Source organism: Halichoerus grypus, chromosome 3, assembly GCF_964656455.1.
Source record: "Halichoerus grypus chromosome 3, mHalGry1.hap1.1, whole genome shotgun sequence".
NCBI classification, from domain to species: Eukaryota; Metazoa; Chordata; class Mammalia; order Carnivora; family Phocidae; genus Halichoerus; species Halichoerus grypus.
The window spans coordinates 171,837,513-171,981,691 of record NC_135714.1 but is presented as its reverse complement, the minus strand read 5'-3'; the positions used below and the strand labels follow the sequence as shown (position 1 = coordinate 171,981,691).

Below are 144,179 nucleotides of genomic sequence, written 5' to 3'. Positions count from 1 at the left end.
CAGGTGACCCTCTATGGAGCAGGGTCCTTCACTCACGATGGCCCGCGGAGGTCAGCCGGCCCAGGCCTGAGAGGATCAGCAGGAGAGACAGCATTGCGGGGCCTGCCGGCCTTGCCATGGTAATGGCTGTTGGCTGTGGAACGGCGGCCGCAGGCGCGGGACCTGCGTTCCCGGAGGGTGGGGCTGGGGTCTGCGTCAGAGGCGGGGAGGTCGGGGAGGAGGGCGCTGCTGCTCCGCCCACCCCGCCCCCTCTGCGGACCCGCAGGAGCAGTCGCAGTCGCAGTCGCCGTTGCAGTTCCAGGCGCCCACCCACCGCCCGCTGCGCGCAGGAGGCACACGCCAGCCTGTCCTGCTGCCCACGTGGGCTTGGGCTTTATTTACCAAAACGAGGACATTGGAAGCGCATTCAGGGATGACGTGAGGGTCATAAAGTGCATTTTCTCCTCTGCAAATGGGCCATCTGCTGGTGAAGTGCTTGGCAATGTTAATAGTCCACGTTGTATTTTTCTGGCACAATGGCTGAACTACAGTAGTGAAGGAAGACAGAAAATGGAAACCATATCTACCGCTGGATTTCTAATTTAAGTCTCAGGTCAAAACAAATACACATACGTGCATAGAGATAAAGAGTGTAAAAAAAAATGGTACTAAACCAATTCCGTGGTAGATAACTTTGTTTCTTAGAAAATACTTTGGTTGGGTGACTGGGTGATTCAGATGGTTAAGCATCTGCCTTCGGCTCAGGTCATGATCCCAGAGTCCTGGGATCGAGTCCCGCATCGGGCTCCTTGCTCAACGGGGAGCCTGCCTCTCCCTCTGCCTCTCTCTCTCTCTCTCTGTCTCTTACGAATAAATAAATAAAATCTTAAAAAAAAAAAAAAAAGAAAACACTTTGGTTAAGGAAATTAAATAAAAAGCTAAATATGAAATGATGTATATATGTATTTTAATCCCTCAGTATGGAATTGTAATTTAAATATCAGGCCAAAAAAAAAAAATCCAAAAAACAAATCACAACTATGAAATGATCCTGTAAGAACAACTTTATTTTCCCATTATTTATTTATTCCATTGTGTATAACTCGGCTTCTTAGGAAAATCTGTGGCTAGTAAAAGGTTAAATGTAAACTTTTTTCCCCATCAGTATGACATTCACACACACAAAAGGAATAACTTGGAAAGAAATTTCATTTTTTGGCTTACTATGCAAGTTGATGACTTGCATAATTTCCATTTTGCAAAGACTTTTTTGCCAGACAATTCTTTTCTTTTCTTTAAAGATTTTATTTATTTATTTCACAGAGAGAGAGAAAGCCTAGGGAGGAGCATTGGGGGAGGGAGAGGGAAAGAAGACTCCAGGTTGAGTGTGGAACCTAAGCAGGGCTCCCTCCCAGGAACCTGAGATCAGGACCTGAATGGAAACCAAGAGTCTGATGTTCAACTGACTGAGCCACCCAGGAGTCCCTGCCAGACAATTCTTGAGTTGTCCTTCCATGGAATACTTTTGCTTGCATTCCTTACATATAATATTTATCCACAAAACCAAATGATTGTTTTTTCTGTCTGTAAAAGAAAAAAAATTAAATGGAGAAAGCTAGCCTTTTAAAAATATATATTCTTGGGGTGCTTGGATGGCTCAGTCGGTTAAGCATCTGCCTTTGGCTCAGGTCATGATCCCAGGGTCCTCGGACTGAGTCCCACATCAGGGTCCCTGCTCAACGGGGAGTCTGCTTCTCCCTCTCCCTCTGCTGCTCCCCCAGCTTGTGCTCTCTCTCTCTATCTCTGGCTCTCTCAAATAAATAAATAAAATCTTAAAAAATATTAAAATATATATTTTTTTTTATGCTTTTCCAAAATCTAACTTTAGTGTCTATCAAGAAAATATTCTTACAGGTGACAAATGATAACAGAAGAAACTTAACTTCAAAATAGCAATTCTGCCTATTTCACTAAAGTGTTTATAACCTAATCATTTATTCTTGCTGGGAAGCACATTGTATATCATATTCATTTATTTGATTATTTCTATCTACCTTAAAATTAGTATTTTTATCTTTTTGCCAAATTATATGAAACTTGATGGAATTAACGTATCAGGATTATGTTGCTCTTAAAGTAAAATTTCTCCCTGATTGTCTATAACCTGACCAAATTTTTGAAGTCTAATATATATGTCACTTAAGGCATGATAAGTATTAAAAGGTTGTCCATGGTTCTACTAAAAATCATTGTTGTTCAGTCAAGAAACCAAAAGGAGAAACATACATTTATTATTTAAATTCATTACTGTATTTCCATTGTTGGTATTGACTGCTCAGTTTTAATGAATATAATTTACAGACATTTAAATCATTTTAATTTAATACAATTGTTTTTTTACATGCTTACTACAAGCCTGGAACTAGACAGATACCAAAATATATGTGACAATATCCATGTCTCCAAGTACCTCAGAAACTAACAGAAAACTGAACATACAAACGATGCCACAGCTAGAAAGAAAAACTTTTGTGACAGGGATATTCAAAATTCTCTCAGAATATAACTAAGATAATTTTCTTTCCTCTACAGTTATCAAGTGAGCTTAGAGGTAGCTGTGACATTTGAGATGTGAGTTATATTCAGATGAGTGAATGATTCATATGGACATTGGTGCATTTTAGGACTTTATTCTTAAGTAATTAAATAATTTAAAATCATCCAAGAATTTTAGGGCAAATAAATGTGGATTTTTGTGTTAGAATAACTTGTAATAGTTTGGGTGTGGTAGGATTGAAATGATGAGGACTAGAAGCAACAGGCTCACTAAAGGGTATTTTCAGTAGTTTAAGCCAAAAATGTCTACGTCCTCAGGATTAGAGTGGGAAGAAAAATAAAAGTAGTAGAAAGATCAGAGAGATATTTTAGAAGGAAAGTCGGTTTGTTGAATATTTTATTATGGAGGTTGATGAAATTGTTAAGATGACTAAGCCACTGGATGAGAGGGGCACCAATTTTGAAAGCAGCAGATTTGAACAGGGAGATAACACGTTCAGCTAAAGATGTTGACTTGGAGATACTTGTGAAATAGCAGGTATAGACATTGGATGACCAGTTGAAAATTGGTGTCTGATGCCCCAGAGCTTGAATTGAAATATATCACCTTATAAACCCATAAAAAGAACTTGAAGGAAAAAGAGTGACTAAGATCATCTAAGAGAAATGAGTGGAAAGAAAGAGGAGGTCCAAAATAGACTTGTGGGCAACACAGAGGATTTGGGGATTAGAAGAAAAGAATCCAGATTCGAAGTGACACTAACAAAGGTTAAGGTGAGTAAGAACTGGAAGATATTAGGGTGACTACAAATAAAATAAAATAGAATTTCAAAGTGGAATATTAGAAACTTCAAATGCTACTCAGAGACCAAGCAGAATGAGAAGTGAGAAGGTGATTATTGTTTTGGTGGTAATGAGTCAGTAATGAACATCCCCATTTGTGTTCTCCAAGAAGCAGATGCTGAGGAAGAGTTACAGAGCAAAAGGTTTTTCAGGGAGTAACAGCTGTGAAAGAGGAAACAGAATTGGGAAAGGGAGCCTAGGACCATAATAAAGACCTGACAGAGTTTCTGCCAATCCAGAAGGGTTGCTCCAGAGCCAGGAATCTCCAGAGCAAAGATTACTCATTAAAGGAGATGAAGTTTAGGCCTTCATTACAGGTGGCTTGCTCAGTAATTGAACTGATGCACTACTAAAACGTCATGTAGTTGGCTCAAAAGCTGATACTGACCTTAAAGCAACTAAGAGTTTGAGGCTGTTGGCTAGTCACACTCCTCCCTTGGGTAGCAAATCCTTTCTTCAAGGGGGATCTGAGTGGTGCATTTTTCTGTTAGCCAAAAAGACTTTGTGAGAAGCTGGCAGAACAGCAGGGACAGAAGCCATCAGGCAGAAAGAAAAGGAGATGAAATGCTACAGATATTCGAAGGGGTAGTTTATACTTTTAGCAGGGCCAGAAAGGTCTGGTTAGGAAGGAAGAAACATAGCAAGGGTGAAGGTGGATAAGAAGGAGTGATTAGAAAATAAAATATGAAAGTAAAAAGAAAATGAAATCACACTCTGAAAGAGACATGATTAAAACATTAAGTTAATAACCTATACTATTTTCTGAAAAATAAAGAAAGGAAAAACATTATGCAAAAGGTGTTAAGAGGGTCGTAAAAGTATCAGTTCAAATGTTAAGAGGCATTGTCTACTGTGGGACACTAGAATATAGTAACGATAGTAATACTTTCCTAATTAGAATATAAGCTGCATAGGGCAAGAATTTATTTTTTTAATTTCTATTTTTCTCACTGTGCCTAGAACAATGTCTAGCATATAGTAAGTAGTCCATAACCACATGCTGAATAAATATTTGTTGAATTACCTAATGAATCAACTATACAGTTTATTAAACTGTGTTACATGTAAGGAGGAAAAACAAAGTTTGATATAAATAGTAAGAGAATGGAGTGTGGAATACTGCCATGACATATGCTGTAGCAATTTACCAATGACTTTCTTTTTATTTTATTTTATTTTATATATTTTTAAATTATGTTATGTTAATCACCATACATTACATCATTCGTTTTTGATGTAGTGTTCCATGATTCATTGTTTGTGTATAATATCCAGTGCTCCATTCAATACGTGCCCTCTTTAATACCCATCACCAGGCCAACCCATCCCCCCACCCCCCTCCCCTCTAGAACCCTCAGTTTGTTTCTCAGAGTCCATAGTCTCTCATGGTTCGTCTCCCCCTCCAATTCCCCCCTTCATTTTTCCCTTCCTACTATCTTCCTTTTTTTTTTTTTTTTTTAACATATAATGTATTATTTGTTTCAGAGGTACAGGTCTGTGATTCAAGAGTCTTACACAATTCATAGAGCTCACCATAGCCCACACCCTCCCCAATGTCCATCACCCATCCCTCCCATCCCTCCCACCCCCCACCACTCCAGCAACCCTCAGTTTGTTTCCTGAGATTAAGAATTCCTCCTATCAGTGAGATCATATGATACATGTCTTTCTCTGATTGACTTATTTCGCTTAGCATAATACCCTCTAGTACCAATGACTTTCAATGGATGATAAATGAAAGCATTGTTAAAGACACAAAGGTATTTAAATATTTTAGGCAAGGAGAAAAAAGGTGCCAATATGAAGGCAGTTTGAGATTTATATGTATTTTCTTCCTTGTTTTCAGGGAGAATATATTTAATTATAGAATATATGGATATATAAAATATTAAATATAATAATTAATATATATTAATATAATAAAATATTATGCAATATATTTTATATATATTAGAGAATGTGAATGGGCAGGGAGGGGAAGAGGGAGAGAGAGAATCTCAAGCAGACTCCATGCTTAGCACGGAGTCCGATGCAGGGCTCAATCTCATGACCCTGAGATCATGACCTGAGCCAAAATCAAGAGTCCAAGGCTTAACCAACTGAGCCACTCAGGCACCCCTCACATATATTTTTCATAGTGAATGGAGAGAAAAAAATAGAATGTTGCTGAAGAGCTGCTATATGGAGCCAGGCACTGTGGAAGGTTGAGCAGAGTTCAGTTAGACTTACAGTGATCTTCAATTTTTTTTCCAATATATGGAAATGATGAAATTAAGAGATTCTTGGAGAGACTCATCTAATACATAAACTGACTTCCCTGTAACAGAGTTAAATAGAGAGAATATAAGCATATTTCCTGCAATGTGGAGGATAATATTTTCTGAAAAAATTCCTCTGGTACAAATTAAATTAAAATGCTTGAAAAGCCACAAATATGTATATTGAACATATATCTATTGACTATAAAAATTGTAATCTAAATGTATACACTCAAGAAAGCAAGAGAAATCAACAGCAAAAAATGAAGTAACATATATAAACCTAAATGTACATTGGCATTAAATTTTGAAATGACTTTAGAGGTTTTGCCTATTATGTTTCTATTATATATGTATTAAAGTATAATTGATGTACAATAATTTGCACACATTTGAATCTACAACTCAATGAGCTTTGACATATGAATACAACCCTGAAACCAAAATCAAAATACTGAACATATCCATCACCTCCAACAGTTTTCTTTTGTCCCTTTATAAGCCATTTGTCTCTCCAGCACCCCCAATACTCAGGTGACTACTCACTAGACTGCTTTCTGTCACTATAGATTAGTTTACCTTCTCTAAAATTGTATGAGAATGCAAACATAATGTATATATGGTTTTTGGTCTAACTTCTTTCATTCAGCATAAGCATTTAACAATTCTTCTATGTTGTGTACATAAATACTTCATTCCTGTTTATGGCTGAGTAGTATTCCATTATATAGATATACCACCATTTGTTTATGCATTCATGTGTTCAAGGACAATAGACTGTATGCTATTTTTACTATTACAAATAAAGATGCTATAAAGATTCATATACAAGTTTTTGTGTAGCTATTTGTTTACATTTTCTTGGGTAAATATCTAGAAAAGAAAAGCCTCGGTTATAAGGTTAATTTATGGTTAACTTTAAAAAAAACTTTCACAGTGTTTTCCAAAATGTACAGTTTCATGTACTTACTAGCAATGAATGATTCCCAATTGCTCTAAATCCTTACCAATACTTCTTAAATTAGTCTTTTATTTTTAGTAATTCTAAATGGATTGTAATGATATCTTATTGTGGTTTAATGTTGCATTTGTGTAACAACTAACAATGGTAAGCAGATTTCCATGTGCTTATTTACCATCCATATATCTTCTTCAATGAAGTGTCCATTAGAAATTTTGTGTCCAGTTTAACTGTATTTTCATTATACAATGATGAAGGGGCCAATTCAACAAGAGTGTATAATAATTATAAATCTATAAATAACCAACATTGGAGTACCTAAAAATATAAAGCAAATATTAACAAATTCGAAAGGAGAACTAGAAAATACAATAATAATAAGGCATTGCAATACTGTTTTCAGCAATGGACAGATTATCCCAATAGAAAATCAACAAGAAAACATTGGACTTAAACTACACTTTGGATCTAATGTACCTAACAGACATATACAGAATGTTCCATCCAACAACAGCAGAATACACATTCTTCTCAAGAACATGTGGAATATTAGAGGGGAGGAACAAGATGGAGGAGGAGTAGGAAACCTAAATTTCATCTGGTCCCAGGAATTCAGCAAGATAGTTATCAAACCATTCAGAACACCTACAAACTCAACAAGAGATCAAAGAAAAGAATAGCAGCAATTCTATGAACAGAAAAGTGACCATTTTCTGGAAAGTAGGACGTGTGGAGAAGTGAATCTGAGGTGATATACGGGAAGATAGATGGTGGGGGAGGGGGCCTCCATCAGCCGCTACCCGCAAGTGATAGAGCAGCAGAACACAAAACTGGAACTTTTAGAAGTCTGCTCCGCTGAGGGACGTCGCTCCAGTGGCTAAGCAGGGAGTGGAACCCTTGCTGGGACAGTGTGGTCTCAGGACCCTCAGGGTCACAGAAAGACTGGGAGTGCCTGACTGTGGCAGAGCTCCCAGGTACTGGAGCAGGGAAGCCGGCAGCAAAGACAGAGCTGAGGAGTGGGCTCTCAGCTCGGGGTTGCCATAAACTGTGATCTCAGCACAGTCAGGCCTCTGCTCCTCTAGCAGGGACCAAACAAGCAGCAGATCCAGGGAGACTCCCCTTCCTCCCCTGGGAGGAGAGGTGTGGCAGCACACTGCAGGAATCTGCTGGGTTTGGAGACTCCAAACGGGGTCCTGTGCCAGAGATAGAAACACTCGGTCACAGGCTGGGTGAGCACGGAGTGCGGCCGGAGACCAGGGAGACAGGAGTGATTGACTGCTTTTCTCTGAGGGCTCACTGAGGAGTGGGGCCCTGAGTTCTTGGCTCCTCTGGGACCAGAAATTGGGAGGCCACCATTTCCATTCTCGTCCTCCAAAGCTGTACAGAAAGCATTCAGGAAACAAAATCTATGAGAGCAAACCCAAGCAGATTACTTAACCTGGACCCTGGCAAGGGTGGTGCAATTCTGCCTCAGGCAAAGACATTTGAGAATCACTGCAACAGGCCCCTCCCCCAGAAGATCATCAAGAACATCCAGCCAAGACCAAGTTTACCAATCAATGAGAAAGGCAAAAATCCCAGAGCTAGGGGAATGACTGAAACTGTTCCAGAAAATAGAAATGGAAGGAAAACTTCCAAACTTGTTTTATGAGGCCACTATTACCTTGATCCCAAAACCAGACAAAGACCCCAGCAAAAAGGAGAACTACAGACCAATATCCCTGATAAACATGGATGTAAAAATTCTCACCAAAATACTAGCCAATAGGATACAACAGTACATTAAAAGGATTATTCATCATGACCAAATGGGATTAATCCTGGGCTGCAAGGTTGGTTCAACATCCTCAAATCAATCAATGTGATACAATAGATTAATAAAGAAAAGAACAAGAACCACATGACCCTCTCAATAGATGCAGAAAAAGCATTTGACAAAGTACAGCATCCTTTCTTGATTAAAAGTCTTCACAGTGTAGTGATAGAGGGTACATACCTCAATATCATGAAAGCCATCTATGAAAAACCCACAGCAAATATCATTCTCAATGGGGAAAAACTGAGAGCTTTCCCCCTAAGGTCAGGAACACGGCAGGGATGTCCACTATCACCACTGCTATTCAACATAGTATTAGAAGTCCTAGCCTCAGCAATCAGACAACAAAAAGAAATAAAAGGCATCTGAATCAGCAAAGAAGAAGTCAAACTCTAACTCTTTGCAAATGATATGATACTTTATGTGGAAAACCCAAAAGACTCCATCCATAACTGCTAGAACTCATACAAGAATTCACTAAAGTGGCAGGATATAAAATCAATCCACAGAAATCAGTGGTATTTCTATACACCAACAACAAGACAGAAGAAAGAAAAATTAAGGAGTGGATCCTGTTTACAATTGCACCCAAAACCATAAGATACCTAGGAATGGGGGGCCTGGGTGGCTCAGTTTTTAAGCATCCACCTTCGGCTCAGGTCATGATCCCAGGGTCCTGGGATCGAGCCCCACATCAGGATCCCTGCTCTGGGGGAAGCCTGCTTCTCTGTCTCCCTTTGCCCCTGCTTGTGTTCCCTCTCTTGCTGTATCTCTCACTGTCAAATAAATAAATAAATTAAAAAAAAAATAAAGATACCTAGGAATAAATCTAATCAAAGAGGCATAGAATCTGTACTCAGAAACTATAGCATACTCATGAAAGAAATTGAGGAAGACACGAAGAAATGGAAAAACGCTCTATGCTCATGGATTAGAAGAACAAATACTGTGAAAATACCTATGCTACCTAGAGCAATCTACACACTTAATGCAATCCCTATCAAAATACCATCCACTTTTTTCAAAGAAATGAAACAAATAATCCTAAATTTGTATGGAACCAGAAAACACCCTGAATAGCCAGAGGAATGTTGAAAAAGAAAAGCAAAGCTGGTGGCATCACAATTCCGGACTTCAAGCTCTATTACAAAGCTGTCATCATCAAGACAGTATGGTACTGGCACAAAAACAGACACATAGATCAGTGGAACAGAATAGAGAGCCCAGAAATGGACCCTCAACTCTTTGGTCAACTAATCTTCGACAAAGCAGGAAAGAATGTCCAATGGAAAAAAGACAGTCTCTTCAACAAATGGTGTTGGGAAAACTGGACAGCCACATGCAGAAGAAGGAAACTGGACCATTTCCAAAAATAGACTCAAAATGGATGAAAGACCTAAATGTGAGACAGGAATCCATCAAAATCCTTGAGGAGAACACAGGTAGCAACCTCTTTGACCTCAGCCGCAGCAACTTCTTCCTAGAAACATCGCCAAAGGCAAGGGAAGCAAGGGCAAAAATGAACTATTGGGACTTCATCAAGATAAAAAGCTTTTGCACAGCAAAGGAAACAGTCAACAAAACCAAAAGACAACCGACAGAATGGGAGAAGATATTAGCAAATGACATATCAGATAAAGGGCTAGTATCCAAAATCTCTAAAGAACTCATCAAACTCAACACCCAAAGAACAAATGATCCAATCAAGAAATGGGCAGAAGACATGAACAACATTTCTGCAAAGAAGACATCCAAATGGCCAACAGACACACGAAAAAGTGCTCAACATCACTCGGCATCAGGGAAATCCAAATCAAAACCTCAATGACACCAGTCAGAATGGCTAAAATTAACAAGTCAGGAAACAACAGATGTTGGCGAGGATGCGGAGAAAGGGGAACCCTCTTACACTCTTGGTGGGAATGCAAGCTGGTGCAGCCACTCTGTAAAACAGTATGGAGGTTCCTCAAAAGGTTGAAAATAGAGCTACCCTACCACCCAGCAATTGCACTACTGGATATTTACCCCAAAGATACAAATGTAGTGATCCGAAGGGGCACATGCACCCCAATCTTTATAGCAGCAATGTCCACAATAGCCAAATTATGGAAAGAGCCTCAATGTCCATCAACAGATGAATGGATAAAGAAAAGGTGTGATATATATATATATATATATATATATATATATATATATATATATATAATGGAATATTATGCAGCCATCAAAAAAATGAAATCTTGCCATTTGCAACAACGTGAATTGAACTAGAGGGTATTATGCTAAGGGAAATCAGAGAAATATAAGTATCATATGATCTCACTGATATGAGGATTTTGAGAAACAAGACAGAGGATCATAGGGGAAGGGAGGGAAAAATGGAACAAAATGAAACCAGAGAGGGAGACAAACCATAAGAGACTCTTAATCTCAGGAAACAAACTGAGGGTTGTTGGAGTGGACGGGGGTGTGAGGGATGGGATATCTGGGTGATGGACACTGGGGAGGGTGTGTACTATGGTGGGTACTGTGAATTATGTAAGACTGATGAATCATATACCTGTACCTCTGAAACAAATAATACATTATATGTTAATAAAAAAAATTGAAAAAGATCAAAATAAAAATCAAAAACTATATTGAGACAATTAAAATGGAAGCACAACATACCAAAATTAATGGGATGCAACAAAAGCAGTTGGAAGTTCATAGCAATAATATTTCAAATAAACAATCTAAGTTTATACCCTTAGCAGAAGAAATGAAATAACAAAGATCAGACCAGAAATAAATAAAATAGAGACTGGAAAGACAACAGGAAAGATCAACAGAATTAAGAGTTCATGATTTTAAAAGATAAACAAAACTGACAAACTTTTAGCTAGACTTAGAAGGTGAGAAAACTCAAGTAAAATCAGAAATGAAAGAATATATGTTGAAGGCTTGACTCCCAGTACCTCAGAGTGAGACTGTATTTGAATATAGAGGCTTTAAATGGGTGATTAAATTAAAGGGGGTTCCTGGGGTGGGCCTAACCTAATGTGACTAATGTCTTTATAAAAGAGGAAATTTGGACACAAAAAGAAACATCAGCAATGTTTGAGCACAGAGAAAAGATCATGTAAGGACACAGCAGGAAGGCATCCATCTATCTACAAGCCAAGGAAAGAAGCCTTAGAAGGACTTTCAGCCTCCAGAATTGTGAGAAAATTAATTTATGTTGTTTTAGCATCCATGCTTTGGGATTTTATTATGACAGACCTACCATGCTAATAGAGAAAGGCAAAGGACCCAGAATATCTCCAATCTCATACATGGAGTATATGTATTTCCCATTTAAAAATGTACTACAAGCTCCAGTAATCAAGACAGTGTGGTACTGGCATATGAAGAGAAATACAGATTGATGGCATTGAAATGAGAGTACAAATTGAATTCTTACTTTCACTTTACATTGATCATTAATAATGGTGCAAAGACAGTTCAATGGGGGAAAGCATTGTCTTTTCAACAACTGGTGCTGGGACAACTATATAACTACACGTAAAGAATCTGGACCATCATCAAACACCATACAAAAATTAACTCCATGTGGAACATATACCAAGTTTTAAGGGTTAAAACTATAAAACTGTTAGAAGCAAACATAGGTGTAAATCTTCATTACCCTGGGTTCACCTATTATTTACAGCACAAGACACAAAATGTAGAAGAGACAAAAGAAAAAAAATGAATAAATTGGACTTCATCAAAGTTAAAATCTTCTACATTTCAAATGATACCATCAGAAAGTTAAAAGGCAATTCACAGCATGGGATAAATTTTTTTTTCTTTCTAATTATTTTTATTAAATTTTAATTCCAATATAGTTAACATACAGGGTAATAATAGTTTAGGTGTACAATATAGTGATTAAACAGTTCTATACATCACTGAATGCTCATCCCAACAACTGCACTCGTTAATTCTCATCACATTTTTTACCCATCTGCTTACCCACCTCCTTTCTGGTAACCATCAGTTTGTTCTCTATTGTGAAGAGTCTGTTTCCTGGTTTCTCTCTCTCTCTCTCTCTGCTTTGCTTTGTTTCTTAAATTAAATTAAATTTCTTAAATTCCACATATGAGTGAAATCATATGGTATTTGTCTTTCTCTGACTGACTTATTTTGCTTAGCATTATACTCTCTAGCTCCATCCATGTCCTTGCAAATGACAGGATTTCATTCTTTTCTACAGATGAATAATTTTCATTTTATTCATACATAACAGCAACAATAATTTTTTAACTTTTTGAGGATAATTCCTACTGTTTACCACAGTGGCTGTACCAGTTTGCATTCCCACCAACAGTGCTAGTTGTTTCCTTTTTCTCCACATTCTCTCCAACACTTTTGTTTTTTGTGTTTTTGATTTTCACCATTCTGACAGGTGTGAGGTGATATCTCATTGTAGCTTTGATTTGCATTTCTCTGATGATGAGTGATGTTGAGTATCTTTTCATGTGTATGTTGGCCATCTGGATCTTTACTTTGGATAAATGTCTGTTCATATCCTCTGCCCATTTTTAATTGGATTATTTAGGAAAACTGGTCAGCTACCTGGAAAAGAATGAAACTGGACCACTTTCTTATATCATACACAAAAATAAACTTAAATGGATTAAAGACCTAAATGTGAAACCTGAAACCATAAAAATCCTAGAAGAGAACATAACAGTAATGTCTCTGATGTCAGCCGTAGCAACATTTTTTTAGGTATGTTTCCTGAAGCAAGGGAAATAAAACAAAAATAAGCTATTGGTACTATATCAAAATAAAAATAAGTGAAGGAAATAATCAACAAAACTGAAAGACAACCTGCTGAATGGGAGAAGATATTAACAAGGTTGAAAAAAAGGTTGGTATCCAAAATATATAAAGAACTTATACAACTCAACAAGGGATAATATATTTACAAATTATATATCTGATAAGGAACTTGTATCCAGAATATATAAAGAAGTATTATAACTTAATAACTCCAATAATCCAATTTTAAGGTAGAAAGTGATTTTAAAAGATATTTGTCCACAAAAGATATATAATGGCCAATAAGCACAAAAAAAGATACTTGACATAATTAATTATTAGTCTGTGGCCATTATAACAAATTACCACACTTTGGTGACTTAAAACAACTTAAATATATTGTCTTGGATTTCTGAAAGCCAGAAGTCTGAAATCAGTTTCACTGGGCTGAAACCAAGATGTCAGCAGGACTATATTCACTCCAACGCTCGTGGGAATTTGTTATTTTAACAGATATTTGAAAGTAATTATATGTATACTCCAATGTGATACAGCTGTGTCCATTTATGTTGCTATAAATAGTAGCATTTGGAATATTATTTAGAAAATATTTCATATTTACATATTAATTTTATACTCTGAAGATCCTTGTAATTTACCAATAAATGAGAATTATTAGTTTCAAATAAACAGAAATATTAAAATATTATTTCTAATGAAAAGATATTTAAATGATGCATTGAAAGTTTACAAAAAGATGCATGCAATTAATTCTGAAACACTGAAAATATGAAGTCCTTACTTGTTATTATTAATAATGACTGAACATTTTAATAATTATAAACTTTTTAGTAGTTAGCCTGATCACTTTTTTGCTAATGATCCCTCACTCTTTCTTGATTCTTAAACATGATCAATTTTAAGCTTATTCTATCCTTAAAAATTTGTAAAGTTTACCTAATTACCAGTCTTATTGGAATTTATTTTCAGGGTTTTTTTTTTAAGATTTTATCCATTCACTTTAGCGAGAGAGAGAGTGAGTGGTGGGGAGGGGCAGAGGGAGAGGGAGAGAGAGAAAATCCCAGTCTCCCTGCTGAGCACAGAGCCAGTGTGGAGCCAGATCGCATAATGCCTGAGATCACCACCTGAGCAGAAATCGAGTTGATGCTTAACCAATGGTGAGTCACCCAGGTGCCCCTATTTTCAGTTTTTTAAACATAATACCTATTCTCAACATTATGCATTACAATCTGACAAGACATTTAGCCCACACACAAGAAGCATTATATGTAGTAAATATTAAAATAAAACCATTGGGGCGCCTGCGTGGCTCAGTTGGTTAAGCATCTGCCTTCAGCTCAGGTCATGATCTCAGGGTCCTGGGAATCGAGCCCTGCATCAGGCTCCCTGATCAGTGGGGGTCTGCTTCTCCCTCTCCTTCTGCCCCTCCCCCCACTCATGCATGCTCTCTCTCTCAAATAAATTAAAAAAAATTTAAAAATATAAAATAAAATAAAACCACTAAGATGCATTATAATGATAGTGCTATAAACCACAGAAAAAGTGATAAAAGTAACCAGAATATAAAAAAGCCTTAAAAACAAAAGAACAATAATAAAATTTAAGATTGACTTTCCAAAAGAAACAATGGAAACCAGAAGATTATTGAATGATGGATTCAAAAAAGAAACAAACTATCTATTGTTTTCCCATTCCACATGCAGAGAAAATGTCTTTCAAAGTGAAATACAGTATTTTCAGACAATAATGAAAAATATTTATCACCAGCAGTCATGGACTAAAGATAATGTAAACTGAGTTCTTCACCCTGGGAATTTATCCTAGATGGAAGCTTGCAGAGGTACAAAATGTATATAACTTTATCAGATTGAGGAAGTCCTTTTATTCCTAGATGACAATATTTATCATGGATGAGTCCTAGATTTTGTGATCAGTCAGACATAAAACAAAGAAAATTGTATAGATAAATCTAAATGAGGGAGCTATGAGAGAGAAACAATATATATTTAAATCATTTACCCCCAAATTTGTCAAAACAACCATTTCAGGACTATTAAAAACTCATCAAAATAAACAAAAAGTGAGAAAAGCTGCCATAAAATCAAGTAAGAATAGTGGGAACTCTGGTCTTCTTCTCTGAGTCCTGTGCCCTCTCCCAGATCAGTTGATGCTATTATCTTACCAGGACAGGGCTGGCCCTGAAAACCTTTAAATTAAATGTCAGAGGAGTGGTTCTAGATCTGGTTAAGAGGACAAAAAAGCTCATTCATCAACACTTTGAATGAAAGTAGCAAACTTGGTAGGGAATGAATGTAAAATCACCGTGAGCCCAAGGTTGAGGTCCCAGTTGGGGTTAGTGACAGACCAGACAGAAATTAAAGGTATGATCCTGGAAATAATAGCTCTATGGGGGTAGTGATAAACTTTCTGTGTATCACATCCTTAGTTGTTGGGTAGGCTGCATGCATGGGCTACAGGGACCTGAGAAGGATTGATGGGAAGTAACATCTGTGGAAACTTTAAATTTGTCTAGAATCTAAATGTACTCCCCAATTACAAAGAAAACCCAAAGCCAAATGGCTTTAGTGATGAATTCTATGAAATACATAAAGAAAAAAATATTGCTAATTCTACACATTTATAGAAAGAAGCCAAGTATTATTCTCATATCAAAGCCAAGCAAAGGCATCACAATATAGACACAAAAATCCTTAATAAAATATTAGCAAACTAAAACTAGAAAAATATAAAAATTATTACACACCATGACTAAGTGGGATTTACCCAGGGATACAAGATTGGGTTGATATCTAAGACTAAATTCATAGAATAAAGGGACGGAAATGCACAGTCATCTCAAAGGACACAGAAATAGGGGTGCAGAGCAAGATGGCGGAGGAGTAGGAGACCTGGCTTTCATCTCCTCTCAGGTATTCAGCTGGATAGGGATCAAACCATTCTGAACACCTACAAACTCAACAGGAGATCGAAGAAAAGAATAGCAACAACTCTCTGAACAGAAAAGCGACCACTTTCTGGAAGGTAAGACGTGCGGAGAAGTGAATCCGAGGCGATATTCGGGAGGATAGATGGCGGGAGAGGGGCCTCCGTTGGCCGCTTCTGGCAAGTGATAGAGCAGCAGAGCACAAAATTGGAACTTTTAGAAGTCTGCTCCGCTGAGGGACGTCACTCTGGTGGCGAAGTGGGGGGTGGAACCCTCGTGGGACAGTGTGGTCTCAGGACCCTCGGGGTCACAGAAAGACCGGGGTGCCTGAGTGCGGCAGAGCTCCCAGGTATCAGAGCAGGGAAGCCGGCTGCAGAGATGGAGCCGAGGCGCGGGCTCTCAGCTCGGGGTGGCCATAAACCGTGATCCGCGGCACAGTCGGGCCACTGCTCCTCCAGCAGGGACCCAACAAGCGGCAGATCCGGGGAGACTCCCCTTCCTCCTCCGGGAGGAGCGGTGTGGGAGCGAAACGCAGGGATCTGCTGGGTTTGGAGACTCCACCCAGGGTCGGGTGCCAGAGATAGAAACGCGCGGTCACAGGCCGGGTGAGCACGGAGTGCGGCCGGAGACCGGGGAGACGGGAGTGACTGATGGCTTTTCTCTGGGCGCGCACTGAGGAGCGGGGCCCTGAGTTCTCGGCTCCTCCGAGGTGGAGATTGGGAGGCCGCCATTTTCACTCTCCGCCTCCAAAGCTGTACGGGAAAGCTTGCAGGGAACAAAAGCTCCCGAGAGCAAACCCGAGCAGATTACTTAGCCCAGACCGGGCAAGGGCGGGGCAATTCCGCCTCCAGCAAAGACATTTGGAAACCATGGCAACAGGCCCCTCCCCCAGAAGATCAGCGAGAACAGCCAGCCAAGACCAAGTTTACCGATCAATGAGAATGGCAGAACTCCAAGCGCTAGGGGAATACTGCACATAGAATTCATGGCTTTTTTACCATGATTCTTTAGTCTTTCAAAGTTAATTTTTTTTTTACTGTCTTTTTTCTTTTTTTTTTTAATTTTTCTTTTTCCCTTTTTCAACCAACATCTTATCAATCCCTTTTTTAAAAAACATTTTTATTTTTCATTTTTAGAGTCCTATTCTATCCCTTCATAGTAGTTACCCATATTTTTGGCATATATATATATATAAGTTGTTCTCTCTTTAAAATTTTGAGATAGTGTCTTCTAACAGATCAAAATATACCCTAAATCTCTAGTGTATGTTTTTTTTCTACTCCCCTGCCTGATCACATTCTCTCCCTTTTTTTTCTTTTCTTTTTTTTAATCCTCTTCTTTCTTTTTTCAAACAACTACTTATCAATTCCTTTTATAAAATTTTTTATAATTTCCATCTTTACAGTCATATTCCATCCCTTCATCATAACAACCCTTATTTTTGTACATATATAAGTTTTTCTTTCTTTAAAATTTTGGGAGGCACTTTCTTCTAACAGACCAAAATACACCCAAAATCTAGTGTGTGGCACTGATCTATATATCAGCTTGATCATATTTGATCACATTCTGTTTTTTTGTTTTGTTTTGTTCTGTTTTTGTTTGTTTTTATCTTTATCTTTATCTTTTTCTTTTTTCTCTCTTTCCCTTTCTTTTCCCACTGCTTCAGGTCTTTTCTGATTTGTTTAGAGTATATTTTCTGGGGATGTTGTTACCCTACTAGCATTTTGTTCTCTCATTAATCTATTCTCCTCTGCACAAAATGACAAGACGGAAAAAATCACCTCAACAAAAAGAACAAGAGGTAGTACCGACTGCCAGGGACCTACTCAATACAGACATTAGTACGATGTCAGATCTAGAGTTCAGAATCATCACTTTAAAGATACTAGCTGGGCTTGAAAAAAGCATGGAAGTTATTAGAGAAACCCTTTCTGGAGAAGTAAAAGAACTAAAATCTAACCAAGTAGAAATCAAAAAGGCTATTAATGAGGTGCAATCAAATATGGGGGTGCTAACTGCTAGGATAAATGAGGCAGAAGAAAGAATCAGTGATATAGAAGACCAAATGATGGAAAATAAAGAAGCTGAGAAAAAGAGAGATCAACTACTGGATCACGAGGGCAGAATTCGAGAGATAAGCGATACCATAAGACGAAACAACATTAGAATAATTGGGATCCCAGAAGAAGAAGAAAGAGAGAGAGGGGCAGAAGGTATAATGGAGCAAATTATAGCAGAGAACTTCCCTAATTTGGGGAAGGAAACAGGCATCAAAATCCAGGAAGCACAGAGAACCCCTCTCAAAATCAATAAAAATAGGTCAACACCCCGACATCTAATAGTAAAACTTACGAGTCTCAGACACAAAGAGAAAATCCTGAAAGCAGCTTGGGACAAGAGATCTGTAACCTACAATGGTAGAAACATTAGATTGGCAACAGACCTATCCACAGAGACCTGGCAGGCCAGAAAGGACTGGCATGATATATTAGGAGAACTAAATGAGAAAAATATGCAGCCAAGAATACTATATCCAGCTAGGCTGTCATTGAAAATTGAAGGAGAGATAAAAAGTTTCCAGGACAACCAAAAACTAAAGGAATTTGCAAACATGAAACCAGCCCTACAAGAACTATTAAAAAGGGTCCTCTAAGCAAAGAGAGAGCCTAAAAGCAACATAGACCAGAAAGGAACACAGACAATATACAGTAAAAGTCACCTTACAGGCAATACAATGGCACTAAATTCCTATCTTTCAATAGTTACCCTGAATGTAAATGGGCTAAATGCCCCAATCAAAAGACACAGGCTATCAGATTGGATTAAAAAACAAGACCCATCAATATGCTGTCTGCAAGAGACTCATTTTAGAACCAAAGACACCTCCAGATTGAAAGTGAGGGGGTGGAAAACCATTTACCATGCTAATGGACACCAAAAGAAAGCTGGGGTGGCAATCCTTATATCAGACAAATTAGATTTTAAACCAAAGACTGTAATAAGAGATGAGGAAGGACACTATATCCTACTTAAAGGGTCTATCCAACACGAAGATCTAACAATTGTAAATATCTATGCCCCTAACATGGGCGCAGCCAATTATATAAACCAATTAATAACAAAAGCAAAGAAACACATCGACAACAATACAATAATAGTGGGGGACTTTAACACCCCCCTCACTGAAATGGACAGATCGTCTAAGCAAAAGATCAACAAGGAAATAAAGACTTTAAGTGACACACTGGACCAAATGGACTTCACAGACATATTCAGAACATTCCATCCCAAAGCAACGGAATACACATTCTTCTCCAGTGCCCATGGAACATTCTCCAGAATCGATCACATCCTAGGTCACAAATCAGGTCTCAACTGGTACCAAAAGATTGGGATCATTCCCTGCCCATTTTCAGACCACAATGCTTTGAAACTAGAACTCAATCACAAGAGGAAAGTCAGAAAGAACTCAAATACATGGAGGCCAAAGAGCATCCTACTAAAGAATGAATGGGTCAACCAGGAAATTAAAGAAGAATTTAAAAAATTCATGGAAACAAATGAACATGAAAACACAACTGTTCAAAATCTTTGGGATGCAGCAAAGGCAGTCCTAAGAGGAAAGTATATACCAATACAAGCCTTTCTCAAGAAACAAGAAAGGTCTCAAATACACAACCTACCCTACACCTAAAGGAGATGGAGAAAGAATAGCAAATAAAGCCTAAACCCAGCAGGAGAAGAGAAATAATAAAGATCAGAGCAGAAATCAATGAAATAAAAACCAAAAGAACAGTAGAACAGATCAACGAAACTAGGAGCTGGTTCTTTGAAAGAATTAACAAGATTGATAAGCCCCTGGCCAGACTTATCAAAAAGAAAAGAGAAATGACCCAAATCAACAAAATCATGAATGAAAGAGGAGAGATCACGACCAACACCAAAGAAATACAAACAATTATAAGAACATATTATGAGCAACTCTATGCCAGCAAATTAGATAACCTGGAAGAAATGGATGCATTCCTAGAGATGTATCAACTGCCAAAACTGAACCAGGAAGAAATAGAAAACCTGAACAGACCTATAACCACTAAGGAAATTGAAGCAGTCATCAAAAATCTCCCAACAAACAAAAGCCCAGGGCCAGATGGCTTCCCAGGGGAATTCTACCAAACATTTAAAGAAGAATTAATACCTATTCTTCTGAAACGGTTCCAAAAAATAGAAATGGAAGGAAAACTTCCAAACTCATTTTATGAGGCCAGCATTACCTTGATCCCAAACCAAAGACCCCAGCAAAAAGGAGAATTACAGACCAATATCCCTGATGAACATGGATGCAAAAATTCTCACCAAAATACTAGCCAATAGGATCCAACAGTACATTAAAAGGATTATTCACCACAACCAAGTGGGATTTATCCCTGGGCTGCAAGGTTGGTTCAACATCCACAAATCAATCAACGTGATACAATACATTAACAAAAGAAGAACAAGAATCATATGATCCTCTCAATAGATGCAGAAAAAGCATTTGACAAAGTACAGCATCCTTTCTTGATCAAAACTCTTCAGAGTATAAGCATAGAGGGTACATACCTCAATATCATAAAAGCCATCTATGAAAAACCCACAGCGAATATCATTCTCAATGGGGAAAAACTGAGAGCTTTCCCCCTAAGGTCAGGAAAGCGGCAGGGATGTCCACTATCACCACTGCTATTCAACATAGTATTGGAAGTCCTAGCCACAGCAATCAGACAACAAAAAGAAATCAAAGGCATCCAAATTGGCAAAGAAGAAGTCAAACTCTCACTCTTTGCAGATGATATGATACTTTATGTGGAAAACCCCAAAGACTCCGCCCCAAAACTGCTAGAACTCATACAGGAATTCAGTAAAGTGGCAGGATATAAAATCAATTCACAGAAGTCAGTGGCATTCCTATACACCAACAACAAGACAGAAGAAAGAGAAATTAAGGAGTTGATCCCATTTACCATTGCACCCAAAACCATAAGATACCTAGGAATAAATCTAACCAAAGAGGCAAAGGATCTGTACTCAGAAAACTATAAAATACTCATGAAAGAAATTGAGGAAGACATGAAGAAATGGAAAAACGTTCCATGCTCATGGATTGGAAGAACAAATATTGTGAAGATGTCAATGCTACCTAGAGCAATCTACACATTCAATGCAGTCCCCATCAAAATACCATCCACTTTTTTCAAAGAAATGGAACAAATAATCCTAAAATTTATATGGAACGAGAAAAGACCCCAAATAGCTAGAAGAATGTTGAAAAAGAAAAGCAAAGCTGGCGGCATCACAATTCCAGACTTCCAGTTCTATTACAAAGCTGTCATCATCAAGACAGTATGGTACTGGCACAAAAACAGGCACATAGATCAATGGAACAGAAGATAGAGCTCAGAAATAGACCCTCAACTCTATGGTCAACTAATCTTTGACAAAGCAGGAAAGAATGTCCAATGGAAAAAAGACAGTCTCTTCAACAAATGGTGTTGGGAAAATTGGACAACCACATGCAGAAGAATGAAACTGGACCATTTCCTTACACCACACACAAAAATAGACTCCAAATAGTTGAAAGACCTCAGTGTGAGACAGGAGTCCACCAAAATCCTAAAGGAGAACACAGGCGGCAACCTCTTCGACCTCAGCCGCAGCAACTTCTTCCTAGAAACATCGCCAAAGGCAAGGGAAGCAAGGGCAAAAATGAACTATTGGGACTTCATCAAGATAAAAAGCTTTTGCAAAGCAAAGGAAACAGTCAACAAAACCAAAAGACAACCGACAGAATGGGAGAAGATATTTGCAAATGACATCTCAGATAAAGGACTAGTATCCAAAATCTATAAAGAACTCATCAAACTCAACACCCAAAGAACAAAGAATCCAATCAAGAAATGGGCAGAAGACATGAACAGACATTTTTCCAAGGAAGACATCCAAATGGCCAACAGACACATGAAAAAGTGCTCAATATCGCTTGGCATCAGGGAAATCCAAATCAAAACCTCAATGAGATACCACCTCACACCAGTCAGAATGGCTAAAATTAACAAGTCAGGAAATGACAGATGTTGACGGGGATGCGGAGAAAGGGGAACCCTCCTACACTGTTGGTGGGAATGCAAGCTGGTGCAGCCACTCTGGAAAACAGTATGGAGGTTCCTCAAAAAGTTGAAAATAGGGCTACCATACGATTCAGCAATTGCACTACTCGGTATTTACCCCAAAGATACAAATGTAGGGATCTGAAGGGGTATGTGCATCCCGATGTTTATAGCAGCAATGTCCACAATAGCCAAACTGTGGAAAGAGCCAAGATGTCCATCGACAGATGAATTGATAAAGAAGAGGTGGTATATATATACAATGGAATATTATGCAGCCATCAAAAGGAATGAGATCTTGCCATTTGCAACAACGTGGATGGAACTGGAGGTTGTTATGCTGAGCGAAATAAGTCAATCAGAGAAAGACATGTATCATATGACCTCACTGATATGAGGAATTCTTAATCTCAGGAAACAAACTGAGGGTTGCTTGAGTGGGGGGTGGCGTCGGAGGGATGGGGTGACTGGGTGATAGACACTGGGGAGGGTATGTGCTCTGGTAAGCGCTGTGAATTGTGCAAGACTGTTGAATCTCAGATCTGTACCTCTGAAACAAATAATGCAATACATGTTAAGAAAAAAAAAGAAGTTAGCAGGAGGGGAAGAATGAAGGGGGGGAAATCGGAGGGGTAGACGAACCATGAGAGGATGGACTCTGAAAAACAAACTGAGGGTTCTAGAGGGGAGGGGGTTGGGAGGATGGGTTAGCCTGGTGATGGGTATTGAGGAGGGCACGTTCTTCATGGAGCACTGGGTGTTATGCACAAACAATGAATCATGGAACACTACATCTAAAACTAATGATGTAATGTATGGGGTTTAACATAACAATAAAAAAATTAAAAAAAAAAAAAAGGACACAGAAATAGCATGTCATAAAATCCAGCACTAACCTGTGATAAACACTCTCATCTAATCTAACTAGGAATAGAAAGGAACTTCCTCAAATAGCAGTATGTGCAACCTACTAGTAACATCATGGTTAAAGTTTGAAAGACTGAATGCTGTCACTCTTCAATCAGGAACAAGACAAACATTTCTGCTTTCACTATTTTTATGGCAATGGAGCACAGATTTCTCAAAAATACACCAAAACCATGATCTGTAAAAAATATATATATAATAATAAATTGGACCTTATCAAAAATTTCTTTGCTCTTAAAAAGATGTTATTAAGGAAAGAAAGACAGGATAGGCTGAGAGAAAATATTTATAGTTCATATATCTGATAAAGATTATTTTCTGAATATGAACACAATGAATCAAAAAAATGTATGCATTATAGAAGTTCCAGAATGAGAAGAGGAAGAGAAAGAGGCAGAAAGCTTAGTCAAAGAAATAATGGCTGAAAACTTTCCAAATCTGGGGAGACATACGTACATTCAGGTATCTGAAGTTCATAGAACTCAATAAATTCAACCCAAAGAGGACTTCCTGAGACACATTGTAATAAAACTGTCAAAAATCAAATATAAAGTGAGAATATGAAAGCAGTAAAAGAAAGAAACTTATCATATAAAAGGGAATATGCATAGGCTATAAGCAGATTTTTCAGCAGATATCTTGCAGGACAGGAGAGAGTGGAATGATGTATTCAAAGAGCTAAAAGAAAAGAACTGCCAACCAAGAATACTTTACCTGGCAAAGTTGCTCTTCAGAAATGAAAAATAGAAATTTTCACAGAAAAAACAAATCTGGAATCACTAGACCTGCCTCACAAGCCAATATGAAAAGGCAGCAATTAGTAACATGAAAACATATGAAAGTATAAAACTCACTGGTAAAGGTAATTATATAGTCAAATTCAGAATACTCAAATACTATAATGGTGGTGTGTAAATTGATGTGGGAAACAAAGGCAGAAGAAAAATTATTACATTTCCTTACTACCTAGAGCCCATTGACAAGTCCTTGAAGCAGGCAGAGTGACATTCCTCTAGGGACTCAACTGCCTCAATGTTAATACTTTGCTAAGGGCAAAAGGCAATCCTAGCTTGAGCCCCTCCCCACCCCCTCCAGGATCCTGTAAGTCTACTTTAACACATAAAAATTCCTTTGGAAACTTCCTTTATCTCTAACCCCCCCCATGATATGTGTTGATAATCATCCAACAAGCACATGGCCCACTGATACACATTTGAAGGGCCTCAAAGGCTAAGGTTTTATTAGATGGTAATAAATGACCTTCTCCCAACAATAGCTAGCCCCCTCAAGGTCCTGGAAACCTTGCTTCTAAAATTCCTTAGAGACTTAAGCTATCCCTAACCCCCTCCCAACTTGAAAGTACGTAATGGGCCACTCCTCATGACCCCAGTGCAGCTCTTTCTGCCCATGGATCCTGTCCCCGGACATTAATAAAACCACCTTTTTGCACCAAAGACATCTCAAGAATTCTTTCTTGGCCGTTGGCTTCGAACCCTAATAAAGTCTTTCCCACATCATAAATCACTTAATTATAAGATAAAGGTTAAAAGACAAAGTATTAAAAATACGTTTAATACTTAAAATCTGTTAATGGATAAACAATATAAAAATATGGAAACTATGACATCAAAAACATAAAATGGGGGGAGTAGAGTTCAATCTACCTGATGTTCTTTATTTTCAGAGTTCTTAGTAGTTTATTTTGTATTCTGCCTAGAGTGTTTAATTGTAATCAATAGGAAAATAGACTGTAGGCAGTTTACTCCATCTTGGCTGCATAATGCAAAGGTTAAATAAAAAGTAAAAAGAAAAAAGAAAAAAGAAAAAGAAAAAAAAAGCCACCAATGTATTCCTTTATCTTATGGAAACTCTCTCTTAACATTTATATGAAGTACTCTGTTTTAGAACAGTGTATCTTACAAACATCTTTAGGGAAAGCTTCCCCAAAGAAATGCTGACTAAAATGCTATCAATTTCTTGTATATAAAGCCAATTGAACATTTAGAATAGCATATGAAATCTTATCTTTTTGAGCTTGTTTTTCATTATCAGAAAGAAAAATGGGAAATCATTGAAAGCCCTGAAAACACTTAAAAGGTAAAAAAGAGAAAATTAAGCAATCATTGAGTCAAAAAAGAAATCATAAAGGAAATTAGATAACACATTTTTTAAAAAAGGACAAAAACACAACACAGCCAAACTTATGAAATAAAATGAAAGCACTGCTAAAATTTATACCATAAAATACTTACATAAAAAAGATCTCAAATCAACAATTTAACTCTACATAATAATGAACTAGAAAGAGGAACAAAAAAAATCCAAAGCTGTCAGGAGGAAGGAAGTAATAAAGGTTAAAGTGGAAAGAAAGAATAGAAAAGCAATAGAGAAATTCATAAAACCAAGAGTTGATCTTTTGAAAAGCTCAACCAAATTGACAAACCTTCAGTAAGACTGACAAAAAAAAGACTTAAGTTATTAAAATCATAAATGAAAGTAGGAACATTACTACCAATATTATAGAAAAATTTTAAAAAGTATCATGAGAATACTTTGAACAATTGTATGCCAATAAATTGGATCACCTGGATGAAATGGACAAATTCCTGGAAAAAACACACAATCAAGATGAATTCATGAAGAACTAGAAAATCTGAATAGACCTAGAACAAAAGATTAAGTCAGTAATAAAAAACCTCCCAAAAGAGAAAAATCTTGGACCACAAGATTTCAATGATGAATACTGCCAAATAATTTAAGAAGAATTAACACCAAACTTTGTTAAATTCCTCTAAAAAAATTGAAGAGGATGAAACACTTCCAGATGTGTTTTATGAGGCCAGCATTACCTTGATAGCAAAGCCAAACCAAAGTACTACAAGGAAAGAAAATTACAGACCAATAACCATGATGAATTTTGACACAAAAATCAATTGATAAAAAAAATACCAGCAAACCAAATTCAACAGCATATTAAAGGAGTATACACTATGACCAACTGGGTTTTATTTCTGATATGCAAACCTGTTTCAAAGTGCAAAAATCAATGTAGTACATCACCTTAATAGAATGAAGGGGCATAAATATGATCATTTCAGTTGATGCAGAATAAGTATATGACAACATTTAAGAAACATTCAAAATAAAAACACTCATGAAACTAGAAATATAAGAAAACATATCCACATAATAAAGGCTATAGAGGAAAAGATCACATACCAATAGTGAAAGACTGAGAGCTTTTCTACTAAGATTAGGAACAAGACAAGCATGCCTACTTTCACTAGTTCTATTCAGTTCAGTACTGGAGGTCTGAGCCAGAACAAACTGACAAGAAAAAGAAATGAAAAATATCTATATCAGAAAGGAAGAAGTAAAACTATTTCTATTCACAGATGACATAATTTTATATCTTTAGAAAACCCTACAGATTACACACACACACACACACACACACACACACACACAGACATACACACACAAACTGTTAGAACTAATAAATTCAGCAAAATTGCGGGATATAAAGTCAACATGCAAAAATCAATTGCATGTCTGTACAATAACACTGAATAATATATATGAAAGGGAAATCAATAAAACAATTTCATGAACAATAACATCAAAAAGAATGAAATAATTAGAAATAAAATTAACCAAAGAAGCAAAAGACTTGTATGCTGAAAACTACAAAACATTGCTGAGGAAATTTTAAAAGACATAAACAAGTGGAAAGACACTGGTGTTCATGGATTTGAAGTTTAAATATTAAGATGTCAATTCAATGCAATCCTTATTAAAAACCAAGGGGTATTTTTTGGAAAAATAGAAAACACATTCTTTTTTTTTTTTTTTTTTTAAGATTTATTTATTTGAGAGAGAGAGAGCACAAGCAGGAGGTGCAGAGGGAGAAGGAGAGAAAAACTCAAGCAGACTCCCAATGCCAGGTTCAGTCTTGACCCTGAGATCACAATCTGAGCTGAAACCAAGAGTCAGATGCTTAACCAGTCTGTGCCACCCAGGCACCCCAAGAAAAAGCATTCTAAAATACATATGGAATTTCAAGGGATCCTGAATAAAGAAAACAATCTAGAGAAAGAGCAAATTTGGAAACTCATGAGTTCTGATTTCAAAATTTACTACAGAACTGCAGTAATCAAAATAGTATGGTCCTGGCATAAAGATAATATAGAGTAATATAGTATAATAGAGAGCTCAGAAAGAAACCCTCACATACATGGCCAAATGATTTTTGACATAAGTACCAAGACCATTCAATGAAGAAAAGACAGTCTTTTCAACAAATGGTTCTGGAAAAGTTGGACAGTCACATGCAAAAGAATGAACTGGACTTTTACACCATACATAAAAGTTAACTCAAAATAGAACAGCAACCTAAGTGTAAGAGCTGAAAGCATAATATTCTTAAAATAAAACATACAGGAAAAGCTTCACAACATTGGATTTTGCAATGATTTCTTGAAAATGACAACAAAAACACACACAACAAAAGCAAAAATAGGTAAGTGAGAATACACCAAACTCAAAAGTTCCTGGACAGCAAAGAAAAAAACAACAAAGTGAAAGGCAACCTATGGATTGGGAGAGTTTATTTGATTACCATACATCTGATAATGAGTTAATATCCAAAACATATAAAGAACTCCTACAACTAGTTAAAAAAAAAAAAGCAATCTGATTTTTAAATGGGGAAAGGACTTGAATAGACATTTCTGCAAAGAAAACAAACACATAGCCAACAGGTATGTAAAAAGATCTTCAATCAGTAATCATTAAGGAAATTCAAATCAAACCCACAATGAAATATCACCTCATATCTATTACCAAAATTAATAGGTAGGTGGATAAATAGATAATAGATAGATGATGATAGATGATAGGTGATAGATGATATAGATAGATAGATGATAGATAGATAGATAATAGATGATAGAGAAAGAGAGAGAGATAATTAGGTAGGTAAATGAGGAAAAGGAAGTAACCTGTTGGCAAGGATGGAAAAAAATTGGAAAGCTTGTAAACTATTGGTGGGAATGTAAAATGGTACCGTTACTATGGAAAACAGTATGGAGGTTGCACAAAATAAAAACAGAACCAGCATATGATCCAACAAGCCCACTTTCAGATATTTATCCAAAAGAATTGAAATCAAGTTCTCAAATAGATATTGCACTCCCATTTTCTTTGCAGCATTAGTAACAATAACTAAGAGGTGAAAACAACCTAAATGTTTTCTATTGAAAACATTCAATAGAAATGTTTCCTATCCAGTCATTGATGGATGAATAGATAAAGAAAATGTAAGATAAGCATCCAATTTCATTATTTTGCATGTGGATGTCCATTTTTTAAAATAGCACTTGTTGGGTGCCTGGGTGGCTCAGTCAGTTAAGTGTCTGCCTTCAGCTCAGGTCATAATCCCAGGCTCTTGAGATTGAGTCCCGCGCTGGGCTCTCTGCTCAGCAGGGAGTCTGCTTCTCCCTCTCCCTCTGCTCATGCTCTCTCTCTCTCAGAATAAATAAATAAAATATTAAAATACCACTTGTTGAAGAGGCTTTCCTTTACTGATTGTGTATTCTTGGCATCCATGAGTTGGCCATTTTTTTGTGTTTCTTTCTGGGCTATCAATTTCCCTCTATTTGTCTACCTGTCTGTCTTTATTCCAGAACCATACTGTTTTATTACTGTAGCTTTGTAATATGTTTTGAAATCAGGAGATGTCAAACCTCCAGAATTATTCTGCTTTCTCAATATTGTTTCGGGTATTTGGGGTCCTTTGTGGTTTCATATGAATGTTAGGATTTTTTTTTGTTTCTCTAAAAAGTGCTATTGAAATTTTTATGGGAATTGCATTGAATCTGTAGATTGCTTTTGGATAGTGCGGACAACTTAGCAGTACTTAGTACTAAATTTTCCAATCCATGAACATGGGATATCTTTTCATTTACTTGTGTCTTTTAAAAATTGCTTTCAGGGATGTTTACATTTTTAAACGTATAAGACTTTAAACTCCTTGGTTAAATTTATTTGTATGTATTTTATTCCCTTTCGTGTATTATAAATAGAATTGTTTTCTTAATTTCCATTTTTAGATTGTTTTCCATGAGTGCATAGAAATGCAACTGATTTTTGTATGGTGATTTTGTATCCTGTAACTTTGATGAATTCGTTTATTATTTTTAATAGGTCTTTTTTGTGGAATCTGTAGGGTTTTCTACATATAAGATCACATCGTATGTGAACAAAAATAATTTTACTTCTTCATATCCTATTTGGATGCCTTTTATCTTTTTCTTAACTAATTGCTCTGGCTCAGTCTTCTAGTACATTATTGAATAGAAGTGCCAAGAGTGCGCATCTTTGCCTTGTTCTTGATCATAGAAGAAAAACTTTCAGTTTAATACCACTTACTGGGATGTCTCCTGTGGTCTTTTCATGTATATCTTTTATTATACTGAGGTAATTTTCTTCTATTCCTAATTTGTTGAGTCTTTTCATAATGAAAAAGGTGTTGAATTTAGTTAAATGCTTTTTCTGCATCAGTTGATTTTTGTCCTTTATTCTCTTAATGTGGTTTATCATATTGGTTTTCTTCATGTATTGAACCATCCTTGCATCCTAGGAATAAATCCCACTTCATCATAGTTTATGAGATTTTTAATGTGCTGTTGAATTTGATAAGCTTATATTTTGCTGAGGATTTTTGCATCCATATTCATCAGGGATATTAGTCTCTAGTTTTCTTTTCCTGTAATTTCTTTACCTTGGTATCAGGCTAATGTCAGCCTCATAAAATGAGTTTTGAAGTGCTTCCTTCTCTTCAGTTTTTAGGAAGAGTTTTAGAAGAATTGTTGTTAATTATTCTTTAAATGTATAATAGAATTCATCAGTGAAGCTGTCTGGTCTTGGGATTTTCTTATTGGGAGGTTTTTGATCACTAATTCAATCTCCTTACTAGTTCTAATTCTGTTCTGGTTTTCTGTTTCTTCATTATTCAGTCTAGGTAGGGGTTTATGTTTCTAGAAATTTATCCATTTCTTCTAGAGTATCCAGTTTGTTGGCAAATAATTGTTCATATTAGTCTCATAATCCTTTGTATTTCTGTAGTATCAGTTGTAATATTGCCTTTTTAATTGTGTGCATTTTTATTTTAATCTAGAGGTTTGTCAGTCTTTTCAAAAAAAGCCAACTCTTACTTTTATTGATGACTTTCTATTCCCCATATTGTTTATTCTGCTCAAGATTCTGCTCAAGTCTTTATTGTTTCCTTCCTTCTGCTAATTTGGGCTTATTTGTTCTTCTTTTTCTAATTTCTTGAGGTATAAAGTTCTGTTGTTTAGTTATCTTTCTCTTTTTTTAATGTAAGCACTTAGTGCTATAAATTTCCCTTGGGGATTCCTTTTGCTGTATACCATGTTTTGATATTTTTGTTTATCTCAAGATATCTCTTTTAATTACTTTTTTGACCCATTAATTTCAAGAATGTCTTATTTAATTTTCATACATTTGTTAATTTTCCAGCTTTCTTTGTTATTGATTTCTAATTTCATTTTATTATGGTAGAAAAATGTACTTAAAGTGATTTCAATTTTCTTGAATTTGTGAAGACTGGTAAACTGACATGTGATATATCCTGGAGAATGCTCCATGTATGCTTGAGATGAATGTGTATTTTGTTGCTTTTGGATGGAACATTCTGTAAATGTCTTTTAGATTCATTTGGTGTCTATAGTGTTCAGGTCCTTGGTTTCTTTATGAGTCTACTGTCTGGAAATTCTGTTTATTGTTGTTCTTTCTTTAGTTTTGTCAATATTTGCTTCATATACTTAGGTGTATTGATGTTGGCTGCTTATATATTTATAATTGTTGTATCTTCCAAGTGAATTGACAATTTTATCACAATGTAATATATTTATCTCTTTATCTTTGACTTTCTGATTTGTCTTATATAAGTATGGTCATCTTTATTCTATTTTGGTTACCATTTGCATTTAATTTTTTTCCATTTTTTAAAACTTTTAGCCTAGGTTTGCCTTTAAATCTACAGTGAGTTACTGGTACTCAGCATACAGCTGTATCTTGTCCTATTTTTTTTTAATCCATTCAGCTTATCTACATGCTTTGACTTGGAATTCTTACCCATTTATATTTGAAGTTAGTATTGATAGCGACTTCCTATTGTCATGTTCTTCATTGTCTCTTGTCTGTCTTCTAGCCTATTTGTCCCTCTTTTCCTTGATTATTGTCTTCTTTTGTGTTTTATTGATTTTTTTGTACTGACGTGTTTTGATTCCTGTCTCATTTTCCTCTGTGTGTTTTCTATAGGTATTATCTTTGTGGTAGCCATTAGATTTACATAAAACATAAGTATGATGTATTTTAAGATTATAACAACTTTACTTCAATCACATACAAAAATTCTACACTTTTATTTCTCCCCACCACACACTTATTGATGACACATAACATCTTTTTACATTGTATATCCATTAATATACTTTTATTGTCATATTATTTTTAACCTCTTAACTTATATACCAGAATTGAAAGTGATTTATGCACTGCTGCTTCTATAGTACAATATTCTGTATTTGTCTATGTATTTACCTTTACTAGAGACCTTTATACTTTCTTTATAGTATTCTTTTATAGTGTTCTTTTTAGTGTTCTTTTATTTCAACATGAAGGACTCCCTTTAACATTTTTGTAAGACAGGCCTGGTAGTGATGGACTCTCTCAGCTTTTATCTGAGAAGGTCCAGATCTCTTTCAAATATGAAGGACATTTTTTTTCCAATATACTATTCCTTATTGGCAGGTTTTTTTTTTTTTTTCTTTCAACACTTTGGCAAGGTTTTTGTTTTTTTTTTTTTTTACTGAAAAACGTACTCATTGTATTATAAGGGTTTTATTTATGCTAAAAATCACTTTTTCTACTTTCAAAATGATTTGTTTTTAAGTTTTGACAATTTGATTATAATGTGTTTTGGTGTGGAATACTTGATTTATCCAATTTTAAGACTTTTGGGCTTCTTGAACCACATGTCCATTCTCCAGATTTGGAAAAATTTTGCCTGTTATACATTTCTTCATTAAAAAAAATATTTCTCCAGGTTCACAGAGGTATATTTGACAAGTAAATATTACATATACTTAAGGTGTACAACATGATGTTTTCATAATTATATGCCTTGTGAAATGATTATCCCAATTTAGCTGCTTAACATATTCATCACCTCACATAATAACAATTCTTGTGTGTGTGGTAAGAACACAAGATCAATTATCTTTGCCAAATTCACATATACAGGGAAACATTATTAACTACAGTCACCATCCTGTAGGTTAGTTCTCCAAACCTTATTTATTCTGTATAACTGAACACTTGTACACTTTGACAAACATCTATCCATTTTCTACACCCCTAGCCCTGGAAACACCATTCTGCTCTCTGTTTTTATGAATTTGACTTATTTAGATTCTATATATAAGTGATATGATGCAGTATTTCTCTTTCTATGCCTGGCTTATTTCACTTAGCATAATTTCCTCAAAGTTTATCAATGTCACCACATCTTTTTTATGGCTGAATTATATTTTCACATTTTCTCTATTCATTCATCCATCAATGGACATTTAAGATTAGTTCCTTATCTTAGCTATTATAAATAATGCTGTAGTGAACATAGGAGTGCTATATTTCTTCAAGATACTGATTTAATTTCCTTTGGATATATACCAAGAATTGTGACTCTGGATCATCATTTAGTAATTCTATTTTTAAGTTTTTGAGGAATCTTCATACTGTTTTCTTTTTTTTTTTTTTTTTTTTTTTTTTTTAAAGATTTTATTTATTTATTTGAGAGAGAGAGAATGAGAGAGAGCACATGAGAGGGGGGAGGGTCAGAGGGAGAAGCAGACTCCCTGCCGAGCAGGGAGCCCGATGCGGGACTCGATCCAGGGACTCCAGGATCATGACCTGAGCCGAAGGCAGTCGCTTAATCAACTGAGCCACCCAGGCGCCCCATACTGTTTTCTATAATAGATGTGTCGAATTTCATTCCCACCAACAGTGAACAAAGTTTGCCCTTTCTCCATTCTTATCAGCATTTATCTTATGTCTTTCTTATAATTGCTATTTTAAGAGGTGTGAGGTGATATTTCATTGTGGTTTTCATTTGCCTTTTCCTGATGATTAATGATGTCTACCTTTCATATACTTGTCCATTTGTGTATTGTCTTTAGAGAAATGTCAGTTCAGGCTCTTATCCCATTTATTTTGTTGTTTTTTAGCTATCAAGTTGTTTGAGTTCCTTATTTAGTTTTGATATTAGCCCCTCATCAGATATATGACTTAAAAGTATATTCTCCCATTCAGTAAGTTACCTCTTCACTCTGTTGATTGTTTTCTTTGCTGTGCAAAAGCTTTTAATTTGATATAATTGCATTTGTGTATTTGTGTTTCTGTGGCTTGTGCTTTTGGTGTCATATCCAAAAAATCATTGCCAAGACTAATGTCAAGAAGTTTTTGCTTATGTTTTCTTCTAGTTGTTTATAATTTCAGGCTGATGTTTAAGTGTTTAATCTAGTTCGAGTTAATTTTTGTATATAATGGGTACTAATGGTCCAGTTTCATTCTCTGTGGATATTCAATTTCCCGAACCATTTGTTGAAGAAATTATCTTTTCCCTATATTGTGGTCTTAGCATCCTTTGTAAAGATCAGCTGATCAGGCATTTATTTGGAGGCATTCTATTCTATTCAATTAGGAAATATGTCCTTTTTATGCCAGTACCATACTGTTTTGGTTACTATAGCTTTGTAATATAGTTTGAAATCAGGAAATATCATGCCTCCAGCTCTGTTCTTCTTTCTCAAGATTACTTTATCTATTTCAGTCTTTTCTGGTTCCATATGAATCTTATGATCGTCTTTTCTATTTCTGTGAAGAATATCATTGGATTTTGATAGAGATTGCAATGAATCTGTAGATTGTGTAGATTACTTTGAATAGTATGAACATTTTAATATTAATTCTTCCAATCCAAAAACATGAGGTGCATTTCTATTTGTATCTTTTGTAGTTTCCTTCATCAATGTTTTGTAATTTTCAGTGTACAGATTTTTTTGTTTTTTGGTTTGGGTTTTGTTTTTTTTTAATCTCTTTGGTAATTTATTCTTAACTTTAAATATTTTTTTGCCAGTATTGTAAATGGTATTGTTTTCTTCTTTTCCTTTTCAGATAGTTCATTGTATATAGAAATGCAACGAGTTTCTGTATGCTACAGATTTGCTGAGTTTTTTATTAGTTCTAACAATTTTCTCTTGACTTTCTAAGGTTTTCCACATATGTGATCATCTCATCATCTGCAGAGTTAATTTTACTCAATTTGAATGACTTTCCTTTCTTTCTTTCTTTTTTCTTTCTTTTTCTCTCTCTTTCTTTCCTTCTTTCTTTTTAATCTAATTGCTCTTGCTAGGTCTTCCTATACTGTATTGAATAGAAGTAATGATAGTGGGCACTCTTGCCTTGTACTATATCTTCGAGGTAAAGCTTTTAGATTTTCCCCCACTGATTATATTATCTGTGGGATTTTTCATATACAGCCTTTATTGTGTTAAGGTAAGCTCTTTCTGTACCTAGTTTGTTGAAAGCTCTAATCATGAATAGATGTTGAACTTTATCAAAAGCTAAACTGAATCAAAAAGAAATAGAAAACCTAAACAGACTAATAACAAATAAGGAGATTAGATCAAAAATCAAAAGTCTCCTAACAGTGAAAAGCCCAGGAACAGATAGTTTCATTGGTGAATTCTACCAAACATTTAAAAAAGAATTAATACCAACTCTTTTTACTATTACAAAAATAGATGAAAACAATTCCAAACTCATTTTATAAGGCAAGTATCGCCTTGATACCAAAGCCAGAAAAAGACAACACAAGAAAAGAAAACTACAGGCAAATATCCTTGATGAATATAGATGCAAAAATTCTTAATAAATGGGGGCAAATTGAATTCATTAGTACATTAAAAGGATTATACACCATGTCCAAATGGGATTTATTCCTTAGAAGCAAAGATGTTTCAATGCATACAAATTAACTGATGTGATACAACACATTAGCAAATAAAAAAAAAAACAACTCATAATCATCTTGAGAAAAGGCACTGGCCATTATTTTCCTCAGTAAATTTTTTCTCCTTTCTCTCCTTTCTGTTTGGGACTCCTATAATGCATATATTGATCTATTTTATGAAATCTCCTAAGTCCCTAAGCTTTCTTCACTCTTTTTCATTCTTTTTTGTTTTTGCTTTTCTGATAGGATAATTCTAAATGTCTTCCCTGTCTTTGAGTTTGTTGACTCTCTCTTCTAGTTGATAGTCTGTTATTATACCTTTCTAGTTAATTTTTCAGTTTGGCTATTTTATTTTTCAGCACCAAAATTTCTGTATTTTTTTCTATTTGAAAATTTCTAACTTATTCATAAATTGTTTTTCAGAACTCAGTGATGATCTTTATGATCATAATTTTGAATTCTTTGTTAGGTAATGAAACCCTCTTTTCTTTGATGTTGGTTTATAGAAACTTATTTTATTTCTTTATCTGAGCTTTGTTTCCCTGTTTGTTTGTTTTTAAAATACCCTCAACAATGTTGGTACCTGCATATTTGAAAAAACAGCCCTTTTCTCAGTTTCTATGGACTGGATTCATATTCATATATGGGAAGACCTTCACCAATTAGCCTGGCTAGAGATTCTGGTGGACCTCTCAAAACTTTTTGGTGGATGTGTCTTTTTTCTAAACTTGTCTGTGTAAATTTGTAATTTGCTCGTTTATTTTTTCAGGAGTTTATGATATCTTGCTCCCTCTCATGTCTGTTTGCCATCTTGCAAGTCCTCTGGAGAAGCAACATTCCACTAGTTCTTTTCTGTTGTTCTCAGTGGTCTCCAGGCATTTAGAGTATACTAAGTCCTGTCAGTACTGAGACAGGCAAGACAGAAACCAATCCCTTGGGGACCTCCCTGAAAAGTCTGAATGTTAGATACATGTTTTATTTTTTCTCTTTCTTTCTTGCATGCTTCAACTCTTTCCTTTCCTAGGGAGAAGGAAGGATTTGGGTGTTCTCGCTTGCTCTGTGCTGAACCAGGAAGCACTTTGGCTAGTAGAGCATGCTAATGCAAACTGCTGACTGTGTTCTCAAGTGTTCCCCACCCTGGGGCCCTTTCCTATGAGTGCTCATACTCAGTCAGTACAATAACCAGCCCCTCAGGCAGCCCCCTAAATAGTCTGAACTTTGGACATATGGTTCAGTCCTCTCCTTCCCTTCTCAGGGAGATGCTAGGAATTCTGGTTTTTCTCCTAATTGTGTGGCACTGAGTAGGGGGAAAAGATTATGATGAAGGTGTCATGAATTTTTTTATTGTCTTCATTTTGACTTTCCAGCCCCCCACTCCCCCATCTCAGAGCCTTTCAACAGGTTTGTGGATTTCTAACAAAAGGAATTTGTCCATGTTGTTGAATCAGCATGTTTGTGAGAGCAAGGAGGGTCCAGGGTTTCCTTTTCTATCGCTTGCTGATTCAGATACAGTAACTTTGAGAAAAACAAAACCTTCCAAAACTGACCTAACAACAAATGAAAAATTGGAATAGTCATATATTTGTTAAATAAATTAAAACCATAATTTGAAATTTCTCCATAAAATAAACCCTTAGGCCCACATTGTTTCATTAGTATATTCTATGAAAAATTTAAAGCAAAAATAATATCAATCTTACCCAAATCCATTCAGAGAATATAAAAAAAGGAAATACTTCTATGCTTATTTCTAAAACCTGTGTAATCTTGATATCAAAATCTGGCAAGGACACTAAAAAAAAAAGAAAGAAAACTAAAAAAATAGAAAAGAAAATTCCAGAACATAAAATTTTAAATAATTAACAAAGTATTAGCAGATGAAATCTAGCAATATATAACATGTTATTCTTGTTATGTGAGAGTACACTTATCTAGATGAGCACTGAGTGATATATGGAATTGTTGAATCACTATAATGTATACCTGAACTAAAATAACACTGTATGTTAACTACAATGGAATTAAAATTTAAAAAAGAAAGAAAGAAAGGGGAAAAACTTTAAAAATACATATTATGACCAAGAGAGATTTAGCCTAGGGATGAAAGATAGCTATAACGTTCATAATTAAAAGTATTAAGTAGAAAAACTATATAATCTTCATGATTTCAAAATGTGTTCAATAAGGTTCAAAACCAATTAAAAAATATTCATTCCACTCATGAAAGAAAAAAACTTCTTCAATAAGTAAATAGTATTCATACAATATATATATTCTGATATTCAAATATTGAATGCTTTTCTCTAGGTCTAAAACAAGGCAAGGACATGGGCCCCATTCGTTGTCATAGAGGAACCAATTAATGCACTAAATTAGACAGATAAATAGATCAAAGTAGGAAATCAAATAGTCTTTATTTGCATATGACATAATTGTATATGCAGAAAATCTAAAAGAGTATACAAACCATTTATTAGAACAATTAAGTGAATCTGAAAAGGTCAAGGGACAACATGCAAAAATCAATTGTACTTATACACCAGAAAGAAAAAAAAAACTATTAGAAAATGAATTTAAAGGAGATTACAGTCTATAAAAACATATCTAGAAACAATTTCCAAGACTTCCACAGTAAATGCTAATCAAATCTTTTTTACACAACTTGAACAGATAACTAAATTGATGGAGTTGTACTTATATTCATAAATTACGAGTCTCAAAATAAGATATAAATTCTCTTCAAATTGATCTAAAGATTCAATGCAATGACAATCAATAACCAAGGAGGCTTTTGATTGTACTTTTGAAAAATAAAATGCAGAGGATCTGGAATAGCCAAAAAATCTGTTAAAAAATAGTTATTTCAATGAATGGTATTGGAACAACTGAATATTCATATACAAAAAAATTAAAAAGAAAGAAAAGTTTTTATTCAACAATATAAAAATTAATTGAATGTGAATCATAAAACAAAATGCAAAAACTTTAAAATTTTCTAGCAGAAAACAAACTAGTCTTCATGAACTTGGTGTAGGCAAAATTTTCATAGATATAACACTGAAATGTCCCAAACATGAAAAAAGCTGATATATTGATCTTTAAAATAAAAAATCCTTCATCAAATACACCATTAGAAAGTAAAAAAACAAGCCAGAGATAGGAGAATACTACATGTACATGAAACAGTATTTGTATCCAGAATGAATCAACAACTCCTACAAGTCAATAATAAAAATTATATTAAATTTTTACAAAAGTTTACCAAGTCTCAAATCAGCACATCAGAAAAGATATCTGAATAGCAATTATTATCATAAGGAAAATGCAAATTGAATCCACAGTGTGATACCACTTAATTCTACTAAAATAGCAAGGAAAATGTTGGTGAGAATGTGAAGCAACTATAAATTTCATAATGCTGATGAAAATGTAAAATGGAAAGCCACCTTGGAAAACTATGTAGCATTTTCTAAGTTATTACATAACAATTCCACTCTTAGCAAAATACCTCAGAAAAATGAATTCAAATATCCACACAAAGACATGGACCAATGTTCACAGAAGCTTTACTTATACCTGTCAAAAGCTGGAAACAAATTAAATGCTTATTAATGGTTAAGGAGAATGGTTAAACAACAAAATCGGTATATTTATATAATGAAAAATTATTGAGGAATAAGAAGAACAAATTATTAATAATGCAACATAGATGAATCCCAAAACACTATGCTGTGTGAAAGAAGCCAGATCCCTAAATATGATTCCATTTGTATTAACTTTAAGACCAGACACAATTAATCTATGGTGATAAAAATAAAAATAGTGGCTGACTCTGGGTGAGAGGGGATTGAAAAGAGGCAAAGGGAACATTCTAAATGATGTAAATTTTCTCTATCCTAATCTATGTGATGGCAAATCTCATTAATCTTATAAAGTAAGGCTGTTATTTATTCTATCAATGGCTCCTTGAGTGTCAGCACCTGCCTTGTTTGTTTTGAACTTTTATCTAGCTATTTCCCATTCTGGGTATCCATTCTCAATATGTGTGTTGAAGCAGTAAGTCTCATGATGACTTCCCTATATTATCCCTTTCCTCTTTTCCACATTGATCCAGTTACATTCAAATTATCCAATGTGAATTCTTCCAATGTACTACAAACTACCTCACTCATGACAATAAAGGTATTTTCCCATTGCCCATAGGTCATTCCTCTGCTTCTTCCTTGCCTACAATGATCAAACTTTGGGCTTTTGGTGACTGTCTGGCCATCTGAGTCTACTTTGCCTCCCTTTTTAGAACCTGTGAGTATAATAAATCCTTTAATTTTATATGCCTTTCAGAGTGTAATTTTACAGCCGCACTGGAATGATCCTTAAAGAACCCACAAGGGGGAGTTACTCTTCCATTTACAACACAAATCCCTAACTTAAAATTTATGTACTTTCCTGTGTATGAATTATATACCTATTAAGTCCTGTTTCCATATGAAATTAAATACTGAAGAAATAGTGTTCAAGTGTTCTTATAGACTTTTAATGTGAATAACTGCTATTTCATTCCTAACTTTATTTCCAATTATGTAATAACAAAAAGTTGTAAGTATAATGGTAGTTCTCTGTATGCATTAATCGCTTATTCACACACATATATGTGTATAGTTTTTTAATAATATTTTTTCTAAATCACATATATTTAAAAATAAATAGACGTATTGGAAATTAAATGTACGTTTGTTGACTCTAATAATAAAAATGTGATATTTTATATTTTATCCACTTTTATTTTTCTAGTAAATAATTTGTATTGTATTTTTCAAAAGTGGTAGTTTTATAGGATTGAAAATAAAAAGGATATCTAATTCTTTACCATAAATAATTTGAGAAGTACTTATTTACAACACATAATTGTACAAGAATTAGCATACAAAATATTAAGAACTACAGATCAGTGAGTAACTATAAACATCTCCAATCAAAATTAGCCAAAAGACACAATTATTTCACAGAGTAGAAAATACTGCTTGCCTTAAACATCTGAATAGATGGTTAATCTTACTGAGTAATAATAAATTGCAAAGTTGAAAAAAAGAAAAAAAAAACTCTGAGAAGGCTAATATTATATGATTCCAAGTATGTGACATTCTGGAAAAGGCAAAAGTATGAAAACAATAGAGACTAGTGGTTGACAGAAGTTTGCGGGGGGTGCAGAATTGATGAGGCATGGGAATTTCTAGGAAGTGAAGTTGTTCTATATGATACTGTAATGATGGACACTTTTGATTATATATTTATTGAAACCCATGGAATGAACAACATAAAGAATAAACCCTAATCAACTGTAACAAAAGCACTGACCAATACAAGATATAAATAATAGGGAAACAGTATGGAATCAGAGTAGAATTGGGGAGAGGGGGAACTCTGCATTTTCTGATCATTTGTTAAACCTAACTCTGCTCTAAAAAATGAAACATAAGTTCAAAAAGGACATACACACAATGAAATACCATTTTACATTAGCCAGTTAAAATTACAAACACTATCAAATATTTGATGAGGTTGAAGAATATCTCAACAAAAATATGATGAGACATTCTTACACACTATTGGTTGAAAAATGTTTTGGCAGTAGTATCTTGCAAAAAGTGCGCATTTTCATGTTTATATTCAATAGTTCTCCTCTTCTACATGTATAACTTTAGTCATTCTCAATCAGGTGCAACTTCTTCCCTAAGGGGACATTAGGTCATGTTGGGAGACATTTTTGGCTGTTAGAATTGGACAGAGGCACTACTGGTATCGAGTGTGTGGAGGCCAGGGATGCTGCTGGACATCCTAAAGTGCATATGACAGCCCCGCACCAGACCAAGGGAGACGTGGTCCAAACGTGAATGAGACAGGGCGCCTGGGTGGCTCAGATGGTTAAGCGTCTGCCTTCGGCTCAGGTCATGATCCCAGGGTCCTGGGATCGAGTCCCGCATCGGGGTCTCTGCTCCTTGGGAGCCTGCCTCTCTCTCTCTCATGAATAAATAAATAAAATCTTAAAAAAAAAAAATGTGAATGAGACAAAGGTTGAAAAATTCTGCTTTAGATAACCTCTTTTATAGATTCACCAGCAGATTTTTATAATACTGTTCTTCATAGCAAAAACAAGAAAACAAATAATTAAAAAGAAACAACAGCCTATAAATAGCTTTTATGTACAGAAACATGAAAATGAATAAAGTGTAACATATTTATAGATTGAATACAATAAAGCAGTGAAATTTAAACATATCAATATGGATCAATGTTGCAAAGATACTGATCATTGAAAAAAAGGAAACTGTGACACATGCAATAGAATATCATTTTCAAATTTCAAAAATAAGTAATAGTAAACAACATATGGTTTAAGATTACATGCAAACTTTGTAAAACTAAAAAAAAATAATGATTAAAAATGCATTCATATCTATTCAGGTCCTCTACTTATTTTATTAATCATATTGTTTGCTTTTTTGGGTGTTCAGTTCTTTATATATTTTAGATATTTAGACCTTCTCAGATATATCATTTGCAAATATCATCTCCCATTGAGAAGGTTGCCCTTTTGTTTTGTTGATGCTTTCCCTCACTGTGCAGAGCTTTTTATTTTGATGTAGTCTCAATAGTTTATTTTTGCTTTTGTTTCCCTTGCCTTAGAAGACATATCTAGAAAAATGTTACTAGGGCCAATGTCAGAGAAATTAATGCCTGTGCTCTCTTCTAGGATTTTTATGGTGTCAGGTCTCACATTAATATCTTTAATCCATTTTGAGTTTATTTTTGCATATGGTTTTATTCTTTTACATGTAGCTGTCTGGTTTTTGTAGCATCCTTTATTGAAGAGACTGTCTTTTCCCCATTGTATATTCTTTCTTCCTTTGTCATGGATTAATTGACCATAATAACTGTGTGTTTATTTCTGGGCTCTCTACTCTGTTCCATTGATCTAGGTGTCTATTTTTGTGCCAGTGTCATACTATTTTGATTACTATAGCTTTGTGGTATATCTTGAAATCTGGAATTGTGATAAGGAAGATGTGGTACACACGCGCACACACACACACACACACACACACACACACACACACACAGAGGAATATCATGTAGCCATAAAAAAGGATGTGATCATGCCATTTATGACAACATGGATGGACCTAGAGGCTATTATGCTAAGTGAAATAAGTCAGACAGAGAAAGACAAATACTATGACTTCACTCAGCTGTGGAATCTGAAAACAATGGATAAAAACCAAAAAGCAGAATTAAACATGAAAACACAGGGAACAAAATGATGATGGCTAGAGGGGAGCATGGTGAGGGGGATGGGCAAAATGGGTGAAAGGGAGTGGGAGATACAGGCTTCCAGCTACGCAATGAATAAGTCATGGGAATAAAAGGCACATGGTAAGGAACACAGTCAATGTAACAGACAGATGGTAGCTACACTTGTGGCGAGCATAACATAATGTATAAACTTGTTGAGTCACTATGTTGTCATCTGAAACTAATGTAATGTGTGTCAACTACACTCAAATAAAAAATTTAACAGGAAAAAAACGACACACACTGTTTCTCTGAAACAGGAATGGGGTTCTTGGGGAATGTGATTGAGAAAGAGCATCCAGTTTGGGTATTTGGCAATGTTCTATTTATCTATAGGTTTCTTTTAGTATTAACCTTTATTACTTAAATGCAGTCTTCATATGTTCACTTGTCTTTACCAACATTTCATGATAAAAATATTTAAAATGGGCGCCTGGGTGGCTCAGTCGTTAAGCGTCTGCCTTCAGCTCAGGTCATGATCCCAGGGTCCTGGGATCGAGCCCCGCATCGGGCTCCCTGCTCAGCGGGAAGCCTGCTTCTCCCTCTCCCACTCCCCCTGCTTGTGTTCCCTCTCTCGCTGTGTCTCTCTCTGTCAAATAAATAAAATCTTTAAAAAAAAAAATATTTAAAATGTAAAAAAGAAAACAAACAAAAAACAAACAAATATTAAGTGAAAGATACAGTGATAAATAAAAAGAGATTTCCTCAAGAACATGTTCCTGAACCCCGTCTTTGTATATTTGCCTCTCACAATACTTTATATTCTTGGCCCCTATGTAAAATATTACAGGATCTACTTGGTAAAATATTTAGAAGGTTGGGTTGGCAACCTGGCATTCCCTTTAGCATTAGAATCAAGTAATGAACTCAGAGAGATACTTCCACATATGTTTTTATGAATTTATTTAAAAGGAGATTAAATGATAATTTCCTATTGCAATTCTCAGAATTTTGGTTGAAGCTCAAAGTAATTCACTAATTTTTTATGTAGCTGTATAAGTTATGCTATTTATTATGGACATTAATTACTACCTTTTCTATACCAAACATCTGTGCTTGGTTCCTTTTCCCCTTTCCCTGTTTTATTCTTATTGCATATTGCTTTTCACTTTTCCTTTTATTATTTAATATGTGGAGATTTCTAAGTACAGTTAAGTTGGGATCTCTGACTAAAAATGTATTTGCTGCATTTAAAAGTTCTCTCTTGAGTGTGGGGTGTTTGAGCTATAAACAAACGGAGATATACCAGCATAAATTTCACAGAATTGTCACAACATGTAACTAGTTTGTAGAAATCCTCTCCTGGAAACTCATGTAACTTGTTAAACCCAAGAGTGAAAGAAAACAAAAAAACAATCAAACAAAACCAATGCTTTGTAAACTCTTAAGAGAGGCTCCATAGCGTAATGGTTTTAAAATCATGGACTCTGGAACCAGACTGCTTAAACTCAAATCTTGTCTTTCCACACTTACTTTGTGAACTTGGACAATTACTTAGATCCCGCATTTCTTATATTTCTCATTAGAAAAATAAGAGTAATAGCATACATACCTTTTAGGATGATTGCAAGGATGATATGGGTTAGCAATTATAAATTGTTTAGAAAAAAGTGAATAAAATATTGATGACTATTTGATTTACATGGCATTCTTTCAAAAATTTCATAAGAAAAAATATATTTACTCTATTACTTTGTACTTCTTTTTAGTTGAAATTTCCAACAACAAAAAAGTGGCTCATAGTCTCACTTAAATATTAATATGTTTTAATTGACTGTAGCTTTGTAGTGATGTTCCTTTTTTCATTCCTGACATTAGATATTTGCTCCTTTATTTTTTCTTTATTATTCTTATCCGGGGGTCACATTTTTTTTTTCAAAAATATGTATAGATTTTTCTATTTTATTAATGTCTTCACTTATTCCTTTCACATTTTTTTTACATTTTTTGAGATTAATACATTATTTTTCCAAAATCATGAGATAGATGCATAGTCTTTCTTTTTAAATAATTTATGCATTGTAGATTATACATTTCCCTCTGAATATGCCTTTAGCAGCATCCCAGAAATTTTATGTTTTTTTTTTTTATCATTATTCAAGTCAAATAGTTTCTAGTTTCCATTTTGTTGGGTTTCTTTTTTGATCTATGAATTATATAAACTATGTCTTCATTTTCAAACATACAGAGATTTTCCAGTTAACTTTTTGTTATTTATTTATTTTACCTTGGTTAAAAAATATGTTCTGTAGGATTTAATCTTATGAAATTTTTGAGACTTTATTATGCACCTGCATATACGTATATGGTCAATTTTTGTAAATATTCCATTGTACTTGAAAATAATAGGTATTTTGAAATTGATGAATTTGATATTCTATACATCTTAATTAGATCAAGTTCATTAACCCTGTTTTTATTTATTTTATTTTTTTTAAAGATTTTATTTATTTATTTGACAGAGAGAGACACAGCAAGAGAGGGAACACAAGCAGGGGAAGTGGGACAGGGAGAAGCAGGCTTCCCGCGGAGCAGGGAGCCAGATGTGGGGCTCCATCCCAGGACCCTAGGATCATGACCTGAGCTGAAGGTAGACGCTTAATGCCTGAGCCACCCAGGTGCCCCGCATTAATCCTGTTTTTAAAATTGCTTATATATTTAATTATTTTTGACTAGCTGTTCTGTTAGTGAGATTTTAAATAAAAACAAAAATTTGCAGTCTAATTATGGGTTTGTCTCTCCACCTTTTGTGTTCCATCTCCATCAGTTTTTGCTTTACATGGTTTGAGACTATGTTGTCCAATATATAGAAAATTTAGTATTGTTATATCTTCCTGGTAAATTAAACACTTTCTGTTATAAAATATTCCCCTTTTATCTCTGTGATAGTTTATGTCATCTTGGCTTAGCCATTGTACCTGCTTATTCAATTATATTTCTGATTTTTATATTTCAAACAGCATATAAATATGATGCTTTCAAAAGTCCAGTCTGATAATCTTTGTAATTTTAAGTTGGAAGGTTTAGTTCATTTACATATAATGTAATTACTGATATGTATGATTTTAAATCCACTGTTAAACTATTTATTTTGTTTTGTTTCTTCTTTCTTTTTCTTTCTTTCTTTCTTTCTTCTTTCTTTCTTTCCATCTTTATTTCTTTATTTTGAGAGAGAGTGTGTGAGTGAGCAGGGGAAGGCTCAGAGGAGGAAGGAGAGAAGGTGGGAAAGAATATCAAGCAGTCTCTGCATTGAAAGTGGAGCCCAATGTGGGGCTTGATCTCGTGACATTGAGATCATGATCTGAGCAGAAATCAAGAGTCAGATGCTTTACTGCTGAGCCAACCAGGCACTCCTAGCATCTTTTTTTTTTTTTTTTATTGTTGTCTGTTGTATTGATTAAGATTTATTTATTAATCAGTTTTTCCCATCTATTGGCTTGTTGCTTTTCATTGTTACATTATTTATCTGTTGTTAGTAGCCCTGGAGATTAAAACAAATGCATGTAAGTTTTCAAAACCCTTATAAATTAGTTCTTACCAGAAAATGCAAGGAATTTAATGACATTTCTATCCCTCCTCATATTTATGCTGTTGTTGATATATATTTCTAGTTCAATCTATCTAAATAATTATTTTTCATTTGTTGTTATTTCTGAAATTAGTTTTCCTCTGCAAAAATAAACACAGAAACAGAAAACCTTAATTTTTCCTTGATTGTGGGCTAGCTGGTAAGAGATTCTAATCTTTTGTTTGGTTAACTGAAAATATTTTTATTTTATTTATATTCTTGAGTATTATTTTCTGTGAATATATAATTATGATTTGATTTTTTTTCTCAGCACTTTTAAGATATTATTCCATTGTCTTCAGGTCTCAATTGTTTCTTTGAGAATTTATCTGCCAGGCTGTTTAGCTCCTTTGAAGATAACTTGTTATATTTTTTCTAATTTTAAAATTTAAAGATTTTTTGGATGCCTGGGTGGCCCAGTTGGTTAAGCATCTGTCTTCAGCTCAGGTCATGATCTTGGAGTTCTGGGATGGAGCCCCACATCTGGCTTCTTCCTCAGTGGGGAGTCTGCTTCTCCTTCTCCCTCTGCCCCTCCTCCAGGATCATGCTCTCCCTCTCAAATAAATAAATAAAATCTTGAAAGAAAAATAAAATAAACTTTAAAGACTTTAATCTTTTTTTTTTTTTTTTTGCTGTTTTACTATTGTGTCTATAGGTTTCTTTTAATTTAACCCTTTTAAATAGTGTTTTGTCTATTTGTGACTTAGAGTCTTTTACCATGTTTAAATTTTTTTCAGCCTTATTGCTTCTCTCTACTTTCTATCTTTTCATCCTTTGAGACTCAGACTGCATCTATGCTGGATTTCCTCACTTTACCCTCTCTCTGTGTGTTTTATTCTATTTCTCTCTCTCTTTTCCATCTTTTTTTTTTCTTCCTCTTCAGGATTTAATCTGTATTTTCTTCAGCTATAACTGCAAATTCATTAATTCTCTTATCAATGATTCTAATTCCAGCATATTCATTTGGTTTTCACATTTTCTGCAAAATTTCCCGATATTGTCTTTTATTTTTTGAATATATTAAACAAATTACTTTTAAAGTCTGTGTTTCCTTTTTCTTTTATCTAATTCCCCGTGGGTCTATTCTATAGTTTGTTGCTTTCATGATATTACACAGTGTGCCTGATTATTTAGCTAATAACTGTCAGATGTCTATAAAAGTGACAAAAATACTTAGGGGTACTTCTTTCAAGGGAGTATTTAATTTTGTTTTGTTCAGGCAACTAGAAGCATAGAAAATCCTGAACTACCTTAACTTCTTAGGGCTATCATGAGGATTTCCTCGTAAGACTATAATAAATGTTACATTAGTTATTATAAACAAAATTTTAAAATTCCTGACACAAATAAGTGCTCAGAAAATTTTTTATATTATTAATGTAAACAAAAAAACATAGAAAACATAATCACCAAAACATTAATGGTGAATGTCAGTGGATATTGATATTTCAATATTTCTTCATTCTTCTTGTATGCTCTTGATCACTTTACTTTTTTAACTGAAAAATCTTTTATTTAAAACAAAGCTGCTCTTGGGCGCCTGGGTGGCTCAGTTGGTTAAGCGACTGCCTTCGGCTCAGGTCATGATCCTGGAATCCCAGGATCGAGTCCCACATCGGGCTCCCTGCTCAGCGGGGAGTCTGCTTCTCCCCCGTCTCATGCTCTCTCTATCTCATTCTCTCTCTCAAATAAATAAATAAAATCTTTAAAAAAATAAAAAATAAAAAAATAATAAAACAAAGCTGCTCTTTACATAAACTAGCATAACATAATGGCAAAGAGAAACTTGGATTATCATATATGATCACATGTTATCAGGGAAAAAAATTGTGTTTATCATGGTCCTGAATAAAAGTCCTTTTCTAGGTCTATTCACAATAGTTCTGGTATTGTGCCCTATGAAACAAGATAACAGGATTTCCAGACAGAAATGTTCACCAGGCAATTGGAAATGTAGTTTATAGCTGTGGAGATAAGTCAGGCAGTACATGACCAAGTCATCAAAACAGGTGATACATGTAAGGCAGACAGATTCATATCTGTCAGAGCTGGGAGGCTATAGAGCAAAATGCTGAGTTTTGACTTTCAGGAGCTTTCTTCCACAATGACCTGGCCACAGGTAAAAAGCTAAAGAAAAAGATAAAGACTCTACTGATGATAGTAAAATTAAGATGTTTTTCTGAAGGGGTGCCTGGGTGGCTCAGTTCATTAAACATCTGACTCTTGATCTCTGCTCAAGTCTTGACCTCAGGGTCATAAGTTTAAAAAAAAATTTAAAAAGTGTTTTTTTGACACCATGTGAAAAGGGATTTTCAGTGAGATATGGTTATTACTGAAGAAAAATCAAGATAAATGAGGACTGAGGATCAATTGAGAATGTAGTTTCAGAAATATGAAAAGGGTAAAAGTGTGTAGAAGGAGATAAATAAGCAGAGAATAAAGTAGGATACTAAAATATTATTGTTTCTGCAGTCAAAGGTAGGATGGATTTCTTAAAGATTTATTTATTTATTTATTTATTTATTTATTTATTTATTTATTTATTATAGAGAGAAGGTGTGTGAGCATGCACGAGAACGGGAAGGGGCAGAGGAAGAGGACTGAGCGCAGGGCCTGAAGTGGGGCTCAATCTCATGACCATGAGATCATGACCCTGAGATCATGACCTGAGCCAAAGTCAAGAGTCGGATGCTTAACCAACTGAGCCACCCAACCCCCCCAAAAGTAGGACAAATTTAATGAAGTAGTTGGATAAGCAGAGTCAAGAAAAGTTTTTATCAAGTCATGCTTCTTAAAAAAAAATCAATCTTCAGAAACTTTTCCAAGACAGAATTATCTGAAACTCCATTACATGTATCTGTTTTGATTCACCCACGAAAAAAATTCAGGCACAAAGAGTGAAAAACCATAGAAATAACACGTTCTCTAATTCTTAAAAGTTTTTTGGAATTTTTGGCTTTCATATGATAACCCAACATGATACTTTTTTTTTGTTTGCTTCTTTTGCCTTGGGCCTGGTTTCAGAAATACCAGCATGAGTAATCATTCATTTCAAAGAGGCATAGCCAAGTGTTCTCTTTGCTGTATAATTTTGATTTCAATTTCACTTACTTTTATTATAAGAAGACCATATTCTTATAAAACTACATATTAAAAAAGAAAAACAACTCATGATGTAATAGGAAAGAATAGTATGATAACTATTCTAGAATGCAAAGTCATGCACCATTAAAAGTTATCTCAAGTACTGATAAGCTGGATGACAAAACAGCATTCTTATAATGTACTGAACACTAACTCCTGATCTCTTTTCTCCTTTTGATCATCAAAAAGAACGATATGCTTTCTGCTTTTGCTTCAGCTTTATTAAGATCAAACAATGCCTGTAAGGGACCACAGAACTGCATGCACCCTCAAAAACCTTTACCAAATGCAATTTTAATTTGCATTTTGAAAGAAACATTTTCAAGGTATTTAATCCTTTATTTAAACTTGTAACACATCACAAATTCTCCAAATGTGAAGGACTGTTGCCTCATAATCAGTCCTTAGCAGTCAAATATAGTAGAGATGCAGAAAAGTCTTCCTAAAAAAGACTCATAAGGAATAAAAAGAAGAAAGAAGTGTTATCATTGTGAGCACAGATAAAAGATTGGGTAAGAAAATGGGGGTATAGAGGGGTACTATCTTAATTCCTCATGTGCTTCCACTTTTTTTCTAGTTCAGAGTCAATTGACTAATAGTTCAATGTACCACAGGTTGCATTTCATGGCTGCCAAAATAAGACACTGATATTTCATAGAACCCTGGAGACTTTCAGGAAAGCCAATGACAGTGCTGACTAAATGATAGTTTAGGACTTTAGCCCAGGTCAAATTCATTATCTTAATTCAAAGATTTAAAAGGTCCCATAAAACATGTATTTTTCTGGTTACCTATTTTCATGGTTTTTGTTATTTCAGTTTCTTTCTGACTTCCCCAATGGCAGTAAACAAATGTTCCCACTGATAAACATTTCATAGGAACATAAGCTTTCAGTTTCTTCATATGATGAATAGTGATGCCTTTGTGGTTTTATTGTTTATCAAATTACAAAGAAAGAAAATGAAACTATTCCAAAAGTGGAAGTCAGTTCTTACTGCCTACGTGGTAAGTTTGTGGTCATTGGCTATGGCAGCCTTTATAATGAATAGATGCTCTGAAACCCCATCAAACTGAGGAGGACCAAAGGAGGAAACTGCAAGGATGGCTCATAATGGCAGACTTCTTATGGAAAGTTCTCAGGAAATTTTTGAAAAATACCATATAGATGAAGAGGTGGGCTTCGCTCTGCCAAATCCACTGGTAAGATGGGGCACTAAGATATGGGCAAAAATGTTTTATTATCATTGCTTACCTGGACAAGTTTACTTCTATTGAACAAATGTGGTTCAGTAATTTTTACTAAACAAAGGGATAAGGCAGTGCCCAAACTAGAGGCCAAGTTTTAATAAATAGTTCATACTTAACTTAAAATTTTCTGCCTAGAAATTTAGTATTAAATGCACTTTTTAGCTACCTAATGCAGATAAGGAAAGTGATGAGATAAGGAAACTATAGAAGTATTTTGGTTTAATACAACTGCATTTTTGGAGGGCATTTTGAAAAAAACAAAGTGATAAATGATCCATGAGTCAAAGGAACCCCCTGTCTTGGCTGATATACCTTAAATTGTATGAAGTGTATGTTACTGCTTTGATTAGGTTTTTGAGATGGTATATCAAGCAACTGTGTGTTGTATTAATACTGCTTGTTGTTACTAAGCATAAGATTCAAGTGAGTCTAAGCTACCTTTTTTTGTTTTTACAAGCTTTGCCTACAAATAGCAAGACATGTAGAGTAAATGTTTGCCTTTAAAACTACATTTTTCTAAGTTGTATTCCAAAGAATGCCATGAAAACCATCTTATTATCTACTTCAATTATTAAATATTTATATAGCATTATTAAGCAATTTACAAATATTCTTACTCCATCTTCACAACCATCCTAAAAGGTATCCTAAATTTTCCTGATGAGAAATTTAAGCCAGGCAGAATTTAGGTAATTACCCAAACTCACACAGCTAGCAATGACAGAGATGGAATGTGAACCTGACTAGTCTGGCTCCAGAGTCCATGATCTTAAAATTATTATAATATGCTGCTTCTCTTAATAGAAGAAGATATCAGGGCACTGGGTGGCTCAGTCGGTTAAGCGTCTGCCTTCAGCTCAGGTCATGATCCCAGGGCCCTGGGATCGAGCCCCGTATCGGGCTCTCTGCTCAGCGGGAAGCCTGCTTCTCCCTCTGCCTGCCACTCTGCCTATCCGTGCTCTCTGTCTATCTCTCTGTCAAATAAATAAATAAAATCTTAAAAAAAAGAGAGAGAGAGAAGAAGATATGATAAGGCATTGCTTCTTCCCTACCCCACTCTTGGGTTTAATAAGGTCCATGAAATTCCATATGATTTCTAGGAACCAGTTACATGTTGTGACAATTCTATATACAAGTATATATCTATTTATTATAGCTCAAACAGAGTCTGTATTCTAGAGGCATCTTTTATCTTAGAGAGAGAGAGAATGAGCGAGGAAGGGGCAGAGGGAGAGAGAATCTCAAGCAGACTCCCCACTAAGCCCAGAGCCTGATGCAGGGTTCGATCTCACTACACTAAGATCATGACCTGAACCAAAACCAAGGGCTGGATGCTCAACTGACTGAGCCACCCAGGCACCCCTAGAGGGCATCTGTAAATGCAGCAAATATATTTTTAGTAGAAATCCAATTTAACTGTACTTAGAGATAACATTCTGTAAATACCTTATATAATACAGGCAAATCTAAAGCAAATTCTTCCTCCCAATCTAATTCTTCTCCTCAAATTATTAAGTTAATTTAATGTTATTGCTAAAAGCACCTAGTTTACCTTATATTTGCAAATAAGTAATACTCAGACTTGCTACTCCTCCATTCAAGCACACCAAAGTGCCAGAATAAGATGGTTTTGAAAATGCACATATCAGTGGTAGAAGAACAAAAATCTTTTTCAGAAACTGTGAAACCTCCTATCATTTTCCCCCACAATAAGTTCTCTTAAAAATTAAGACATTATGATAGTTACGGAGACCTCTAGAACAGATTCCAAGGGGTAAAGCAAAACCCCCAAACCAAAGAAAAACAAAACCCTTCTCGAACTACTTAAAAAATAATGTTGCTACTTAAGATGCTTAGGAAGTTAGATCATGTCCTGAAACAAGAAAAATAAATTAGGGGCTACTTTTATTTCTTCACTGAAGATCTTTCCTGGAAATTATAAACTCAAAAATATCCATTTCACCTCTTATAATCTATCAGCTTTCTATTCCAAAGGAAAATAATGTGTCTTCTAATTCCACGTAGATACAAAATACATTCACTAATCTAGCAGAAGTTGAATGACCCTCTGTGTTATTCTTCATTGATTCATATTATACCATTTAAACCCCCTCCAAACCAGAAGCATATATATATTTTTAAAGATTTTATTTATTTATTTACTTACTTATTTGAGAGAGAGAGAGAGAGACATAAGCAGGGGGAGCGGCAGGCAGAGGGAAAAGCAGGCTCCTCGCTGAGCAGGGAGCCCGATTCAGGACTCAATCCCAGAACCCTGGGATCATGACCTGAGCTGAAGGCAGACGCTTAACCGACTGAGCCACCCAGGCGTCCCTGAACTAGAAGTGTATTACTGATTGAATTTTACATCTGTCAAATAGGAGGCTAATCATGATATATAACAACAACAACAAAAAAATTCCATTATTTGGGGAAAATAGTAACAACCAAAAATTCAGTTGTGCTACATAGTAAAACACACAACAAAAAAAGATATATGTATTACTAAAAACACTAGATGATAGCATTTGTGTGGTTAGGGAGAAAAATTTGGAGAAACAAGAAAGGTGACTATCTAGTGCTTGGATCTTTCATTGTTAAAAATCTGCCCTAACAGACAAAGCCTGGCCGATTATATGCAGCAGGTGAAAATGTCTGAATTTTATGTTACATTTGCCTTTTTGTCTTACAGCTTACTTACAATATTAGCTTCATTTTGTAGCTTAAAACTTCACCCACATTGATGTGAGTTAATCTCTCCATTTTTGCTATGTCTCCATAGTTCAGTATTGATGACCTCAAGGACATGTCTGGAAACAGCTTAATGAAGGAGGCATGGGGAAAGAGCATATGGGAAGTTATTCAGAGATCTGAATCTCATTTCAGGGTGTTGTCTAGGTCTTTTGTTTGCATGTTTTCCCTTGAGATGAAAATATAAATAGAATAAGATGCAAGGAGACACTTTTGTTTGGCTTTTATTTGCACTTACTGGGTGAAATATAAGCCTCTAGTACCAAAGCAGGCAATCAATATGTAAATATATAGCATCTCCTACATGTCCAGTACTGTCCCGGGTTCTGTAAGAAATATAAAATTAAAAGCATGATAAAATCCTTGCCATCACGTAGTGAGATTTTGAAAGAGCTTTTTCAAAGGTGGAAACAAACATTCATTCACAACAAACTATATATTCAAAACAACTTCATAAACTGAGCTTTATTTTCCTTAGTTATGAAATGGAGATAACAATCAACATTTTAGGTCATTATAATATTAAATATTTATTGAGCAAAATGCCTAGTCTATTGCTGACATCTAATAAATCTCATTTTTCTTTCCATTCAAAAAAACTTAAAATTTAGCCAGGAAAAAAAATAAATAGCAGGTAACAATAAATTACTCAACAATGTAAAGGTATAATACATAGGGTGCATAACTGGGGTTGTAAGTGTAGACTGGAATAATCAGGATGATTTTAGTGGAACTTCTGAGGCGACCTGTGAAAAAGAGGCAGGTAAGAGTGTTTGAGGAGAAGAAAAGAAGGTCGTGAGTCCTGGGTGTGCCGGTGGCGATGCAGGGACTGGAGTTACTGGACAGGTCAGTGTGTGACAGGACAGCGTTGCACAGAGCTGATCTAGAGGCAAAACAGACTATCAGTCAGAAGCAAAACTACTTTGTAAGAATTTTCACTACTAAATAAAAGTCCCATTTCTTTTTTTCAAGGAGGAGCTACCTCCGCCTTATGATGAATGGATTTCCATCGCTAAAAATCTGCCTGAACTGATTGACAAAAATGAACTCCGTAAAAAAGTTGACCAGGTTTGGAAAAGCATTACATTCGTCTTCCTCTATTAGAGCTTCTTAACATTTTCACCTTGGTTTTGAAGCTGTGTTGTCCCCTGCACTGATTTGAGTCAACCTGTCTTTTATTCTCAGTTAAAAATTCACAGTATTGATGCCCTCAGAGATCACAAGTCGCAGCGCCTTGCACATCTGGCCCTGGGGTATATCACCATGGCATACGTGTGGAATCAAGGTGATGGAGATGTTCGAAAGGTTTGGAGATTTTTTGGTATTTCTTATGTTACATGACAATTTACATCCAATTTAATGTAAAAAACATTCTAAAAGTATTATAACTAGATTTTGTGATGCTTGGATAACAGAAAAAAATGAAAAGGAAAACAATCATTCACTGATTTAACATGCCAACTGCTATCATTATTGGATTTTTAATCTCTTATTTATGTAACACACTTGCTCCAGCCTGTGTATATAGATGTATGTTCTGTGTCTTTCACTGAAATTTACTGTAAGCATTTCTCAGTTATTACACAATCCTTTTAGTCATCATTTGAAATCACTTTATAGTTTTTCATTGAGTTCCTGAATTTTATTTATTCAATCCTCTATTGATAAATACTGTACTTGTTTTTAATATTTTACCATTGTAAATGACATAATAATCAACATATTTGAATATGAAACATTTTCTCTATTTATGAGTTTTGGGAGATATGAACATATTATGGCTTTTCTTAGTGTTAAAATGTTATCTTACATCTGTCAACTTGGAAGAACATATGGGTTTCATTCTACTCATCAACAGCAGATAACTTTAGATTTAAAATAATATCATCTTGTATTTTATCTGGCAACCCTAATTACAAGAAACCAATACAGACTGTAATACCAACCCTTTAAACCCCAAAGAGATAAAATAGATTCCAGAAGCACCTTCTGTCATTTAGGGAATATTCTTCCCCTTTTTGACAAAGGTAATTGGAATTTTGTCTTGTTTTTCTTTCCACATCCTGTTTAAATATACAACACATATTGTCCACCGATGTGATGTGTCATCCCCTGATATGGAAACAAAAGGAAAAAGTTGCTCTGCATAATCATGGGAACATCTTATACTTCTTTATAATCATCAAACTATCATGTCTAGAATTTTGATGACACAAAAAGGTATAAGATAGCCTGACAACCTAAGCACAAAACCTCCCTAGACTTGCTAGAATCTGAGTCTAGCTAAATGTGTAGGCATTGTATAGAAAAATCATAAATAACAAAGGGCAGCATGTGCTAGGAGCAGAAGCATGAGAGAGTTGAGAGTAGAAGGAAAGTAGTTGGTATAATAATGAAATGCTTCAAAGAAGTGGAACCTGAACTACTTCTTGAAAGATTGGTAGAGCTTATCTAAAGAGGAGAGGAGCAGAAAAGAGAAAGGACCAGCAAAAAATAATATGGAGGGGCGCCTGGGTGGCTCAGTCGTTAAGCGTCTGCCTTCGGCTCAGGTCATGATCCCAGGGTCCTGGGATCGAACCCCGCATCGGGCTCCCTGCTCGGCCAGGAGCCTGCTTCTCCCTCTCCCACTCCGCCTGCTTGTGTTCCCTCTCTAGCTGTCTCTCTCTCTCTCTCTGTCAAATAAATAAAATAAAAATCTTTAAAAAAATAAAAAAATAAAAAAATAAAATAATATGGAGACCAGAACGTACATGGGATAATCAAAAGATAATAAATTTATGCAAGTGGAGATCAGAATTGTAAAAGAAAACATGAATATATATTTTTAATTTATCTAGTTTTTGTATACCACATTATTCCAAAAAGGATTTTAGAAACCAGGAACAAATATATTTAAGTGAGGAAATTGTAGGAAAGAAAAATAAATGGATAAAAAATAAGATACATCAATATAAGGCACAATTTGCTTCAGACTGGGCTAGAAACTAGCATCTGAGTTTCTTAGTTACTGCATGTTTCTAATAGATTAAGATGTGTTTGAACATCTTTTCTTTTTCCCAAGTCATTTTAAATTAACTTTTTAATTAAGCAACTTTCTTTTGTTTCCCTTTGATCTTTTCTTTAAATCAGAAAGAGGCAAAAATTTCCTTTTGAAACGTGTAAATCATTTGCAAACCAAAATATTTCAATTCCCAGAGGCACAAGCTCTGCAAGGGGAAGCATATATCCAGGTGTGACTTTGATAGCCAATGTTTCTCCTTCTAACATTTTGTTCTCTTTGTTAAACCATCTTTGTTAAACCAGGTGTATTAAGTTAATACAAAGCCACTTAGGTTATAGCTCCCATGATTTTTGCAGAACTGTGGAGTGGGCCACATCGTCATACCACCTCTACCACTGCAGTCCCACTGCCCACTACTCCAGATGAGCTACACATCCCTGTCCTTTGCCTGGTTGGATACACATATTCCAACCATTGGCTTCTAATGACAAGGGTAACCTTAATTATTACATGGGACCATCTAATTATAAACCAAATGATTGATAGATGAGGAAGTCAGGCAGATAAAGAATAAATGGTCAGCATTATGACTAATAGAGCAGTTGGAAAACATGGCTTGCATGTGTGGCAACAATGGGCCTGCTAGGAAAGCATTTACCCATCAGGATTGCCCATGGAGGTAGGAGCCTTTTAGATTGTGGCCAGATATGGAGCAGAATCCTGAGTAATAGGCTCAGGAATAAAGAGAGGTGAATACAAAGTTTGCTGAGCTGCAGTCCCACTCCCACACTCAACAATTAGATAAGCCTCTATACCTCCTCTGAGGAAGGGTGAGTGAAAGAGCCAAGAGTGTCACTCCAATTGATACAATCTGCATGGAAATAGAAAGGCTAAAGGAGATTCCTCCTGCTGACCCAAGTAAGTCTTCAAGGATGAGCGCCAACGTCACTCTATGGCAAGGTTTTCTAAAAAATCATCCGGACAGAGTTTCTGTCAGCGCTGTGCTCCAAGTATGTATCATATCCCAAAGTCTTAATTACAAGCGACTTTGAATTTCTTGGAGACATTTGATTTTATCCTTGTATTGCCTGTAGATAAAGAGCTCCTTGCATAGAAGAGTTGCCTAACAAATATTCATGGGATGGATGCAAGAATAAATAAATGACTACAAGTAACTCCCAGGCCATTAGAAAGTCAAGGATGCATCCTTTGTTCCTTGTACCCTCTACCTCCTTTTGCTCTCTCTCTGACTAGATTATGTCCACATCAACCTACATCTAAAACATAAACATTTAATAATTACCAAGACTAAGTTATGAAATGAGGAAGAGAAAATTACCATTGTTTGGTTTCAGACTGCGGTTATGTAGAACAGCTCATGTTTTGGCACTAATAGAGCAGTTGGAACGGTAGTAGAAGAAATAGCAGGAAGGTAGCAGGAAGCAGAAGAAAAGGGAAGACACTTCAAAGGTTAATACTAAATTTTGTGTTTTCATTAGGTCCTGCCAGAGAATATTGCCGTTCCTTACTGTAAAGTCTCTGAGAAGCTGGGTCTGCCTCCTATTCTGGTTTATGCAGACTGTGTCTTGGCAAACTGGAAGAAAAAGGATCCCAATGGGTATGTGAACTATGATTATAACAGGAACTAAAGAAGTGCATCCTATTTACATCAATAAGGCATTAGTCATTGGTTTAATTTTTGGCAGAACAGCTTTCTTCTCTGTTTTGGGAGTATTTCTTTTTTTTTTTTTTGTGGTATGATTTCTTTTGATGGCATATCTATAACTACAAATATATAAGAGAAAGGTGTGTAATTATCATACAATGAAATGCACCATCATAACTGTTCAGTTTGGTGATTTTGACTGTTCTATATACATGGATAGGCCCTAAGCAAGATACAGAATATCATCTCTGTGGCTCTTTCCATTCAATTTTCTCCTCTACCTCCAGGTAAAGATATTCTGATTTGTCATATTAAAAACTAATTTTTTTCTGCTATTGGATTTCATATTAATGAGATTATAGAGTATGTACTCTTTTGTGTCTGGCTTTCCTTATTAACATGTTTTGGTGTTTCTACAAATTTGATTTTTAACTATCCAGTTGAGTTAAAGGGTTGACACATTTTTAGCAGTAGAGATGGCAATGCCTGGGCCTTTGGTGCCACCTGCTGAGGATCTAGGCCCCTCCTCTCCTTTAAGCAATGCGATCTGTTACAATAAAGGGACCAGAGACTTGTGGTGCCCCAGGGCTTTCAGTGTGTATCTGCAGAGAAGTACTATAGACCGGGAAACACAAAACGAAAGGATTTGGTCTAGAAAAGAATGGGAAGTTACCAGAGAGGGAGACAAACCGTGAGAGACTCTTAACTATAGGAAACAAACAGGGTTACTGGAGGGGAGGGGCATGGGGGGGTGGGGTAACTGGTGATGAGCATTAAGGAGGGCACCTGACGCAATGAGTACCTGGTACTACATGCAACTGATGAATTATTGAAATCTACATCTGAAATTAATGATGTGCTATATGTTGGCTAATTGAATTTAAATTAAAAAATAGTTTATTAGTAACAACTAGTTTTGACTAACATGTGTGTTCCTTGAATATTTTTTTTTTTACTTACAAAGTCCTAAGTGTTTGCAATGCTTAGTTGATAAATATTTTTTAAAAAACACACATATATATATTTTTCTTTTTTGTGTATATCTTAACTTTGATAGATAAGTAGTATTAGATTGAATAAGAATAACTCAAAGCCATTTGATTTTTAAATTGATTTTCTTTTTCTCTTCCAATTGATCCATTGTTTCACGGCTGCTTTCACAAGGCCTATGACTTACGAGTAAGTATTTGATTCTTATTTTATTATAAGAATTGTTATTCAAAGTGAGTATAGGTTTATCAGTATCCTCCAAATGTACTTTTTTAAAAGACCAGTTGAATTCAGGCAAAAAATAACTCAAGTAATTGTTTAAAGAGCAAATAATCCCAATCTTTAATTAGATCTACAACTGTGATAGGACTGTGTCTGCTTGATATTGTAGCTATAGATATATGCAAAAATAGCACTTGCGTATATAAAAATGTAATTAATATGCATAAATGCAAAATGCACATACATCTGTGTGTCTTTGCCTTAATGACCGCAGTGGCCAGATACATAAACCTGTTCTTTTTGACCCAATCCTTACCATTTTTAATCTATGTACTGAGGAGAGGCTGGGAGCTAGTGAAACAAAGGTAAATATCCTAGGAATAATCCTGCCCTGGTGAGGAAAGCAGATATAGGAAAATTATGTAAATTGCTTTATGATCAAGAGGAGAGTAAGAGGATAAAGGGCTGAGGAACTCTAACTAAATAAAAGGGATGAAGAAGGAATCCCTGTAACAAGTTATTTAAGCTGAGTTCTGAAGAGTGAGTAGGAAAGAATTAGATGAGTGTTCATAGTGGAAGAAACAGCAAGAGTGAGGGCCTCAAAGTGAGGAAAATTGTGGTGCATTATCGGAACTGAAGGAAGGCTAGTGGTGCTCATATGTAGTGACTGAGACGCAGTAGTGTGGAAAAGGGATGAAGAAATAAAGTTAGCAAAAAGATTACGTAGGACTTTTGGCTATGATTAGGGGTTTAAATAGCATCTTAAAAACAATGGAAATCTATGGAAGGTTTTTAAATGGGAGGAGTCTCATTTTACAGATGAGAACTCTGAGGCAGCAACAAGTTGCAGAAATGGACTGGCTTCAGAGACCGTCAATTTAACCAACGTGAATTTCATAGATCTACAGATATTGAGACCTTGTTTGCATTAGTGCAAAACTTCAATAAAAAAGAAAATAGGGGGGCACCTGGGTGGCTCAGATGGTTACATGTCTGATTCTTGGTTTCAGCTCAGGTTATGATCTCATGGGTCGTGGGATTGAGCCCCGCATAGAGCTCCGCACTCAGGGCAGAGTCTGCTTGAGATTTTTTCTCTCCCTCTGCCCCTACCACTGCTTGTGCTCTCTCTTTCTATCTCTCTTTCTCTCAAATAAATAAATAAATTTCTCTTAAAAAAAAAAAAAATAAATAGTCTTTTTTAAAAAAAGAAAGAAAATAGGGTCTAATCAGTTATTTGCATTTCCCAATTTCTTTGTAAAGCAGGTAAACCATTGAAAAATTGAATCAGGTTCACAGATAAAAATAAGGAGATAAATATATTTATTTGAAGCAAAAAGACTACTTAAAATTATACCTCACAAATGTCTCTATAAGCATTGAATATGTATAAATATATAAATACGGTAATATATATACATGTGAAAAATTAATGAGAGAATAGAAACAGAAATAGTCTTGGAATTTCTAGTCCCAAATTCTAAAATGGAATTTCAAGTCCCAACTTAATCTACTATTAGATCTTAGACAATGGACCTAACACTCATATTCCCAAACACATAACATAGATAGTAAAACCTATCATACTTCTCTCACAAGATTTTTTTGAAATTAAAATGGAATAAAAATACTTGAAAACTACAAAGCACTCGAATACACCAGTATTTTTGCTAAATTCTTGACTTCCTTGACTTATTTTCTTAGGAACATGGACATTCTGTTCTGGTTTCCCGGTGGAGACTGCAGTAAAGGATTTTTCCTGGTTTCACTGTTGGTGGAGATAGCAGCTGCTTCTGCAATCAAAGTACATCCATCCCTACCAGCAAATTTTTATCTCCATTTGCATAAGCAGAGCGATCACTTAGTAACTGAACTATATTATGCATGGAATAACTTTATCTTGACTAAATATAGCATTCAATTAGTTAATTGGATATAAGGGATCATCTGGTAGAAATAGTTTATTTATTTTTGTGTGTCACCTAAAATATAAAATGTAAGACCCATTTATTTGTTTATTTATTTTAGAGAGAGAGAGAACACAAGTGGGGAGGGGCAGAGGGAGAGAAAGAATCTTAAGCAGGCTCCACGCCCAGCATGGAGCCCGATGTGGGGCTGGATCTCATGACGCTGAGATCATGACCTGAGCTGAAATCCAGATTTGGACGCTTAACCGACTGAGCCACCCAGGTGCCCCAAGATCCATATATTTAGAATTAAGTCTAAAACCTTAATAGGAGAGATGCATTTTTAATGCAATTTGGCATTGAAACTAGGTCACAGAGTGACATAAATCTAATGGTTTTGACTATTAGAACTGAGACTATATAAAACTAAATGATAAATAAATAAAAATAAATCCAAGCTTAATTAAATATAAGGAAATTAGTCAAACAATGAAAGGGTTCTCAGCCCAAAAATGAAGTGGAAATCCTACATTTAATTTAGGAATTAAGAATTAGGAGAATTTTATTCTATGCCAATATTTAGTGCTAGGAAACCTTACATGTTCATCTTTTTTTTTTTTTTTTTTCCTTTAAGGTAATTCCTGATTTATTCAGGGCAGTTAAAAATGAGGACCGGAATACTATGCAAAAAGCACTGTGTTATATAGCTTCTTGTCTGCACCAAGCCCGTAAAGAGTTTGAACAAATTAATGGTAAATATTGTATGCCTGAAAACATTCAAGGCTCGCAGTCACGTGCTTCTGATTTTCTGAGACTAGAGTTGTTGAGAAAATGGAAGAAAAACACTCTCACTTAGTGGTGTGTTTTCACTTTATCTCATTAAATAACTATATTTTCTTGTGGTAGGTTTTATTATGTGCATTTTATGGATAAGGTAATCTAATGGAGAGATAAGATAAGTGGCCCAAGGTTACACAGGTAGTAAATTGTGAAGTTGGGTCTCCTTAACTCTAAATAATGTCATTGCCTCCCACTGAAACCATGGATAAACTTGTGGAAGGTTCAGGCTGTTTTAAGTTCTGAAATACTTAGCTTCTGCTTTATAGGAACTGCCTACAAATTCTGCTTTTTCACAAGATAAGTAAGAAACAACATAGAAAAACCACTGAGCTCAGAAGTTATTACAAAATTAACAGCTAAAAAACAGCAATAACTAAAAAAGTACATAAACAAGGATTTACAAAAAAAAAAAAAAAAGTGTGCCCTGCTGGATAGCCTTATGTGATTGTGTTACTGCTGATTGGTCCTTGGCAAAAAGATTGACCTTTAAATCAGAAAGGTTAGTAACCTCTGGGGAGGGAGACCCAGGGATGGTGTCCATAGGGCTCTTGAGGCTCTTATTTCTGCTTTTCATTTTGTGTAGGTTTGTTTCTTTATGTAAGTAGTTTACCTGTTCTATCAGTAAGCATATGAAATAGCTTTAAAGAAACGTTGACAGTTTAACTGGTCTCCTGAGGATGAGTCTGGTGGGCTTAGGTTCTTTGACCCAAGCTGTGTGTCACCCCTACGGTAGACCCTGTTCAGTGAACAGGGGGCTCCCCTCAAAAAGGTCAGGTGAGTGAGAGAATTTGTCGTTAGGGACTTTTTCTGCACCAGCTGACATAATGCCTTTCCTGCAGCCTAAACTGAAACCCACTATCAGTTGTTTACAATATCTTGATCTCCTCTCTAAGTTCTGATAACTGCTTAAACACACCTCATCTTTTTTACAGAATATGTGGACCCCAGCACATTTTTCAATGTTCTTCGCATATACTTGTCCGGGTATGTAATCTTATGCTTGAATTTGTTTTCTCTTAAAGAATTAACATAAAGAACACATCAAATTCCCACTGATGGTCCCCACTCTCTATCGGGTTTAGGAAATAACTCCTATCATAAAATACATTTTGTAGAGAAAGAATAGACTGTTATGGACAGGAAAGGTAGTCATTTAGAAAAAAAAAAAAAGGAATGATCTGTGCTAGTGCAAAGGTAAAGTTCCATTTATAGAATACTTATGCCAAATTTGTTCAGAACCATGTTATTTGTCACTCTCAAACATGAATATGAGTGGAAGGAGAGTGTGGAAGAATAATGAAGTTAATCTCATGTCACTTTCCATTCATCCTCTATTATAAGATTTTATACCTGAAAATTTGGCAATTATCCAAAGAGTGATTATTTTTTTTCCTTCCTGGCCTAGCTGGAAAGGCAACTCCCAACTGCCAGGGGGTCTGAAGTATGAAGGTTTCTGGAACACTCCAAAGAAGTTTGCGGGGGGCAGTGCAGCCCAAAGTAGCATCTTTCAGTGCTTCGACGTTCTGCTGGGCATCCAGCAGAGTTCTGGTGAAGGTGAGTGGACAATGACAAATAATAATCATCTCATATGTTAATACAATAGTGTTTTAATATCTGAAAAGTAACTTCTCATCAGCATCTCATCTGAGCTTATTTGATACTTTTAGAAGAATTAGTAAGGCAAGACTATATTGTCATCATCCCATTTCACAGACAGCCAAGCAGGAACTTCTAAGTTTCATTAGAGGATAAGTGATGGGCTCTTATTAACCAGCTAGAAAGCAGTGAAGTCAGAACCAAAACCTAAGTTCATCACCCTCTCAGACTTGACATTTGGGCATGTATATAAGGCCTGATTGACTGTGGGGAAGCCCATAGCACATGTTCTGAAAATGTACGATCAGATTCAGAAAGAGAAAGTCACCTGCAAATGGGATGGGACAGAAGTTGGGGAGGTAGAGACCTCAGTGACAAGGGGAGGCTTGGCACTGCTCTTGGTCAGCTTACTGCCCCAGCAGCTCAAATTTGAAAGATGCACCAAAGGTGAAAGATGAACCTCATTCATTATATTCCTTCTAGGGGTTTAGAGCAGGCAGAAGAAGCTCCAATAAGAACTTTGTACTTTTCTCTGTTTTCCTAAACTTCTACTTAATAGTCAAAGGGAAAATCATTGGCATAGGTGAAAATATCATTTTTTTCTTAGTTAATTCATTTATTTAAAAATTGTCCCTTAAACTCTCTTAGACTCATGTTATGATCGGTCAAGTATAGATTATATACACCCTATCTATATCATCAGCTTTTTAGAAGGATCAAATACAGTAGGGAAGTGAGAAAGGACACACAAACAAAAAACTTTATTATGAAAGAATTAGTTCAGCTCATGTGGTTTTCAGAATTAAGTATATATTACAATAATTATCATTACTAATAGCAAGACCAATAGCATTTCATTGCCTCATGCTGCAATGGTGATTATGTGATCTCCTACCCACTCTGACCTCACTCTGCTCTTCTCACCTGGATTGGGAAATGCTTTGGCTTCCCTACTACCTAATCTCTCTCTCTTGTTCCTTCAGAATCTGCTGCCAGATTCCTCCAGGAAATGAGAAACTATATGCCACCAGCTCACCAGGAATTTCTTCTCTCATTAGAGTCAGGCCCCTCAGTCCGTGAATTTGTTCTTTCAAAAGGTGATGATGAGCTGCAGGCAGATTATAATGAGTGTGTGAAAGCTATGGTGTCCCTGAGAAACTATCATCTGCAGATGGTGACTAAGTACATTGTGATTCCTTCAAACCAGGAAGATAATAAAGGAACTGGAGGCACTAGTGTCATGACTTTCCTGAAGAGTGTAAGAGGTACAACTGAGAAGTTCCTGCTGAGAGATAATTAATGTAACTCAAACAAGGGCACATTTTGTCAAGACGAAGATGTATATATGTATCAGTGTCACTGCTCATTATATCAGACCCATGAATTAATAATACACAACTCTTCAATAGTACTTATAAAAGATTTCAAAATGCTTTTCCAGTATCTGTGTCTTCCTTGCATGAATATAATAAAAAGAAATTATATTAGATGTATTATAATCTATATTATGTAATTAGAATATAATGATGAATTCAATAAAAATTGATATGATATAATAAAATGTCTAAAAGTTGCTTTATTCATAACTATAAATAAATACTTCTCCAGATGAGACCTAGTCTACACTGCTACTTTTTAGCATGGCTAATCAATTCCTGTACTTTCCCTACAGTAATATCACACCTGTTTATAATTACCTATGTACTTGTCTATATTCTCATTACATGATAAGCTTCATGATGTCAGGGATACTCTATCATTTACTGACCCATGCCTCCCCCAACCTTAGGATATACTTTACAAATATTTGTTGAATGAATATATAAAAGATTGAGTGACCTCATGAACAAATTAATCTGGATTAGCAAGAAGAGGTCACTTTTGAAATATAATTTCTCCTGGGAGGTCAGGGTTATCTGGCACTCACAGTCTGGCATGAATTTACTTAATAATGGAATCTAAGAATGCTGGAGAGGAGCTTAAAAATTATATGAGCCAGACTCATTTTAAAGATGACAAAAGTAAGGCTCAGAAGAGTGAAGTTGCTCACTTAGGGTCGCACAATTACTTATAAATGGGAGGAGAACTTAAGTCTGTTGACAATTCATCTTTTTCACTGGACTTGATGTAGACCAGGTTCAAGAGGAAAGGAACTTGGGAAGGAGAAGGGGAGGAAATGAGATGACTTGACAGAATCTCATGAGGTAGTAGAAAATGATTAGCTAGAGATTGGGTATGCTATTAAAGATGAGAAGAGAAAAAAGACACAACAGTTACCTGAAGGCAGAATTAGCAAGAACTTTCGATTTATCAAAAGCCCAGGTTGAGGAGATGGGTTGAGTGCACACAAGCAGAGTCAAGGAAGGAAATGTAGTCACATATTTCTAAGGGCAAACATCTAAAAACTATTTTAACATTATTTTTCAAATACACCCTAACCCAGTGAAATAGACGAAATCTCCCCGCTCATAGCAAAATTTCACTTGATTGTGGAGAAAATATACTAAATGTTAATGGTAATAGTTTTTAGGTGCATGGGACACATTTTCTTCTTTATTCTCCTGTCAGTGTTTCTGCAATAAGCATATATACGTTTACAATGAAAAAAAGTATGGGGCCGCCTGGGTAGCTCAGTCAATTAAGCATCAGACTCATGATTTCAGCTCAGGTCATGATCTCTAGGTCATGAGATCAAGCCCCACATTGGGCTCCATGCTGTGCGTGGTTCCTGCTTAAGATTCACTCTCTTCTGCCCCTCCCCACTCCCCGCTCACATGCAGGTGCAATGCGTACATGCTCTCTCTCTCTCTCTCAAACAAAAAGTATTCATGCATGCATGAATGTATGCATGCAGACCAAATACATGTATGTGTGTAATTTTTAAGGGCTGGCCAGAAAGATCATCGTGTCTTAGGACTTGATGCAGTTCAGAAAGCACTAAACTGAGAGTCAGGAGACCAACATGTGGGTTCCATTTTGCACATCTATCACCTTTGTGACCTCAGGCAAGTCACTTTGTATTTCTGTACAATGAGCATCATAATTCTTGCCCTGCTTCATTCACAAGGTTATTACTGAATGATATATAGTGTTGAAATCTTAGGAAACTACAAAGTACTACTAGAATATAAGTAAGTAAATTGCTAAGGATCTTTATTGGCTCCAAGTTAAGAGTTTTGTCTCTCCTGTCTTCTACACTGATCACTCTGGCTTCACAACTATGTACCTAAAGGTTACACATCAGGAATTTCTCCTCCAGAGTTGGTTTTACCTAATTAGTAATGAATCACCTTGACATGCAAAACATCTTTGATTCCCTCAGCCAGATGCTGCACCCACATCTTCTCTTTAAGAACATCACATACATCAGACCTGGAGGGATGAAAAGTAGGTAGAGGGAGGGAGAAGGAGGGGGCATTGTCCCTAACACAACACTGTTGTTAGATAGGTCATAGACAGACTGAAACCAGGTTTCAAGTTCTCCACAAAGAGGGTGGATGCTTGTTCCTCAGAGGTTATTCTCTTCTATCTGTCCAAATAATAGAAATCATGATTCCTGCTTTTCTTCTAACTCACTCATCTCCAGACTGGAAGATGTACAACAAAATACTGGATATGTTTCTAAAGAAGTCCTGGTATTCTTGCATCCATGTCATGTGGCCTCTGCTCATCACAGTGAGTGCTCCTGGGGGAAGGGTCATTGAGTTACTGGAAGATGAAGGTAGTCTACTACCATAAGAGAAGATTTTAGCTAGATTCAGTGGATTCTTAGTAACATGGGTTCCATTTGAATAGAATTAACAATAATTCCATCCCACTCTGTGTTAGTAAAATCAGAAGTGTATAGTGGTATACTCCCCACATGTTGTTTCCCATAAGTGAGGAAAACTTACCTAATAATAAGTATCTTTTTCATATCAAGGAAAAGTGCTCCTTTCACCCTTCCTTCTATAATTAACTTTTGCTCAATAAATGATTGAAGTTCCTTAAATATAATCCATATCATGTTTTTTCTCACTCTAATATATTAGATATAATATTATATGATACAGAGGGAATTCATACACTCTGGACTCCTTATACCATTCTGTAAGAGTTAATGCATAGGGACGTACAGTTCTTACTGTGAGCCATGAGCTAAAGATAAGAATTTATTCATTTATTCATTTATTCACTTCCACAGAATTGTCTAAAATAACAATAAACAATTGAGGGACGCCTGGGTGGCTCAGTTGGTTAAGCATCTGCCTTCAGCTCAGGTCACGATCCCAGGGTCCTGGGGTGGAGTCCCTCATTGGGCTCCTTGCTCAGCTGGGAGCCTGCTTCTCCCTCTGCCTGCTTGCCTGCTGCTCCCCCTGCTTGTGCTCTCTCTCTCTCAGAAAAATAAATAAATAAATAAATAAATAAATAAATAAATAAATAAATAAATCTTTAAAAAAACAATTGAAAAATTAGAAGTTCAAACAGGTTAAAAATTTGGCATATAAACATGCACTTGGTCTCTAAGGTTCTTGCCAACTCTGAGATACAATGGCCCATACAACACATGAATCCCTCTCCAATGCCTCTGACAATATAGAAAACTCCTATTTGGAGCTTACATATTTCAACGAGCCAATGAGATAAACGAGCCAATGAGATAAACACTAGCTACTTTTAAGGAAATTGAGACCCGGTGTAGTTCAGTGTCTTTTAAAAGCTACACAGCTAATATATGGCAAAGTGAAAGATTAAACCAGGCAAACTGACTCCAGAATTGTCAAACCACTACAGAGTAAAAAATCCCCTAAAGGAAAAACTGTCTATACATGGGAACTCTGCTTCTTTGACCTTTGCAATAGAAGTATTGGGTACTTGATTGCATGGGAATTCCCTAAAATTTCCAACACATGCATGAATTTTTTTTATGTTGTAGTAATGAGAGTAGTGGAGGTAGGGTGGTATTTTTGTTCCCATTACTGCTATTTTGTCAACCAGCCCTAGTTTTCTAAAATGGAAGTTCAGAGGCATATTCCTGACTTGGAAGATGTCTTGGAGACCTTTTTGTGGCTGTGTTTTTGCCATTGGAACTGTAGCCATGGAAACTTAGCCTAATGGGAACTGAGCTTAATAGGAGCAAAACCAGTGTCTGGAAATATGTGTCCTGTATGGGAGAGAAGGTAGGAAATTTGAAAGTTGGAAATCTGCTTGGTAAAGGATCATTTGCTTGGGTCTACAGCACTGAGTCCATTCACACTGGCTCTGCAGTTGCAGTCAAAATAATAGACTAGAAAGTTGGAATGGGTACAAATAGTCCAACATGAGGTGAAAATGCATTGCCAATTGGATCAGCCTTCTACTTTGGATCTTTATAACTATTTTGAAGATAGCAAGTATTTGTACTTAGTATAACTCAATATCATAAAAGCCATATGTGAAAAACCCACAGTGAATATCATTCTCAAGGAGGAAAAACTGAAAACTTTTCCCCTAAGGTCAGAAACATGACAAGGATGTCCACTCTCACCACTGTTGTTCAACATAGTGCTGGAAGTCCTAGCCTCAGCAATCAAACAAAAAGAAACAAAAGGCATCCAAATCAGCAAAAAAGTCAAACTTGCACTCTTCACAGATGACAACATACTCTATGTGGAAAACCCAAAAGACTCCACCCCAAAATTGGTAGAACTCATACAGCAATTCAGCAACGTGGCAGGATATAAAATCAATGCACAGAAATCAGCTGCATTTCTATACACTAACAATGGGACAGAAGAAAGAGAAATTAAGGAATTGATCCCATTTACAATTGCATCACTAACTATAAGATACCTAGGAATAAACCTAACCAAAGAGGTAAAGGATTTCAACTCTGAAAATTATAGAACACTTATTAAAGAAATTGAGGAAGACACAAAGAAATGGAAAAACATTCCATGCTCATGAATTGGAAGAAAATATATTGTTAAAATGTCTATGCTACCCAGAGCAATCTACACATTTAATGCAATCCTTATCAAAATATCATCAACATTTTTCACAGAGCTGGAACAAATAATCCTAAAATTTGTATGGAACCAGAAAAGACCCCAAATAACCAGAGGAATGTTGAAAAAGAAAAGCAAAGCTGGTGGCATCACAATTCTGTGCTTCAAGCTCTATTACAAAGCTGTAATCATCAAGACAGTATGATACTGGCACAAAAACAGACACATAGATCAATGAAACAGAATAGAGAACCCAAAATGGACCCTCAACTCCATGGTCAACTAATCTTCTACAAAGCAGGAAAGAACATCCAATGGAAAAAAGACCATCTCTTCAACAAATGGTTGTGGGAAAATTGGACAGCCACATGCAGAAGAATGAAACTGGACTATTTGCTTACACCATACACAAAAATAGACTCAAAATGGATGAATGATCTAAATGTGAGACAGGAATCAATCAAAATCCTAGAGGAGAACACAGGGAGCAACCTCTTTGACTTCGGTTGAAGCAACTTCTTGCTAGACACATCTTCAAAGGCAAGGGAAACAAAAGCAAAAATTAACTATTGGGACTTCAAGGTAAAAAGCTTTTTCACAGCAAAGGAAACAGTTGACAAAACCAGAAGACCACCTATGGAATGGGAGAAGATAATTGCAAATGTCTTATCAGATAAAGGGGTAGCATCCAAAATCTATAAAGAACTTATCAAACTCAACACCCAACAAACAAATAGTCCAGTCAAGAAATGGGCAGAAGACATACAAATGGCCAACAGACACATGAAAAAAATGCTCAACATCACTTGGCATCAGGGAAATACAAATCGAAACCACAATGAACTTTCACCTCACACCAGTCAGAATGGCTAAAATTAACAAGTCAGGAAACGACAGGCGGTGGTGAGGATGCGGAGAAAGGGGAACCCTCTTACACTCCTGATGGGAATGAAGCTGGTACAGCCACTCTAGAAAACAGTATGGAGGTTCCTCAAAAAGTTGAAAATAGAGCTAACCTACGACCCAGAAATTGCACTGCTAGGTATTTACCCAAATAATACAAACATAGTGATCCAAAGGGGCACCTGCACCCCAATGTTTATAGCAGCAATGTTACAATAGCCAAACTGTGGAAAAAACCGAGATGTCCATTGGCAAATGAATGGATAAAGAAGATGTAGGATATATACACAATGGAATATTACTCAGCCATCAAAAATGAAATCTTACCATTTACAACGATGTGGATGGAACTAGAAGGTATTATGCTAAGCAAAATAAGTCAATCAGAGAAAGATAATTATCATATGCTTTCACTCATATATGGAATTTAAGAAACAAAACAGAGGATCATAGCAGAAGGGAGGGAAAAATAAAATAAGATGAAATCAGAAAGGGAGACAAACCATAAGAGACTCTTAACTCTAGGAAACAAACTGAGGGTTGCTGGAGGGGAGGTGGGTGGAGGGGGTGGGGTAACTGGGTGATGGGCATTAGGGAGGCCACTTGATGTAATGAGCACTGGGTGTTATATGCAACTGATGAATCACTAAACTCTACCTCTGAAACTAATAATACACTATATGTTAATTAATTGAATTTAAATTTAAAAAGAAATGTACCATAATAAAAAGAACAGAGATGTAAAAAAGCAGAATGAAAACCTTTTCAAAAAGCAAAGTTTAAAATATCATGCACCAGATTTTCACAAGAATATTGTATCTTCATTTTCATTACATACTACCCTAGGAACTCACCTCTTAGGTAAAATGTGAACATTAAAATGGCCTATTTTAGGCTAGCAACTTAATTGAAAATGACATTATAAAAAACACTATACTTGATTTGATACTCATAATTACATTTGCCCTAGAAATTGTGACTCAGATTGCACATGGACTTGGATAACATTTGGTCCATGGGCTGTACACTTTAGACGTTACTTATTCGGAGGACAGCTTTGACATTGACATAGTCAAAAATGATTAAATAAAGTAGTATTGGCAGATTATAAAATGCTAACTTTTTTTTTCTGAAGAAAGCGAAACCTGAGGTGCGTAGCCATAGTTGTGTTATCAGAATTGTACATTATGAACCATTACATCTTTTTTTAAATTATTTATAGGTTAAAATCAATCAGACTGAAAACCATAAATATGTTGGTAAATATGCTTTATTCAGAGAAGGGGTGAGCAAATTTTCTAAAGGAGTTCATATATTTACTGTTTGAAATGCGATTATTATTTATCATCCAAATGATGGAAAAGATTTTCTCTTGTTCATAGAATGTGCTTACCTGCTGACAACATCATGGGTATGGACTTGACAAATTACCAGAAGTATTTCAGGAAATAGGAATATACTTCCAGGTTCAGCTTATAAGATCTAAGACTCTAAAAATCACCTATTATACAAGGTAGTGTAAATGCACTTTGGTGGAAAATTACCCTGTGTTGGCTTTGAGGTTTGGTTTTATGATGGGTCAAAAATACCCCAAAGAGAAGATTTAAGTCAGATGGTTGATAAAACTGGGAAATCTTACACCTTCATAGCAGAAAGTAAAGTTAATAGCTTGAAAGAGGACACAAATATTTTTTTTATTTATTTATTCATTTATTTATTCATAATTGCCACAACTTAGAAGCAAGCAAGATGTCCTTCAGTAGGTGAATGCAAAAAGAAACTGAGGTACACTCTAGCAATGTAATATTATTCAGCATCTTATTTTTTTTAAAGATTTATTTATTTATTTTGGAGAGAAAGAGAGAGCACAGTTGGGGGAGGAGCAGAGGGAGAGGGAGAGAAAGAATCTCAAGCAGACTCCCCACTGAGTGTGGAGTCCAATGCGGGGCTCAAACCCACCACCCTGAGATTATGACCTAAGTCAAAATCACAGGTTGGATGCTTAACTGACTGAACCACCCAGGTACTCCTTATTCAGCATTTTAAAGAAATGAGTGATCAAGCAAAAAAAAAAAAAAAGAGGAGGAACCTACCATGCATATTAGTAAGTAAAAAAAGTCAATTTGAAAAGGCTACATACTGTATGATTCCAACTATATGACATTCTGGAAAAGGCAAAAGCATGGAGACAGTAAAAGAATAAGTGATTTTCAGGGATTAGGGAAGAGGGAGAGATGAATAAGCAAAACAGGATTTTTAGCACAGTGAAATTATTCTGTGTGACACTACAATGGTGGATACATATCATTATACATTTGCTAAAACCCATAGAATGAACAACACCAGGAGTGAACCCTAATGTAAATTATGGACTTTGGATGATAGTGATGTGTCAATGCAGGTTCATTGACTTTAACAAGCGTACCACTGTGGGTGTGGAAAGCTGTGCTTGTGGGGGCAGAAGATTAATGGGAATTCCCTGTACTTTCTTCTCCATTTTGTTATGAATTTAAAACTGCTCTAAAAAAGTAAAGTCCATTAAAAAGAAAACTACTGTGTGAGCTTAAATAATTCACTTACCTTCTCTGGTCTGTTTGTACACATCTAAAAGATCAGATTTCCAACCCTCTGATTCAATCATATATGTGACCTGCAAATTCATCCATGAAAAAAAATTAAATGGCAGGCTAGGTCAATCTAATGGAAATTTTAAACAACATAAAGTCAACATGTGTTCAATATTAGAATAGCACTGATATTTCTTCTAGATTACAAAGATAATGATTTTGATGTAATAAATATTTTTATATATTTGTATATTTTACAAGTTTACAAAATCAATGGCATTCTTTCCTATCAATAACCCTGCCAGTAAATCAGAACAGGAACTCTTTTTATTTTTTGCTGATTTTCAAAAATGTTGGCGGCAGAATGAATGAGGAAAGGGCAATACCAGAATAACCTGATCTTTTGGAAGAGAGTGTCTTTTGAAGAATATGCGTACCCTCCAATTTTCCAAGGATGAGCAAAGCCTTGTGAACTCTGAGAAGAGCTCCAGTGATCGTGCTCATACAAGCACCTCCCACATATCCGTTTCTATTTGAGAACTGCTATTTTAGGCCATTGCCCAAACCCAGACTGAAGGATTAACTTGTAGGGAAGTGCCTCTCAACTCTATTCCCATAGATTTTTAAAATTCTCTTTTTGAACATATCAGTTTTGCTCTTATAGAGTGATTATGGCACTCTCTTTCTGTGTGTATGTGTGTGTGTATTATTTCAGCTGCTAATTTACCAGTTCTCTATAGATAGAATCCATGGGGCTTTTTCATTCTTACATCATAGCACTTAGCAATGCATTTTAAATATTGGCTGCTAAGAGAAGAAATATATAAATGCTGTATTGACTCAAGCATAATTTCATTAATGGAGTTAAATCTTACCCCACAAGCATCAGAATTTCTACCCTAATTACTCATCTGTTCAATAACTATTTAATAATAGGCAAACATGTTTTGCTAGTCCCTAAGCTAAATAGTAGAGATGGAAAGATTAAGGACACTAACCTTACTTCAAGGAGCTCACTAGTGGGGAAAGGGACAAATAAATTAATTCAGAACAATAGGATGGAAGCTATACAAATACAAACAGAGAGTGTGAGAGCAGAGAGGTATAGTCCCTAACCCAGACTAGTGGGCAACAGAGAGAGAATGGGCAAAACAGGGAAGGGGAGGTGGTACTGAAAAGAGTTTTGGTAAGAATAGACTTTCTTTGATAAGGTAATATATGAGATGAGTTTTAAAGGGCAATTAATATATATGCAAGTAAAAGGAAGGTTAAAAATTTCAGAAAGAGAGAAGAGTGTACAAAGAACAGTGGCATAAGCATGGTCTGTCTGAGGAAGTACACATAGTTCAGCATGGCTGAAGCATAAAAAAATAAGGCTGATGTGTTGGTGAAATTAAACTATGATCAGCTTCAAGGGTCCTGCAATGAAGTAGTTTCAATTTATCTTGAAAACCAAGGGAAAGATTTTAAGCAGAGAAATGACATTATTATATTTGCATATTTGAATAATATTGAAATGAAAGGCTGCCCATCATAGATAAACAAATATTTAAATGACTGTGGTAGTAGTTGAAAAGAAATATTGTACGCGTGGGATAAAATGGGGGGTCACAATAAAGACAGGGAGATGAGTTTGGAGGTTATAAAAGTAATTTAAGGCTCAAAATGGGAAAGAATTATGGGATTAGATCTGAGGCAGAGAGATCAGTTAGGGATTATGATATAATATTCCAATAGTAAATAGCAAGAAATCAGAAACAATGGCAGCAGGATTAACAATAAAGGGAAATATGAGCAGTATTAAGGCAACAGGACCAGCAAGACTGATGTTCTCTCGGATATAATGGAAATGACTTCCAGGTTTCTAGCTGGTCACCTGTGGTTACAGAAGTACCAGGGCCAGGTTCAAGGACATTCAACCTCTACAGTCACAAAGGGTCTTGCATACAGAAAGGCTTAATGTTTGGCTTAATATTCTACTGTCAGTGTCTTGAAATTCTGAATAATTTTGAATAAGGGTCCTTACCTTTTCATTCTCCATTGGCCCCTCACATTATATTGCTGGTTCTGAGGGATACCATTCACCAAGACATGGAATAGATGAGGCAGATGAGTTTTGTTATTATGAAAGAATAAATTGATAAGTACAGCTTGGACCTGTCATTAGTTAGTGGGTTCTCTGCTTAAGACCTTGAGCTAGTCGCTGGAGGTTTTAAAAGCCTTTGCCCCTGCCTTCATGAAAGTTATCTAGGATATGTTCTATGTGTTAAGATTTTCATATGAACTTCTATAGAACAGTCAAGTGAAGACATCTAGTAGACGGCAGAAGAGATCCAACTAGAAACAAAATGTTGAGAATCATCAGTCTAGAGATGATAGCCAAAGTCTTTGAATGGATGAAGTCACCAATGGAGAGGGGACAAAGTGAGGAGAGGGAAGCTGGAATCTGAACTATGGAGATCACCAATAGTAAATTGTAACCAGAATTAACAGGAGAGAATAACCAAAGCAGGGAAGCCCTGCCCCTATGGTTAGTAGTGGTGAGTTTATTTTATTTTATTTTTATTTATTTTTAATTTTTTCCTTCCACCTCCCCTAGGAGTGGTGATTTTATTTTATTTATTTATTTTGTTTTTGTTTTTGTTTTTTCCCAAGTTGATGTAATTTTGTCTTGTTCTCTTTTACTGCTTACTCCTGCCCTCATCTATATGCAGATCTCCCTTTTCTTCTTTCGGTTTCTATTAGATTTTTATAATATCAATGGAGTGTTTTTCCCCTTTGAAACGGAGAACGGCTGCCTTGAATCTTTTCTTTAGACCTTGCATCGACAATAAATTTCAACATGGAGACCCAGAGTTTGGTTTTTCTGTTTCTTCAGAAAGTCTTCCTATCCTAGTGAAACGCACATGTCACTTGGCAGCAGTGGGCATGTGACTGAAATCAGACACTGAAGACACTGCTAGTGCCTGCTGAGCAGAGATCTCCAGGTGAAGATAGGCAGAGATTTTCACTTCTCCTATTTTGGAGCTTCCCAATGTCCCACCCACTCCTGGTTCTTTAACCCCCTTCTGCATTCTTCTTTTCCTTCCCCAAGCTCAGGACACATCACTGGGTGCCCCTCTTCTTGGGAGAGACACCTATGTTTTGTGCTTAGTGTAAACAGTCTTGGTCCTCACCTACCCAACTGCCCTGGAACCCTGTTCATGTGTGTTGGGCCAGGCAAGGAGGTCAGCAGAAGCCACAGGATGCAACCACCAGTACCCTCACAGGAACAGGCTTTCTCTTCCCAGCCCGACCTCCACAGATTACAGGCCGTATCTCATACTCCTCAGCAACTTCTCTTTCATGGTTTTAATCATAATGATCTCAAGTAGTTCTCTTTTCTCAAACATCACATGAGACTCTCAGAAAATATGAAATTAAGAACTAATTACTGGCACTGGAAATCATGAAGGATAGCCACCCATGTAAACAGCTCTATGTGATGTATTCATCCTGAACAGATGGGCTTTGTTAGAACAAAACATCCCTATCATTCAGCCCATCCTTGAACATTCACTGAGAAAGGATAAAAGGAGCACATACTTTGTTGGAAACTTCAGTTCACAGCCCACAAGGTTAAAAGATCACATAAAGAAAATAGATTATTACACAAACTGCTTAAACAAAACTTTGCTGATACCAAAATAAAAAATAAAAATCACTATCCTTAACAAATGCACATTGAAAGAGTGGAAAATTATTAAGTTCCAAAGAATATTTTCAGCATACAACAAAGAGGGGAAAACTACTGAGTCTTCATAATCCGAGTGTGACACTATAAACGTAGAAGATAAAAAACAAATATGACTCAGGTGTCTACCCTTCCGTCACCCGCCCCTCCTCCATCTTTGTGCCGAGCCCCTTTCTGTCCATTCTCCCTGCTGCTTGCCCAGGTCTCTGTCCTTCACCTTCCGAGCGTGCTCTCCTACCGTCACCCCCTCTGCACCCCCACCCCACGTACACACGGACCCGTCACCTGCTCTGCACCCCCTCCCCCACATGCACACTGACCCGTCACGCCCTCTTCGCCCCCTCACCCACGTGCACACCGACCCGTCACCCCCTCCCGTGCCCTCCCCTGCGTGCACCAGGAGGGGTGATTTTAAAGTCAGATTGTCTATGCTCCAGTCCTGAATCCACCACTTAACAAAAAATATGACCTTAGGCTTTTACTGAAGTTTTACAAGCTTCAGTTTCTTCAACTGAATTATGGGAATAATAGGACCTAAGTCACAGGGCTGTGTGAGGGTTAAATGAGATAATTCATGAAAGAAGACTTGTCACAAGAAAAATCGGTGAGTATTAACTACTATTTTTTTCTTATTATTTTTAAGTACAATCAAACCAGAAGGAACAGATGTCCTAGCAAATGTCAAGAAGAGAAGAGAGTTAAAAAAGGCGGGGGGCGGGGAAGAGAAGAAGAAAAGGCATAATGCCAGATTTCTGCATGGTTCATCAGAGAGGAATGAAAAGTCCCATTGAATTTACAAACAAAGAAGGGATTAATGAACTGTGCAGGAATAGTCCCAGGGTACCAGCACTGTTTGGGTTGATTGTTTGTGACAAGTCAGATGAACTTTATCAGTTTGAAACTGAGACTAAGTATATCTGAAATTGCCACCATGAAACATATAAATGATAGCTTGGGGAGACTGGGTGGCTCAGTCGGTTAAACCTCCGCTATTGATATCAGCTCAGGTCATGATCTCAGGGTCGTGAGATTGAGCCCCACATCAAGCTCATGCTCAGCACAGAGTCTGTTTGTCCCTCTCCCTCTGAACCTCCCCCTGCTCGTGGTCTCTCTCGCACTTAAATAAATAAAAATAAATAAATAAATAAATAAATAAATAAATAAAATCTTCAAAAAAATAAACATATAAATGATATCTTAAAAATTTCAATTGTGAATGTTTTCCTTTTCTGAATACTCCTCGTTCCATTTCCAAAAGGCCCTAATACCCAGAAAGACAAAGAACCCTTGTTGCACACTGATACTACTATAATTGGTGGGAAAGCTAATTATAGAACCCAAGGCTCTGAAATTCCAAACCTTTCTCTTAGGAGAGGAAGTTCCTGTGCACAATTATGTTTCACCGACTTCCTCTTAGTAAATAAGAAAGATGCCAGGCAGAGCTTCATGGAGTGTGTGGCCACTATGTTCCTTAGGGCAGGGTAAGTCTCTGGGGCGGGGCCAGTACAAACTTGTACCTGGCATCAAGAATCTGGTTCTAAAAATATGGGGTCCACCATGAGACTCTGAGAGACGACTCATTTAACAAACACTTCTTGAGCACCAGACACTGGACACATGCTGCTAAAGGAAGATGCAAAGTTGGGTATGAATTCTTCAATAAGCTTACAATCTAAACAGAAAAGATGAGATGAATGTGTTAGTAACTGTCAAACCAGGAAGAACTTGAATGGGACATGAAAAAGTCCAAAGTGATTGTAGAATTTTGCACAGCTAGAAAGATGATAAGGGGTCAGGCAATGGACATTATTGAATGCCAGATCAAGAAAACTTGAACTTTATTTAATTTCCAGTGAGGGGCTCTTTATTTTTTTAAGATTTATTTATTTATTTGAGAGAGAAAGCATGGTGGGAGGGGCAGAGGGAGAGGGAGAGAGAATCTCAGGCAGACTCCACACTGAGTGCAGAGTCCCATGTGGTGCTCGATCTCATAACCCTGACCCTGAGATCAAAACCTGAGCTGAAACCAAGAGTCAGATGTTTAACCGACTGCACCACCCAGGCACCCCACAGTAAGGAGCACTTGAAAGATTTTCAGGTAGGACCTGAGATGTTCACTGACCCACAAGTACCATAAGATCTAAACCTGGGGAGCCAGAAAGTTCAAGACTGAATATTCAGAGTTGGGAATGTGGGCATATAGAATTGATGGCCAAGATCAGATGGAAATACATAAGCATAATGAAGTAGAGAATAGTTGTAATAACACTACAAATATGTACATGTTCAGAGCCAAAATAAAAAAAAAAAAGGAATCAGGGATTGAAATAGAAAAGAATATAATCAGAATTTTTATAGGAAAGAAAACCAGAGAAACATATTAAAAAAGGATTTCCAGAAAGAGATGAAAAGAGCATGAGAAAAATAGCATTTATTGTTTTCTGATAAGTGCTTCACTTAATGGTTTCTCATTTATTTATCCCAAAATGCCTCTGGGATAAATGTTACTATTTCCTGCAGAAGTGGACAAAGAGGCTCAGAACTTTAAGCCACCTGTTCAAAAGCCTCATAGCAGACAGGTGATAGAAATTCACAATCCTACTCAGCAGGTAGGCCCGGCTGAGTTAACAGTGAGAAATTCCGGACTGAGAGGCAGCAAGTCAGAACTCCAGTCCAATTCTTATGTGCACTCCCAGGATGACATTTGATAAGTCATTTCACTCCCATAAATTTCAAGCTTCTCATATGTGTAGTGAGGGTGTTGAACTAGATCATGTACTCTATAATGTTCCTTTTTAGTTCTGATATTTTATGAGTCTATGCTTTTACAGCATTACAGTAAATTCTGGAGAGGGTGCAGAGGGAATGGATGCAAAATAACATGACTAGCATCAACAAAAATAACTGGGACTTCTTTTCATCCAAAAATGAAGGCGAGAACAAGATGATTAAATATATAAAGTTTGAGAAATTGCATTTAGAAGGCATAGGAAACAATATCTTAAGACTGGTTGGATATTGGGTTGAGGGAAAGTAGATAACTGAAAATGGCTCCCAGGTGTTTGATGAACCATAAATCAATTAGGCTGCTTTTGACATACAACTTTTAAAGTTGAACCTTCCATGGGAACTGTTCAAGAATGATCAGAGAACGTCCTGCTTTTAGCATTTTTTAAAAAGATGTTATTTATTTATTTATTTGAGAGTGAGAGAGCACGTGTGATGGGTAGGGGGAGGAGCAGAGGGGGAGGGAGAGAGTGGAGGAAAGAATCTCAAGGAGATTTCACACTGGAACTGGACTTGGGGTTCAATTCCACCACTCTGAGATCAAGACCTGAGCAGAAACCAAGAGTCCCACACTCAACCCTGAGGCACGCAAGCACACCTTAGCTTTTCTATTTATCTTAGAGAAAGGGAGGAAAGGGAAGTTCTGTTTAGATAAATTAGCTTCCAAATAAATCTGTTTATGGGAGAGGGGGCCACCTGGGTGCTTCAGTTGGTAAGTGTCTGACTTTGGCTCAGGTCATGATCTCTGGGTGTTGGGTGTTGGGATGGAGCCCAGGTAGGTCTTCCTGCCTGGTGGGGAGTCTGCTGGTCCCTCTCCCTTTCCTTCTGCTCCTCCCCCAACTTGTGTGCATGTGCTCTCTCTCTCTCTTTCTCTCTCTCTCTCAAAAAATAAATAAAATCTTTTAAAAAAAGCATATCAAATAAATTTGTTTACAACTTTATGACCCAAGTTCAGGGTCCATTCGGCAAAAGGCAGAATCTTCAGAATTTCCATAGTGCAGATCTATGGCCTGGAACTCATAACTGGGTTATGGGTTCCATAGTTAAGTGAATTCAAACTGTGATAGCACTTTTAACAGACAGCCTGGTATCCTGATCTGGTGAACACAGCAATGGCTTGGAAGTCAAGATGTCTCAGCTCTAGTCCTCCCTCTGCCAATAATTAGTGGAGTGACAATAGACAGAGTTATTCACATGTGTGTGCCCCAGTTACTAATCTGTAAAATCAGTAAAATTAGTAGGTACTTCATAGGTAAAGTCACCTATCTTAGTGGTAGGTTCTTAAAAGATGGTGGGTAAAGGTAGAGGGTTAAATCAAATCATCTGTTCAGGCTCTTAACTTTGTTAACATCCACTACCTCATTCGTTAAACTTAAAAATATGTATGTCTCCTTGTTGTGAGTAAAGATTTTGAAAAATGATTAAATATTATTTCTTAAAGAAAATCAAAGCAATTGTATTTTAGAGTATGTTGTTCAGTGTGTTAGAGTATGTTGTTGTTCAGAACCCTTTGAGGTTCTGACATGCATTTAGAGTCTTCCTCTCCTTGCCAGTCAACACCAACCACTGGAATATCTGTCTAAATGTAACTAACTTCCAGTTTTAATAGTTTACTCCTTTGGGATAAAGACCCAGTGTGTCAAAAGTCATTGTGGACCAGGTTACTGTCAGGGTATTTGGGATCAGCCATGACCAAAATTCTAGTTCATTTTTCCTTTTCTAAAGGAGAACATATTTGTGTCTGGATTTAAAACCAATCTTCTTTTACTATACCTGTGTGAAAAAAAAAAAAAGGAGAAATTTGTTTTCTGCTGTGGTTTTACGTGTTTGTTTTAATCAGCAGTTTCTTATTGTTTACTCAGCCTTGTGTCAGAGAAAGTTCATGGCAGTCAGAATTCAACCTCAGACCAAGGTCCTTCTCTGTTGCTGAGGCACTGCGGAATTAACTTCAGCGGGAAGATGCTATTCTGAAGCTCCTTTACGCTGGATCTTTGATATATTTGGGGTAGTGGGAGCTCAGGAACTCAGGCTTTAGTGTAGATACTTCAAACAAAATTATGGAGCCTCCAAGTCAGAATTTGAAGACAACACCATTATTATCTTTAGGAAGATTTCACATTTCTGAAGATTATGGCTTTCTTCTTCCACATCCTCTGGTAAGTATAGAACCTTGGACCAGGGCAGAATAAGTTTCTCGAGATGCTGATTTGTTCCTTCTTTTGTCTGCTTAATTTATGCGGTCGTCAGGGGACAGGTGATCTAAATACCTGTGTAATCATGAACAAAAGAAAAGTGACAGCACCGCACAGCTCAAACGGAATGTTTTAAGGCCAGCTGTTTTTAATAGATTGTCATCCACTCAGTCCAGTAAACTTGTGAGCAAATCTGTAGTTACCAAGGAAAAGACAGAACTTATAGATCAATTAAGGGAGCAAATCAGTTTATCTTGGCTTGCTAGTGGGAGAAGAAAAAGAACACTGGAGGCTGTGGGTACTTTGGGCTTTGGTGGGAGGAATCAGATATTCACAGACATTGCTGAGAAGAGGAAGTAACCCTGGAGAACTAGCAATACCTGTTTCCTAATTGTACTGAAGGCACAACCTGTAATGCAATTGTTTCATCACTTAACCTTTAACGTACTGTTCATTCTCTGAAAGGGGTCCAAAGCCTAGAATGTTAAGACCGTAAGAGTGCTTAGAAACCATCGGTCCCAACTTCCTGCTTTTTATATTTGAGCTAGCTGAAGTTCAAAGGAAGTGACTTGCTAAAGTCATATTAGTGTCGAAAGCAGAACTAGTACTCAGGGCTCTTAACATCTTTTTTTTTCTACTACATCATAGATAAGGGCCAAAATTACTTGGTTGAGAATCTAGGGGTCCAATACTGCAGTTATTACAATAACTTACTAGATCCAATTTCCCCACCCCATAAGCCTAATTTGTCATTTAACTGTGATTAAATAATGTCTAGAATTCAATGAGCTTTTATTGAAAACCCCCTCTAATGCTTATTTACTTTCAATTGTTATTTGAGGAATACAGATGAAGATATCATCTATTCATCGGTCCCAAAAGCTGTTTGTAGAGCTGTTAGTTGAGAGAACAAGCCACAGATCTGCAAGTAACTTGAACATTAGAAGTAATAACTTCAGGGAGTTATGGAGAGTAGAGTTGTAGCCCAGAGTACAGATTGTATTCTCTGACTGCCACTATGGTGACCAAGAATTTGCTTTTGCCAGGGACTGAAGGGATTCCCAAGATGTGGGTCTTTCAGGGCTAAAGCAGGAAAGTCCTGGGCAAACCAGAATGTGTCAGTCACCCTGACTTGCACTTACTAACTCTTGTAACCCTGTGTGAATCACAAGCATTGCCTGACCCTGTTTTCACATGGAGTGGATAGAGATCTAGTGCCATTCCCACTGGATTCCTGTGGAATGAAACATTTTAATAAATCCAGTGAAAAACTAGAAGCAATTCTCCTGACCTTCAGTCCAATGCTCATTACAAACTCCATTGTGTGTGTAAAACTTGATTCAGGAATATTCCCATCATCCCTCGTTCACAAGGAAGAAAAGGCTAACACACTCTTACTGAGATTAAATATATACACTAAGCAGAGGAAAAATAATCTTATAAAGTATGTAACTTTATAACACCACAATGACTCAGATCCCCTCTGTGTTTCCTTTTTGATAAATAAGAAAACTAGATGAGAAAGAATAACAGGTATTAAGTGCTTGTGATGTCCAGAGCCAGATCATGTCTGTCTCGTGATTTGATTAATGGATAACCCCTTAGAAGAAATTTCCATTTCTGACTTCATATAAAAAAATTCCCTGGCAAACCGGGCCTCCTTTAGAGTAGTCATATGTCAGATTTCTGAAAATGTGATTCTGTGTTTCAGTTTTAGTTTCCTTTGATTTGTGTGAAAATTTTAAACATCTCTATTTCTGGGAAGAGGTGAGAGGAGGAAGTTTTAATCAGAAGCTGCCCCAGGTTGCTCCATCCATGAGGAGGGATTTTGTCACCAGTGGTACCAGGCAACAGATGTGTTGAAACTGATCACAAATTAGGAAATGTCTGTCACTGACTTTGCTAAGGCCACAAAGAGGTTTTGCTTTCCTTTAGTTTAAAGGGAAGTGATGGGAGAGCTGTTCTGTCATGTCAACTAGCCCAAAGATATTCTTTCAGCAAGCTTAGATGCTTACTATGAGTATTTCCCTCGAAGTCTCTCTGAAGAAAACAGTCAAGCTAATGAATAAGCAAATATTGCGGCTTTGGGGGAGGGGGCTGGCTTCATTTTAAATACTCTACCCAACTGTTTCTATCCACTCTCAAATATTTCCAGGGGCTAATGTTTCAGTGTGGAAAATGTGTCTCTGTCAGACTCCTGTCCATAAATACGCCACAAAAATCCTTTGCCAGGTCATGTGTCCTGTGCCTGTGTATGAGTGTTTGGGTGGAGGGAGGTGGGAAGTAATTTTTCTTCAGACATAAAGAATACAAGGAAATCAATTTGGCAGGAAAGGAGGGGCCTACGGTAGATTATAGCCGTAGATTAGATTGGTACGGAACAGAGATCTCCAGTGTCAGGCTCAGGAATTTGGATCTCACATCTGGCATAACCCAACTGGCGTTTGAATATTTTCCCAGCAGAATGTTAAGTGCAGGGTGGGTTAGAGCAGCAGTCCCTGGACTGCACACCAAAATCACTGATGCCACAGCCCCACCCCAGCAGTTAATTCGGAATCTCTAGCTTAAGTGGCTCGGTGCTTGGAAGCTACAGAATGCATTGGGGACAGTGCCAGGTCCAGGTGAGAGATGAAGGTCTACACTTGAGAGGCTGGCTATAGAAGTAAAGGTGTAATGGCTACAAGAAGCACTGAGTAGAGCTCGGAAGTAATTCAAATACAAAACCAAAGGATGCTTCTATGAACATAAACTTCTTGTCAACTATTTATTTTGATCTACCATTCTTACAAGGGCAGGAAAAACGCTTGATTCCTTCCTTCCTTCCTTTCTTTTTCTTTTAAACAGTTCTGAACTAAAGAGTTAGCTCCCAGGCATCATCCAGAAGTGACTCATAAATGAAGAAGAAGTGATGGAATTAGAATCACTCTCTCTCCAAATGTACCAAATGTAAAGCATAGCTGCCACAAAAAAGGCCACTGATAGCCACCCTTCACTTTTCACTCCTGCTCCAAGGACCTCTTGAGAGCGGGCTGTTTTCAGGCACTGTGGTGGGTGCTGGTGGCGTGTGAGAGAAATCCAGTCCTGCTCCTACAGTTCTGGTCTGCTGGGGGTGCTTCTCTAACGGGGAGGACAGGATGGTCAGTGGAATCACAGAGTATGTGACAAGATTGCCATTAGGGGAAACCTCCTAATCAGAGAAAAGCTTTGCTGAACCTGGCCTGAAAGAAGGGCAGCACTGGGCAAGGGAGAAGACAAGGAATTCGGAGCTGAGGTCAGTTGTGAATCAGGTGTTGTCCCTGCATTCTAATCCTCTTTGGAATTTGGGCTGGGCTTTCCCTCAGAGGAGGGAAAAGATGTGATCGGACCAGCTCTTGTTAAACAGGTTCTGAAGAGGGGTGGTGGGGAGGCACTTCTGAAAGGCAAAGTCTGGAAGGTGGCAGGTATTGGAGAAGCAGTGACAGCCTGGAGGTAAAGGCACCGGCAGGAATGGAAAGGAGGCAGGAGCATGAGGTCTCCCATCTGGAATGGCTGGGAGGGTGCTTTCTGTCAAAAGGATTCTAGTGCTGAAGGGGAATTTAGCTGAAGGAGGTGGACTATAATGCTAAAGGGTCTACAGGATGACCTGTAGGCAATGGTAGAAGGGGCTAAAGCTGTTGGGGACAAGAGAAGCTTTAAGGGCGGAAGTCAGAATTGGAAGTTCAGAGGTGAACCTGGTGCACACCAGAAGTGATGGGGAAAGCTTCCTGGAGAAGACAGAACTTGAGCAAGTTTGCAAGGTTAATTGGTAGGTTTGGATAGACAGAGGGGACTCCCTGACATGGTCATCTTACCTAGACATAGTTTTAATGTTCTTGCTATTGGTTTGTCATACTTTACTTTTCTTCTGGATTGTTTTGGTAGCATTACTTACTATTTATTTGGGGTTTTTTCTTAGTTTAATTTTGATCAAAATATTTACTAAACATATGTGCAAAAAAAAAAAAAGGAATATCACCATCTTATCAAACCCAGTGAAATAAGGGATGGAGGAAAGAATTGTCAATGGTGGCTCAGAACCAGACACGACACATCTCCTAATAGAAGTGCACATTCCTCACTGCCTATGAACTATTCTTGCCAAAAGTCCTAATGAGGTTGGCAGTGCTTCTGATGGCTCAGCGTTCTCAAAGATGATCTTTGTCCAGGGCTCAGAAGTTCTCACTGTTTGGCAATAAACCCCTAACTGGTCCTCCAGCAAAAACAACAACAACAAAACACACACACACACACACACACACACACACACAGGAAACAAACTGAGGGTTGCTGGAGGGGGGATGGGTGGGGAGATGGGTAACTGGGTGATGGGCATTAAGGAGGGCACTTGATGGAATGAGCACTGGGTGTTATACACACCTGATGAGTCACTGAACTCTATATCTGAAACTAATGACATACTATACATTGGCTAATTGAATTTAAATAAAAATTTTTTTAAAAAAAAGGAAAAGGGAAATTGTATGTGTGCCATGGAGCAGGAGCAGAGGACTGGTGCCAATAGTCATGGCGATGTTGGGAACTTTATTCTTTTTTTTTTTTGAAACTTTTTTTTTTCATTTAAATTTTAGGTAATTAACATACAGTGCAATATTGGTTTCTGAAGTAGAATTCAGTGATTCATCACTTACATATGACACCCTGTGCTCATCATAACAAGTGTTCTCCTTAATCCCCATCACCCATCTAACCCATCCCTCACCCACCTCCCTCCATCACCCCTCAGTTTGTTCTCTATCAATAAGAGTCTCTTAGGCTTGTTTCCTACTCTCCTTTTTTTCTTTTCCCCCTTACCTTTGTTCATCTGTTTTCTTTCTTAAATTCCACATATGAATGAAATTATATGGTATTTGTCTTTCTCTGACTGACCTATTTCATTTAGCATAATACAATCTAGCTCCCTCCATGTCATTGCAAATGGTAAGATTTCATTTTTTTTTGATGGATGAGTAATACTCCATTGTGTGTATATATATATATACACACACCACATCTTCTTTATCCATTCATGAGTCAATGACATTTGGGCTCTCTCCATAGTTTGTCTCTTGTTGACAATACTGCTAAAAACATCTGGGTGCTTCCCATTCCGTAGGCTTCCTTTTGGTTTTGTTGTTTCCTTCACTGTGATGAAGTCCCAATAGTTTATTGAACTTTATTCTTTATAGTAATCAAATAACTATTTGGGGAAAATAGATACATATATTGTCCTGTGGAAATTCACAACCCTTGGTGGAAGCAGTGGACTCCAGATGCTTAGAAGGAGGAGTAGAAGAATCGCCTCAGTACTATTTTGTAGCATTGAAGGCTGTAGTTTTCAGACAGAAGTTGTAGGAAGGAAATATTCAAATATTTCCCTGAGAAATTACTGCCACCTCCCCTAGTTTCCAGGGCAAGCCTGATTATGTTGAAGGGGGATTTGAGGCAGTGATGGTAATATAGTAGAGAGAGAGAGACAAAGAGATCAGATTATGTAATAGTTAAAGTAGGTCAATAAGGAAAAATGTGTTTGGGGCTATGGAGGTTGGATGGGGTATGGATTTCTGTGCCAAAATTAAGGAACCAAGAAAGGGGGGCGCCTGGGTGGCTCAGTCAGTTAAGCTTCTGCTTTCGCCTCAGGTCATGATCTGGAGTCCAGGGATCAGCCCCGCCTCAGGCTCCCTGCTCAGCGCGCGTCTGCTTCTCCCTCTGCTCCTACTCCACACCCATGCTCTCTCTCTCACTCTCTCTCTCACTCTCTCTCTCTCAAATAAATAAAATCTTAAAAAAAAAAAAAATGAAGGAACCAAGAAAGGTAAGTAGAGCCAAAGGGGAAACCGGCAGACAGAGATAAGGAATTAGAAGCAGGGATAGCCAAGACGGTCCTCTGGAAACTGGAGGATAGCCAAGACGGTCCTCGGTCTTCTGGAAACTGGAGTTTTAAACAATATGCCACTTAGAGTTTTCTGGTGCAGGATATCTCAGCTGCAGAGAAACATGCGACAACACGGGGAGCCCAGCAGACGGATGCTAAGAAAGAATGAAAAAAAATAGGAAAATACAAATATGCTCCTTTCATTCAGAATGAGGCTCAGGGCATTTGTTAGTTTCCCAGGACTGCTGTGACAAAACTACCACCGTTTTGGTGGCTTAAAACAACAGAAATGTATTCTCACAGAGTGCTGGAGAGCAAGTCTGAGGTCATGGTGTGGGCCAGACTAGTTTCCCTCCAGAGGCTCTACCGGAGAATCCCTACTGGCCTCTCCTTTCTTCCCATGGCTCCACTCTGCATCCATCTTCACGTGGCCTTCTTTTTGTCTTCTTCCTCCTATATCTTCTAAGGACACTTGTCCTTGGAGCCACCTTAATCCAAGATGATCTCATCTTGCAATCATTAACTAAACCACACCTTTTTTCAGATAAGGTCACGTTCACAGTTTCCAAGTGGCTCTATCTTTCTTTCTTTCTCTTTCTCTTTCTCTTCTTTCTTTCTTTGTTTCTTCCTTCCTTTTTTCCTTCCTTTCTTCCTTTCTTCCTTCCTTCCTCCCTTCCTTCTTTTCTTCCTTTCTGGGTGGAGGCATACATTCAATCCACCATGGGGAGTGAGATGAAAAGATAAAGCATTAGAGGTAGAGAGGGGCCTGAGCAACCAGAACTACGATTGTCCTAAGACCTGACCACACACGCATGGGACAGTGAAGACGATGAAAAGCAGAGTGCAAGATATCAAATGGTCAATAAGCCAAGGGACAGGTAAATATCATTGACCAGTTTTGTCAGCATAATGTTAGCTCATGTTCACCAAATGACCTCGATATTCTGAAGAAAAGTCACATCCTCTGCTGTAAAATTGTACCTTTAAGGTCAGAGGAAAGCTGGAATATGATAAAACATCATATGGGCAGTAATTATGTGACCACGGTTACATGGGAAAGAAGTGTCTTGTGCAGAAATTTAAAAGGATATGCTAGAACCATGTTGCTGAAACGGTGGCCTTTGCAGTAGGAAGAGGGAAGAGGAGCAAAGACATATTCTTGAAAGCACATAAGTACCAAGAAATTTGACTGTGTTTTTATTCTCTGACTGGAAATAAAAACAAAAATTTCATGTTGTGATGATAATTTGCAATTGAAAGATGTTTCCATAAAATCAGATTTTAGTTTCTTTCTTCGTTTTTTTTTCCAGCTGAAGTCTTTGGATCTTTGGGAAATTATTCTCTGCAGTCCATGATGTTTCTTCTTTTAAAACAATTCTAGTTAAGAAACAGTGGATAATTGATAATGACAAATTCTGATTAATGGCATAGGCAAGCTCTATACTAGTCGTATTGATTTGAGTTTGAATTCTAGCTGAAACTCTTAACCAGTATTAAAACTAACAAGTTGTATTTAGTCTCTTTGAACCTGATTTTTTCTATGTGAGGATAACACTTCATGGGTATGCTGCAAGGATGAAAGTAAGAAATCAGTAAAGGTTAGATATTACTGATCTGTAAAGCCCCTTATAATTCTGACACTCTGGTTTGGGTCTAGAACTCAATTCTGGGCCAGATCAGACCCTGGGGCTTACTGACAACAGGGTAAGTTAGGACAATACAGCCCAGAATTTCTAAATCATGACCAATTTGAAATAGAATATTTGATCCCATTTCATACCATAGTTATGCCAATATTTATCAAACTATGCTTCTTAATTTGCTTTTGAAACATAGTTACCATGAATATCTCCCAACTAATTTTTTTTTTTTTTTAAGATTTTATTTATTTATTTGACAGAGAGAGACACAGCGAGAGAGGGAACACAAGCAGGGTGAGAGGGAGAGGGAGAAGCAGGCCTCCCGCGGAGCAGGGAGCCCGATGTGGGGCTCGATCCCAGGATCCCGGGATCATGACCTGAGCCGAAAGCAGATACTTAACGACTGAGCCACCCAGCCGCCCCTCTCCCAACTACTTTTAATAATCTTATGGCTTTATTATTGATTAAATTCTTTCAAATACATATAATCTCAGATTAATAAATCCCATAAATTGACAATCCACTGTTTGATATTTTGATCACATTTCTTTTTACTGTTTATTTACTATTAATCTTTAGAAATTGGGAGACTACTGAAGTATGATGGCTTATCATTAGACACAATGAATGATTTTATGGAAAAATGTTCTAAATGTGGCTATTTTATTACAAAATTAATAAAAGCATATTAAATAAATATTGGAAAAATTTAAAAATATATAAAACATTATTCATAGCTCCACCACAGAATCAAAATACCTTTGGTGTTTGAGGGCAATTTACCTAAGGGTGTGTATGTTTGGGTATGTGATTGTGTGTGTGTGTGTGTGTGTGTGTGTGTGTGTTTGCAAAGTTGTAAGGTTGTAATCCTGTTGTATATCCAAACCTGCGCTCTGCATGTTTAACCCGATGCTATAAAATAAACATTTGCCTAAAATTAATCAGTCTTAATAACATAATTTTAATGCTTTCATCAAATCCCATTTGCATGATATAACACTGCAATTTAAATGGCATTGGACTGGGGCGCCTGGGTAACTCAGTGGGTTAAGCATCTTTTTTCGGCTCAGGTCATGATCCCAGGGTCCTGGGATTGAGCCCCACATAGGGCTCCCTACTCGGCGGGGAGCCTGCTTCTCCCTCTCCCTCTGCTGCTCCCCCTGCTTGTGCTCTCTCTCTCTCAAATAAGTAAATAAATAAATAAATTCTTAAAAAAATAAAAATAAATAAATGGCATTGGACATTTGGGTTAGTTTCAATTTCTTCTCATAAATAAAACTGATACATAAAACTTGTGTGTCTGTTCCACCCTTGATGTTTTAATTCAAACCAAACCATTTACACAAAAATTCCATTACTTGTTCCTGAAAATATCTTTTCATCACTAACTAATTTTGGGGGCAGCTGTTTAGAACTCTTCTGATCCTACTTTCTAACCGCCAACCATTTGCTCTCTCTCTAGTGTCAAATTAATGACCTTATCTGGATTTACTATTCTCTCTCTCTTTTTTTTTTTTTACTGGCGTTTTATTCACTGTTTCAACTTAGTATTTTTTCTCTATTTTCTACATTTAAGGGCACGTAGGTAGATGCGGGACTTGATGCCAGGACCCTGGGATCATGACCTGAGCCGAAGGCAGATGCTTAACCGACTGAGCCACCCAGGTGCCCCAGGATTATCCTTTTCTATTCATAAATAACAGTAGTGTTATTCTTTCAAGGACTATCCTGAAGTTGTTATCTTCATAAGATTCATTAGATGCTGTCTCATTTTTTTCTATGCTCCACACAGAAAATAAATATGTCCTGAGACCTCTTGAGACTAGAGAAATTTTAGTAAGTTTTTAACTTCATTTTCTATTTTTTTCTATGCTTATTGATTCATTTAAGTTTCCTACTTCTAGACAAAAAAAAAAAAGATCTTTTAGTGTTCGAAATGGCGATTCAATTCATTCCTGTATTTCATTAAGAGTTGAGTTTTTCTTATTTCCTATTATAACCCCTTTATAATATATAATAGTAGTAATTACTATTTAGTAAATGCTCACTTGGTACTCTGCCTGTGTTGACCTTAACTACATTTTTCTCACCTGAGCCTCACAATAATCTTCACTAGTCACAAATGATTCATTTGAGAATGAGTGGATTCAGCTTTATCTCTGAAATGTATTTCCTAGCTATCCACCCTCGTGTAATCCATCATTATTTTCCCTTGGGCTATTGCCTTCTACCTTGTCTCATTTCCACTTTTGCCCAGCTATACAACACATTGCACAGCAGTCAGAGTGATTTTTTAAGAGGAAAATCCAGCCTCCTCACTCCGATCTTTAAAATTATCTTCCTACTCTTTAGAACAAAACCAAATGTTTTGGTGTAGCCTACAAGGTCCCTCATGCTGCTTACCTATCTCTTAAGCCATCCGGTAATTTCTTTCACCTCACTTGACTTTGCTGCAATGTCAGATTGCTGCTTTCCATTGACACAAAATCTTTTATTTCATTTATAGCCATCTGCTTCAAATTCTAATCTGTCTGATAGTTTAAATTTTGATTCTTACAATATTCATATTGTCATCCAGCTTTGCTGATATTTCCCTGGTTTATTTTTACTCAAACTTTTATTTTTAAACTTTCCGTGTTATTTTCTTAACCAGAAGTTTTAGTTAACTTAACCTAAGTGCTAATCTAAAAGAGTTTATTATTCCTATAAGATAGATCCTTTTAGAAGTCTACTCTATTTTATATTATAAATGTATTGAGAAAAATTATCCATAATAAAGCAAAAGGGTGGCTGTGCGTTCATTTAATACCATCCTGGAGCCCTAACAGTCTCACCTGAGAATTACTTATTCATCTAAGGATTGTCCCTTTGTTTGATATGCTACTTACTATTGATTATGGCCCAATCTATAAGGTTACATATTAACTTGATTGTTGTACAAGAAGCTACAATTAATTTCTGTTGAGTAGAAGATATACCCCTAAAGTTATGGACATTAACTGGATCATTGTTATTATTAAGCCTAATAATTGGATTTCAACATTCTTTTTTTAAAACTCTGTGAATACCCAGTTTAACAAGTGCTTTTGAACCAACTTTACCATCCTGCTGATTTCCTCATTAAGGAACCAAATGTATTTTGGACATACATTCTCTATTTGTGTGAGTAATTTTTTTAACTTTTTGAAAATTATACTTTGATAGATGTGTAAGTCTAGCAAAAGAATAACATAAAATAGGAAATTGGTTTTTATAAAGGAAAGAAGGCCAAATATTTCATTATCTATGTCCATCCTAGTCCTGGATCTTCCAGTTATTGGAATGAGAGTAAGAGAAACACACAAAATTTCAATTTCCTATCCAGTTACACCCATCTTCTATCCCCCTATGTCCACCGTTCTCCCTGTGTTTACTCTGAGGCGGTATTAACTGCACTGAACCCTGAGTCAGAGGAGGTTGTGTAATCCCAGGAAAGCAGAAAGCCATCCAACATCTCTGAGCTCTATTTCAAGATGGAAATGAGATAATATGTTCTCTTGTTTTATGATTTTATTTATTTAAGAGAGACAGAGAGAGAGCGAGAGAGAGCACAAGCGGGGAAGAGAGGGAGAAGCAGGCTTCCCATGGAGCAGGGAGCCTGATGCAGGGGCTCGATCCCAGGACTCTGGGATCATGACCTGAGCCGAAGGCAGACACTTAACGGACTGAGCCACCCAGGCGCCCTGAGATAATATGTTCTAACCCATAACATGTACAACGCAAATGTAGATGGATTACAGATGTAAGCATCAACAATTAAACTAGAAATAGCCTAAAAGAAATACGGTTGGGATGAGAAGAACTTTCTAAGCATAACGTAAAAACCCAATGGCATAAATGAAAATACTGGTCCATTTGACTACCCTGTTGTGAATGTCTGTTTCACACACCTGCACAAAATGCAATGATCAAAGCATATGAAAAGATATTCAAACTCGTTAATAACCATGGAATTGTAAATGTATACAATAGTATGATAGCATGTACAGTTTCTGGAAAACTACATAAGAAACTTGCAAGTGTTGTCATTACTAGATGGGAGGATGAGAATTAGGGTACTTTTACTTTCCACCTTATAAACTTTGTGCTTTTGGACTTTTACCATAAACATTGATTGCATTATTTTTAATCATCATTTCCAAAAGAGGTATATTTCTTGGGAGGTTAATAAGTTTATTAAATATTAAAATAATTATAGGGCACCTGGGTGGCTCGGTCGGTTAAGCATCTGCCTTCAGCTCAGGTCATGATCCCAGGGTCCTGGGATCGAGCCCCGAATTAGTCTTCCTGCTCAGCGAGGAGATTGCTTCTCCCTCTCCCTCTCCATCTGTGTGCTCACTCTCTCTCTCTCTCTCAAATAAATAAGTAAATCTTTTAAAAAAATAATTATAGAATTTTAATACAATAATATAATACATATCCTATCTTAAAAAGCATATCAGGGGCACCTGGGTGGCTTAGTTGTTAAGCCTCTGCCTTCGGCTCAGGTCATGTTCCCAGGGTCCTGGGATCGAGCCCCTCATCTGGCTCCCTGCTCGGCGCAAAGCCTGCTTCTCCTTCTCCCACTCCCCTTGCTTGTGTTCCCTCTCTCGCTATCTCTCTCTCTGTCAAATAAATAAATAAAATCTTAAAAAAAAAAACCATATAATGTATTATTTGTTTCTGGTGATGGGTATTAAAGAGGGCACGTATTGAATGGAGCACTGGGTGTTATATGCAAACAATGAATCATGGAACACTACATCAAAAACTAATGATGTAATGTATGGTGATTAACATAACATAATAAAATAAAATTTTTAAAAAAAGCATAACAAAATGAAAAAAAGTTTGGTAAAGCTAAGCTGGTACTCCCATTATATATCACATACTATAATTACAATTATAAATTTATGTAATTTTTCTGTTAGAAAATCAAGAAGCAGTTTTCAACCTTTCCATGTGAAGAATCTTTAATCCAGCAAATCCACTTTCAGAAATTTGTTCTAATAATAAGAAAATATCCAAAATTATATGTATAAGGATGACCGTTTCAGATTTCTTAATAGTGAAAAATTAAAAACAATTAGTAATATTCATTAATAGAATACTGGAATACCATACAAGTTTTAAAACAGATGTGCTAGATATGTGTGAACTGACAGAAAAAGGTGCTATTTCATGAAAAACTCATCAGCTAATCCTGTCTCCTACCTTGTAATTAAAAAAAAAAAGTCTGACAAAAAATAATTAACAATTCAATACTTTTTTCTGTCTCTAGAGGAAAAGCTAAAAAGAAATGCTACATTCTTAATAGATTATGAAATATCTTTAAAATCCTTTCTCCCCTTCTTGATCATTTTCAAGGTCCCCACATCAGCGGTTTTCAAACTTTGGAGTACATCAGCTTTACCTGCAAGGTTTGCTAAAACACACACTGCTGGGCCCCACCCCAGAGTCTCTGATTCAGTAGGCTTGGGGTGGGGCCTGAGAATGTGCATTTCTAACAAGTTCCCAGGCTGTTGGACTAGGGACCACACTTTGAGAGCCCAGATGATTGCAAAAGCTCATGGTTTTCTTGTGTTTGTGGGTGTTATACAGAAACTCAAACATTAGAACTTTTGATTTTTTTTCTTTTTTTCTAATTTTTATCGAAATTCTATTTAGTTAACATAAAGTGCAATATTGGTTTCAGGAGTAGAATTCAGTGATTCATCACTTACTATGACAGTGCTCATCACATCAGGTGCCCTCCTTGATACTCATCACCGGGCAGCCCCTCCCCCACCCACCTCCCTCCATCACCCCTTGGTTTGTTCTATGTTTTTAAGAGTCTCTTATGGTTTGTTTCCCTCTTTTTAAAGAAAGGAGAGGAAAAAACAGGAGGAAGGCAGAGATTCCTCTAGGAATCTAAGGGAAAAGAAAAAGGAAATACTCCACTGCAGCCTAGCTGAAGGCAAAAGGTAGTATGTAAGGATTTCCATGCAGGTGAGGAAAGCAGAAATCCAGGATGCCTTCATTTAATTTTCAGAATAGGATTCCTTGTCTAGGCATCAAAGAAAGAAGGCTGGAGGTGATGATTTGGTTACAACTTTCCTTCTTAAAACCCACTTTATTTTTTTTTATTTATTTTAAAGATTTTATTTATTTATTTGAGAGAGAGAGTAGAGAGAGTGGGGGAGGAGGAGCAGAGGGAGAGGGACAAGTAGACTCTGTACAGAGCGCGGAGCCCCAAGTGGGGCTCAATCCCATGACCCTGAGATCAAGACCTGAGCCAGAATCAAGAGTCAGACATTCAACTGACTGAGTCACCCAGGTGCCCCTTAAAAACCCACTTTAAAAGGACCCTTTTAATATTATGACTCTGCATCTTTGATTTTTCTTTTATGAAGATTATATTCCATTGTCTCTGTAAAATTGTATTCAGTTTTTGTTCATAAAACATATGCATTGGGGCACCTGGGTGGCTCAGTCGGTTAGGCGTCTGCCTTCAGCTCAGGTCATGATCCCAGGGTCCTGGGATCGAACCCTGCATCGGCCTCCTTGCTCCGTGGAGATCCTGCTTCTCCCTCTCCCTCTGCTGCTCCCCATGCTTGTACCCTCTCTCTCTGTCAAATAAGTAAATAAAATCTTTAAAAAAAAAAAAACATATGCATCATACAATTGAGAAACAAGTTGCCAGTTCAGAGTCCGTTTACCATAGACGTCTCTGCCTTTATTCTTGCTAATATTCTCAACTCTGCCACCACTCTGCAAATCCCCAAACTTGTGTCAATGTAATTATCAGCCCTCTTCAATTCTGCACCTACTGCTGAGCACTGCTGGGGAAGATTATACTACCATGCTTATAAACTTTTTCTCCCAGGGAAAAGAGCGGGAGAGCAAGGTAGACTCCTTCCCAGAAGCAGGGGTATTGTGTGAAGAACACCTGAGGATGGGATGCCTGGGTGGCTCAGTCAGTTAAGCGTCTGCCTTTGGCTCAGGTCATGATCCCAGGATCCTGGGATTGAGTCTCAAATCTGGCTCCAGCAGGGAGCCTGCTACTCACTCTGCCTCCCTCTCCCCCTGGTTGTGCTCTCTCTCTCTCTCTCTGACAAATAAATAAGTAAAATCTTAAAGGAAAAAAAAAGGAACACCTGAGGAGGAGAGTGTGATGGAATTTTCTTTCCATGACATCTCAATCTATAGCAAAAATAAAAATAATATGATGCTGGTATAATCTGATTTGTTGTGAAAGCTAGTAGGGGGTTCTCAGTTTGTCCTGAACTGATTCAGTTTTAAAGATAAAAAAGAGAGGATTAAATAAAGTCTAATTTTCAGAGATTGTGGATTGAATGTTAGATTCACCCAGGTTATGAATTAATTAGGAGTTTGAACCCAATTTTGTCTCAGATTCTGACAGAGGACCACCTCCAACAAGTGATTCATAGGTAACTTATAGTTCCATACCTCTCCAAACTTACACTTTTCAAACCGCACTGGGTCTTATATAGCATTATAATATAGGATAATGTACATAATATAAGGCATATTATAGTGTACTGCTGGTATTTTTATGTTTAATTTCCTGTTCCTTCTCCCTTCTATAATTAAACACCAACCCCTTTCTTCAACTCATAGAACCTGATCTTCACTCCCATTTAATGAGAAATTGAGTTCATAAAGAGCAAATTTCCTCAGACTCCAGACTTCCTCCTTCTATCACTTCAAAGCCAGATGCTTCATTTGGCCTCTTACTCCCCTGTTCGCCTTCCTCCGTGACATTCTGCCTGCGGTTACTCCTGTCTGTCCTTTATCTTCAAAGTCTCCTCTTTCAAGACTAAACTGCTCAAGGTTCTCATTTTAAAATTGAGATAGCTCTCAAACCCACATGCCTCCTTGCTAATGCCCAAGACTCTCCTAAAGATAGTAATTTACGCTTTCGGTCTCTATGTTCTCACTTCCTCAACACACTAAAATTTGAACCCTGCTTCCATGACCCTGACCTAAATTTCTATATATAGAAAGACTGATATACATGAGTACCTTAATTTTTTTTTCCAAAGGAGACAATCTTCCTTTAACTTTCTACTGATACACCTGACCTTCTGATGAGTCCCTTCTTTGATGTCTTCTAATGTCTTCTAAAGTATTGATTTCTGTTGGATGATTCTCTTCTGGCCCATTGAACCTCATTTTGATCTGTGTTGCTGGATTCACTTCCTCTGCCTGCTTTGTCACTATTCCCCAGTGTGATGATCTGGGCCTTCTCCTTTCACTTTGGGACTTCTCCTGAATGACTTTATACACTCTTGTGGTTTTAACTACATATGGAGTTTTTAACCACAGTTATGCCTCCCAACTGTGCATTTCTAATACTAATTTTTATCCTGAACTTCAAACTACAAAGGCACTTGCCCGGTATGTGGCCATATCTTGACATTCCACAGACATTTTAGGCTATAAATATTGAAAAATAAATTCACGATTTTTATGCCTTCTCTTTGACATCCCCCTGCATTTCTGTTTCAATCTGTGTTCCAATCGCTACATTCAATAACCTATTTCCTAAACCTGGAAATCATCCTTACGGCCTCTCCTTCTTAACCCAGAGACACAACATTCAGTCGCACAGTTTATACTCTGAAAAAGGAGGCCCAGACCATAGGGATAGATTGGGAGTTGGCAAATTTTTCTGTAAAGGGCCAAATAGTAAATACCTGAAGTTTTGCATACCATACAGTTTTTCTGTCACAACTACCCGAGGCTCTGCTGCTGTATTGTGAAAGCAGCCAATGACAATATGTAAACACACAAGTGTGACTATATTCCAATATAAGTTTATTTACAGCAATAGGTATAGTGTGTCATTTCCTGGGATGGAGTTAGGATTGCTGAAATTCAGCCTATGTTCTACTTGTCTAAACCCTGGGTCCAGCACAGGCAGTGCTATTAGACTAGAAGTCATCTTGCCCTTAGCCCCCACCTCTAAATTTAATCATCTCATCATTTTAATTTTACTTTCCAAATATTTCTCTTTTTTTTAAGATTTATTTATTTATTTGAAAGCAAGAGTGCAAGCAGGGGGAGGGGTAGAGGGAGAGAAACACAAGCAGACTCTGCCTAGCCGAGTGCAGAGCTCAATGCTTAATCTCACCACCCTGAGATCATGACCCTGAGATCAAGACCTGAGAGGAAGTCAGGAGTTGGACACTTAACCAACTGGACCACATAGGTGTCCCTTTCCAAATATTTCTTGAATATTGCCTTTGTAAATTCAATGTCATTGCCTAAATTTAGTTCTCAAATAGTACTTCAAAGCCTTCTTAATCTGACCTTATATCTTCAAGTCTTACAAACAAAATTATCTTTCTAAAATTCAAATCAAACCATGTTACCAACTACATGAAAAGAAAATTCTTATGTACTTTTAAAAGGCACATTTGATCTGATTTTCTGGTCTCATCATCAATCACTTTTTCTCCTGAGCTTATATTCCAATAGCACTGAGTCACCTGTGGTCCCAGGAATCACAGTTATCTCTATATCCACTATGTCTTCTGTTTTACTGCCTTCCCATTTGCAAACTTCCCCCTAGCAAAGTCACTTTCAGACTCTAACACTGGCCCCAATTGTCATGTTTCTACAAATACTTCCCTTTAATTTCCCACAACTGCTGACAGAATTAACAACTTCCTCTTCTTTGCAAGTTCTTAAGCTTATACACATATTACACTGCACTGGGATATATCTGACTACATTTTTTTTCTCCTTACTAAACCACATGCTCCTTAAGCCCAAGGATTGTATTTCAGTCATCTGTGTGTTTGCAATGCTTAGCATAGGGCCCAGCATAGAGTGAATTCTCAATACTTGTTGAACTGAACTGACCTGAATTTTAATTTAAAACTGAAATCTGTAAGCAGCTACTCCCGCAGGCTGCTTCCCCAAGAGGTCTAAAATACTGAGATGTTTCCATTTTGAATGCAGAAAGAACTTCCAGATCATTTTAGGCCTTGGATGGAAATTGCCAACGAACTCCCTCATTTGATTGAGAGTCACCAGCTTCAAGCTCGAGTGAACAAGGTATATATTTTTTATTCTTCTCTTTAAGTTCTTCTTTTGTTCTCTTTAAGTTCTTCTCACCATCCTATTTTCAACCCCACACCACATATCTTTACCAGCATTATGAAAGTGGGTCAGTGGACCCAGGGACACCGATCATTGCCATTGAAATTATCAAGAAAGCTACCTCACCTTTCCTGAAGAGTGGAATGATATTAAATCATATTACACACGCATTTCCCTAAAATTCCCAGAGCCTGCCCAAAACAATTTCTGGAACATATTAAGCACTGAACAAATATTTGTTTACAGAAGGGAGGCTGTCTGGTTAGGAATTATAGGTAAGCTGATGGATAAGCTCTAGCTGGAGAAGGGTAAGCAATGAAATTCTCAGTGTCCTCCTTGCATGTCACATGTTAGTGTTCCTCTCCCTTGATTTTATCATCGGGGTCTCATAGAATAGTTGGGTCAAGAGAATTACTGAGTTATAAAGTCAGGTTGGTAGGTTCTGCAGAAATAATTGGTAAGAGGAGCAATATTTCCAAGAGTGAGTAAGAAAGAGTGAAACTTCTTGGTCCCCAGAGCACTGACAGTATCCCACAGTAATAATAAGAAGATGCAACAAGAAAATATAGACTCTGATTCAGGAAGACCTGAGTTTGAATCTTGGTTTTATCATATAGTAGCTATCCAACTTGTAAAGAAATTATTTCACCCCTGTAATTCTGCCTTCTTTTTTACAGAAGGGGAGAAGTTCTGGTTTCATAGAATTGTTGTAAGGGCTAAATGACTTCCTAAGTTCCTGCCATTCAACAGTGTTCAATATATATTTATACTTCCCTCTAGTCTCTTCTCCATGAGCTTTAATCCCACCAGTTTGGAGTGCCATGAGGTTTTAGAGATACAAGAAAGGTTTTCCATTCTCCCAAATTCTCCATCACTGACTTAAATATATTTAATATCTATAAACACTAATGGATTTAAAAGTACTTACTAGATGCCTGCTAAGTGCAGGCACAAGATTGGAAATCCTGTAAGAGATGCAAGAGACTGCCTTCAGTGTTTATGAAGATGGCAAACTAAACCTAAGAATTTATTTTCCTGCTGCATAAAGTCTCTAATATGACCAAAGAAACACAAAAAGAAGAAAAATAGGAAAATATCTTTAAGTGCAGGAAAACAAGAGAAAGTACCAAAGATGGATAAAATTTTAAGAACGTTTGTTTCATATTAAGCAAATTATATCAGAGTGTATGGTACCCATGCAAAGCATTCAACCAAAGCAAATTGAGCCTTTGTAGCCTCCTTCTCCTGTCTCAGATAGCAGAGCATAGAAGCAAGGTGGAGTCAGGAACAATTTGTAGAAGGACAGATTAAGGTTCTATTTGTTAACTACACAGATCTCGGCACCAGGCTTTCCTTAGGCTTTATTTGATTAAACTATCATGAGTGAAGTGAATAACTCATTGAATTGGTGCTTCTCATATGTTAAATATCAGTGAGAAAAGGCCGGGAGTGTACAGCTAACTTCTGGCTACTGAAAACATGGAAGTTCGGGAAAGAGTTTAGTGCAGCTGTGAAAATAATCCCCTGACACTTCTACTGGGTTGAATAGTGTCTCTCCAGAAATTGTCCACTTGGAACCTAGGACTGTGACCTTATTTGGAAATAGGGTCTTGGCAGATGTAATCAAGGTGAGGTCATACTATATTAGGTTGCATTCTAATCCAATATGACTGGTGTCTTTATAAGAAGAAGGAAATGTGGACACAGACACACAGATACACAGAGAAGAACACCATGTGAAGACAGAGGCAAGGGATAGGAGAGATGGATCATCTAAAAGCCAAAGTGTGCCAAGAGTTTCTCGTAATCACCAGAACCTGGGAAGTGGACATGGAATGGAATGTCCCTTAGAAACTTCAGAAGGAACCAACCTTATAAACACCTTAATCTCAGACTTCCATTGCCCAGAATTGTGAGAGAATACAGTTCTACTGTTTTAAGCTTCTGAGTTGGTCTTCATTTGTTGAGGTGGTCCTAGGAAACTATTACAACAGTCGTGACCAGTCTTTACATTTGTAATTACTTATAAAACATCTAACTACATGAAACCACTTTTAAGACTTCACTGGGCACCTGGCAGGCTCAGTAGGTAGAGCATGCAACTCTTCATCTTGGGGTTGTAGTTTCGAGCCCCACATTGGGTGTAGAGATTACTTAAAAAAAAAAAAATCTTAAAAAAAAAAAAAAGACGTCACCAGCACAGGCTGAGACTGAATCAACTGGAAATCAGTCATGAAAAGCAAATATTACGGCTTCCAGGACCATACATGCAGCTACAGACTAAAAAATTGTTCTCTTGAGTCCTTTACTTGGCACAAACAACACAATAATTGGATTTACATTTTTGATCTTAAAGTACCGTCAGGCAAGCCACCTTGCTCTTAGAAAGCCCCAGGAAACCTATCCATATTTTGGTAAAAAACCAACCAACAAACAAACAAAACTTGCTTATTGGTTTAGGCACATCCATCTTATTCCAGAAAGAATCCCCTTTCTCCACTCCACCCCCACAGAACACTACAGGCAACTGACCTGTTCACAGGAAGCTGCACAAGAAAAGACTCAGCAGCATTCTGGGAAAATGATTAAGGGATGCTTTATTTTTTTATTTTTTATTTTTTTAAGGGATGCTTTAATAGCTACTAGTTCTGATAGAACTGACCACCATTCCTGAACATGAATCAATAACACCAAATTACCATATAATATGAAGAGAAGGAATAAATCAAAACACAGTAGGAAGGGACTGGACATTCACAACTAATGGCTCTGATGGGATCAATGTTTTTAAAATTTTAATTAATGTCTCCAGTGTATTACTTCATAAAAATAGGTGAAATTGTGCATAAAAGGAACTAATGGGGGAGCAAAGAAATAAGCAAGCAAAACACTCAATATAAACTCAAATAAATCAGAGAAACATTGGTTATAGAAAAAGGACACACTTTTCATAAAGTGTAAAGCAAAAATTAAAGAAATGCCAACTCTCAGGAAAATAAAGTACATGAAAAGGAGAAATGGATGACCCAAATTCTACTAAATCGAATTTCCCAAAGCAGAGAGGTGTAGGTGGAGAAAAAACAAAGCTTCAAGCATATAAGAACAAAGTTTTTCAGATCTTATGAAAGATTTGAGTATTTTATCAGAAAGACAATGGGGGTGCGGGGGACATATGCAGATATCCTTGTGAAATTTCAAATTTTCTAGAATAAGAAGAAAACTTCTCAAGTTTTAATCAGGAAACAATAAAAAACAAAACTAGTTTACTTATGGAGTAACGGGATTATTTATAATAATAAGTATTAAGAGACAATTTAACACCTTTGAACAACTAAAATTAAAAAAAAAAATTCAGCATTACCAAGTGCTGATGGGGATATGTACCAAAAGAGACACTCATTCATTTTGCTGGTGGGAATGCAAAATATAGTACAGCTACGTTGGAAGATGGTTTGGCAGATTCTTACGAAGTTGAATATAGACTTTCCATAAGACCCAGCAATCACATTCCTAAGTATTTACCCAAGTCAACTGGAAATTGATGTGCGTGGAAAAGCTTGTATGTGACTGTTTATAGCAGCTTTATTCATAATCCCCCAAACTGGAAATACCAGCTTGTCTCTCAACAGGAGAATAGTCAAACTGAGTACGTGGACGGAACGTTTTTATTGCCCCCAAACACAGATTTTGAATTCCTAATCCCCAATGTGATGGGATTAAAGGGTGGGGCTTTGAGGAGGTGATTCAGTCAGGGTTCTCCAGAGAAGCAGAAGCAATAGGATATAGAGAGACATAGAGAAAAAGATTTACTAGGAGGGACGGGCCCACATGACTATGGAGGCTGCAACCTGCAAGTTAGGGGCCGAGGAAAGCTGAGAGCCAAGGAAGCCAACAGTGTACGTCTCAGCCTGAGTCCGAAGGTCCAAGCACCAAGCCCTGAGAGACCAATGTCTCAGCATAAGCAGACAGAAAATTCATCCTTCCTCCACTTTTTTGTTTTATCCAGGCTCTAATGGAATGGATGATGCCCACCCAAATCGCTGAGCGTGATGTTCTTTACTCAGCTTACTGTTCAAATGCGATTCTCTTCCAAAAACACCCCCTCAGAGACATACCCAGAAATAATGTTTTGCCAGTTATCTGGGCATCCCTTAGCCTGGTCAAGTCGACACATTAAACTGACCAACACAGAATGTAACTAGGTCATGAGCATGGAACCTTCATAAAGAGGATTAGTGTGCTTATAAAAGTGGCTCCTGAGTGCTATCTGGCCCTCCTTAGCTATAATGTGAGGTTACAACAGGAAGACAGCTGTATGCAACCCAGAAGAGGACCCTCCCCAGAACCCTGTCATGCTGGCACCCCACCCTGATCTTGCTCTTCCAGCCTCCAAAATTGTAAGAATTAAATGTCCACTGTTTATAAGCTACCTAGTCTGTGGTACTTTGTTATAACATCCCTGACTGGATGAGACACCAAGTTATATCCACACAATGGAATGCTATTCAGTGTCAAAATGTATTTTGCTAAATGAAACATGTCAGACTCAAAAGACCGTATATTGTATAATCCCGTTCAAGTGGCATTCTGGAAAAGACGAAAGTGTAAGGACCAAAAACAGATCAGTGGTTACCAAGAACTGAGGAGGAAGAAGTGGGTGGTTGACTACTGCAGGAGGAGTTTTAGGATGTTAGAACTGTTCTGTGGGGTACTCAGGTGGTGGCAAAACCCATAGAATTGTATATCACAAAGAGAGAATTGTATGCAAATTAAAAAAAAAAATTAACCGGAACTGGGGGGGAATCTTGGGATGGAATGCAGACTATGACAAACGAGCGTAACTGTGTTCCAGATGTATGACAACTTCTCAGGAGGGGGCGGGGAGAAAGGAGCTGACCTAAGCCCTGGTGGGAAACGATGCTGTGGCTGCAATCTGTATGGCCAAACTCAAGAGGAATTGCACAGAATCACTATACTCTAGTTGGGAAACTGGTTTTTCTGGGGGTTGGATGGTGGATGATACTTTGCTGCCAGAGATGAAAGTTATAAATTGGCCAAAGGGGAAGGCTAGAATCAACCTGTGGCCCTGGATTAGAGTTGGAGACATGAGTATAAAGTCATGCTTAGCATTACATATGTGGGTAAATAGATAAACATATGCGGATAAATCAATATTATATGGATATGGATATATGTAATATGTGTGGACACACATGCACACGACACAGTTCCTAGCTTTGTCCCCTGTGAAGACCTAGGAGCGGTGGCTCCCAGGAGCAATGGGCAAGCCCAGTGTCAGGACAAATAACCCTTCTCCAATAAAAAGAACTAGGGCTCCTTGGAGAAAAGGCTGATTATAAACTTGGGACAGGGCAAATACAAGATGAAACATCTTGCACTGCTGGAAAGTAAAGGAATGCTAACAAACAAACACGAAAGGTTGGGACATGTCAAATGGGACACAGAAACCAACCTGAAAGAGCCCCCAGTGGCCCATATAGAACAATATAGCAAGCAAGTAAATAAAGTAGCATTGGGTTATAATCCAAAGTATAAAATAAATATATGTCTGTCTATACTGATATTTTTTAAAGATAATGTATGAATATTAATAAAATTTTAGGAAAAGGTATTTAGAACCCAGATTTTATTAACCATCCATAAGAACTAAAAAAAGTAAATTATCAGTCAAATCAAGAAATAAGAAAATATACTATCCAAGCACTTTGTCTCAAATGTTCAAAAATTATTCTAGCATCCTGAATCTAAATCAGAATAAAGGACTCAGGAAAGATGAAAAATGAGTATTTAAGAAACATCCCCAAACAATGAAATTAATGAAATATATGGTCAATTTTTTGGGGGGGTGTACAGTTAATTCTTAGTAATCACTACTAATGTGTCTGTGAAATAAGAAGGAATTTCTAAAATAATTTGTGCATGCATGTGTGTGTATGGACATAGTATTGTGGCCAAAGTGCATTAACATGATGATGGAGTTAAAATTCTATATTTATTTTTAACAAGATGTTAAAAAAAAAGATGTGGAAGTTGTGAAAGTAAGATAATGTTTAGTTTATCATGCCATGTTACATAGTAAATTAACAAATATATGTATATTTAACAACAGCAAGGTGAGAAGATTTGCCTTATCAGTTATCATGACATAATACAAAACTACAAAAATTAAAATCAGATGATATGGGGCCAGCAATAAACAAAGAGGACCACTGGATTGGCTACTTTTATCATAAACAAAAATAAATTCATTCCAGATGGGTTAAGAATTTATATGTAAAAGACAAAAATTTAAAAGTTATAGAAGAGAATTTAAAAGAATATGTACTTGGACTAAGGAAGATTTCCTAATGACTAAAATTGGGATATTTTTCTGATAGACTTCACTTCATTAAAATAGAACCTGCCTTCATCAAAATAGACCATAAAGAAAATGAAAAGCCAAGCCATAAACTGAAAGATGATGTTATCACATATATAACTGAGAAAAAAATTTGTATCCTGGATATACAAAGTCCTGGAAATAAAACAGAAAGACAAACAACCAAGTTAAAAAAAAAAAAGGTGCAGTAAACATGAACATTTTGCAAAATAGCAAACATGACTGACCAAGTGACGTATGAAAGATGCTAACCTTTATTAATAATCAGGAAAATGAAAATTATAACTGTAATGAGATTGCATTTTACAACTTCTGTATTTACTTTCCATCTTAAAACACAAATATGAAAACAAGTTGATTATTTTTTTTTTAAGATTTATTTATTTATTTGATAGAGAGAGAGAGAGCACAAAGTGGGCAGAGTGGCAGGCAGAGGGAGAGGGAGAAGCAGGCTCTCCGCTGAGCAGGGAGCTGGATGTGGGGCTCAATCCTAGGACCCCCAGGATCATGACCTGAGCCAAAGGCAGCCGCTTAACCGACTGAGCCACCCAGGTGCCCCATAAGTTGATTACTTTAAATTGAGGAAAACATTAAGTTTATGACTCATTCTTCCCCTAACCATTTCATCGTTTTTTGTAGAAAAAACTTCCACTACTAAGAAGAGTATTTGTTGTTGCTGTTTATTTTTTTCTAAATATTTTTTTTTTTCCATTTTTAATTTTTTGTGTTTGCTTGGAAGGGAGAGTCCAGGGACTCTGGAATGTGCAAGAAATTTTCAAGAAAACCTCTAACCAAGAGCCACATTTCCAACTCAGACTTTGTTCCTTTCCCTTAAGGCTGCATTAGAGGTAGCCAAGAGGGGCTTATGGCTATTGAACGTCTGAAATGTGGTTAAGACAAATTGATAAATAAGCCACTCACTGGATTTTGAAGACTTACTATAAAAAGAACACAATATCTCAATATTTTTATACTGACCATGTGTTGATAATATTGTGGATATACTGACATAAAATATGTTATTAAAACGAATTTCATGTTTCTTTTTAGTTTTTTTTTTTATGTCACTGCTAGAAAATTTGAAATTACAAGTGTGGCTCTCATATTTCTATCAGGGAGTGCTAACTTGAGAAAGCAGGACAGTGGTCAGTAGAACTTAAGTAACACCCTGGCTCAGTCCCTCCCAGGTCTGTGACCCAATGCCTACCCTCTCTGACTGTTTTGTCCTGTGGATTTGGGGGGAAGATGGAACACCGTCTGGCGTGGGAAGTTTTTAGCATCCTGCCTAGTAAACACTTTAGTTAGGAGCCTTATAACAAGTACTCAATAACTATTGTTAGAATTTTCAGGCTGCTTCCTGTTGAAATGAAACATTTCAGCAGCCACCACCACCCCCCACCCCACACACACACACACACACACGCAAGCACGGAAGCCTAGAGCACATTGCATTTGCGATTCTATCAGAGCCAATTTTTAGGAGGAATAAACACGCAGCTGCGAGGGGCGGACAGACGCGGAAAGCTGCCCTCTAGCGGAGAGCAGAGGGAGGACTCCGCGAGCTGCCGGGAGGGAGCCCGGGCGGGAGGAGCAGCAGGTCTGAGGCTGCTCGGCGGTGCCTGGAGCTTAAAAGGATACACAAGACGTCCGCCACCACCTTTTGTGGCACTTAAGGACCCCGGAGAGGGGAAGATCTGGATGAGGCTGTGTCTAGATCTGGGGCAGCCATGGGAGGAAGAAGGAGAGCAGAGGTGGGGAGGGGGCGTGCCAGGAAGCTGGAGCTCCTTGTTGGTGTCAACCAAGACAGGCAAGGCTGTTCCAGGCAAAAGTGAGAAACCCATTGTTCTTTAGGCAGGGCTGTCAATAATTAACTTCTGTGAAAGGTGTGGCTTTCATGAGGACGCCATCGGTAAACTTCCAGGTGACACATTTCCACGAGGAAAAGGGCATGGAGAGGTGAAAACACCCAGCCAGGGTCATCGGAAGTGTTCAAACAGGGACTGCACAACCCTTTGGCCCAGCTCGGCTAATGCCCTAATGCCTAGGGATTTGGTCAAATTCCCAACTCCACTGGTTCTCCTTTTACTTCGGAATTAAGCTGAGTCAGGCCCGCTGCGCAGGCTTGTTACCGGGGTTACAGGATGTCAAGGAAGCAGAGCTGCCCTGATAGGTAGGGCTATAAAAGTTGCCAAGGTACGCTCCGTGAAGTAAACGATCCCGGTCTCGGGAATTCATTACACGAGAACGCTCTAACCAATCTGTCAGTTCGGTGGAGGCGACCAGTGGCTGGCACAACCACGGGGGCCATAAGGGAGCTTGAGTGGAGTGGTTCGGTACATCCCGAACAATGTTGCCCGGAATCCCTCCGTACTGCAGGGTCCTCAGGTCAGGGGAGAATGGGTGTGCACGGAGGCTCTTCGTTCCTCCACAAAAATATAACCTGTTCCCTACACCTGATGAGCCCTTCCAGTCAGAGAACCCCTGTGCCCATCCTCAGCCCTGCAGTTGATAATGTGTGCATATTGTCTTGAACAGATGCCCCTGCTGAACTGCCAGTTCCTCAAGAGTTACCGGGAACAGCGCCTGGCCCACTTGGTCCTGAGCTTCATGACCATGGGCTACGTCTGGCAGAGAGGAGAGACACAGCCGGAAGAGGTACGGGGCAAGTAGGTGCCCGCCTTGCAGTCCGGCAGGTCGGCTGTTCCTGGAATGCGCTCCCTGCTTGGCCCCCCGCTGTTTTTCTGGAAGATAGGTCCTTTCTTGTTCTTTTCTCTGGCTATCCATTGAAGGAAGGGCAAGTGGCCCACTTCAATGAAAGAATTTTTTTCCCTAAGAAGGTATTTTTTTTTTTTTTTTTTTAGAACTTGTAGCCATTTCTCCCTTTCATTAGCTTTCACATCTGTTTTCTTTCTGGCAATAATGCTTCAAGATGCATTTGAAAGCAAGAACTGAGGTCTCATAAAATACTTAATGATAGCTTACCTTTTACCGCATTTTGTCTGCCTCTGCACATACATTATCTCTTGATTTTCACAATCCCATAAAGTAAGTAAAACTCCACTATGCCCATTTTACAGATAGCTGAGGACTACAGAAGATAAAGTCCTTGTCTGAGGTCAAAGAGCAAGTCAGTGTAAAATTCAAGGCCATGCTCAGACCTTCTGATTCACCAATGCAAACTTCTTTCCCTAGAGGCACTCCTTGACATTAACAAGATTAATTTTAAATTTTTAATACTCCTTTCTTTCTACTGATTATTGGTCTCTTAATAATGTATTTAAATCTCTTCTGAATCTTGACTTAACGTTTTATGGTTTCAACTTGAACCTTGCAAGGTGAAGTCTCTGAGTTCCACTGACGGCAGTAGTAAAAAGCACTACTCCCTTTCATTTTGCAGAAGTGTCCCTTTTCCAGGAATCAGAGTTTACATTGTTTCAGTACTTCATGTTCACTGAGCAGCCCCAGCCTATTTGGTTTGCTTGATTGATTCTGCCTCTTTTCTTCCAAGTAAACACGGGAAACTCCCATGGGAAAAGGAAGGGAGGTTGAGAAAGGAGAGAGGAGGAAAGTATAGAGTTGCTTCAGAGTTTTTAAATGTTAGGACATCTTATTTTTAAAAATTGTGTGCCTGATATAAGAAAGTATGGAATCTAGGTACATACCAACCATCCCACTGGGCTCCCCTCCCCCTTGGGTTCTCCAAACCATAATCCTAGATGGGGGAAGGAGTGGAGTGAAGAAGGCTGACAGGAGAGGGAGTCTCTAACGAGGTGTGTCCATTCACTTCCAGGCGAACAGGAAACCCCTGGCCATGGCCTCAGATCATCCCTGACTTTCTCTGCGTCTCATCTTTTAACTTTTCGCTGAAATAGACACTGCCCTTCTGCACTGCCCTCCTCATGCCCTGATTCCCAAGGAAAGCTAAACTTCAGTTTGAATTTTAAGACTCTTTAAAGTTCTTTATTGTTTTCCACCTAAAAAACAGTTCTGTTCTGTCCCAAGTCTAATCTAAAAATCTAAGGGAAAGCAAAGGCAGAAGTGGGGCTCTTTTAATAGATACTTTTATCTTAGGGGGAAATAAAAATGGAAGTGGGAGATAGGGAGCATGAGAATGTTCTTTTGGATCCAAACTAATTTAGCCTTGTCCGCAAATAAGAGACCCCTTCTGGTCTCCCATAGATCTGAATAGTTTTTCTAGACTTGTGGGCAGATGAGTCTCTTTGGAATGGTCCTCAGATAACTTAGGGGTTGAAAGGGAACTGTCTTGAGGTCACTTACTTGAAGGTATTATTGGGTTTGACTTATGAAGTGATGGACAGAGTTGGCTGCCACACAGGATGAAGTGTTCTATCCTCCCCATTCCTCTTCCTGAGTGACACATAAACACACACACACACGTACGTGTGTACATACATACCCACATGTGTAAATATGCTTGTGTTCTTATACACACAGATATATCAACATATTTATGTAGCTGTCTCTGTCTATAGATAAGTAGATAGAGATAGAGATTTTTTTCCCACTACGCATCAACCCAGTTCATGTTCAAACATTTGGTCAAACATTTGATGCCCTTCTTTGTAGTCAATTTTCAGAGATCATTTTATGCTATATCTGTATGTATGTGCTCCAGCTTTGTAATATTATTATATATTTCAGCTTGTACTTATAAACGATATATCCACTAGATTGTAAACAAAAAAAAAATATGAAAGTGAGGTGTGTATTTATGGATCACTCAGATAATATCAGTTTTATTGCCCAGGTCATTTCTCTACCACAGGATTGCCGGAATAGAGGGCAACCATGACTACTTCCTCTGTGGCATTCTTTCAAGAATATACTAATCGTATATTCTATCATATCGTATTGTATCACAGTCATATGTATCTGGATTTATCTATCTGCCGTATATTCTATCTATCGTATCATGATCGTATATATCTGGATTTATATCTAAAAGGTTCTGCCAAGAAATCTTGCCCTTCCCCTTGTTGAGGTCTCCAGAAACTTGGGGCTCCCTCCTATCCTGGTCCACTCAGACCTGGTGCTGACAAACTGGACCCCTAGGGATCCAGAAAGGTAAGATGCAGAGTGAGTGCTTTGGATGTGAACAGACTGAAACTGAGTAGAGGGCAGCCCTGTGACTTTTACTCTTCCTACAGTAAAGGCCCTGGGTTTTTCAGCCACTTGCAATTAGAGATGTTCATATTTATTATCTACTTTATGGTTGCAAAGCAGGATCAACCTGAACACAAGTTCAAAAATCACAGTTCCCAGCAGTTTCACTCTGAATACATTGGTACAGGCTACATTTTTCTTGTTTGCTTGTTTGCTTCCACATCTGATCTCAACTTGACCTTCAAGCTCCTGCATGATTAGACTTCGCTCATTCTTTCTCATCAAATTATCTCCTGTGCCCTAACACGCCCTCCATTCATGTCAAATTAGGACCAGTGACTTCAGTAAGTGATCATGATGTAACGATCATAAATGAATGATTATGGGTGAATTAGGCATAGGGCTCTAGATAAGCTGGATTGAGAATTTGATGAATAATGCCATCTCTTCTGCCTAGTTGGCATCAATCCTCTGAAAGCTGGGCTGGGAATGTAGGTAGGCAGTAGTCTAAAGAAGTAGCAAGAGTTTTTTTAACAATCAATAGTCAGAATGGGTGGAAGAGAGGAAGTATTTAATTTCCCTTTGAACTTTATTATCACAGCCAAATTTATTTCAGGCTATAGATGCAAGAGATAGTGCTTCGTGACTTCATAAAATAGCTAAAGGGACATTTAGGTTAGATGTGAGGAGGAACTTCCTCAGCATGAGGTTTGTGGGTAACCACAGGATTTCAGAGATGATGGGAATCTGTTCTAGAGGATTAAACACTTAACAGACAATATAACTTTCTGGACTAATTTGTGTGGCCCTTGGAAGAAGTGAGGTCATCTCATCTCTCTAAGGAGCTCTGAGCTCTGGGAGGATACATTTTCCATAATTATTAATAATGATCTTTGACCAATTCTGCTTTCATAACAAAATTGATGACCAATATTCTCATAAAAAGCTGCTAAATCTGGCTCAGAGTTTTGACAGAAAAAAATAATAAATATATGTGTAGAAATGATTCTGGTCGGGGTGCCTAGGCGGTTCAGTGGGTTAAGCGTCTGCCTTCGGCTCAGGTCATGATCCCAGGGTCCTCGGATCGAGCCCCGCATCGGGCTCCCTGCTCAGTGGGGAGCCTGCTTCTCCTTCTCCCTCTGCAGCTCCCCCTGCTTGTGCACTCTCTTTCTCTCTGACAAATAAATAAATAAAATCTGTAAGATAAAAAAAATAAACCTCATGCAAGCAAGTTTATTACCACATTTAAAAAAAATTCAGACTTCTACAAAAAAAAAAATCAGGAAGTAGCTTGGTGAGGGGATGAAACTTGACCTAGGTACATGCTAAAGGCGAGTAAGAGTAGAAGAGTTACAACAGAAACGTGGGTTTGTGGCAATTACAAACATATAAAAGGAAGACGATAATTTATGATGCTGGCCACAGGCTAAATGTTCTGGGGCTCGTGTATGAGCTGAGATTTAGCTCCCTCTTTGTCACACAGTGGCTTGCAGGAGAGGAAAACTTCTCCCTCTTCCCTTCTAGTTTCTTTGGCTGGTCTGATAATTAACTTGACGTAAGAGAGATTAATAAGAGAAAAACGAATTTAATTTTGTGCATACAGGAGCCCATAAAAATCTGAGACTCAAACAAGTGACCAAAACAAGCAGCTTCTATACCTTTTACACAAGAAAGCAATACATTTGGGAAGGATTGATAAGACAAAGGGGTTTGGGCTTGGGGTAGCAAATTAGGGAAGAAGTAATAAGACGTGTTTACTCAGGCTTCTCAGCCCTAAATTCCCTATTGCAGGTGATAAGGGCACTTTCTATTCTCCTGGTTCAGGAGGGTACCTTTCATGTAGCAGATTTATTTCCTGCTTTCAGGGGAGCTAAGGTCAGAGTGTCCTTCTTGTACCAGCTCTTTCTTAAGTAATGTTAGTTTAAATGATGAGTGTGCCAAAGCAGTGCATTTTGGGGTGGCAGATTCTGCTCACAGTGTAGTCACTACCTGTGACATCCAAAGTGTGCATGGGTATGTGTGTGCACACAAATGTGCATGCCTGTGTATATGTGACTGCAAAAGGCATATCTGGCTTACAAACTGATTTGTTCTTTTATTTTCTTTTTCTCTTTGTGGTTGTCAATACTGAAGACCCTTAGAAATTGGGTAAGTTCTCCGAAGTCCTTCACTCACTTTAGAATCCATGTGAACTCAAAGCTTACAATAAATAAAAGAGAAAGGCATACCAATTTTTATGTATGGTATATAAACTATCTAAAAATGCCCGAAAAAAGACTAGAAGGACATGTGCCAAAAATTAACAGTGCAAAAGTTAACAGTGGTGCCCTGCTTTGTAAGGATTAGGGGATTCATTTTCTTTACTATGTTTTCCAATCTGTGCATAAGGCAACAAGTAAAGTGCAATGCAAAAAAAAAAAAAAAAAAAACTTTACCAAGTTTCTAATTCTCTGTGATTCTTTGAAGTCTGATGATCTGAAAAAGATCTCTGGTCTCACCATAAGGTCTATGAACGGCCCAACTGCAGGCAGCGGTTGCTCCAGCTACAAAAGAATCCCTTTGCAATGTCTTGTTTTACACGGACTGGCGCTCGTGGGGCAGGCCTGCTCCAGACATCCTCAGTCTCCTCTTTCCCCAGCGAGCAAAATTACCCTCTAAAGGAGCCAAACCTCAGCTCAGGAGGGGGTTCAGTATAAAAGTTGTAGCTCAGAAGATGGAGGGTGGAAAGGCGAAGACACCACCTTCCACGCTATTGTCTCTGCTGGCACAATGGAGTTCCGGACCTATTTTTCTTTTGCGTTTGTTTTTCATCTCTCGTCGTGCGTAAGATGTTAGAGGCAGAAGTGACTTATGGAGTGAAGTTCTCGGTTTTATAGACTGGATCGACGTCTGGGATATTTGCATCCATATGATAACTGGTGATTTAAAATCGATCCCTGTTTAACAGTCTTCCTGCTGTCATTCTACTATAGTACAGCACTTGGGGGAAAAAAATAAATCACTGATGAGAAAGAGCACTAGTCTGAGTTATGAGATATTCCTGCCCTGGTCCTGGGACTCATCAGCTGCATGGGGAAACCACTGTGCTTCTCTGGGCCATAGTTTCATGTCTAAAAGAGGAGCATGGAATTAGCTATGGCCTGTGGTCACTACGACTCCGAGACTCTGCTCCTGACAGGAATGGTGTGACGGGCCCCAGGTGGAGAATCAGCAGGGCCTGCCCACTTATGCTTCAGCTGATCCCCTGGGGAAACGGGCGAGGACCATCAGGGCCATGCTAGACTTTGAGAGTCTTCAGGTCCCGTGAACGGGGGCTGGAATAGATCTGCTCTCTCTCTCTCTCTCTCTTTTTTTTTTTGGAATATGGCTGGAGGCGGAGGCTCCTCCCCAGGGCAGTCCTGCGGAGCCGAGAGGGTTTCTTTCAGAGTCCACTTGCTCTCATGGTTGTCTCACTCTGAGGTGGCCTGGGGGCTGTGCGCCTCGTGGTGTCCAAGCCTCGCTAACCATGTGGTCGTTTCCTTCCCAAGGAACTTGGACCTCATTGTCTCATTTCCTGGGGGAGAGAGCCTGCGTGGCTTTATACTGGTGACTGTTTTGGTGGAGAAGGCAGCAGTGCCTGGGATTAAGGTATTGTCTTCACAGAACTTTTTTTTTTTTCCTAAATGAGAAATTAGTGTGAGCTTTACTTCCCACCAAGTCCCTCTCCCTGTGGTGAACTAATCAATATAGATGGACAGGCTTTGTCCTGCTTGGTTTATGTCTGAGCTCTAGCCCACAGAGATCTCTGCCGTTCCTCAACGACCGTAAAACTTGGAATGACCATTTGTCCACTCAACAGACTAGCTTAGTTCTAAGCAATGGATGTCTCTGGGGGAACAAAACAGACACTGCTCTGGCCTCCACAGAAGCTCACCGTCCAGTGGAGCAAGATGGGCCGATATATAGGGTAACAAGAAAAAAAAGCAGTGTTTCATGAAAAGACATCTAAAACCTAATCCAGACTTGCAGGGTCAGGCAAAGGGAAATGAGAGCTGGAGTTAACATCCTCGTGATGTACAGGAATTAATCAGGGGGTGGGAATGGGGGGTGGGGAGTGGTATTCCTGGCCCAGAGAACTGTTATGCAAAGCTTCAGAGGACAATGAATCATCATGGAGATTCCCTAGCCCTGGGGGGGGGGGGTGGTTGCAAACTTGAATTCCTTCAGGGGTCAGGTGGGTACAGAGAGGTCAGGTGTAAGACAAAAGAAGGTGGAGTGGCAGGTGATCAGCTAGAGATTGTGTGCCTTATTTAAGTGAGATATTTAAGTGAGATTTGTGTCTTTCCTCACTCACTGCCTACCCTGTTAAGCATACTTTGAGTGCTCACTGTGTCCTCAGTAGAGTGACCAGATTGTGGTACAATTATTTTAGCACCCCTCTTTCCCTCTCAAAAGTGAAACTATATGGCTACTCTACTTCTCATTCCTGTGTTTAGTTCATTGAAAGATACGGAGTAAAGTATTGGTCTTCCAAATATAGCTTACATAAGGTGGAGACTGCTGGAGACAAGGAAGGCTTCCTGGTGGAGGGGGCTCTGAAGCTAAGGGATCTACAGAATCTGTCCGATTTTATGTACAGCAGAGCTCAGGAGTGAGGGTGCCCCAGTTCAAGATCACAGAAGGAGCAAGCAGAAGTAGAAATGATCATAATATGAGATAAATACAGAAGAAGGAACAAAATTGATAGGGTTATGCCCTTGAGAGTTACAAGAAGTAGCAGCCAATGGGAAAGATCCAGAAAGACTTAATTAGGGATCTATCTGGGAGGTGCCCAGAAAGATTCTGGCTCTCAGGACATCTAGTTCAGGAATGCCCCCCAGGGAGCCCTACCAAACAGCCCAACAGTCAGAGGGGTGCCCTTCCTCTAGGTTCCCCCAGCTCTGCCTCTCACTCTCTCTCAGCAGACTGAATGCTCCTGAACTGAGTGAATGAATCTCCTCTGCAGGCACTTGTTGAGGCCGTGAATGCCATCTCACAGCGCAGCCAGAACGCCCTGCTCCAGGCCCTGCAGCGACTGAGACTCTCCATTCAGGAGATCACCAGAACCTTAGGACAAATGCACGGTATGAGGCTCCTGAAGAGTGAGGGCTCTGCTTGGGGCAAAGGGGCCTGGAGGTTTGGCAATGTCCACAAGATGGTGCGGGTGCATTAGCTTTGTTTTAAGGCACCCACTTGTTCGTGCTCCTGGAAAATGATCTCTCAGTTTGCAGGGATTTTCTTGTGGGTTTATCCTTCTTTATATTCTCTTGTGATTCGGTGGCTTCTTCTTCTCGTTGGCCATGTATTTCTTTGCATGTCGAGGTCTTGCGTAAAACTGGGGAGGGAGGGGTGAAGCACACTACATTGGTTGTACACGCCTCTATCCCGCAATGTGAGGTTACTGCAGGGCAGAATTAGGGTATGAGGGAGTTTGTGCTTACACTCTCTAAAGCCTCTTTGATTCTTGTTCTCATGTGGGACCTGAGATGACTGACCTTGGCTTTGGGCCTTATCTGAGGGCCCTTCCTGTGCTCCTCCACTGTGGCTACTTTAGGGATGAGTTATCATAGGTGTGGCCAGTTAAATGCAGCCCCCCCCCTTCCCGGGGTTGATTATATCTTATTTTGATGACTGCAGCTCTTCAACTTCTTCTATCAGAAGAATCTAGAAAATGTAACTAGTGTGTGTTTAAGGAAGGTATGGGAGAGGGGTGTCATCTGTTTAACAAGGGCTGAGGATCTAAGTATCAGTTTCCCTCAATCCTGCTGCACTGACGGATGGAGTCCAGGAAAGGAGAGGTTTACCAGAAAGGACGGGAGGGAGGGTGGGAGCGAGGGAGGACACAGGGTGGTGCCCAGCTTTATGGCCTTCTATTAAAGGAGTAAATTTATTTGTCATCTCAGACTCCGCACGAGTGGAAATCCATCCGAAATCACAGTGTTATGTATTATGGAAATAAGACATTATTTTCAACTTCTTGTTTTATATTTCAGATTCACATTTCCTCCATTTCCCTGAGTTTTAATTTTAAAGCCCTCCGGATCACATCAGGAGGTCTCCTGCCAAACAAGCTCTCCAACCTGGGTGATGTGGATTTTAGCCTTGCCGAGGGACCCTGAGTCTGTTACTCAGGATACCGAGACCAGGGGAGGCTCACTGCAGGTGCATTCAGATCATATGGATGAGCCAAAGCGAGTAGTCTGGAAGCTCAGGAGAGGCCCTCCCCCCATCACAGCCTGCAGCGGTGGGATGGCACAGCCGTCCCGTCACAGGCTTTCCTTGTGCTCCTTGTCAGAGGCACTTCCTTCTTCAGCCCGGGCCAGCCCCAGTGCTCTCCTGACTATCACCTGTAGGAGGTTTGATGGCCAGGGCCACTTCCCTTGTTTCCCCGAAAGGCAACTTTTCCCACACAGACATACTGTCTCTTAAAGGTTTTACCTGTGGTCACTGCAGTGAAATAGATGAGTGCATCAGACTGCATTTTCCAATGCGACTGTCACGTGCCTGCCTCTGTGTCCTCGCTTGTGAGGCTGGCGGGCTCGGGACATGCCTGTAATCAACAGCATGCAGCAGAAGTGACCCCACGTGAGCTGAGGCAAGGCTAGAGGAGGGAGGGGATGCGACTGCCACCTTGTATACGAAGTCACCACCCAAAAATGCCACCCACTCTGAGGCCACGGCTGTGAATGAGGGTGTCGGACCACACAGGGGGGCCATATGTAGATGCTCCGGTTGGCACCTGACCCGGGAGCGAATAAGCCCTTGGTTTGATTCTAGGTTCCCACCCTCAGGTCATCCTCAGTCTGCAAGTCTTCCCACCTGAGGACCCAAACACTGTGAAGCAGAGGAAAGCCATCCACTGTGTCCTGTCCAAATTTCTAACCCACAGAATCCATGAGCGTAACATACTGGCTGCCTGACTTCGGAGTGGTTTGTTATGCAGCCAGAGTAAACAGAGAAATGAAATTACAAAAATAAGAAATACTAGAAACTGCAAGGTTTACGGAATCACACAGGTTTGTTTGTCACTGTTTCTGGTTTATAGTTAATGGCATTTTTTCCTGCATGATCAGCCGAGCTCAGCTGCACTTCTTCCCTCTGCTTTCTCCCAGAAAATGGAGCTCACCCAAACATTCTTTCTTTCTGAGCTCAACTTTAGCAAGAGCGGTGGAGTGTCCTCCCTTCCTCCATACATACCTCATTGCCAGGCAGGACAGCCTGAAAACATGCCCGAGGCAGAGGAAAAGGTACTCTTCTTTGTAAGGCTGCAATTTGCTTTGCTGAGGAATCCCATGCTGTCACTTGGCCTTGGCCTAGCCCTCCTGTGACTTCTACCTCACAGCCTTACATAATCCTCACCACGGACTGGAAAATAAAACCAGACTGACTCCGTTTTTACAGCCTGACTCTTCTTTTTTTTTTTTTTTTTTAAATATTTTATTTTTATTTTTGACAGAGGGAGAGAGTGTACAAGCAGGGGAAGCAGCAGGCAGAGGGAGAGGGAGAAGCAGGCTCCCTGGCTCAGCAGGGAGCCCGACCTGGGGCTCGATCCCAGGACCCTGGGATCATGACCTGAGCCGAAGGCAGCCGCTTAACTGTCTGAGCCACCCAGGCGCCCCCACAGCCTGACTCTTCTTAAGGCAGAAGTCCGCACCAGCACTACACTAACAGACCGTGCCCCACCTCACCGCATTGCTGGCTGCCAGTCAGCACTGGGCATCTGCGGGATCCCTGGCTGTGCCCCTCTTCTTGGTGATTTGCAGAGAACTTGACCTGGTCTGAGTGTTGTGCTCTGTTGGAAGGCTAAAATATGTTTGGATTTCCAAGCATCCAGATTACACTGGCATGTCTTTTGGCATGTTTCTCAATAGTTCTTGTTGTTTTTTTTTCTTTTTTTTAAATTTTATTTTATTATGTTATGTTAATCACCATACATTACATCATTAGTTTTTGATGTAGTGTTCCATGATTCATTGTTTGCGTATAACACCCAGTGTGCTCCATTCAGTACATGCCCTCTTTAATACCCAACACCAGGCTAACCCATCCCCCCACCCCCTCCCCTCTAGAACCCTCAGTTTGTTTCTCAGAGCCCATAGGCTCTCATGGTTCATCTCTTCCTCTGATTTCCCCCCCTTCATTTTTCCCTTCCTACTATCTTTTTTTTTTTTTTAAACATATAATGTATTATTTGTTTCAGAGGTACAGGTCTGTGATTCAACAGTCTTCAATAGCTCTTGTTTTTGAGAATTAATTTCCTCCTTAGAAAAGCTGAGGGGTAAATTGCTCTCCAAAAAGCCGTGGACATTTTCACCTTGTATTTCCTTATGCATCAACACAATTTCTAGCTATTCCCTGACCGATTGGTAGCTGTAAGAATTTATCCTTTAATAGTAGAGCAAGGAGTCAAAATGTTTCCTTCTAACAGTTTGGTATGTGTTTAAATCAGGTTTCTTAATCAGTGAATCGGTGCAAAATGGTAGCGTCAACTTCAGCTACCGGCCCCATCTGATTGGCCCACTTAATTTTGTCTAAGGGCTTTTTTTCCTAATTTGAGAACTTATTTTGTCTAAAACCAATTGGAAACAAAATTCTTGTTTTCATTTTTTTTATCTTAAATTGAAGCTTAAAAGTGGCGTGTAATTAGGACACTCTTAGATTTTTTGAAAGCATTTTTGACATCTGTATAAAAGAATCTGTGATAAAGTTAGTATGTCCAGGTGCTCACCAAAGAACCATGTAACAACTAAGCTTTGTTTTGTTTGTAACTGATCCATTTTCACCCATTTATAATCAGTAGGAAAGACTGTCTGGATGTTGGGGCAGCTCTATGCTTTGGGTCTGTAACCTGTAATAACTGAATTCAGTACCCTAGATTTATGTTTAGCTGTTAGGACTTTCTTGATGAAAGTTATTTTCCTTCCCTTCCCAGCCTACCGGTATTTCTCTTCATGACTTCTGGAGCGTGAGCTCCCTGTGCTGTCTGAAGAAGGTATTACAGTTAGAACCATGTACTGGTGATAAAAGTCTCTGCTAGCAATAAAAGCAGTCCTTAACCTTTGAAAAAATAAAATAAAAAATAAGACCCACTGGAAAATAATTAACATGGAATTCTTCTCTACTGAATACCACGGGATTATACGACCACATTCATATCTCTAAAGATACCTTCTCTCGTGGATTAGTTACACACGGTAATCTGGTTATACCCTGGTCACCTGAGCCATCGTATTTTATCTTAAATCCAATTTTATTATGTCAGTGCATCAAATCCAGAAGGATGCCCATCAAAACCAGTTCTCCAAATATTGAAGAGTCCCATTAAGTCTTCACAGAAGATGTTTTTAGGCATACAAAGAAGAATATACATTGCATGTCACACATCAAAAATATCCAGAAATCTACAATGATTATTATTGTTGCATATGGTTAAGATTCACTCAGATTTGCTTACATATTTATAACCTATTTTTTTTGCCCTTCATTCCATTACACATTTCTTTTGCCACTAGGATTTCCTCTAGTGAGGGCCTGGGGCTGGCAAACTCTCTCATCTGCAAATTGCCCTGTTTCACTCCCATTCCTGAAGAATATTTTTGCTAGCAACTATATTCTTTTAGATGCTGAGTAGATCACTACAATATCTTTCGGTTTCCACTGTCACTATTGAGAAGTTAGATGTCAGTCTCTTACTTGTTTGGGGGCAACCCATCTTTTCCCCGTCTGCTTGTGAGTTTCTCTTTATAGGTCTGTCTTTCCCGTTGTTCCATTTATTACGCGTGGGCTTCCTTATGTTTCTTTAGTTGATATGCCTCGTTGTTCTGGAAAGTCCTCATCCATTAAATCCTCGCAGGTTATGCCTCACTGTCCCCTGTCTTCCTACTGCAGCTGTGATTGAAGAGATTAGATCTTGCTCTGCTGTCCTCCATTCTTAAAGCCTTGCTGTTTTTTCCCAACTCTTTATTTCTTTGTGCTGCATTCTGGATTAATTCTTCTGATCTAATTAATTCTCAACTGCTTCCAACCTGCTGCTAAATACACACATCCAATAGGTTATTGTCTCATTTCCAAAAGTTGTATTTTATTATTTTCTAACCTGTTCATATTTTACAACATTCTGTTCCCTGTAGACGTTTTCAAGTTTGCTTTTGGTTTTCTTCAACATACTATGTGTGGCTGTTTCATAATTTGTATGTGATGATTCTAATATTGGAAACTTGATTCTGTTTCCTTCTTGTTATTTCTTCTTTCCTACTGGTTCTCATTGCTGGTTGTCATGTTTTCTTGTGTCTATGCTTGCTTTTGTTGCTTTTTTTTCCCCCCTAGGTGTTGCTCATTGTCTTTGAAACCCTGTCTGTAGGCAGTCTTTTGGAACTGGGGTAAAGAAATATTTGTATTCAGTTCTTCCTGGTTCTTGGGGACATTAAAATTCTGTCCCATCTTGAATCAAGTTCAGCAAGTGAGGGCACATGTAGCAATCAGGCAATTAAACTTGGGCTGAAAATGTGCAAAAAAAGAAGTCACAACTTTGCAGGGACAGATTTTTTTTTTTGTCTTCCTGTTTTGCTCAATGCCAAGGTAGCCCTGATTTTGTCTTCTAGGGCAAGCAGTGGTGGGGTGGGAGCTCTGATGCACACTGATGTTGAGATATAGGCAGCTGGGATCCCCAGATTAATATGAACAGGGTATCCTGTAAAATGCCTCACCATGGCTGGGACCAGGGTCATACTTATGGCACAGACCATACAGAGAAGCCACCAAAACCAAGCCCAGGTGTACCTGGATTGGCAAATGCCTTCAGGGAAAAGTGGTTTTGCCACTCTAATTTTCCACCTCCCTTTCTAGGGGTTCCTGCTTTCCCTTAAATTTTTGCTTAGCGGTTCCTTGCTGTTTCTTCAGCTTTGATGCCTTTAAGATGTTTGCATCTCTTATCCCTCTTTTTGGATTGTTTTTAGTGGAAGGATGGGTCCAAGTGAAGTAGCACTCCATTACCCCAAATGGAAGACTCTTTCTGGAGTGTCATTTGCATCCCTTCCTTTCTCTCTGTTTCCATCACTTGCTCTGGACCTTGCTCTCCTCATCACTTGCCAGGACTCTGCAGTGACCTTCCACATCCCGCCTTTCATCTGCCCTTTACCTAGTCTAATTCATTCTTTACACAGAAGCCAGAAGTGCAAGCTGAATCACTCTTATTCCTAAAACTCTTCAGTTTCTCTCCTGGCACGGTGCAGGAAGGTAGCCTCCAGTTCCATGTGGCTACTGAACACTTGAAATATGACCAGTGTGACTGGGAAACTAAATTTTAATCATATTTCATTTTAAACAATTGAAATTGACATTTAAAAAGGGAATCAATGTAAAATGGTTTTTTGTTAAACATAGCTTTATTACTGAATGGTCATATTTCACTTAATTGTTGAAAATTAAGCATCCAAGTTGAAATGCAGTATAAGTTTAAAACAATTTTTTTTAAGATTTTATTTATCTATTTGAGAGAGAGAGAGACAGAGAAGGAGGCGGAGCAGAGGGAGAGGGACAGGCAGACTCTGCACTGAGCAGGGAACCTGATGCAGGGCTCAATCTCACGACCCTGAGATCATTACCTGAGGTGAAATCAAGAGTTGTTGGCTTAACCGACTGAGCCACCCAGGTGCCCAAAGTATAAAATAAATTTTAAGTCTGTAAGCATATACAGAAAATTTCAAAAACTTATTACAAAAAACACATTAACAATTTCTATATTGATTATCTTTTGAAATTAAAATATTTTGGATATTGTGTGTTAACTAAAATATAGTATTGGTATTAATTTTGCCAACTTTTTTTTTTACCTTTTGAAATATGACTACTAGAAAATTTTAAATTACATATGCCTGTCACATTACATTCTTATTGCCGGCACTCTTTCATCCCTTATTCTAAGGATAAGGACAAAATCCTTAATCCATTCTGTAAGACTCAGTATGATTTGACCCCAGAATATTTTAATTTCAATTTCTTTATCTGACACCATGTTTCCCTTCACTTGTTCTTTCTGATACTAGCTTTTAGTTCCTGAAAAGTACTTTTATCATGAGCACACACGAGTTGTGTCTTTCCACAGTGTCAGCTTTATGCAATCCTAAAGCAAAGTTAAATCACAATTAGAAAGCAGGTTCAGGATTCCAGACTCAGTTCACCATGTGATTAAACTTGGCTTCTTACACAGCACCCAGAGCAGGAGAGAAGACAAGCCACACAACGAACAAGATAACAGAAGGTACAGGAAGTGGACGAACCAGACTCAGTCAGTCCGTGGGCGTGTGGCTGAGCTAAGGCCTCGGTCTGGTCCGGGTCAGCTCTCCGCACTCGGCTTCTGATGTTCTAGCGGGGAAGGCTCTCGGTTCTGTTCGGAGATCCCGGAGATCAATGGGGCAGAGCCTTCCGTGGCAGTTGCCTTTTTTGAGTGGTCAGACAGAGGGGTCAGGTCTGAAGAGTCTGACAGTTTGCTGCCCAAATCCTTGCCTTTATAAAGGGATTTAATCAGTTTTGGGTCTCTGCAGACCTCCTCTGGTTCTTCGTGATCAGTTGTGGGGTGTCGGCTGACGTGGGTCCGGGCGATACCTCCCAGCTGCCGGACCTGAACTGCTCGCGTCATTGCTTGACGTGAGAGACTCCATTTTGTTCTCTACAACTTTCAACTTCAAGGCTTGTTTACGCACTATTCCTTCTGCTCCATTCATTCTTTCCTATTCACCCTCTGCCTGGTTCACTCCTACTTCCATAAACTCCAGATTTAAGCCCTGGTGTCGTCCAGGCACATACAGCTGCTTACACCCTGCCAACAACGCTACCAAGTCTGGGAAAAGGGGAAGGGGCTAGAACAGTCAGAGCAACAGAAGAGATGGACAAGAGACATCGAGGAAAAGGACGAAGGCCTGGCAGAGTGTAGGTGTGATCAGAGACAGAAAGAGTTGTCCAGGAAGTATATATGATTTCAAAGCCGGTTTAAAAAAAAAAAAATCACAATGCCTCTGGCAAAGACCTGTCACTTGGAAGATTGAATCAAGTTCTGCTTGATGGGTTGGTTGGTTTTCAAAGTAAATTTGGACACAGAGGAAGGATGATGAACTTGCTTTGAGATATGTCATGCTTAAGGTGATGACAAGACATCCAGTGGAAATATGTGGCTTTGACAGTTGGAATTATGTGAAAAAGTTACAGTTTGGTGGTCGTGAGCATCAGATGTATGGTTCGAGTTTGCATCTACCATGCTTTATCGTATGTCAGAACACCTGCCATGCTACTTCCCTGAGTGGGACCGGATGAATGTTACTAAAATAATGTGAAAACACTACGGTAATTCTACACCTGTGATTTTACAGCACTGATCCAAAGCAAGGATTTTCTAGTTTTGCTTTGTGTAAAGACTACTTCTCAGTATAAAATCTAAATCCCTACCCCTGAAAACTTTAAAAGCTAGTCTCCTTAGGTTTTCCAAACAAAACAAAAATAATGCTTATGACACAAAATTATTATCAGTGTAAATGAATCAAAAGCAGACATTATATTTCTCTAGAGATTCACTTGGATTTAAAGAGAAGGATGCTTGGCCAAAATGTTTTGTGTTTTGCTGAACACAACCACAGAAACACTGGAAGATGCCTGGCCAGGCACTAAATGGATCTGAGCTTGGCCATCCGGGCAGAAGCTGTAGTTCTTGGTGCCTTTTTCTCACTCAACTGGGAAGCCACATGGAAGGAAAAGGAGGAGGCGTAACTCAGGTGTGTTCTTAGATCCTCTGTGTCACTGGCTTTTAAGAACCACCCTTCTTAGCCAAAATGTGCACACATGAGACCCAGAAGCCAGAGTGTTTACATGGTTCTCCTACCTTACCAGCCTCATGTTAATAGTGCAGGAAGTTTTCTACTTGGTATTTTCTGAACAGTGTTCAGAGTCCATCACTAAAATATATTTCCTAGTAGTCTGTTCTTTTTTATGATTTTTATCTCTCTGTTAAAGTTCTCATTTTGTGCATGTGTTGTTCTCTTGATTTCATCGAATTGTCTTTCTGTGTTTTCTTTTTTCATTTTTTAAAATTTAAATCTGATTAATTAACATATAATGTATTATTGGTTTCAGGGGTACAGGTCTGTGATTCATCAGTCTTATATAATACCCAGTGCTCATTACAACACATACCCTCCCCAAAGTCCATCACCCAGTTACCCCATCCCTCCACGCCCCTCCCCTCCAGCAACCCTGTTTTCTTTCTGTGTTTTCTTATAGTTCACCTGGCTTCCTTAAAACAGATATTTTGAATTAATTTTATCAGGCAAATCACAGGTCTGCATTTCTTTCAGGTCAGTTACAGGAAAGTTATTTTGTTCCTTTGGTGGTATCATGTTTCCTTGATTTTTTTATGTTCTGTGAAGCTTTGCATTGCTGCAAGAAGTATTTGAAGAAGTATTCACCTCCTCCAGGATTTACCGACTGGTTTCAGGAGAGAAATACCTTCCATCAGCCCTGGTAGGGATTCCAAAGCTTTCTCAGACCTTCTATGGATACCCTGCTCCATTCTTCTTGCTCCCTCTTGTGGCGGAAGTTTTAATTGCGTGCGCCTTCTCTTGATCCCGCAAAGCCAGGTGCTGACCACCTTCCATTTGCCTTCCCCAGAGGAGTGTTCAAGGCTCAGGTTTGTGTGCTTTCTCCCAATCCCACAGAATCAGCCAGCTTGCTCCATGAGCTCACTAATCCTCAGCGAAGGCTCGCTCTTTCTGCCTTCAGGAGTGCACACAAGGAGCTGGCCCCGGACTGGGTGAGACACCAGAGCACTAGGGTGTTGGAATGTTCTCAGCATCTCATGGGAGGGTTTCTGAATGGACTCTGTCAGGTGATCAATATGATCTGCATCCCTTTAATGAAACCCCCAAGAGCCCTATGTGGCATTCTCCTAGCTCCTCCCCACGCCCAGTCTCCCCAGTTGTGCAGTACACCTCAGTGTTCTGGATGGGGCGAGAAAGAAGTGGGTCTGCTTGGCAGCATTCCCATGCAGTTGGGGAAGCCAGGCACTCACTCATATGCTCTCGTTTTCCCTCACGGGAAGAATCACAGCCCTAGAAGGTCTCTCTTAGCACCGAGCTGTGCTGCCTTGTGGACAGGGTGATGTGAGCAAAGTGAAATGTTCTTACCCTCTTCAGTGCATCCAGCTCCGGATCTTTTTGCTCAGTGGTGTGCTGGAACGTCTCCACGGAATTCCTGGACTTTCACAAAGGCTCTCTTGTCTATGTGTGATTGTCTAAACCAGTGTTCTCTGTGGGGAAGACAGTGGAAAACTTTTACTCCACCATGATGATGACATCACTCCCGCATTCTCTGATTTGAGTTAACTCTTCTTCTGTGTGTGTGTGTGTGCATGCACGTGCTGGTTGGTGCTCACCACTCAGGTCCCTCTTTTGTGAATGCATGCATTTCCTTATATTTTTAATGGCCTTTTATCTTTTATCTTTTTGTAAGTTTTTTGTGCATCCTGGCAGTCTGCTCTTTGTTAGTTATATGTGTTGCAAATATTGTGGTTTGTCTTATGACTTTTGAAAGCAGAACTTTTTAATTTAAATATAGTCAAGGTATCTGTCATTTCTTTTGCAGAAGTCTATGTTTTAGGAGGTCTTGCCTAAGATATTTTTTCATAATCGTAGGTCATAAGTATATTTTCCTGCATTTTCTTCTCGAATTGTTGTCTTTCACATTTTAGACCTTAATTCACATAATTATTATCTATATGTAACATGACATAGGAAATAAATTCAATTTCCTTTTTTTTAATAATCCCTAATCTTCAATATTGGCACTGTCTTCTATCAGATTTTCTGAAATGACTGGCTCTGTTTCCAGGTTCCCTCGTCTTTTTCATTGTCTCTCTTTCCCATCAGGAATTTCATTTGTCTTAAGAACTATAGCTTCATAGTATTTCTCATTTTCATCTTGCCCTTCTTTTCCAGAGGTGACTGTACTATTTTCAACCCTTTGCCTTTCATGTAAACTGCTAGAATCAGCTTTTCAAATTGCATTGAAAAAAATCTCTGTTAAAAATTTTGCTCACATTGCATTAAATCCATACATTAATTTGGAGAAAAATGACATGCTTCTGATATTACATCTAGTCTTTCTGTCTTATGATCAAGGAAGTGGAGAGTCAGAGAATAGCACAGAAACACCAACTAAGGTTGTTGGACAAGCCACTCCAAATCATGCCTTCATATTGCTGGCTGCCGGCTAAAATTTATCCAGATAGAGAACTTTTTCTTAGATACATTTCTTCTCTTTGATATTGATACTGAGTTTTCTTGTCCATCAATATAGATTTCTTCTTTAATTTCCTGAATTTTTTTAAATTTCATTCAAAATAAGAGACTTAGATATCTTCTGGGTTTGTTTCATAGTTACCTTAGATTTTTGTTTCTAGTGAATATGGTATCTTTTGATTTAACTAACTCCTAACTATTTGTTGCTGGTTTATTAAGTGAAATTGATATTTGACTATTAACCTTGAACTTAGTACCTTGGTAAACACTCTTATTAATTCTAATAATTATTTGCAGATTATTTGGGTTTCCTATGTTGAAATCATGTTATTTGAGAATCATGTTTTGTTCCTTCATTTATAATACTTATAACTTTTATTTCTTTAAATATTTTTTTTGTACTCTTCTAGCTAGGATTCCTAACACCGTGTTGAACGGAAGTGCTGATCCTTGTTTTGTTCCACATCTTAAAACACTTATTTTTAATCTTTCAGTATCAAGTACAAAATGCACAATAGGCTTTCTGTGAATTTATCAGTTCAAGAATGTTCCTCCTATCCTTAATTAGCTAATTTTTCTCTTTTTTTATAATCATAAATGGATTTTTTTACATCTATTGACAATTTTTACATTAAAATTATTTTATATCTACTGACTAATCATTTTACTTTTGTGGGTAAAATATTACACTATTGCTGGTCATTGTTGCTTCAGCAAAAATTTGTACATAATACTTAACATTTTTGTGGGAGCAGAAGACCAGAAGGGGAAGACATAGAAACGGGGCCCAAATAAAAGTCCAGCACATGGGTCATTGTCACAGAAGAGCAGAGAGAATGTGGCACCACTCAGGAACACTGGGAAACCCTGAGGCTAAAGGAAGATATGAGTGACCCGAGCCCATGAGGTTTCAGAGAAAGTAGAGATGGAGGAACAGAGAGTAGGTATGATGGTAGAAAAGGGAATTGATGGTATAGAGATGACATTATTTGGGTCTCATAAAAAAGATGTTTTTTGGGTGTTTTGTTTTGTTTGTTTATTTAAGATTTTATTTATTTATTTGACAAAGAGAGAGAGAGAGCACAAGCAGGGGGAGTGGGAGAGGGAGAAGCAGGCTCCCCCATTGAGCAGGGAGCCCGATGTGGGGCTTGATCCCAGGACCCCAGGATCATGACCTGAGCTGAAGGCAGCCACCTCAACCACCCAGGCACCCCTGTTTTTTGTTTTTTGTTTTTTGTTTTCTCAAAGAGAAACAAGGAAATATGGACAGGAATCCAGGTAAAAGAAACATGCCAGGTCACAGAGGGGCCCTATTATGCAAAGAAGAAGGAACAATCTTCAAAAGTTAATGAGAAGAGATGTAGTACAAATGTGAAGACACGCTTCTTTAAATGCAAGTTAATAAACTAGTGGAATCGGTTATCCCCAAGCCTTGGCTCAGAGGCAAAACTAGTTGCACAGACTAAGGAATGCAGCTCCACGAGCCCATCCCGGACCTGGTGTGGAGCCCCTGGGCAAGACATTCTCCCCTCCATCCTTTGTTGCCTGTACAGAACTCTGCAGGAGCATTGATGACTTTAGGTTTCCTCTCTTGTGCAACCTTTGAGAGAGGTGACTCTTTTTCTCTGCTTTTCTTCTTTCTACTTCCTACGCTCTCTCAAATATCATGTCTGTTTAAAAATATTAATTTTTTAAAGATAGCTTTGACCTCTCCCTTTGTTGTTATGAAGTTCAGAAAAGGGAAGTGCCACAAATAGAAAAGGGCAGCATTTGGAACAGTTTAAAATTTCTGTAAGTGCCAGTGAGGGGCCACAGAAGAGAACATTCCATCCCCCTCCTGCTGCTGCCTTCCTTCCAGGTTTCCATGAAGATCAGATAGAGGAGGCGGCCCCAGGAGAGCTGCAGGACCCATGCACATGTAACCAATTGCTTTTTTGCCTGTAGTAAAGTTCACATTTTGATTGCTCCTCCAGATTATGTTGATCCAGACATATTTTATGCAGTCATCCGGATCTTTCTCTCTGGGTAAGTACAGTTCAACCGTTTTCCTGCATGAGGCCTCTGTAACATATTCCAAATTTATGAGAGGAGACAGAAGCTTCCTATAGTAAGAAACACACCAAGAAACCCTTGCTAGCAGCTATCCACTCTTGGATAAAAGAGGGGGGGTACCGTCTGCATGACAAATGACATTGAAGTTTGAATATTTAAGTTTAGAATAGTTTTCCTTAGATGACCATATTAGATTCATTTGTATTCACTTAGAATCCCATCTTGATGGCAGAAAAAAAAGCCCAGTATGCAACCACAAAGCTCTATCATTTATATCCATTCTCTCCCCCTTGTTACTAAGGCAGATGGGAGCATAGAAAGGGCTTAAAAGCTTTCTTCTAATATTCCTGGAAGAGCTCCCCCAAGTCATTTGTTCATATTTGCGGGTCTTTTTTGACATGGTCTGTTCATTTCTCCAGTTAGAGAACTCTACCCTTAGATATATTTCTTCCTTTAAATACACTAGTTATACCTTGACATGTTTTAATCAAATTGCTTTCCTATTTACATTAACCAAGAGAAACTAGGTTTGTTTGTTTGGTTTTTTAATGGTGAAAAGTGAAAAGTGGAGGTAGTGAATGGATGAGGTGAAAAATGTGAAATAGAGCTCATCTAGTGTTCCGTCTTGATAACTAGGAGATGCGTAAGTGCTATGTACAGAAAGAATCTGAAGCTGTGCCCTGAAGTAGTAAGAGACAAGTCCAATACCAAAATCAACAGATCTATTGATTTATCAGTAGATGTAGTGGATATTACATTGGTGCAAGAAGGGAGTGACAACATGAACTCAGTATTTTCTCTAGATTGAGTAGGTCTGGAGTGTGAGACAGTCTAAGGGGAGGCCAGCCTGGGTGGGCATTCCTCACTGCAGGGCTCAGAGAGTGGAAGCAGGAAGGTTTCCAGAGAATAACTTGAGAGTAATGGGTACCTGACTGATGAGGAAACCAGAGAAATGGGGAAGGGTGCAGAATGGAATTGGGAGTGTTTCTCAGAATTCAGACTTTTGCTGTATACCCATTCAGTCCCGAAATCCTCCCCAAAGAGATTATCTATCCTTAGAACTCTTCTTGCTCTCTGTGCGTTTTGCATGTGCTCAGGGTTAAGACAAAGATCTGATTGTACAATAGTGATTCCAGCAACAAATGTTAAGCAAAACTTGCAGATAGGTTTTGGTAGAATTAGAGAACAAAAGGGCATTTTTAAAACATTTTAAATAGACTGGGATTTAGGAAGTACCTAATTCTGGAAAATCTCTTTGTGCTTCACTTTGCTGTCTAAGTTTGTATTAGCCTTCCACCATTGCATAACAGATTGCCACAAATTAAAACAGCAGTTTAAAACAACACACATTTATTATCTCGCATTTCTGTAGGTCAGAAGGCCAAGCAAACTCAGCTTGGTTTTCTGCTTAGCATCTCCAAACGCTGAGGTCAAGCTATCTGCTTGGCTGAGCTGTTATCAGGAGAATCTGGGGAATCATTCACTTCCAAACTCATTCAGGTTTGTGGTAGAATCCAGTTCTTTCTGGTTTTGGAACTGAGGTCTATGTTTCCTTGCTGGCTGTTGGATAGGATCTCTTCTCCATTTAGAGGCCTCCTGCTTTCCTTGTCACATGGTATCCTCCAACGCAGCCATGGCGCTTCCAATCCTTCTAGTACTTAAATCCCTCTGATTTCTCCTTCTGCCATTAGCCAGAGAAAATCTCTGCTTTTAAGGTCTTATGTGATTAGATTGAGCTCACGGAGACAATGCAGAAAACTCCCTATGTTAAGGTCAACTGATTAGTAACCTTAATTACATTTGCAAAGTCTCTTTGGCCTTGCTATATAATATATCATATTGACAAGTGTGGTAGCTTATAATATAAAGAGTTCTAGGAATTAGGATGGAGATCTTGTGGCAATATTTTCAAAATTCTACCCATCATGATTAAATGGTCACTGCAGGGTGATATGGTTTTCATTAAAATAAGTTCTGGGTTAGTGGTGCATCTTTTTTTTTTTTTTTTTAAGATTTTATTTATTTATTTGACAGGGAGAGACACAGCGAGAGAGGAAACACAAGCAGGGGGAGTGGGAGAGAGAGAAGCAGGCTTCCTGCGGAGCAGGGAGCCTGATGTGGGGCTTGATCCCAGGACACTGGGATCATGACCTGAGCCGAAGGCAGACGCTTAACGACTGAGCCACCCAGGTGCCCCTCAGTGGTGCATCTTATGCACTGTGATCTCCATAAAAGCCTCCCCTCTGTCTGACCCTCAAAAATATTTCCCATGTAGCACAACTAAGTGGGCGGCACCAAATCTTAAATGTATTGATAACTGTTGATGGCTAAAATCATCTGGAGTGTTGAGAATTCTCAAGAGAGTTGTCTTGAAAAATCGAAATCTACTCCTATATTTTTGGTTTGTCCTATGTTTGATTTATTGTTTTTATTTACTTTTTAAAAACATTTTTATTTAGGAGAGTTTCATCATCTGTAGATTAAACATATTCTTTTTATTTCCCACTCACATTAAATTTCACAGGGAAGTCATCAGCCCCTATGGAAAAATGTCACTTCATTTCTTTCTTTTTTTCTTTCTGTTTACACTTCCTCTTGGGTTTCCTAGAAATATGCTATGAGAAAGATTAAAAATAACCTTGTCTACAGAGATTTGAAAGGAAACTAATTCCTTTCCTTTACAAACAGTAGTTTGGGCTGAGAGTGCATGGGAGCAGTCCTTGGGCTAGTCAGAGAAACCTTATTTCCCTTCCTCAGACTAATCTCATCACAGGTGGAGAACATGGGTTTTGAAAGTAGATCCCCTTATTTTATCTTTTTTGACTTACATGCTGATGTTTTCTCTATCACCTTCAATGTGGCTTTGATACATCTTCTTCATGTTGGGGCACCAAAAAGAGATTGATTGATGTCTCTTGGCCATTTGAGCATCTGATGGCTCCTTAAAGCTGGCTAGGTCCTTTCCAGACAAACATTTGGGTCCACATAGTCCAGATATATAATACGGAATTATAGAATGATATTGTTTTCATTCCTTCATTCATTCATTAACTCTTTAGTAAGTGCTTACCATATGCCAGGCATAGTTCCTGGTTCTAGGAATGGTGCAATAAAGCAAAACAGCAACTTCATTCCCATGGAGCTTACATTTTATTTATTTATTTATTTATAAATATTTTATTTATTTATTTGACAGAGAGAGAGAGCACAAGCGGGGGAGCGGCAGGCAGAGGCTCCCCACTGAACAAGGAGCCCGACACCCCTGGAATATGACCTGCTGAAGGCAGACACTTTACCAACTAAGCCACACAGGCATCCTGGAGCTTACATTTTAATCATGGGAGCCAGATAATGCATAAACAAATATAATTAAAGCAAGTATCATACAATATATGTTACAACAATAAGTAATATGGGGAAATGTAAAGTAAGACACAGGGCATCAAGGGAGAGCTAGGGGTGGGTGGTGGCTGAAGTTTCTTATTTATTTATTATGATCTGGGAATGCCACACTTCTAGGTGACATTTGTGTAGATACCTGAAGGAAGTGAGAACTAAACCTTCTAGATACCTGTTCCAAGCAAAAGAAACAAAAATTGCAACAACCCTGAGGTTGGAGCATGCTTGTCATGGAGGAACAAGGATTCCTTGTTGCAAGGAGGCCGGTGCGGTGTCGCTGAGATGAAAGACACATGAGGGAGAATGAGAGAGATACAAGTAATAGCAGAAGACCAGATCATGTTGGGGCTTGTTGGCTCCTTTCTGAGAGAGAAGAGCAGCAGTAGAAAGTCTGGAGACAAATGACATGATCCGTCTTAAGTTTCGAATCATTGCTGTATCTTCTAAGTGGAAAATAGATGATTTGAGAACAAGAATGGAAGCCAGGCAAGCATTTAAGAAGCCATCCCACAAGCCAGCATGGTGGCTTGGACTAGCGTGGAAGCAGCGGAGGTGCTAAAAAATGTTCAGTTCCGGACATGGCTGAAGGTAAAGTTGACGGGACCTGCTATTGGATTCCTTACGGAAGGAGGAGAACAGGATTAGATGAAGAGGACTCTAAGGTTTTGGCCTGATCCACTGAAAGAATGGAGCTGCCATTTTCTCTGATGAGGAAGGCTATCGGAGGATCACATTTGGCAGAAGGGAGGGGAAATTGGGAACTTAGTTTGGGACATGTTCATTTCTGGTGGAGGTATCTGTAAGTAGGCCATTGAATACATGAGTTTGGACCATAAGGGAGAGGCCCAGGTATAAGTGTATGCTTTTAAATAGTCCTAATATAGTTGCCTTCTAAATCAATGAAGCTAAATAAAACCACTTGGAAAGTGAAAGTAGCAGGAAGCCCAAGGACTGAGCCCTGAGAAAGTCCAACACGCAGAAGTGGTCATGATGAGGAGGGACTGTTGAAAGAGACCAAAGTGACCATCTGAGATCATCCACAGGATGGCAAAAACAACTCTGAACCAGTGTGGCCACTCTCTTTGTTCCACTTACGTTTTCAATACTCCTTCCCCATAAAATGTTGTTTAGAAATTTTATTGAAGCAGTTCCTGAACTCTGATAAGTCATAAAACTTCTCTGGAACCCGTTTAATTATGCAGCAGCTTTAGGAAGTAGGTGCAAATTAGGACGAAGACTCAGGAAGGTGCATACAAAGTTACAACATAATGAATGGAGGGAGCCGGGATTCCAACTCACTCTGAACAATATAAAATGGCTAATATTTAGCAAATGCTTAATATGTTCCAGGCCCTGAGCAGGTATTATTTTAATTAGTTCCCATAACAACCCAATAAGGTAGATCCTAATATCACTTGGATAAGGAACCTGAGGCTCAGAGAGATTAATTACCTAAGCCAAGGCTCACAGTTAATAAATACCAAAGCTGAGATTAAATTCTCTATCTGCCTGAAAAAGAGCCCTCTCCCCCAACAGCTACAGCATGGTCTAATCTTATGATCAGAATCCTTCCTTCGCTCTCCCCTGGCTCTGCTTTCTGTGCCTCATGTTTCCAGAGTGATGTCACCCCCACTGCAAAGGCCACTCTGACATTCATGCAGTGGAAACCATACAACTGCTGAACAAACCAACCTGCAAAGAAAACAACCCAGCTCCTTATAGCCTTTCTTACCTCAAGGAAGTATAGAAAAAGGGCATGAACAGCAAGCTGAGCAGTCTGGCTACAGCTTTTGTATGTGTGTGATGTTTCCCTTCTCTTGAGCAAAATGACTTTTAGAATTATAGGAAGAAGGCGAGACATCAACGTAAGCCTGTTATTTAAACTGTTCACAACAGGGACTGTGGCTCGTTCCTGGAAATAAGAGGAAAAAAGACTCTATTCCTTAGTAAAAGTGCAAATCCACATGCGGGGGTCTCGGGAAAATGAAAATAGAAAACTACAAGTTTAGGGCGCCTGGGGGGCTCAGTCGGTTAAGCGTCTGCCTTCGGCTCAGGTCATGATTCCGGAGTCCTGGGATTGAGCCCTGCATCGGGCTACCTGCTCAGCCGGAGTCTGCTTCTCCCTCTCCCGCTGTGCCTCCCCCCACTTGTGCGCACGCGTGCGCTCTCTCTCTGTCAAAGAAATACAATCTTAAAAAAAATATATTACAAGTTTGGGATTTACGTTCTGGTTTCCCCATTTTCTAACAATGTGGCCCTGGAGCCTTAACAGCTTTGAGTCTTTGTTTATCTGTAAAAGGGGTTTTAAAAACCTGCCTTCATCTACTCAAAAGAGGTCAAATAAGAACATGAATGTGCAGGGGTTTTATAGACTAACGCCTTGGAAGTACAACTAGAATGTGTTCTTGGTGCTATTGTTTTTGTCTTATTATGGAGTCACCCACATAGTCTCTGGAATTGTTCAAGACTCTATAACAAATGTGACAGGGAAATGAGTAAAATAGTTGGAGGTAGAGGTAGGAGGACTCAGACGCAAAAAGACAAAGAAATGGAATCAGGGAGACAGAAGAAGAGAAGAAGGGAGGAAAACCCACTTCATCTGAGCAAGACTCAGAGCCTCAATTCAGTCCATCTCCACGTCCCTCTGGTAACCTGTAGGGTTGTACTATGTTCTCTTTATTGCTGCCCTCATTATCAATACCTGCCATCAAGAACATATTTGACAAAGGTGTTCTCACAAAGTCAGGTAGTGTTTAAAACTGATAGTTCAGCATGACAACTGTTAAAGCTATTTCAAGGAAGGGCAAAGGGGTGTGTGTGTGTGTGTGTGTGTGTGTGTGTGTGTGTTTACTTTCAAAGCTCTGTTTGCAGAGTTAAAGGTATCAGGTTATCAGGGTTGAGATTAGGTGAAGATTATAACAGAGCCCCTAAATTGCTCCTACTGATCAGCACTGATATCATCTTTATAAGTGATTTTTATTTTCTAATAAATATGTCATAGGACCAGTGCTAAGGATTCCTCTCTAAATATCCTTTACTTCTCTGGAATAATCCTTCACCTGAGGAAAGGAACAGCTGTATTCTGTGGCCTGTTACGAAATTGAACTATGCCTAAGTACATATCCTACAAAAATATCCAGTCTTTTGCTCTAAAATTACCATTGAAGCTGTGTTTGCTCTCTTACTCACTGTTTCCGTATCAGAAAATATGCTCTTAACTCCTAGCACCCACGCCTTCTCTCTGACTTTTCCTCTGGCTTAGATGGAAGGATAACCCAGCAATGCCTGTGGGGTTGATCTATGAAGGAGTCTCCACAGAGCCCCTGGAGTACTCTGGGGGGAGTGCAGCTCAGAGCACAGTGCTTCATGCCTTTGATGAGTTCTTAGGCATTTGCCATAGCAAGGAAAGTGGTAAGTCGGACGCTTTCTTTTTCTTTTTGTTCCTTAACAGGGAGGAAGAAGAGAGATGTTTTTACCAATTGATAAGACCAAGTGTAAATTCGTTCTGCACGGAGCACTGGGTGTTATGCACAAACAATGAATCATGGAACACTATATCTAAAACTAATGATGTAATGTATGGGGATTAACATAACAATAAAAACATTTAAAACTAAAAAAAAAAAAAAAGACCAAGTGTAAATTAAAATGTCATGAAGTCTGTACTTCTCCAAGTCAACCAGGAGGCTGTGTGCCTGCCAGAAGTTATTGTGTCAAGTCATTTAATATTCTATCTCAGCAGGATATTGGGTTTCATTTCCAAATCTTAAAACATTGCCACATACCAGCTGTTCCCCGTAGTTTTGTTTGGATCCTTAGGCAGTGGCCTCCTTTCTCTAAAATGGGGGAGAGAGCTGGAGTTTGAAGGCTGTGGCATTAAGTTACTAAGTCTGGATATAGCTGGTGATGGGTCTGAGCTCCTCCAACAAAGCCTTTCCCTGTAAAAATGCTGCAACCTCGGGCCACGCCTATTTAGACTAGAAGAAGGGTCTACCAGTTTAGAAGCTTGAAATTGTTCAGCTCCTTGCCTGCTAGCAGCAAGGCAATGTTTAATAGTTGCAAAAGGGCACTTTAGACTACAGAATTTTCAAGACGGGTAAGGAAAAGAAATGACTAGAACTTTGTGTCATAGGGTCCAGTCTCGTCCACAAAAGTCAGTTGTCAAGAACTATGATAGTATTAAATACCTAATGGATATCCTATAAATGATCGATCTATCCACATTTTCTATAAATATCTATTGATTTGATTTTTTTTTAAAGATTTTATTTATTTATTTGAGAGAGAGAGAATGAGAGAGAGCACGTGAGAGGGGGGAGGGTCAGAGGGAGAAGCAGACCCCCCGCTGAGCAGGGAGCCCGATGCGGGACTCGATCCAGGGACTCCAGGATCATGACCTGAGCCGAAGGCAGTCGCTTAACCAACTGAGCCACCCAGGCGCCCCTGATTTGATTTTTAAACAACTTGACTTCAAGAGGCTATTACGAAAAACAGTTTGTCATTCTTTATTTTCTTGCCTTTATAAACTCTATTACTTTCCTCCTCCTTAGAACTCCCTCCAAACAAGGCACTTAGGAAGCAAAATTTAGCAGAGTATTTAGCAAATCAGTTTAAGGGTTTATGCCTTACGTTTGTAGATATCTCTCATGATGATTAGCAAGATACTTTGCCCCCCCTTGGGTATGCGACAAATATTTATACATGGGCTGATAGATCTAGTTCCAACTCAATTATCCGAGATGTATTTGCTTCATTTTTCCTTCCCCATCTCCTATTGGTAGTCAAGAAAATAGTATTTGATATCTGTGAGCAAAAGAGCAAGCAATGTAGAAAATGGACAGTTAGGATGAAAGCAAGTTTTTGCTGCACTGATGTCCAGAAAAGCAGATAGGCTGTCTTATCTTTCCATGTGGAGCTATGACACTGTTCTGGTTTGTTTCTTTCAGCTGACTTTCTGCATAGGATGAGGGAGTACATGCCTCCTTCCCATAAGGACTTTATAGAAGAAATCCAGTCAAGTCCCTCACTGAGAGACCACATCTTGTCCTCTGGAAATAGCCAACTTCTGACAGCCTATAATCAGTGTGTGGAGGCCCTGGCGGACCTGCGCAGCTATCACATCGCTGTGGTGACCAAATACCTCATCACAGCGGCTACCAAAGCAAAGGGCAGGAGGCCAAACCCTCTCCCTGGGCCATCTCAAGCCTTAGAAGAGAGGGGCACAGGTGGGACTGTAGTTCTGAGGTTCCTGAAGACCGTCAGGGATAAGACCTTAGAGGCAATTCTCCACCAACGTGATTAAGAGACTGCCTTCTGCCCAACAATGCAAAACCAGCAAACATGGGTTTTCCCTTACCCTCTCCCCCATTGGAGGGCCTGTGGACCCAGAGAATAAGAATGTCTGAAATAATCTGAAAGGGACCTCAGCCTTAGTTATGTTCCTGCTCCTCCTTTATTGAGAGCTGTTAGTCTTCACAGAGAGGAATTTTCATGGCCAGAGACTCTCCTTTCCCTACCTGATTACTGGTTAATAGCGAACAGGCATGGACACTTCCTCATTCAGAACCCCACAGAGGAGCGAGTTACTCCTATTCTATTTGCAAAGTGATAGAAAATCAATCTAAATTTCTAAAACCAAATAAAATTGCCTGTAGACAGATCCCTTTGTTGATTTCTTTAAAAAGCAAGTTAAATATTCATGCATTCGTTCATTCAGTTAAAAACTTACTATGTTCCTACTGAACACTGGTTTAGGGATTAGAGCAGAGATTTTTTGTGGCCCCAGTCCAGCCTTCTTCTTCTCCCTGAGTGTGCTGAGTTTGTGACAGGAGGTTGGAAATACTCCAGTGGTGAAGCGGAGGAAAGAGGAGGCTCGCGTAAGTCTTAGAAGTCACCAGTATAGCAATGAATAGTTAATGATGTGGGAACGGAGGAGGCTCTTCCACATGGTTCATCAATTTGCAAATTCTATTTTAGTTTCCTTCTTTATTTTTAGAAGAATGATTCTTTCTCCTTACACTGAAAGTTTGTATTTGTAAAATGAATTAATTGACCCATTAGAAGTAAATGATCAAAATGGGAATAAATAGTAAATCCACGTGGTTCGTTCACAAATATATGTAACTTTTTATTGATTTATTTTCTATCTTAAGATCTCATTTCATCTGACGGTAGAAAGCTAGAAAACTTTAATCTTGCCAGTTTAGAGTAAACTCCATTAATTTAGGCTTGCCTCCCACTATGCACACACATGTATATCTGGGACAGTATCTACATTCCTGAGGCCCAATCTAGTATCATGGCCTCAAGAGGAGGTACCTGATCATTGGAGGCAGCCTCTGCCCAAGTTAGCATCTGCTGAGCAATCCCCCTCCCCATATGGGTACTGGTCAAATGGAGCTTGCAGCTCGTCTCATCCTGTCCAAGAGGCCTTTCAGATTCCTCAGACCTCAACATCCTATTATGCCACTTGGAAAACATTTGACTACTTTCCAGGTCCCTCCAGTCCTTAAACCCCACTCTGACTATATATATATATATATATATATATATATATATATATATATATGATCTATATATATACTATAGTATACTATAGATAGATAGATGATAGATAGATAGAGAGAGAGAAAGAGAGATAGAGAGATAGAGAGAGAAAGATTTTAAGAAATTGGCTTATGTCATTATGGAGGCTGGAAATTCCAAAATCTGCAAGGTAGACCAGCAGGCTGGAGACCCGGGAAGCGCCAAGTTGAAAGGCTGACTGCCTTTTGATTTACATGTTCATCTCATCCAAGCAAAACACCCTCACAAAAACATCCAGAATCATGTTTGACCAAATATCTGGGCATCATGGCCCAGCCAAGGTGACAGAAAATTAGTCATCACAAGCATCCTTGAGAAGAACCTGAATTAGGATACAGTTATGGTATCTGACACACACTCTCCCCACATCTCTATTAGAAAAGAAGAATCATCCTTTGTAATGATGGAGAGGAGGAACAAAAATGGTGTAGAGTATAGCTACTCCCTAAGAGATGCTAGGAAGGGATGCAGCAGTGCATTGGAGGGAAAGCCCGGAATACTGCCCAGAAAAATCTGACTATGTTGATGACTAAAAGCTCTTCATGCTGGGTGATCCATGTAGAATGAAACCACTGTTTCTGTTAATAAAAATATCAACACACTGTTTTGAGGTTGATATTATAGGGCTAATCTTCACCTGGGAAAGGGGACAAGGGCTTAAAGTCCTAAACCTTGTACATGAGGGTCACCTTCACCTATGTTGCCCCCACCTAGTCCTGCTGGGGACAAGGGGACACTGGATCCTTTTCATCCTGTGCCCATGTACAGCTAGGATTTGATCAGTAATTTTTAGAAGACTTTAGTAAAGACTCAGGGATGATTTCAAAAGAAAGCAAACAAAAACCATAAAGGAATACCAGTTAGATGGCATGGGTAACATTCAGTGTTTGTTCTGTGGGGCACACAGGCCCTACACTTTCCTCATTCCTAGGCTGCATGCAGGTGAACAGGATCCCCCAAATTCTCAGCTTACAGAGCGTCAAGCCAAGACAGTGAGGCTCAGAGGCTGAGTTTCTCCTCCCCCGTTGTTAGTCTGAAATTTGTTTTTTGTTGTCTCAATACAATCTATATAGGGTTAAAATCAAATAAAACTAAACACCAAAGATAAGAAATGCTTGAAACCTGTGAGATCCTATCCGATTTAAGATCTGGGATATAAAACTTGCGGGACCTACAAGCCAATTATTCCTTTCACAACAATGAATTTCACCCACCAAATTCTGACTTGCATTTTCTTACGCACAGATGTCCTATTTGCTTTGCTAATGGAAGAAATGCTCTCCTCTTTCTTTGTTCACATAACAGTAAACTTAATAAAGAAGTCGGATATCATTGCTTTCTGGAATGCAATCGCTAGTTAATTTTTGCAGTTTAGCATCTGCTTCCCAGTAACATTAAAAAACTGAGTTCTTGAATGTTAAGCATCATCAAAAATAAATGATTTTTTTTTTTTTTGCAAAGTAATGTCCTTTGTAAACTCACAAATCTATTGGCCCACATGGTTTCTGGCAGCTGTAGATTTCAAACCAAACTCGATTATGGTATTTGTTTTTAATTATCCACAAATAGTTTTTTTTTTTTTTTAAGGTATCAATCAGAATTTGGCCTCATGGTACATTGGGAGCCATTTGCAGTGAGGTCTTAGACCCCACTCTGACCCCTCACAGGTCACATCCTTCTTCACAAGGCAAGGGGTCCTGGGGCCAGTACAACTCGCCTTTAGGATGATCAGCTTTTTAAAGAACCAGTCAGGGGCACAGCCATAGTAGACAAAATAACAATAATGATAATAATTAATAATAATAAAAAGTAATTATGTACATAAGTGTTAATAATTTATCACTAAAATATGAGAAATAAGCATCCATTTGAAATTATATTACCATATTTGGCATTATTTATTTCTCTCTCACATAAATGTTATTATTTAAACAAAACAATTGGCTAATTAACAGTGGCAGTAAATAGTAATTAATAAGACTAAACAAATACTATGTAATTACTTTCATTTTAATTATCTAAACTTTTCAAAAGAGTTCTGGAAACGTGATGACAATACTCACAAGGTGAAAAATCATACTCAACTATCTCAATACAAAACACAACAGTTAATCCACAGGCAGAGCTGCTGCCTACTGTTTAGACTCAGAATGAGGACCCACTTCAGATGCTGGCTTTGGTCACGTCATTCAGACGGAGCAGCAATGGACCATCCGTCATTGTGGAGCACGAACTACATTTGCCAACACAAAAGATCAGGGGACAACCCACTAACAACGAATGACTATGGAAGATGGATAATCTGCACCCAATCCATTTGACACTAAAACAGGGTTGCTGTCATATGGATTTTTCACTCTTCTTTTTTAATCTGACACAATATTGAAAAGTGGGGCTCTTAACATCCCAATGAAGGGGTTCACAGGACATGAGATTTCCACTGCTAAAAGCAAGTCAGATTCAGGTAACCAGTTTGGTCACCAGACCTGCCCTCTAAGAGCTCACACCACCTCAATTACTACCTTTTTCCAGATCATGCTCTGGAGACCTAGAGCTCCAGAATACCTTGCACAAATGGCCTCAAGAATGCTTCTGGAACCTGCACAGTCTTGTCTTCTGTGTTTGCTCCTGACTGTGCCATTGGTAATCATGTACCTCACAGGAAAGTTAGGGCTCTTTACAGGTATGTGGATGGAGCTCAGGCAGGAGGCTGGGGTGTCTACAGGCATGAGGGAGTGGTCCCTGGAAGTTACAACAGAGAAGAGCTGGAAAGAGTGAGGTTAGATCTGAAACTGTCTTCATGCCTCCATGTTTGATATAGAATTCTAAGGAGTGAGAGACGTTTACTTCGAATGGGCTTCCAGGTTATTTTGAAGTATCTTTTTCAGTTAAAAATAAAACTACCTTACAATCCAGCAATTGCACTACTAAGTATTTACCCAAAGGATACAAAAATACTGATTCAAAGGGATACATGCACCCAGATGTTTATAGCAGCATTATCAACAATAGCCAAATTATGGAAAGAGCCCAAATGTCCATCCAAATGATGAATGGATAAAGATGTGAGATATATCTATATATACACACACATATATAATATATATATATATACAGATATATATATATAATAGAATACTACTCAGCTATCAAAAAAGATGAAATCTTGCCATTTGCAATGACATGAATGGAATCAGAGGGTATCATGCTAAGTGAAATAAGTCAGTCAGAGAAAGACAATACCATATGATTTCACTCACATGTGGAATTTAAGAAACAAAACAGATGAACATAGGGAAAGGGGAAAAAAAGAGGGAAGCAAACCATAAGAGGCTCTTAACGATAGACAATAAACTAAGGGTTGCTGGGGGGAGGTGGGCAGGGGGATGGGCCTAAGTGGGTGATGGGTATTAAGGAGGACACTTGCTGTTTGAGCACTGCGTGTGATATGTAAGTGATGAATCACTAAATTCTACTCCTGAAACCAATATTACAGTATATGTTAAGTAACTAGAATTTAAATAAAAATTTGAAAAAATTTAAAAAAAGAAAGTATCTGTTTCTAGGTAGAATAATAGAACACCTTTTATTTATTTGCTAGCCTGATTTATAACTTTTACATATGTATAAAACAGAAATGGTACGTGGATGTCCATTTGTATTTTTACCCCAGGCGCTGGCAAACATTAGGGGTGAGGATTGTCTGATGCAGGATCAAGCTTGTCAAGTTTAATCTTTGCTTGTAAGTCTGAACTATGACCACCAGAGGGCAATCTCGACCTGCAATGCTCAGCCCCAAAGCTCCAAGCAAGGTATGTATTCTTAGCTGATCTCATAGACCAAAGGTTTTTCCTATTTTTTTAAAAGTATCTCTTTCTCCACAGTTAAGACTGTGTCCGGGAATCTGAGGAGGTTATCACCCAGAACCCTGCCTCTAGACAGAACCACACTAAATCAATCCAGATAGATATCTGTGCCCAAAAGCAAATCATATTCTATTCCTTTATAAATTTTAATAGGGATATTCTGGGTGCTAGAACTGTGGATAATTTGCATCCCTCTTTTTATATTTTTCTTTATTAAAAAGAAAAACATTAAAGCATTTTTTTTCTTTTAAAGCTGGAGAGGAATTCTTTGTCCTACCTCAGTGACTAGTGTTATCTGAGAATCTTTACTGTCAGGGCAGCTTAAATGTTGCCAAATTGTGAAGAGAAGATTAGTAATAGGACTGAGCACTGAAGAGAAAGATCACATAAATACAGGAAACAGGAAAAGCCAAATAACTGCCTTAAGCTTAGAAAAAGGTTAGTCGGGGTTTTGTCTATAAGAAAAGACAACTATCATGATACATTAAATATTTCTCTCCTCATTGCCCCCTCACACCCATCCCAACTCTGTGGCACTTAGCCATGCATGACTGGTGGGGAACACCTCCTGTCATAATAGCTCAGTGATGTAATCTGCACCTGCAAGTAGGTGGTCCACTTAAAAATGTCCTATTACAGCAAGCGCTGGAGTTATATGAAAACTCTGGAGAGGGAAATGCAGATGGCCTGGGGCACTGGAGGGAATAGGCAATGTGGCATCTAGCTGATCTCACTGTTACCAAGCTCAACCTGCTTTCAGAAAACAAAAGAGGCATAAAAGAAAACAAACTCAGAGTGTCCTTATTTATCATCTTCTTTGTCCATTAACTTCCAATGGCCAATAACGACACTGAACAAAGAACTTGAAATTCTCATATGAAACTAATGAAAACAACAAATCTACACTATATACTACTCAATCCCCTGTAGCCACATATTAAACATAAATTTGAGATTAGTGATCTCAATACAGAATAAGAAGCCCACACAAATCTACTCATAACATCCTTCCTTTTTATGGCACCTG

At 38.0% G+C, this 144,179-nt stretch overlaps 2 protein-coding genes and 1 long non-coding RNA gene across 11 annotated transcripts; 2 read left to right on the top strand and 1 right to left on the bottom strand.

The window, feature by feature from the left end:
* The first annotated feature begins 50,430 nt into the window (after positions 1 to 50,430).
* IDO1 (indoleamine 2,3-dioxygenase 1) lies at positions 50,431 to 65,114 on the top strand. The gene is made up of 10 exons (XM_036096272.2): positions 50,431 to 50,601; positions 54,373 to 54,468; positions 54,586 to 54,705; positions 57,901 to 58,019; positions 59,232 to 59,246; positions 60,981 to 61,080; positions 61,818 to 61,935; positions 62,956 to 63,007; positions 63,429 to 63,577; positions 64,603 to 65,114. Exons 1-10 carry the CDS (start codon positions 50,503 to 50,505, stop codon positions 64,917 to 64,919), a joined length of 1,185 nt encoding a protein of 394 aa, XP_035952165.1. The 5' UTR covers positions 50,431 to 50,502; the 3' UTR covers positions 64,920 to 65,114.
* Positions 53,836 to 118,765, bottom strand: LOC118538370 (uncharacterized). 6 transcript variants are annotated; one of them, XR_013446617.1, is made up of 7 exons: positions 118,656 to 118,765; positions 118,165 to 118,332; positions 117,406 to 117,517; positions 116,161 to 116,302; positions 73,069 to 73,138; positions 55,387 to 55,512; positions 53,836 to 54,283 (listed from the first exon to the last, which is right to left on the bottom strand). It is a non-coding gene; the product is annotated as an uncharacterized LOC118538370 (long non-coding RNA). The 6 variants fall into 6 exon arrangements; XR_013446618.1 differs by lacking the exon at positions 116,161 to 116,302 and having other exon boundaries at positions 55,347 to 55,512; XR_004918583.2 differs by lacking the exon at positions 116,161 to 116,302.
* IDO2 (indoleamine 2,3-dioxygenase 2) lies at positions 81,440 to 138,360 on the top strand. 4 transcript variants are annotated; one of them, XM_078069586.1, is made up of 12 exons: positions 81,440 to 81,731; positions 91,090 to 91,133; positions 92,370 to 92,459; positions 99,285 to 99,380; positions 108,361 to 108,480; positions 110,792 to 110,910; positions 113,083 to 113,097; positions 114,477 to 114,576; positions 115,934 to 116,051; positions 129,224 to 129,275; positions 135,964 to 136,112; positions 137,648 to 138,360. In XM_078069586.1, exons 3-12 carry the CDS (start codon positions 92,430 to 92,432, stop codon positions 138,001 to 138,003), a joined length of 1,155 nt encoding a protein of 384 aa, XP_077925712.1. In that variant the 5' UTR covers positions 81,440 to 81,731; positions 91,090 to 91,133; positions 92,370 to 92,429; the 3' UTR covers positions 138,004 to 138,360. The 4 variants fall into 4 exon arrangements, with proteins under 4 accessions (XP_077925712.1, XP_035952164.1, XP_035952161.1 ...); XM_036096271.2 differs by lacking the exon at positions 91,090 to 91,133; XM_036096268.2 differs by lacking the exons at positions 91,090 to 91,133; positions 92,370 to 92,459.
* The last annotated feature ends 5,819 nt before the right edge of the window (positions 138,361 to 144,179 follow it).

Bases quoted from the DNA above. Each gene is read 5' to 3' on its own strand.
- IDO1 (XM_036096272.2), top strand. From the start codon at position 50,503: ATGGCTCATAATGGCAGACTTCTTATGGAAAGTTCTCAGGAAATTTTT. The intron at 54,706-57,900 runs GTTTGGAGATTT...TGTTTTCATTAG, and splicing joins GTGATGGAGATGTTCGAAAG to GTCCTGCCAGAGAATATTGC. The intron at 61,081-61,817 runs GTACATCCATCC...TTTTCCTTTAAG, and splicing joins CAGCTGCTTCTGCAATCAAA to GTAATTCCTGATTTATTCAG.
- IDO2 (XM_036096268.2), top strand. From the start codon at position 81,633: ATGGAGCCTCCAAGTCAGAATTTGAAGACAACACCATTATTATCTTTA. The intron at 108,481-110,791 runs GTACGGGGCAAG...TATATCTAAAAG, and splicing joins GAGAGACACAGCCGGAAGAG to GTTCTGCCAAGAAATCTTGC. The intron at 129,276-135,963 runs GTAAGTACAGTT...CCTCTGGCTTAG, and splicing joins ATCCGGATCTTTCTCTCTGG to ATGGAAGGATAACCCAGCAA.